Here is a 122606-nt window from a genome sequence, read left to right as displayed (position 1 = left end):
ATTTTTCTTTCTGTTATAAACATTTTTTTTTTCATAGAATGGAAAGTAATGTTGTCATTTTGATTGAAAATTGATCATTATCATCAGTCTATGACTGTTTCGCTGCTATTAAAAACTTTTTTCATCATCTTCCTTCCTCAAAACATTTTGTTTCTAAATTGAAGATTTCATCATCACCATCTCTCATCTTATAGATTTAGCGAATTCAAAACCAACTTTCAGTAAAAGTTTAATAAGTCTTAATAGACTTATCTATACAAAAGCCTCTAACCAAATAACAACATCTTTTATTTGACCTTGAACCAAAAACTCCGCACTTATTATTCGCTTCCAACCACTAGATCAAGTAAATACTGGCTTACATCGATATTTTCTCATCGGGAAGGGCTAAGTAAATGTGCCACGTGTTACCCACACATCTTTACATAGTAAATGATATGGCGGCTTTACGGCGTAAATGTCTATACTTTTATACACACACACACTCGTTTGTATAGGTAGGTACTTACCTACTACGTTACAATGTTTTGGTACATTATTTTATACGTATTTGATTGGATGACTCAATCTGTTTATGGTTTTTTTTATGAGATTTTATTTCTTTAATGGGAATGGTTTGTAAGTACTATGCCATACAAAATTAAAGACTACTAAATAAGGATTTAATCCGTCTGGTTTTTCAAGTGAACTTCTCCTGAAAACTCATTAAAAATGCATCGACTATAGAATTTGCCTTTGGTGTTAATAAAATAAAAAGAAAAAAGACTTCTAAGTACGTATCCACTAATTTACTTCATTATTTGCCCTCTTTACAGGGAAATTAACTCGATGTTATCTACCATTCCACTCAACTTAGCACTCAATTTATAATAATGAGTAAAATCGTAGTTTCAGTAAATTCTCTGGCGCACAAACTTGACAATCCTCAACAGTGCACTTTAGAACCTGGTTATTCTCATAAGATGTTGTGATTCTCTGTAAATTTTCGTCCCTATGAAACTGTCCATGAATACAAAATATACATGAATAAGAATGTTTGTATAGTGGATGCAGCGAGCGACACGGTGCCTCGTTGCGCACGTACGCGGGCCCTACAATGATACTCGGAGCGTGGCCTGCAACTTGCAAATTTAAATTTAACGTACATACATTTTATACGAAACGTGGAAAAAATACAAATCTTACTAGTAATGGTGTAAGAGTAACTTCCGTTCGTAATACTGATACAGTTCATACAAACAATTTGCCAAATCAATACTTAATTATGATCCAATTAAATATGGCGATTCAGAATACAATATTACATTATTTAGGCATAAAAGTAGCCGTAAATAAGAACTGAAAACATAACCCCTCAAAACCACTCCATTATTTATTCATTAGGTTCAATGTAATCAAGAAACTTCCCACTGAATGCCCCAATTTCAACAAAATTTCACGAAAGAGCCGAACCACAACCGCGAATCTGCAATTATTTAATCGTTTTCGAGGTGTTGCTCCACGGAAACTGAGGATTTATAACAATAATGGCGATCCCTTGTGTAAAGTAACTAGTTTGTTATACATTGGCTGTTTGTAATGGAATAGTTGATGGTGGAGTTTGTGAAACGGGTAATGGAATTGACGCGAGTCGGGCGAGGCGTTTTGTACGGAGGAAGTAGTAAGAGGTCATCGTATGGGGTGCCCCGGGCGCGATACCGTTCGGGGAAGAGTGATCATCCACGGCGAGTGCCGCCAAGGTGGGAGAATCTCCCCGATTTTATCAAAAAATTCTTGGTATTAAGCCCTTAAAACCTGAATGTTTCAAGGGCATTTTATAAGTGTTTAGCAAAAGAATTAAGCGCTTAATGATTTGCATAATTTTTTCTCCTAACTTATTTGTTTATTGATTAAATTAGATGCTCTATTAAGCAATTTCCAATAAGTATTTTATTTTATTTGCAATACTCCTGAACTTACAAAGAAAAGCTTGAAATCACTATCGAATTGAATTTTCACAAAACAGATTTCATGAATACGTTTATTTCAATATAAAAAACTAATAAAAAATAAATCCAAAACACAAGTATTTCGTAACAATAGCGCACAAAAACTCGAATCTTGATTTATTGGAAAAGTGGAAAACGTATTCAAGAGCTTGTAACCCTAGGAGGCGCCGGGCCAATTTCACTCCGCCGTTTAGTCTACTGTGACACGTCGATGGGGACGCATCGCGGTCGGTCTCTCCCGAAATATTATTACTTTATTACCATTCAAAACGCGAGTGAGTGTCTGTGAACTTCTACCAACTTTAAGTGTCAGAATAATAAGACTCTTCCCTTCTACGACCGGTCCACTCAAGGTCATCGATCAGCAATTGGACACCTGTTGTGTTTATATACTATATGTATGTAATTTCATATGTAATATAAAATAAACAGTAATATTGTGTAACGTTGTGAGTATTGGCTTTCGTTGATGTGCATTTGATTTGCAGACGTTAATAGACTAATTAATTACGCTGTTAGCTGTCTCAGTTACGTGACAATTAGTTAATTAGCGCTTTACATGTGTCTTGTAGTTTGTTTGATTTAAGTTTTGATTAGTTTTTTTGACGTTTTAATCTTTTTGTTGGGTTTTTTATTGCTTTTTCGTCTAGATACGTCTTTTGTGTATTTTTTGTGTGTGTCTTTAATGGTGTAGTATTATTTTAATCTGCTTAAACGGTTATTAAACTCGTGTAACTTTTTTTGCTATTGCGGATTTAATCTGCTATCGATTTATCATTAACGATGGGTAGGGCCTAAACCAATACATACGACACCACTGGAGACAGGCTTTATACTTTATACAGCCTGATATATTATATTCATCTTGTCTTGGATAATAATTTATCTATTGAGACAAGGATACAAAAGTTTTTTTGAAGAACGTATCTTTTTATTATAGGTATATTATAAACTTAATAAATCTTTAAGAAAATATATAAAAATATAAGAACAATATAGTTTAACAAAACTATCAAAAAATAAACCATAAAATAACGATAATCTTTTCAATTTGGACAACCGACGAATTACACCCCAATTTTATTAATCTTCCAAAAGTTACATAACACCAAAAATCGGTAACAACCTAAAACATTTAAAACAAAATACACCATAAAACTCATACAGTATTAAACAAACAACACAAACAAACAGAAATACATATTTTAAAGTAGCAATTGGTATATCCTGCACAGTTGGACGAGCCGCGCTTGCTCGGCGGAAGCGTCGGGCTCATTCAAATAATTCAATTAAATCTCGTGTTGAACTGAGGGCAGTCTCACTTTGTGCTCCGTAATAGGGATGCCTAAAATTTTGTTTTAAATACTCGCCAATTATTTTATGGTTGACCTCCTACTGAGATTTTATTGCTGTACCCCCATTTATTTAGGGTTTAATTAACTGGTATACGCTCACTAATAGGTATTTTCAATAAACAATCTTAATTGCTGATTTATTTCGTTACGGGATCCAAGACATTATTCATGTCTCTAGGACGCCCTGGACTGGAGATTTCATTGTTCATCTGCTGTAGATCTTGGTTCACAGGATTTGCAGTTTCGGGACGGTGTGGGGGGCTTGTCCTAAAAAAACAATTTACTTATCTGTCAACTTCTTTATCTAGAAAAAAAGTTTTGTCACTTTTTGTATGGAGTTTTTATCAAAATTCTATGTCTGGTTGATCTGCAGATAGATAGGCTATTGAATCTGTCCTGAAGAATGTACCTACCTACATTATTACAGAGGTTAATATATTCCAGTGTAATCAAACTTTGGGCTACTACTAGGAATTTTAGCTCGTAAACTCGATTACAGCGTGGTTTTACCTGGGAATCCGGCCCTGGATATTGTGGTCGGAATTTGCGATTGCGTCTAAACCAAATAGATTTCGCACACAAGAATTGAAAATAACGTTTGAGACATGTTGATCTAAGTATTTAAGGATAGTGAAAACGGCTATAGAAGAAAAGATGGCGGCGTGTGTGGAAGGAAGAAACCAAATAATCTTGGACGTGGATGGTGAAATGAGGGATACCTGGTGTAACTGGCACAGTTCCATCAATTTTGCATTTCTAATGAAGAATCGACTCTATGATACTAAAAATAATGAAACGGGATGGCTACAGAAAATCACCTTTCGAGTTCCTAACCAACTTTAAACTAAGTTATTCAGATAAAACAAAATTAAACTCAGAAATTGCCTTAGGAATTGTTTCCGATAAAGTATTTAATCAAAAGGTCACTTCTCCATTTTACCTTTTATGTAAAGTTAAGTGATTTATCGATGAAATGTCATGAACTAAGCTTTGCCTTAGTTATAGGGCTAATAGTATATGATTTCTCTTCGAAAGACCGTTCCAGATAACCGATATGGTCCTCTTGGTTTAAACTGAGGCTGAGAGGCTATTTTTGAGGAGGAAAAATAAATCAATGGTTTCTCCCGCCATGGGTGAGGCAAGAGAGAGTGTCAGACTATTACTGATTAAAAAATCCCTGTACCTACTTCTGGTCTTCAAGCCGAAGCCCCGATAACCAGCTAGGCAGTCGACATAGGCTTGGATAGTATTGTTTCGTTTCCAGTGTATGGTTTTGTTCGAAATCGAGTTTTAGAGGTATAGTACCACAAACTAAATTTTTGAAAAATATTTCAAGATACTGTGAGTACAGAGTTAGTATATCAGATGTAGTACCGTACTTATTGAGATGTTCTCTCATTTCGTCATCAGAGATAACAGTTTCAGAAATAAAAAAGTAAGATTCTAGTCCAAATTTTTTATCATCAAATCTTTAGATAAGATTTCATGATCTGAGTTTATGGTATCATCCTTTGATTCCAATAGATAATGAAAAAATCTTTCTTCAAATTTTTTGATGAATCATCAATTTTGGCCTCTAAAAGACAATATTACTAGCAAATTCCGATCTAATAAATGAACTAGACCATATAAGGGATGGAATCCATCATTCGCTTCCCCTAAAGGTCGTAAAGGGCAAGGGTAATTAGCTAATCAATAGAATATCGGCTATCATAGTCTCCCATGTTACTATGTGGTTTCGGTTTCTATGGAATATTTTGTCCGTATTTCTTTTCTTATCTTTATATTGTTTTATACGTGTTATTTGATATGTACTGAACAAATGTCAGAGGTTATTTTTTTTCACTCTGTTGTCAGAAAATATTTCGGTTTCTTCCAAAGTCTTCATGATATAATAAGATTTAAAGCTGTTGTGTAATGTCTGTGTTCGTTTTCAAGGAAACTTGATTAGTGCGATATTTTGGTCTACATTTAAGTTTGTTATTTCAACAAATGCTCTGTCTTATTTTTTATCATATATTTTATCTGGTTTATTACGTTTCTCTCAATGTTCCACGATATATGATATACTTGTCTGTCTGTCCTGTCATCCATATTTCAGCCTACCTTTTCTGCTAACGTCAAACTTGAGTAAGTGTTCACCGAATTATTAGAACGCTGATATGAGCTTCCTTACAATTATCATTACCTTCATGACTTAGCACATTTGTAACTATCAAAACTTCGCTTGACGTAGTATGCTAATGTAATTTCGTAGCCACCGTTTCCTTGGCTGATTAACGTACAATCCTCAACCATTTTAGGGAACGGGCGTCTTACTATACAAAGCACAGGTTAATTTACAAGGCAATTTACTAATGGAGTACTTAGCTACTCTATTCGGGAAAGAAGATTTTCTTCGCGGATTTACTGGTTCCCCGAAATGTTTTCTCAGCCACTGATAAATTGATTCCATTAATGAAAGCCAACTTCAATAAATTCCGCGTTCGGTTCACCGCTATTGAAAATAAAGGTGAATCTGAAGGAAAAAAATTCTTTGATAATGTTTATTGAATTCCTTCAAGGTAAAATGGAATACTTGTTCGAGACGTATCCTTACAAAATTAAGTTTTAAAAACAACTTGTTTTGGCGAATGTGAGAAGCACTTGAAGTGGTGTTTGTTTTGAAATATCGTGAAAACGTGAGCGAAATAGGAAATATGGGGAATAAAATTTATCGACAGTGTCCCAGCACTAGGTGTGCATGCGGTTAGAACGTGAGTCTGGCTCACACGTACTGACGTTGACAGAAATGCATCACCGCCTCGTAAATTCGGTATATTTAGATAGATGGAGGGATAGAGACACTCCTCCTTGTATGAACGCTTTGTTGTGTAAAGCGGTTGTTCATGATAGTCTTTCTAGAGGAATAAATATTGTTATAATGTACTATATACTTGTTATTTCTTCTTGTATGTGGTTCCGCTTAGTGTTATTATATAGAGTCTATATCGGTATGGTTTATATTATAGACCGTATCAGTATTGTCATAAAGCATAATTACGTCTCTCTTCAAATAGGCCTTAATTAGGTATTCAGGTCTCATTTTTTTAGTATCAACCTTTTTCACATTACGTTATGAACTGGTTAATTATTTTTTTTATTACATAATAAATTGTGTTGTTTGTGACAGTAATGTCTAGTTGTTTTGTGGTTCTACAATAAACAGTATAACGAGTAGCTAGCCGAAGTTTACGCAAACAAATCATTATCACTCGCTTGTTCGTATACTACGTAGGTATTGTTAGAACCGAGTCCTTTGGGCTTTGCGGTTTGACAAGTTTGCGTGACACGTAAATTAACTTTAAAACCTAAAGTTTCACTAGCAATCGTTTTTGTAGTAGTAATTAAATAAAAAATTGGTTTTCTTTTTTGCTGAGAAGCTAGTCGTGAACAAAATATTCGCAAATTGTTTTAGAAATATTTATAGTAAATCATCACGCTTGTGTTTCTTTATAAGGGTAGCATTCTTTAATAATATGAAGGATTGTATGTTTGTTTGTTAATCCTTCACGTCAAAACGGCTGAAGGAATCGAGATGAAATTTGAAACAGAGGTAGATTATGGTCATAAATCACATAAAGGCTACATTTTATCACATGGGAACGTGAGCAAAGCTGATAGCAAAAGCACAGTGTATTTTCTATTGTGTCTCAGACAAGAGGTTAAACAAATTTTCTAAGCAAGAAAAGTCTACAAAAAAATAAATGTTTAAGTATTTCATCTGTGAAAATATCCAAGCTTACCTACTTAATACTTCTAATTCAATGTTCTAATTTATACATAATTTAACGTAACCAGTTGCTCCTTTAGCTCTCCGTACATTAATCTTTGGGCCCGGAGTTTTAATAAGATGATAATTGTCTTGAGCTACGGCTAATAAAATTACTCATACAACTTTGTAATTTAGAATGCTCGAATTGTAAGAGTAATGGCTTTTGTTTTAAAAGACGAAAATGTTTTTTTCTGTCATGTCAGATGTTTTTGAGTTAAAATGTATGTGTTTAAGTTTATAATTTCGAAGTTAAATTGCGTGTGAGAGTCAGATAGTTTTCGTGATGGATAACTTTTTAATGAAAAGAATAAACTAGAAAGTACATTAATTTTGTTATCGTACATTGAACACATAAAATTCTTGTGTCATAATTTTTTTGAGATGAATAAAAAATGTATCACGATGTCAAGATTTGAAGATAATTATAATGCTAACAAACTAGTTTGCATCAATTGGGACTAAATAAATCCACCATGATTAAATAACAACAGGAAATGCCATAAGTTGTTTATGATGCGCACAAACCAGACAGTCCATTTTATCTCTTATGGCTTCAGACTTAAGGTAAAAGATAATCCTGGCAGATTTAGCATCAGCATACCTGTTACGATTAGCAAAAATAAAATAAAAAATACTATAACCGTCCTCCAATCAATTCAGGACGTTATTTCCAGGACGACAGTGATCAAACTAGTTTGTAGTTTAACGTGAACTGTTTTTTGCTGATTTAACTTTAGTGGAAAAGGTTCACTGTTTATTACTGTGGTTTGTTGAGGCCCTGACAGTTTCTGAACGTGTGCTGTAGTCAGGTTTATTTTATTGGATCGCAGTTTTTGTTTTGGCAAACGATTTTACTAGACTTTACTGTGCTAGAATTGTTAGTGGGATGCCATTTTGTGTGTTGTCAAGCTTGACATTTCGTTTTCCATTCTGATAGATTCCAATGAAATGGGCTGAATAAAAACCACCTACGTAGGCACGGTAGGTGGTTACCGTGCTACCTACGGTAGATGGTTTTTGGAGTTTATACGAACTGTCCAACTTCACAATTGGCAGTAATGTGCTTGTCCTGGAATTGAGCCTCGTGTATTAACTAATACGCGTTCTTTCCATTACAAAAAGCCTAACATTCGAGTTAATGTTAAAGTGTGAGTGAGTACTCGCAAAGCAGATTTTTCCGTCGATGAATAAAATTAAGATTAACCTTATTATATTTTAAACCAACTCTTTATTCATGCATCGTTAGAACTATAGGTATCTCAAAGCATCTTAATTTTATGTCTTCCAAGAAAATCAACACACAGCTTGCTGGTACTTCAGATAAATTTGTTGGAACTACACGGATAATTCATGGGACAAACTTGAAATTTACGACCGCTGTCCGTCGGCCGTAAACGACGATGTACGCCCGTAACTCCCAGATACTGGGCAGTAGTAAGCTGTTTAGGCTACTGGACTATAACATGAAATAATAATATCACGCTAGTACATATTCAAAGGGGCTGGTTTTAGCTGTATTTTGAGAAAAATGTATCGATCCTGTAGATTTAGATAAATTAGAACATCCTTTTCTTTTTCTAAAGATTCCATGGATTGGCAATACTGGGTGACTGGTAACTCGGAAAATTGTAGGGTCTTACAAACTAAAAGAACTTAATCAAAACCAGTCGTTTTTTATACAGTACGTTCTGTTTTTTTTTTATATCAACAAAAATTTTGAACGTCTTAATAAGCAGCCACTTTGGGACTAGGAACACACCGGCTAGATTTGCAGGAAATTAGTTGTATGGTCACATCCCAACAAGAACAAATCGATTTACAAGAAACAACATCTTAAAAAAATAAATTTAAAAAATCTACTAAATAGACTAACTCATAAAATGTAACTCATTATCTTTTAACAAATTCTAATGTTAATATTTACTATAGTAAAACTATTTACATAAATTCTCGCGTAGCAACAGAACTTTGGTATAATATTTCGACCCAACTAAGAAATTTGAATACTAGTGTCTTATTATCTGACCTTGGTAATAATTGAATGATCAAGTAACGTAATTATGTCCTAAGCTAGTAGCTTAAAACTTTTTTTTTCTAATTTATTCCCGATTGCGGATAGAAGATGAGTATGGCAATAATGGTTGCTCAGCTCAGCTGTAGATGTTAATGATGAACCGATGAAAATCTGACACCATATTAGATTATTGTTTCTTGGAAACAGATTGCTAAGTGGTAGGATAAAAAAATATTCCCGTATTATCGATTGGCTAAGGCAAAAGGCTCCAGTTTAGCGTTGACACGTTCTATTTTGGCTTCACCTTTACACCAGTCCCGAAATAATCATATGACGGAAAATCAAAAGATGGCTGCCCGGTCAAGTCTTCAAATAACTAACCTTTGTGCCAAAAACATTGATTCAGTGAATGGTTTTTTTAACACCAATTTATTTTTTCACATGAATGAAGTAAAATTATTGGCGGTTTTGAGAATTACAGTAATATCACTACTGTAATAACAACTATTACAAATATTAAAGGTCCAATTACCCTGCCCCGCTACCAGTAACGCATTCCCTAACAACCCTTAACTGCCTAACCCCCAAAAGGTTAGCAACACACGTGTTTCGGGTATTTGTAGGCGGCGACGACTGCTTACCATCAGGTGACTCAATTCCCGCTCAAATACAATAAAAAATTCAGCCTGTCTTATCCATTTTTTGTAAACACGGATCAAGGTTTCTCTCTAAAGAAAACTCCTTCGAAATCCATCAACTACTTTTCTATAACGTGTACCTACCTACTTGAAAAAAGATAGACATTATTAAATCCATAGAAAAATACTCCAACCGAAATGAAATATTGACAACAACTTTCCGATGATTACTTCCAAAAGCCATTCTTCAGATAATTATCAAAACATTTATCCATTTATCGAACACTGTTGGACAGGTCGGTCAAAATGGATGATCGATATTATAAGGGGTGGCGGCGAACCTCTGATATCGGACTAAAAGGCTCTACCCACGATCTATTACCCCTCTTACATTTCCACTTCAAGCTCTCTTATCCTATTAGTGTCTTTTCAATAAAATACGGTTATTTTGTTCTTGAAAAAAAGTATGACATCGTTTTTGCTTTTAAATTTATAGAAGTAACTATAATTATGTAACGTGCGCGCGGAACTATGTAGTTGGCCGTTCCTTAAGTGTAGAACAGGAGTGAGGGGGTTTGTCTACTGCTTGCAACGCGTATGAGGTTAGACAATGATGATTGATGACCAATCTCAAGACATGATGAATAATAATTGTTCAATTGAATCAAAAGACAAATGAACTTTTAGAAGTTTAACTAGTTTCGAGCGCACTGTAGTTTTGAAGATATATCTGATCAAACTGCCATTCGGGAAAAGTGGAGAGTGCTGGAGACAAAATATGACTTTCTATAAGAAATTTATCACAAAACAATGACATAATACGTAACGTGTATTTTTATTTTAAAGACAACTTCACTTGACTAATTCTAAATGCAATTTTTCCATTTCATTTCAATAAACGTCATTTAAAAAAAGTCCACATACACATTTGGAATCAGTCAGTCACTGTTTGTGAGCGTATCACATAAAAATAGGGCTCTTAATAATACTTTATTTAAAAAGATAGACGCCATAAATAAGGAAATCTTGTCACTTGTCACTCTTTATTATAATTTTACGTCCATTAAATATTGCTTTAAAATTCCCATTGCAATGAAAATTATCCTTACAGTCTTTGTGATAAGGTTCAGTTTTGTCTTAACCACTATCCGCTTTATTGAGTGCTCTCTGAATAACATTGTTTTATGCGAATTCCATCCTTATTTCGAGGAAATGCGGTTCATGTTGTAGACACAAAATTTTATCGTCTGTATTGGTAATACATTCTAGGAAGAAGATTTAACACAGATTTTGCAAATTAATGGCTGAATTTGTAATTAAAGTTTGCTTGTGTGTGACTTAATTTTCTTGTTTGATTTATTTTAATCTAAAATAGTATAAGTTCGTTTTTTCGTTATTCCCGCTGATGCTTTTTTTAGGACTCCAATAATTAAGCTGACAAAGAGAGTAGCCAGTTACTGTGACCAAAATCAGTCCTAGGACTCATTTATGATAATTTACATCAAACTTCAATTTGTAAAAATCTTCCAAAACTTTGAAACTAATAACGATACTATACTGAATTGAAATTTCTTTAGCTTTATCACTATTCAAAGTCATAATAATGGCATTAATAAGGGCCCAAGGTCAGAGATACCCACTGAAATATTGATGCCACAGAAATCAATTCCATAATGGCAATGGTTTAACGATGCATAAATCAATGCAAAAAATATACCTTTCAGAGCTTGAAATGCCATATTGAAGAATTATCACAGAATTATTATTTCAATTTCTTAAAATGAAGAACGTGTTTCTATTTAATTCTTATTATCTCAAAGAAATATCTTTTCAGCTTTTAAAAAATAAATTAAAACAATTCTACGAGAGTAATCTCTTTCGTAAAATTGTTTTATATTTTTTTATGAGTATTTGATTTTGGAATTGTTAAAAAGTCTAGAATAAAAAGTAGTGTCATATTATTTTATTTACAAATTCTAAATGGACCTTTTTGTCTTCGTTTTACCATTTTTTTTTGTACATAGAGCATATTTTTTTTTCTTACATGCGCATCTCAAGCTCATTTTAGGGACATTTCAAGGCTTTGATTATCAAGAAAAATTGTCGAAGACAAAAATCCTTCGCTATCGTGGCCCATACGTTGTTCCCACAGAACAGAGAAATACCATTCTCTGTTCTGTGGTTGTCCCCCATGGTGTTCAACGTATTACACCAAGTAATATAATATCGGAGCTGCGGACTACCTAGCGGGTTACCGGGGCTCCGGCTCGACAGGCAGGAGTAGGAACGGGGTGGTTTTTAGTCAGTAAGAGTGTGACACTCCCTCTCGCCTCGCCCAAGGCAGGAGAAGTCATTGGATGATTTTTCGCCCTCAAAAAATAAGCAATATAATATCAAATACCTTTGCTGGTTGTAGAAAACTGTTACAACAAAACAGAGGTAACATTTCTATACATACATATGAAATCAACACTCACCGTGCTAGCCTAAACGGAATCCATCGAACCGCACCGACACCGTACAGCTGTAGCCATCGAGCTCCGGAAACTACACACATAGTAACAACTGTTTCATTAATTCATGCTGCTATAACTCGAAAACGATTGGCTGATACCATTTGATTGATATGTTTAATTGCTTTAGTTCATTTTTGTTTTTAAATGGCTTTTTTTCTCTTCGATTATGTTGTTATGTATGTGTGACATGGCTGAATTTTGAGTTCGTGCAGGGTATTTTGTAAACGTCGTGAAGAAAACGTTCAATTTCAAAATTATGTGATATGAAATTAGGATGCAGTCTGTAATTTACTCAAACGGTACTTCGTTTCTAAATAAATAATAACGATCTGAAATGAGTGCAATAAATCAAATTGACATTTCGGAAAATAGTCTTGCATTGTTTATAATTGTCTTTTAAAAAATACGTTTACTAAAAACGTGTCATGACGTTTCTCCATTAATTATTATGTTATTGGATTCACAACTCTATATGAATCAATGCATAACTCAACGAATACATGTTTTTATAGGTCATCTCATTCCACATACAAAATTAATACATTTTACTCTGTATTTTATGTCTTTGTGCATAAAGCTGGGGTTGTAAAAAATATTAATCTGGCCTAAGACTTTAATCCTTGGATACCACGATGTACGACAAATGGAGGCTCTCAATGGGCTTATCCGTATCGATTTTAATGGCAGCTTTGATCAAAATTATGTTTTGTAACAATATTGTACAATTACGTTTTATTATTTTCTTTTAATCTTCTTTCAAAGATATTTTGAGAATATCATTTTTATAGAAATATTGTTTTACTAGATAATGTTCTGTAGCCGTTGGATGTTAAAGGAATGCAATTGGATATGAATGATTAAATTATACAATTTTATGCTGATCACACATCTATTGTCACGTGTAATTAGACAAACGATGGTATCGTGTTTTGTTTTAATTTATTACTTAACTTAGATACTTAATAACAAAAAAAACTTGTTCGGTAAATTAAAGAAATTAGAGCAAATCTATATAAAAGGTAGGTGATAAAGTATCCGAAATATAAAAATTTTAGACTGCCAATTAATAAATCCTAGATGACTTTCAAAAATTCGTTTCAAAAATCTATCTTCAAACGGATAGGCTTCCTATCTTTCATACTATAACGAATTGACTTACGTAAAGTTATTGACCCCTAAAAAACCATTTTTCATTTTTTCTCTTTGTTACATTATCAGTGAACTGTTGGAAGCTGTGCTCAGTCAACTGGACATATCCTTTAGTCCCTCACTACGTCACTACGGGAAAGAAAAATGAGGACGACTATTTTAAGACATCAGACATAGTTGCTATGTATTCAGAATGTGATATTATATTAAATGTTTTATTACTAACCAATAATTTATTACTAACTTTGCTCGTTACTAGAGTTTGGAGTTACTAGAAACTATTTGTTGGTCAAAAGTTTGTAACACAGGGAATACCTACTTAAAATCTAATCATACAAATCACAAAACGAACTTTACAACCTGATGTCAAGGTAATGTCTCATGTACATTTTTGCATAACTTGTCTAAAAAATAGGTCACATTACAAGTGTTATGTCCAAATACTCAAACGCTACTCAATTTTAAGACGCTCTCGAGACTAGTTCTGTCGCTATCAATTCTTTATAAAATGACAGTAATAAACACTTTATACAATGACATTATTATCACTATTATTATATATGTTCTTTACATATCACAGGACCACAGGGTCCCGCACCTTTGGAAGGCGTACGAGGGGCCGAAGCCAACTCGCAGAGGCCCGTTGAACAAGTTTAATCTAAATGTAATATTACTATTATCAATATTGTATATTATACGATATTTTGTACAACTTAAAATTGAGTAGCATTTCAGTATTCGGGCGTTAAGCAAAATAATTCCCGTTAACCATTAAAATGTTCGCAAGACTCGACACACATACTTGAAAACGCCATTAGAATTCAACTTTTAAAAGCCTCTACGATATTATGATAGTAAAAAGGCGTTACGTTGAAACCCGCCTCTCATAAAGTAATGTAACAGTTTACAAACATGTCATAAAGTAATAAAAATTGCATTACCAGATTACCGCGGTAACTGTTTAATTATGTACGAGTCCTTAGAGGTTTGTTTGTGAAACATTAACTTAGAGACTTGGCAACTCGTTTTCAGTGTTGGTGAAAAACTGTAAATTGTGAATTGGTTGGAAAATGTGCTTTTAAAATCATTGTGGGCTAAATAAGACATATTTATGTCCTGCATAATAGTATTTGAAAAGTGGAATTAAGCCTCTTTGAATACGTATAACTGTGATTTGTCGCAGTTTTGCCTAAAAATACAAACTTTGAGTCTTGCTTTTATGCAATCAGTTCTATAATTTGTCAAAACATATATTCGGTTAGTTCGGTATCGTAATACAATTACCATAATTTGGTCTTACGGCTAAAAAAAAGTTGAAGAAGCACTCCGTTATAGACTAGGTAATTTCATGTCCCATATTACTCGTATAGAAGTTTCTTTTGGTTTCCTATTTGTTTCTAAGCATCTTGAGATGAGGTAAAGTGGCATTGTTGTTGTAGCTAATAATGTAGGCTACATACAATAATAATGTCAATATTATAATAAGGTCGACCCAGTGGTCTCAAGCGTGACGCGCTTGAGGCCTCGTGTACAGTTTCTCGTACCTATAAACTTGGCGTCTGGACATGTAGTCACTTTATGGGAAGATATTGAAATTTTGACTAACAATTGTTATAACATACATAATCGTTATATTTTTTATTAGGTATACCTATCGTGCCACATACTAAATTAACTGAAATCACGGTTTACTCATGTAAATTAATGAAGAAAAGCTCTAACAGTTTTGAGTCACCGAGGAACTCTTCATCATGAGCAGCGTGTGCAGACGGGGCGACGGTTAATAGTAGGCTGCGCGACGTCGACGCGTGATTTTTTGTTAAAAACAAAGAGTCGGATTACATCTACTTCTGAAGAAAAGCTGATTAACGGGTAACGATTGCCTCTTCGTAGGTGGCATCAGCTGGTTGTCTATGTCATTGGTTGTGAGAATAATTTCGACCAATAACGAGCAAGAATGCGATCGAGCTCACTTCGAATTGACAGTTACAGAATAGCCTAGAGATCGTAGTTGACTTATCGATATTTAATTTGTCTTTAAAAAAGGCACTTACTTTACTACTATACTTTGTCTCTTTAATAGAAAGAGTGTATGTAATTAAAAGGTCATACTTTATCCTGACCTTGAAGAAAAAATTCAATTACTGTCACCAAGTCATATCAAAAGTCTTCAGAATCGTGTACAAAATGATACCTGTACAAATTGAAATGACTTTTACCCTCGTTTTATTGTTCAAAGTTTCTTCTGTTGCCCATTTCGCAATCTTAATCAAAGGGACTTTAAGAGATTTCTAATGAGAAAAAGAAACGAAAACGTTTAAGTAATGTTTCCGACCTCTGAACAGACTTGAAGTTGTCTTTAATATTCTAGACGTATTTAAAATTGTTGGTTATGGATATTCTCTTTATAATAGAGGTAGAATTTGTTATCAAGTGTTGACTGGAGTTCTGGCAGGTTTGCTAACAGGCTACACTCTTTTAGTTAAACAAATGGGACCAATAAAACGGAATAAAAGTTTTAAAATTACAGAAACTTCTTTTTTATGGTATAATGCAGTAGACGAGCAGACGGATCACCTGATGATAAATAATAGCCACAGCCCATAGACGCCCGAAACACCAGATGCGTTATAAGTACGTTGCTGGCCTTTTGGGGATTACGAATTTAAGGGTTGTTGTGGAATCGGGGATTAGGAAGGGTTGTAATTGGGCCTCCGGTAACCTCACTCACACAACGAAACACAACAGAAGCGCTGTTTCACGTCGGTTTTCTGTGACGCCGTGGTATTACTCCGGTCGAGCCGGCCCATTCGTGCCGAAGCACGGCTCTCCCACACTTCTATATGAAAATTGGCACAAACATAGATTCTAATCTGGAAGACCACATAGAATACTTTTCTTTTGGTAGCGCGGACAAAACCACTGGCAATAACTAGTTAAGACGAATACACGAACCATAACTTAACTACTAGCAGTAAAGATGTTCACACGCTATTAATTTGTCGCGTTCTAACAACAAGTAATTAATTTTATGCCTCAGCTGTCAACTCGTAAACGGTCCATTATGTCAGCTTGATTATAATGTTAACTAATCACTAGGTATATGATAGTCAACTACAGCCATAATTTATAGCAGTCATATAATCGAATCGGTGAAAGTGAGTTTAATTAAAATTTACACCGCTAATTTAATATTTTAACGTACTAATTATGTTGTTAGACATTAATATTGTGTAAGCTCGTGTGTTTGGGTTTTTATTAAAGTATATCGTTTGCGTGACTTAAATTTTGAAATTAAAAGATTCTTCGAGAAAATTCGAAATAAATATTTGTTCAGTAGTGTTTAAATTAATCGCGATTTGGTAGGGGTAATTTTTTCGAAATATTGATTTATTTTATTGTATTCACTCATAATCATACTTAGGACTTAGATACAAAACAAGGCATCCTTTTTTTAAGGAACTTATCTAAGGAAATGGCTGAACATGCTGATTTACAATGTAAATACCCCGTTATATAAGAATAAGATCCCGAATATCTTCTGTTCTACCGAATGCCCTCTAAAAGTCAATCTTACGTCAGGTGAAGTTGTGCCCGCCCACGCTCCGAAAAGTACCTATTGAAGCTTAAGATTACGTAAAATGGTGATAGATTTCGAGCGGTTCCCTAAGGGCAGTTCGAGGTTTCTCATGGAGCAGTATTAACTCGGCGAAGAACTCTGTTTAAGTGGCTCATTTACAGAAAAAGGTTTATACTTTATTTATGTATGTATGTACTACCTACATGATAGGTATGTTTAAGGGTTCTTTGCCACGAGAGATGTGCTATGTAGCTATGCTGTGAGGATATAACAAGCTAAGCTGTGAAACTATGTGACCGTTTCCACTGAAGCTATGTAGTACGAACTGTAAAGCTATGTAGCGGTGCGAGTAAGATGTGCTACGAAGATGCGCTGCCGCAAAGTAGCTGCACGAGGAAGATTCGAAGCTCGAGTATGTGATATATCGATACAAGGGAATTCATCCATTACTCGCATCTTTTCATATAAAAAAAACATAGCTTAGCTGAATCCGTTTCCACCAATGCTAAGCTCACATAGCCATGAATATGATTGGTGGATTGAAAATGCATCCACAGCAACGCAACCATAGCACATCTCTGGTAGAAAAAGCACCCTTAAACATGTAATCTAGAAATGTATAAATAAAAATGATAAATTATTGAGTCTATTTCACAATATGTTCGTTTTGATTGTTAGGTAGACCTAACATAATATTAAGACTGGTTATTATTTGAAGGTTTTATAGGTACACATGTTGTTTTTCATTTAAAGCCATTCATGCTAAGGGCCTCATGTGGTACAGGGATAATAATGTAACCGATGATGATTTTTTTATTCAAAATCTACGTTTTATTTTCTCTACAATTCTACTTCGCTTAGCAATTATTAGCCTATAGAAAATTCTAGAAGTATTTTGGTGGGAAATCAAATTTTTCCTTACGACTTAAAGCATGATCCGATCATTAAACCATCGACTGATCCAGTCTACAGCGCACGCGTAATGGCTTTGACTACGATTCTCAAAAAAACATGTGTTGCAAAAGTATGGCTTCTACAAAAAAAGTAGTCCATAAGCATTCTGTCCACGACTCAGGGGTTGGGACGAGTGGGTCTTGGAGTCAGAATTAAGTGTGATTTATTACTTTTATGAGCCACTGTAGCCTCCGACCGCCTTATTTGCGTGAGTGAGCGATCTACTTTTACGATGCCTAGTTTGACTGATATTTTTCTTCGCTGTCATTCGTTCAATCATCCAAATATGCGAATTATGTTATCAGCACACGCGATTTGACTGTATAAAGAAAAAAAATAACAAAGAAAATAAAACAATTCTAAGTTTTTGAATGCTTTAATGATTATTTTGACTCCAGTGTCGTGTCTATGTCTATAGATATATATCAGTTAACAAAGCAAAATAAACGACATGTCAGCTGCATTTAAATTCGTATCGTTGTTTGTTGTGATAAAGCCAAATTGTATTCCATAATTATAATCGAAAACGTTCTGTTATCATGGATCTCGGGCTATAGAGCCCTCTTTACGTATAAATAATAATGGGCACGCAACCCCGGCTTACTTTTCACTTATTTACTTATCTACAACTTTGTACAGGCTGTGTAGAATTATAGGTATGGACATTAAAAGATTGGGCGCTCTCAAAGAAAAGTAAGGACGAGAAAATCAATTCAGGACAGGAGCACAAACACACTTGACCTAGTTCTCTTTTATTTGTAAATCAAATGAATCAATGTATTTGTTTCCATTTAGTAGAATGCCTTAGAATGTAAATAACGCAGGTAAAATAATTGTAATACGTTTTCCGGGCTCAATTAAATGCCAGCGTCGGTATAATATTTCAATCTTATAATTGAATTTCGAATACCTTGTATGTTTTGCTTTAATCTGTATTATTAAAAAAAAGACATTTAAGTATGGAACGTGCTTAAATGTAGAACAGGCAGTTTGTTTTTTAGGGTACTGTTCCTAAAGAGATTATGTAACCAAGGTTCCAATGTCCGTTGGCCCGTCTGTCACTGTCACATCTTTTGAACCACAACAGGCTTATAACTTGAAATTTCCACAAAGTACTATCCTTACTGTAATAACAAACAAAATGCCTAAATAAACATGTTATAAAATGTTCCTAAATGGACCTTTGCTTTCCATGCGAGAGTGTTTATTATTTACTTCGACTTTTTGTGTACGGAACACTATGTATGCGGTTCACACTTTCCGTATTTTTTTATTTGTGAGGATATCGAGTCGTGGGTGTTGAATTTGATTGCCGAGGGTATCAATTCAATCGTAGGTGTCTCAAAATATTCGATCTCTTCTAAGGGTAATGTTTCATGGTCCGTGCACGTGTCTGTCTATAGATAAAGTGCGTTCGTGTGACAGTTGATCTCGTGCGATTCTATCGAGTTATAAGTTTGGTTATTGTTTATTTATTTATTACTTAATACCAAGAAAAAAAGAAAGAAAATAAGTTTATTTGGTACAGGCTACAAACACACAACAAATAATAATACTAAGAAAAATATTGCATTTCTCAGATGAAGACTCATATTTTTTGCCTACTCATATGATGGTAGTTGTAATGTCAAATTAAACTTGAAGTTGGTATTATTATATTATGGACAAAAAAATGTTAGCTTGTTTGTATGAATATGACTATATCGACAAATATTCTAGAAAATAATAATTATTGAATACATCTTTAAATGATTCGTTCCTTATTTTTAACATATTGTAAATATAGGTTTAAAAAATCTTTTCATTAACAAACACGAACCGCCTGTACACAAGATAAATTGAACACTGAATAAGTTACAGATAGAAATCGAATTCTGGCTTTCCCCCCATCGATAGTACACAGTGTGAATTAAATAAATCCCTGTTAAATCTGGATTCGTGATCTGAAATCTGTCTCACGTCTGATCGGGTGCGTCCCGCCGTATTTCATTAGGTGCTTTGAACCTTACTCCCCCAAAATGTCAAATCTTGGGCCAATAAAAAAGCGTGAGTGTAAAATAATTCCCCATTTTGCGTTTCAATAAATTACGACTTATTGTATTTGACATTTAAAGTCATTATTTATTGTTAGACTCGCGTTTTAGACTAACGAAACAATGTAACCAAGAATTTGATTGTATTGTGAACCTTATTGAAAAAAAGTAACTAATGGTGTTTCTTGCGCGTTCTTCTTTATAGGAATCTACTTTGGAACGAGCAAATAGCTTTACTAGAGGACTGACCGACAGACAGACATTTTGCTTTAATATTACAATATTAACTTTGATCCAAAGTGCCTTTCTGGTCTATTTGAAATCAATTATTTTGACTTCGACTTTTACTAGTAGTTTTGCCTGCATAAGATTTCTCAAGATCAGAGTAGGTACTGATTCTATTGCATAAAAAAATTGCTATGTAATGTTACTGACAACCAAACTTTCCAATGGTGTAAGAATTTTTCAAATCGGTACAATTAGCTTTGGTGCCTATTCAATGCAAATAAATAAACAAGTAATTAAATCTTTGCTTTTTATAATACTAATAGAGATAAGTTAAGTTAAAACATAAACTCAATTATAAGACTAGTTAATTCCATTATAAGACTAAAGTACTTCATAATCTCTAACTACTTAACGAACTGTAAGTACTTATTATCCGCCAAAATTTATTTGTACTGGACTGGAGAACGGGCGCAGAGATGAAACGAGTCAAGTAGAGTAAAAAGTTCAAATATCATTGGCTTGTTTCACTTCTAATTACGTTGTTTGGATTTTGTATCATTTTGTACAATAAAGTAAAGCTTGCCGTAGTTTTTAACACGTTTTTACGAGGTCGCTCTTACAATCAAATATTTACATATAGTTGAAAGCGCATACATAGTTTATAACTGGGCTTTTGTCGGTTTTTCGAAAATTTCTCAGTGGTAACACGAATTCTGTAATAGTGCTAGGTACGTGGCAATAGGGTCACCCCCTATTACATGGGACTTATAACACAAACGGTGAAAAGTTGTTGTATATTGTACAGTAGCATTACATGCCGTAATGTGCAGATGCACTTCTGCCTACCCCTTCGGGAATAAAAGGCGTGACTTTGTAGTTTATACTTGAGTTCAGAAATAGAGACGGCTTTAACGACCTGTAATTTATTTTTCACTGGTACTAGAAAAATATTAATTCTGTGCCATTGCACAAACCGAACTAAATGTTTGTACATTTAGTTTTGAAAGTTCCGGTAAAATACAAATCAAAAATATCAATTTATGAAAAAATAACGTTTCAATAAAACTCTCCTCTTTGTTTGCAAAAACATGTGAGCAGTACATTTTTAAAACATGGTATTCTCACGAATATTTTCAGGTCGAAATGCGAAGCGTGTGGCAGTAAATAGGTTTCCGTTTAAATCGTTTATATTTTACAAACTCCATTTATTTCGTCGGCACATGAATTAAATTTTCTCTAGCGGAAAAACGTATGCTTCATTCAATGCTTTGTTCGGGTAACGAGGTTATAAGTTCGGTAATTTTATGTTGGGCTTCAAGTTTATAGACGTTTACTGGTAAATATTTATAGTCAAAGCATTTATTAGTGTGCTTTTTGGTGATACAATAGGTAAAAGGTAAAAGCTGCCTATTAGGCATACACTATTTAAAAGTATTAAAAAATTGACATCATCATCAAATAATTCAACATACAGAAATAAAAATGTCATATGAAACATAGGGAAATGAAAATGTCACATAAAAGTTAAAATATTATTACAGGCATAGCAGATTAGTTCGGTATTACGTTTAGTGTTGAAGGTATATGATTTTTAATAAATTATAAATATAATTAATGTTTAGAATTTGTTTATACTTACTAATCGTCTAAATAACTATTGAACGTGGATTATAAATATAAAATAACTCATTATAAAAATGTAAGTTTCTAGTATTTGCAACATAACTCTGTATAATACGTGGTCTATGTAATATAAAGGTATAAATAACGATTTCCAGTATATTAAAATGTATAAATAAATATATCTTTATTCATTATAACAATGGCCAATATAAGTACAAAATTGTTAAAACTAAGCGACAAGATCCTACAAAATGAATATGCCTGTACTAGGAATATTCCTGTATCACAGGCGATTTATACTTATTCGAATAAATCAAAATTATTAGTAAAACCATTCATCTACATCCATTTGACCAATTAATCCCTTGTTTGTCTGTTCCCATTCTCCCCTTTATAAATCTGTGGCCTACCAAATGTATGCTATTTTCGGCGTTAAAACTGTGTACAGCGGTGACTAAATTAACACTCCGTTCAGCTGTAATAAAAAGCCCTTTAGGGGAACAAATAGCAATTGTTGAAACATACCAATTGTTCCGCGGTATACTTAATTCTACTTCATAGAACTTGGGTACTGATATTTTAAATGTAAATATTATTGGTACGGTTGGATTGTCTATTTGTCGATTTCTACGATATTGTTGTGTTGATTACCATAGAGTTCATAGAATGCGTACATTTTACAATCGATTTGTAACTAAAAGAATTTTAGGGATTAGTAAGGAATTTTAGATATTATACTTTTTTATGCGTAATTACAATTTTATCCCTATACTTATATTTATTACGTACGTACGGCGCGTCGCGTTCCACGCGCGCCTCAAAGAGCCATCAGAGCCACCACAGATAGGGCCCAGAAGGGCTGATGCCTGGGGCTACGGATCAAAAAGTAGAATTACAAACGGGGTTTTTAGTCAGAAAGAGTCTGATATTCCCCTCTACTTACGTGGAAAAGAAATTAGATAATCATCCATCCCCCTCAAATACTGACCATATACTATACATATTTACTTCTATTTATGGTCAGATAACAATCTACCATACCATGGAACTACCGTAAAGTAAGTGCACCTATTGTAAAACCGTTCACCCTCTGGAAAATGTATGAAACCTCGAGTGGAAACTAGTCTCGTAAAACGTATGTTTGTTTATATTGTTATAGCATTTCAATGTTTAGCCATTGTTCCTCCCCTACTTTTGTGTTGGGCTTATTCATCAGACTGCTTTTTGTGTGAGAATTAGGGCACGTTGTAATTGCTTGTTGACGTCCAGGGCATGTTAAAATATATATAAGCGAGGCGTATGTAAATGCCACTCTGTGCGTGACGACTCCATTTTATTTTAACGCGATTAAAGATTTGTAAAACTAATTAATGTTGTAATTCCCTTTCACACCTCGGGTTTGGGGTTACGTTATCGATTCCAGTGACCGCTACTAAGATACGATCTTTTGTCTTAAGTTTTGATAAAGATCACTTTCTTGTAACTTGATTAAATAAATCCCCGATGAGATGGAGTTTTCGTGATAGATCGTTGTTTAACTTTGAGATAAAGGGTCGAAAGTGCATTATCCTCATAATAATTTAATGTTTGATTTTTATATGGAGATAATGTATTTGTTATTTTTTTTACTACAACTGTTGCTGCGTGCTATATTGAATTAAACTTCTTTTATTTTCTTTTATTGGACTGTCAAACAAAATAATTTCCTTAGTTTTCATTGTTTTGGATAAAATATTATTAGTTACTTACTAACTTTTGATTCTGTATTCGATCATGGATAATATTACGCTAGCAATGATGTATTCAACAACAAAATATGCCTGGCCACAACCAAACTTTTCATTTGGGACTTGAAGTTAATGCTCCGTGTGATTGGGTGAAATATCAACCATAAAGCGGTTGGTGTTTTACCGTTTCACTACTGTTGCGATTGTAAAACAGACCGAGCGAAATGAAGTTGTGCAATTCCCCTGTACACTCGTCGAAATGTATGAGACAAAGAAGGGTATACGTTGTATAGTTTAATTAGCGAAAAAATGCGAAATATTTCTTTTATTAACAAAGTGAGCATCTCAAGAAATTGTTGGAGTTTATTAAAGAAGAGATTCCAGTGAAAAGTCATAGCGCAGTTCTCTCTTAAATTAATTAATTCACCGACAAACTAGGCATATATTTTGACTAGAGAAATTAAATGAAGTAAGATTCTATCCACTTTGTTGATTTTATAAAACAATAATTCGGAGAATGAATAAAAAATATTAATTTAATTGCTTAATTGTTTCTAATAATCACACTATTATTATAAATGTGAAAATTTGTTTGTTTGGATGTTTGTCCGTCAATCAGGCAAAAGTTCTGAACGGATTTTGATAAAATTTGATATACAGGCAAAGTATGAATAGATTTGAGTGATAGAATACTTTTTATCACACGGGAATGCGGGTGAAGCCGCTGGCAGAAGCTGCTGAAATATATGACAATAATTATTGTTTCACTGTAACTTAAGTATAGGGGTATTACATAGAATGTGAGCTTTATATAAGAATAATTCACACTGAAATAGAGTATAATCATCACAGGAACAATGATTCCTATAAAAAAATCACAAACAAAACACGTGAACTAATAAAGTACTAAATAATAACATATTTAGCTTCGCCTGTCGTGACTGGGCGACACAAGTCATGGCGCCACGCTGTAACTCCACAACTCAAAACTGAACAACCCTATTAATGTCAAGGGAAACGTTTATCAAGGTCGAGTTTATAACCGTATCGTTCGTTAATTTATTTGCTGGCTTATTATTTACCGTTTTTCAGTATCGGTTGTAAGGTGTGTTTATGATTATAATGATAATATTAATAACCTTTTTGATAAGTTGCTGTTGTTGTTAAACGGTTATTCGTTGACGGTTGCGGTTATTGTTGTCATGTTTCATTATTAATCATAGACTCATTTTTATCGTTCTTCCTGTATATTGTACTGCTTCGGTATATTTAGTACTTTTCAAGGAAAGTGTGTCAGTTTTATAGTCAATGAGCCTATAAAAATACTGCAAACTTAGGTTAAGTATGTTAGCCTACTTTTACGACAAAATGAGCAAATAATAATATATATCAGACATAATTCACTGCAATATTAGAGGTTTTATTATTATATGCCCAGACAAAACAAATTACAGGGATTTTAATGATTCGTCTACACTTTTTTTCGTGACAAAATATTTAGTATAGTTAGGTACATTACCTACAATTAAAGCCGTACTTACACCAAAATTACATACATTACAGCAATCACATTAACTTTAATTTACGGATATTAAGAACAAAAGTTCCGTACCAGTCGATAATAAAACGACTGTACTATATTATTATGGAACGATTTGTGTTGTAACGATACTTATCTTTATGAAAACTATTATATTGGCATTAAAATGTGTTTAGTCCTTGATTTGCTGTTAATATTCTTTAGCTAAAGGTTGTGTATAGGCGAACGGATGAAATAAATTAGGTTAAGCTATTGTATTCGTGATTGGTACTTTGTAGGAAGCTCAAACCTTTTTTTAAGATTGGTGTAACAGTCTTAAAAACGGATCAATTTCTTTTCTTTCCTTATTTCTTTTCAATTCTAATATAATGTAATGGAATATTTTTTATGAAAAATGTTTGTGACTTAGGTGTATTACCTAACCCCCGTTAGGCTACTACTAAAGCTAGCTACTACCTAGCGGGTTTACCGGGGCTTCGGCTCGACAAGCAGGAGTAGGAACGGGGTGGTTTTTAGGCAGAAAGAGTCTGACGCTTCCTCTCGCCTCGCCCAAGGCGGAAGAAGACTCCTCAAAAACAAGTGGTCAAAGTCAAAGCATTTATTTCAATTAATCCTAAATTAGGCACTTTTGAAACGTCAAATTGAATTGTCCGTCAGTCTGTCTGTCAGTGAAGCTAGGCGCTCGTTCCAAAGTGTTGCTTCGAATGGAGAAGAACGAGCAAGAAACTCCATCGTTACTCTTTTCAAAAAATGTTTTTTACAATATCTCTGATACATTATTTGATCATTTACCTATTGTATATATATGTAGGAACAATGTAACGACAATACGACGTCAAAACTATGGGACAATAAAACCAATTTGTAAAGAATATAAATTAAAAAAGCGGGTTGTTTCAAACATAGTGCCCACATATGTACACTTACAATTTTGAAATAATGCTTCTATACAAATAAAAAATAATCTTTAATTTAATTTTTCAAATAAAAAGAAAATACCTAACTGCTTGATGCCACAGGATCCCTAGACTACATTGGAATAAATTAGTACTTTAATTTAACGTGTAACTAGTGATCGTATTAGAGCATTGTCTAGTGTGAGCGAGTGTCCAGTGGAGCCGGACCAACATGCTGCCACACATTTTTATCTTCAATATAATCTGACAGTTTATAATATGCTTGTTTACACAGTTCACGCTTTATACAAGATTTAAATTTTTTCTCGTTCAGATTCAGTATGGTGGTTGGTAGTTTATTGTAACACTTAACACAAAATCCCATGAAGGATTTCTGCACTTTGGACAATCGGAATTGCGGTATAGCTAACTTATTTTTACCTCTCGTATTAAAATTGTGTCTGTCGCTTCTTTTTTCAAACAATTGTTGATTTTTTCTCACGTACATAATATTTTCGTAAATGAATTGAGAAGGCACTGTAAGAATGTTTATAGTTTTAAATAGTTCTCTCAAAGATTCGCGACGGGGCAAGTTATATATTGCTCGAATAGCTCGCTTTTGCAAAATAAAAATTGATTCTACATCCGCAGCTCGCCCCCACAGCAAAATGCCGTAAGACATTATGCTGTGAAAATAACTAAAATAAACAAGCCTTGCCGTACCTACGTCCGTTAGCTGCCTAATCTGTCTAACTGCATAAGCAGCTGAGCTTAGTCTCCCCGAAAGTGCTTTTATATGGGGCCCCCATTGTAATCTGTCATCTAATGTGAACCCAAAAATACAGTCTCCTTAACAAATTCTAACTTTTGTCCGTTCAAAGCAACATAACATTCGTTATTTTGTACGTTTGGCAAGCAAAATTTAATACATTTGGTTTTTTTCTCATTAAGCGCCAAGTTATTAATAGTAAACCACTCATAGACTCGAAGAATGGAGCTGTTCACGTCGTCAAAATTATTCGTACGTCGACCTATTTTAAAAATCAGTGATGTATCATCTGCAAACAGAACCATTTTTGGTTCATTTTCGAATATGAGTGGCAAATCGTTTATGTACACTAAAAAGAGGAAAGGACCCAATATTGAACCTTGAGGAACGCCCATTTTCATCTCAGACCTTTGTGAATTAACTCCGTTTTATGAATTTTCAGCTGCCTATTTTCTAAATACAATTACAATAGACGGAGCGCAGTATTTCTAATCCCGTAATGATTTAATTTCAGCAAAAGTGTCTCGTGGTCAACGCAATCAAATGCTTTTGAGAGGTCACAAAAAACACCTATGGCATCCTGTGCTTCCTCCCAGGCACCAAATATTTCTTTCATTAAAGTAACACCGGCGTCAGTTGTACAACGACCTTTAGTGAAACCATACTGCTGAAGGTGGAAGATGGAGTTTTTATTAAAATGATGAAGCATCTGAGACAGTATCAACTTTTCAAACACTTTGCTAAGGACCGGCAAAATAGATACAGGCCTATAATTATTAGGTTCTGTGGTTTCGCCGCTTTTAAATAGTGGGATAACCTTGCTATATTTCATAAGGTCAGGAAAAACACCGTCATCTATACTTTTATTAAAAATCATAGCCAGATAGGGCGCTATAGTTTGAATAATTGTTTTGCAGACTTTCACTGATAGTCCCCAAAGATCTTCAGTTGATTTTATTTTAATTTCTTTAAAGACCTTTACGATCTCTAGAGGATTCGTATATTGAAAAATAAAGTCATGTTGACATGATTTTACATTTTTTTTAAGCAAACTAGCTGAAAGTGTAGCTGAAGAATTTAAATCTCTAAGTGGTAAAGTTAGGGTATCTAAAAGCTAGTAATCATCTCTACAATTAATTTAAAAATTGTTGTTGAAAAGCTTTTACCTTTTTTTCTTCAACACATAACTGTGTAAAACATTAATATTAGAAGTAGCAGTAGTATTAGAAGTACAGTCAGTAATTAGACGTGCGACTACAATTCGCATTAACACAGGTATAAAATTTTAATTAAAACTATTTCCTTGTAATAATACACTCGAGGGAGGCGGTGCCGCATTCGGTTATTCAAAAACAAAGGCGTTCATTTAATAAAACAAATGAACGCTGAATAGTTGTGTGCTCTCGTCTCGCTTTTATTGTGGCCTTTTTGGTCTTACTTGGGTCTTATTTAGTTGAGTACGCACTTAAAGGAGGTCTTTCTAGAACCCTTTTGAGTAAAAACATCCTTATTCAGAAGACACTTAGAGCCTTTAGAATCTTAACAGCAAAATTTATTGAATAGTTTTTGAAAACGTAAAAACAAAGTTTGTGATCGTTTTAGCACTACATTATAGGAATGATGAAAGAGATGAATAGAAAAGAGGTAACAGAAATTTTGGAGGAAATTTGATGTTAAATAACCAGAAAATTATTTGGCGACAAAACAAACATTTTAAGTATCTTACAGTTAATAAATTCTAGACATAATCGATTCGATCCCCGGGTGGGGCAAAGTATTACTGGACATATTTCGGTTTCACAAAAAATTCTTAGTAGTGTAGCACGGAGTCTAGATATGTGCCCGGTATAATGCCAGTAGGCTCACCACCACATCGCATGCGACTAAGAACATAAATTGTGAAAAGTGGGTGTATATTGTACAGTAGCATTACGTGCCATAATGTGCACCTCTGCCTACCCCTTCGAGGATAAAAGGTGTGACGATATAAAAAAAATAACATATAAATCCTACATTAAACCAAGACTTATTTGGTACGGATAGAGGGTACGTCAATAAAGTTTCATTTTATGTTGAAATATGGTGCTGTAGTATCACAAATATTTGCCCTAAACGTCTTCTCAGAAATATCAATATAGGGTCCGTGTGTCTTGCCTCGAACATGACGATGCCTGCATATATGGGATTTGAGAGCTTCCGAGTGATTTCGGTGTTCAAACAAGAATTCCTATACATTACCTTTTGAGGTATGAAGCGTAAAATGACCAAGTAAAATTATATTGTAAAGTCATCTTATTTATTAATAGAGAGAAAATAGATACGTAAGTCGTACGTCTAAGTATATGAAATGTAATATTATTTTTATTTAATTTTCGATGTGTCAGTAGCTAAAAGATAACTTTTTATTAGTTTGGACATCTCAGCAACGTAACATCTAGATAAATATAAGATTTATTTTTGTGGCTTCAATTATCTAATATTGGATTTTGGATGTCAAATTGTTACTTACGCCTCGTTGGTCGAGTGGTCGCAAGTGCGACTGCGGTCGAGGGGTTCGTTACCCGGGTTGTTAATTACGTTCAGTATCATTATGCTATATTAAAATTGTTTTTAGGTAAATTAATAATACGACTGTAAAAGTGAAATCATAAAATAATCGAAATATGTTTTTAACTAGATCTACAGAGAAAAGCTCAAAAATTGTATAGTAGTTCTCACTCAATAGTGCCAATACTGAACTCACTCACTTGAACTGCACTTCGAATATTCCACTCACAAGTGAGAGTCGTTTCGGAATTGATTCGTTCGAGGAAAGATTCGCAACAAAGTGTAGAACAAAGGTATAAAACCGATTCTTTGAAACAACGTGAATACGGACAGCACTTTCTGAAAGCTGCTGTTAAAACTACCTTTTCAGTGTTACAGTGTGAAGCTCACTGGGCTATTCTGTAACACACTTTAGACTCACTTTTAGGGATATTCTGACACTATAAGCGTCAAAGCACTATGTAACGCCAGTTTTTGGCACGAATATCGAAGCGTTTTCGGAGGTAACATTTTCAGAAATGTTGGGTAGATAAATAAATTCTTGCTTATGTAGGTTTATTCTAGTACAATAGTTTTAACATCTTTTTGTCTATCACTTACAACACTTCTATTAAAATATACAACTTTTAGATTATTAGATTTGTATAAAATTTTAATTACCATCTCATCACTCATCATCGAGAAACAAAAAACAAAAAATACACCATTATTTCATTTTTACGTATTCAGTAAACATTTTCTTTAAGAGACTGTTATAGTATTAAGATAAGCAGTCAGTAGGACCCTTCAGAGATCGTGATACGAATTTTATATTCCCTTACAACGGGACGAAAATACTAAATAGAGTACCTACGAAGCAACCGGTACGTGATGTAGCCCACAGTTTTACATATAAGGCAAGCCCATTAATTATAAGTATTGTTCTAGTATTTATTAGCTCAGGTATTGTTTTGTTGGTTTTGTGGTTGCGAACGTGACATGATTCTTTAGGTGAATAGGGATGATGAATTAGGTAACGAAAAAATATTACACACGATTTTTTGTCGTATAAAAAACCAATGCTTACATAAAACTAATCAACGTTTAGGAATGGGTAGCTACATCATTTCTAAATATAAAACGTACATAAGTGTTACGTTATCAGTTCAGTAGAACCACGTAAACTCGAAATATGATCACTCTGATCATATTTTTATCCTACATGAAACTTTAGTTTCACCTCTGACCAACCCTTGAGTTACGTTACACTATATTATAACTTATAACATTATACATTAGATTATAAATATTATATTATACGTTATACATTATATTATAATCAGTCCCCACAAGGTAACTAAGATGTATTATTAACTGTTACTGAAATATAGGTAATGTATATGACGCGACCTCAATGCCTCGGCCTTGTAGCTATTTCTAACAGGCCAGGCTTTGAAGGACTTTTCAGCTCAAAATATCTGATCTAAATGCAAATATGGTTATTTTCCACAATGTGCATTGTGCATAATATTGCTTTTATTTATGCTGTAGGCTAGAACTATCAATAATGTTCGTAACTGCGCTGCAATGTCCTGAACTTTTCGTTCGTGTATTAAAATTGTAGTTTGGAAATGTGTTAACAAATTGTTCTGTGTATTTGTAACGTAGAAATGTATTTATTGAATCGTTTTCGGTTGTATATTTTAATATAACATGGTGCTTGTTATTACCAGAAAAGCATAGGTTAACCATTTTTAGTATGTTATGTTATCCTTAGTGAATAAGAGAAATCTAGAGCTTATAGGTACTTGTATACAACTACTGTATAATCACACTTGTGACAACATAACTAACAAGGACATTAATTGAAACTTCTCTTCACATTTTTGAAAACATATCTCACTGTTTCTACATATCGGTATAACAAATACCTGTATAAACATACACAGGCACGCATATATACATATATTATACACATACTGTACAGAGGAGAGTAATCCCCATTATCAAGTCATGAGTTCGGGGTATAATTTACTATGTACCACCGTTACGACCGACTTGCATTTTCACGTGCTTAAATATTTCAACGAAGAGATTAATTTATTAACAGATATTTATCGTGAATGTTACGAGGCTAGGTTCAAGAAACTTAACAAACGCAGTCTTAACTTTGATAGATCAACTGACAAACACGTTCAAACATGCATTTTGTGGGTTTTGTTCATTAAAAAGTGGGGAATATAAGTAATTGTTTAAGATGTAGAGTAGAAAAAATTGGTGTTCCCATGCTCTTTCTGCGGTTGACATTAGACTCAATGAAAAGACATTATATTGTACATTTGGTAGAGACCAGGCGGTCTGTATAAAAATTGAACCTTTTAAGCTGTTACCTCCAAGCTCCTGGTAAGAATGAAAATCATGGCAAATCATTCCAAGTAAAGGAAGCACATGGCCCAGTAGTGGAATGTCACGGGGTATTCATGATGATGATGAGGAGATAAGTTTATAACCTTAAAGTTTTGTCGTTACTTTATATCAACATACCACACATCAACAGCCTATAAGAAACCAAAGGCTACTTTTCGCACAGAGCATTAATCACCATGCTTGCTCAATGTGGGTTGTCGATGTCAAAGTTATAATTATTAGAGCCAGCTTTCTTCACGACGTTTTTCTTCACCATTTGTCAATGCTGTCTGAAAATGTGTAGCAAGAGCATAATAATTCGGAATAAGTTACACGGATACTTGCCGTTGGTAGATTAGTGTATATGGTTGCACTATATAAGTATATAATGCCTCTGTGTGGTTTTATAAATAGTCAATGAAACAGAATATTTATAACCATCGAAGGTCTGATGACATAAAAGGCTAGACTGCTATCCGATGCCGTATGAATATTGCATGAGCTAGATGCATCATGGTATCATATTATATTATATTGATTTAGGAAATACGTGTATAACCAAAAATTATATTAATACACGTAGGAAATTTTTAAGAGAATTTTGTAAACAATGTTTCGTCATCAATTTTTAGCTATTGATTTAAAGGTATATAAAGACTAATACATATTTAGTAAGAATGGGAAAGCTGATTTATATTTTTTTAGTATTTACTTTAAAATGCCAAGAAAAGGTATAAAGATCTCTCGAATCTCGAAGCTGTAAAAGGTATTCATATTGCAAAGCATAAATTCAAATTATTTTAATCAATACTGGTAAACCGGGGTTACTTTGATTCACGGGGTGACTTTGATCGAAACTTTCATTTCATATAAAATGACGAATTGCGTAAAACGAAACGCGTATGGTAGTTTTTTTTTTCTAGGTTAGCAAAACTGAAGAACTGTCAAATCCTTTTCTGAAAACACGCTGGGAATCCACCCGCAAATTTAGTTAAAAAAGGTAAATACATTGTTATCTCTATTAATAGCTAAATAATTTTGCTGCAAAACTTCATTTGTATTTAAACACAAGATGGTGTAATGAAATTTCTAGATAAACTCCATTATGTGCCTATGATCGATTAATCAATACAGAGATTATTGTTATTCTAACCTCAAAAAGAATGCAATGAATTGAGTTTGCTTAATGCGGGGTGTCATTGATAGGGTATATGGTGTGAGATTGATCAAAGTTATGAGATTTGTTTTAGTGAAGTTTTGGTCACAACGAGGCAAGAAAACTTACAAATATGTTTGTCGTATTATCGATCCAGACCCACTGGTTGTCGAAGGTTTCAAATCCTTGGGAAATAAAAAAGAATTCAAATTGGTTCGTGATGATATATCTCAAATTGAGACAAGTGACATATTAGCCTACCTGCCAAAACCAAAGCCTTTTGCAAGTCATCATAGAAATGTTGAATGTGTCCAATTTTTTTTTGATATTGATATCGCAGAATTGTTAGCATACGTTTTATATTGTTGATTTTATGAAGAATAATTATTTTATAGGTTTTAACTTTGTTGATTGTATGAAGACTTACTATTTCTAAGTTCCTGTTTAGTTTTAATGAAAATAAATAAATAAGACCTGATTTTAAGCTAGAATTGTGTTACCAACATGTTTAATAAAGAAATGTTAAATTTCTCTGATGACTTTTATTTGATCAAAGTTACCCCATAAGACAAAAATGTGAATATTTACTTTTCCCGTTGGTAGATTTTGTTTTTTTTTAATTTATTGGAATTATAATTGGAGTTACTTTGTCGTTACGCAATAAAAAATGGGGGTATCAAAGTAACCCCATCCTACGTATAACTTTGATCAGACAGTTTTTTTATTTTTTCTCAATATCACGACACATTTTTTTACTTATTATTACAGGAATCGAGAGTACTAAAAATACCGATTAATAGACTATTTTTGTATTTTTTTTACACCCACAAATATAAATGTTAAGGACCTTCAAAGTTCAATATTGATCAAAGTAACCCCGGTTTACGGTACACAATGGAATAAACGTCTCTTTAAAAATTATCCGATAGGTATTGGTAGTTTGCTATCGGTAAAAATGTCACAAACAAAGTTTATGATAACATTGTACTCCATATAAGTTTTATATAAAAAAAATATATAATATTTGTACCTTATCACTAACAACGGTCTTCTTCAAACTAAAGAGGGATAAAGAGGACTTTGTTTACTTTTACTTTTTTGCTTTTACTCAGAGAATATCTTGAAATACGCGGAAAACTCTTAGTGTAGAGCTTTTAGGCCGCATCTTCGTCTTACAGCCAAGATTTTAGCTATATGACATAACATAATAATTACGTAAGTGTACATCGCATTTTTTTTTTGTATATGCTAAATTATATTTACCAAACTTATACAAGTGAGAAGTAAATATTGAAACATTTATTTGTATTTTTGATAGATTCATTTGAACAACGTTTTATATAAGTCAGTTCACAATTATTGTTTTAGTAAGATTAAAAAAATAGTATTAAAGTTTTAATTATTACAACAGATAGTAACAACAACTTTTTGATTTTGTCTATAAAAATAAATTGATACAAAAGCTACTGTTTGACGATCACAATTTGATTTACTTTAAACAATCAAGTAACTTAAAAACAAATTAAACAATTTACAAAATAAGATCAAAGGCAAATAAATATTGCTATTTAACATAAAATTAATAATGTCACTCCATTACAATAAGTGCTTGCTGTGAAAAAATATGTTTAGCATTAAGAAAATCGCAGCGTTTGCAGTAAAAACAATTCACTTTGTAGTTTATAGCATTTAAGTTAAAAAGGCGAATAATACTATAATGTAAAAGTAAAAAAAATTGAGTGCTCATTTTGTGTTTCGTTGAAAAAAATATAACATTAATAAAAATCTTTTAAGAAAACATAATTCTCAATATCGGCTTGAGATGGGATTGCGTCTAGAACTGAAAGTTTCACAACACGTTCTGTTTACACTTTGAAAAGTTCATGAAACTAATCTTGACTGAGAAAAAGTCGATAGATAGCTGACTTCGTGGCTTTTGATGATAATTTGTAGCCGAGGTTTATTAGCTTGATACTACAAAAAACTAAAAACAGTAAGATTTTTGACTTAACTATTCAAAACGGGGAGAAAATAAAAATTGTGGTAGTATTTGGGGAAGGTAAGACACACACTGACAGTTCCCAGATTAATGTTTGGATGTTTGTCCGTCAATCACGCTGAAAGCACTGAACGGATTTTGATGAAATTTTAAACACAGACAACTTATGAGCTGACTTGGGTGATAGGATACCTTTTACTCCAGGGGAATGCGGGCGAAGTCACCGGCAGAAGCAAGTTGACAATAATATTCTACATTCCTGTATAACAGAAGTCATAACAGAAATGCCGAAAAGTTGTCGTATAATATAACAACCTTATTAAAAACAAAGTCATATTTTTACGTATGTTATAAAATATTTTTGGTCTAGATTTTCGAGTACCTAGTTCCCTACATTTTGTCTGAAAATGAATTTGTAAGCAAGCGCTCGTGTCGTGCATAAATCAAAATTGTTTTAATTAATTAATTTGCTCTCTCGTACAACACTTATTTTTTATTTACTTCCCTCCACAACGGAAAAACGGTTCGTTCACCACTTAATTTTGTGCTTGAAATATGTATACTGAAATTGTACTTTCATTTTGTGACATATTGTTACTGTTTTCTTTCTCTCTTGGTATTTCTATTAGGTTGAATTTGCTACGTTCCAACATTTTGAGCTACATTTTAAGGAAATTAATGTATGAAGATATTCACTGGACGTAACTTAAGAAAATACTTTTTGTTTCTTAACGTTAGGTAGAGTTGTACGCAAATTATTATGATGTACTAAACAATGGGACCCAGAATCCTTATTCTTTTAAAGTCTTATTTCTATTATTTTCCTATCATTATCATTATATCTTTATATTCTATTAACCTTAATCATTTAGTATGTCTCACGAAAGTCATAATACAATTATTTATCTTGCCTTTACCATTTTCTAATTGTACCTCATCTAATATGAACCGAATTTATATTTCCATGTTTAGAAAAAACTTATAACCCTGTCAACATAAAAAATCTTCGATCGTGCCTCATAAAATGCCGGTAGGCTAAACGGCACATTATTGATAAGGCATCGTGGATCGAGCAAACATATTCTCTAAACAAAATGGGTTCTGGCTCAATGCCAGAAAACCCTTTTGATTAAGAGCATTATTATTTTAAATAACCTCTTACAAATTTAATCTGAGACATTTACAAGGTGATCTGAGACTCACAAATGATGTACATTAGTTACAAAAGAAGTCTTAATATGAGTTCAGTCAACTTAGTTCTTTTAAAGTAGATCTTTTGATGTATAAGTGCATCGTGTAATATTAAAAGCATTTTATTTCTCTTAAAAAAAAATGTGTGTGAAATAGATACATGGTAGATAAAATATAAAATTTTCAGAATCAGTACCCTTAGTACGAGTTTGCTTTGAACGAAAACGAAACGAGAGCGCGTTCGGCGCACTGATTGGCCGGCGCGAATAAACCAACCAATCAGACCGCCGAACGCGCTCTCGTTTCGATCTCGTTAAACGTAAATCAAACTCTTACTAAGCCCTCTGGTGATCTGACTCAGGTCAGATTTGTTTTTAAATACTATTTGTTATTTGAACTATACTGTCGTATTTATCAATGATGTCATTATAAACTGTTAAAACTGATAACCTTTTTGAAACGTGTTTTGAAATTATTACACTCATACACAACAAGGATTGTATATCGCTTTGTTTCTACATAACTTAATTTTCGAAAGGTTGGAACAATTGACTATTTGAATTACGAGAGGGAAGGATGCTTGTCTGCCTCTTGACATAAACCGTTAGTCGCTGGATAAGACATCTTAGAGGAGACATGGCCGACTTTTATACCTCACCTCTTTTCTTTGCGACACTACAGTTTTTTTTTTATAAGACATGTTACGTAAGTATCCGTATATATTTCACAGTAATATCACAAAAAGAAGGGTGCTTCATGTTATCCAAGGCTTTCGTCCGAGACTTTTTTCCTGATATTCCGGATTAGATTTATTTTGTTGAAAATTGAAATTGTATGTCGTCGCTTTTAGTGATTTGACAAAATAATGACATGTTGTGTGTGTGTTGTGTTACGTGTGTACGTTGCGTTGAATTGATTAATTTTAATTTGTTCGTAAGTCGTGGATCAAAATGTTAATGTCTTCTTTTGATGCGATTTTCAGCATAGTATTTTTAGACTTAGGAAAAGCCGTTGGGTACATTGACCGACTTAAAAAAATTGAGGTTCACATTTTAAATTTTGATGGTGGTACCTTTTTTATTAAAAACTATTATATATTTATTTTTATTTATCTGGCTAATCAGTAATGCTGATAAGAATAAAAAAAAACTTATCTTTTCGTGCTAAATGTTGTTTGTTCTTATAATCTACTATTAATTTTTGAAATAGAGACAACAATTTATTCACTTTGTATTTTATCTATACATATAATAAAATCGTAGAAAAGTATCTACATTGTTCTTTCTCACTTATCTTTTCGTGCATTAAAGAATCACGTCGAACATGTTATACCATTAATCTCCGTTTTGGTTGAAATTTGGTACAGATATAGTTTAGAACCTTAGAAAGGACATAGATATATTTTTATTTCAAAAATCAAAAAATAAAAATAAGAAATAAATTATTTATAAATAATTCTATGTCGTTTACACGACTTTTATGTTATTGTTTTAGAATAAATAGTAAAAAGGTTGAAAAAAATAATATCAACTTTAAACTGAAATTCTATACGGTTCACATTTAATACGATTTAAATATTAAACACTATTTATTTCACCTGAACTTCAAAGTCTGACAATTTATAAAGTGTCACAGTGTCCAGAGACATTTACAAATGGTGCCTCACTTGTTAACGTTTACTTCTTTTTAAAGAAAGCACTGAATACTTTATATTCCCCCTTATAAGTTTGAAATAGAGACAACAATTTATTCACTTTGTATTTTATTTGTAAAATGTTTCAACTTATTGTGATGTTTTATTAAAGTACCTATCTAAGTACTTCAAGCGTCTATGTTTTTAAAGCAACAGTTGGTTGTTATTCTTTTTTCATAGCAAAATTAAAAAAAAAATACTAGAGTAACCGTTCCCAAAAAGACATGTCACAGAGCCATACAGTGAACTCAGGCGCCGAGCGCGTGGGAGCACTTGATCGAACCACTTACCACAGCACGAGCACCAATCATGCGTCACAGCACAATTAGGTCAGATGATATTCATTTGTTAGCAAGTGAAGACGTCTCGTTGGTAATGAACTTGAAAGTAGAGCGGGGGTGTGTCTTGCAGGCTGCAAGCTTCCAAGGCCGTCCCACCGCATAGCATTGTATTACCCACATCGATTTATCGAGCGGCGCGCGCCGGCCTCTTCGCCACCTCCCGCGCCCCGGCCACCTCTTTTGCCCACTCTAAGGTAGCTGACACACAGCTGACGCGATCGCGGTAAGCGACAATATTTGTTACAAGACGTTTCAAGTAAAAAATTATATACATTCTGACATAGTAATCTGGTAAATATACAGCTGCACATTGCGTTTGTAGTTTGTTTATTTATTTTTCGTGATTTTTCTGTTGTCATTTTTCAACACTGCTTAGATAAACAACTAGAAATCTGAAAGCCTTTTAACTTTTGATTGTCTTTTATTTATTTTTCGAAACAATCCGTGGTGGAATTCTATCAAAATTTAAATTTCCAAAGTAATTTCAAGAATTACAAATTGAAAAAATAAAATAAATAATCTCAACGAAAATATTTTATTATTCTTGAAAAAAGTTAATAATTTCGAACGTAGAACGGCAACAAATCAATTTTACGACACTCGTTTTTCAAGTTCTCGAAATACGGTTACAATATTTTTTAGTACATTCTTACAAGAAAAGTTATCATTTTCGGATTGCCCGTTTTTTAACCAAGTGTTATCTTCAACGTCGCGTAGAGTTAAAAATCAGAGTTGATAAAAAGTAAGTCAAAAGATATTCTCAAAACGGATTACGTGAACTTTTAGGGAAAAGAGACGCATCAAACTGAAAGTCAACACTGAATAATGAGCTCGTTCATTTCGCGACGTTGAAAAAATATTTGGGAGGCACTGCTTGTTTCAGAGACTTCGTGACGACTAACTTTAAATGGAATTATTATACTTGCTTGATAAAATCACGTTGAATAATGAAATGTACAGTAAATCAATTTTGAACAAACAATAAGTGGTTTTGTTTACAGATAAAATTAAATATCATATTAAAATATTGATTAGTTGCATAAATTTCAGAGAGATTTCGTCTAGTGAGTAATATCTCAATTAATTCGAATAGTTTATTAGTTCAAGCGATTTTCGTATGAAAGCTGAGACTAGATAATAACTAGTTCGCTTAAAGTTTGATGATGGTAATAACGGCAGACGTTTACACTCAGAACAGCTCTCAGAGCTTCTCCTTTAGGAGCCGAAAATTTAACAGCAATGTGTGAGTACGTTATATAAGTTAGCGTCACATTGTTTCGTAAACTTGTACGGCCGCGTCTCGGACCTCGTTACATGACACGACAGTCTGCATACATAGTGTATCTAAGTTAATTTAGGCGGTGGACTGGTCTCCGGGGACGAGTAGCTACTGATCTCGACAAACGTACTTTGATATGCACCACCGTTATACATGAAAGGAATTTATTCACAACCTTTAAAGTTCAAGTTTAAGTGGTTCTCGTTTTGCATGAGATCTTCGGCTGTTATTTGCTTTGTGGGGTTTCTTTGGGAAATGTCTTTATTTGAGCGCATCAAAGTTTTTCTATAACAAACTTATTCAATCTTGTATTGGGACGATGAATAAAGAACATATTCGGCTTTGCATTCCGACTTTTTCATTGTGTTGCTTTGACGACTTCGATAATTTAATTCTAAAGCTTTTGTGATGAGAAAAGTGGCTGTTTTGTTGTCTTTTATGGTTTTCTGCTCATGATTTTTTAGAGCCCAAAAATTAAACATCTTTTACTGATCTAAACCACCATCGATTTTAACTTCAATAAACCAAATCCAATACATTTTTTAAACTTTTTCAAACTGTACGACATATTTCATACAAAACGCCACTGTTGATTCGCACCACAGCATAGGTCTAAAGTAGAACTGGGTCGCAATACTCACAACTATCAGCTGTTCCGCGATCGGTAGGTTATCATTAATTCACTTTCCGCAACCGATCCTATCACTTTAACAAACATATGTACGTGATACATCATGTATTGGTAAAAGAAAACATCTCCGTAGTAGCATATTATAATCGGAGTCTGTAATGACAATATCGGTATATTGTGGTCACATTTTAAATCCACAAAGATTTGAATACCCTACTGTATTGTACTTTTATTTAATTCATAATTCTGATAAATATTATCAACAGACCAAATTCGAGTTTGAATGTATGAATACATTTTTTCTTAGATATAAACACAAGGTAATAAGGACGAATCTTCTTCGAAAACCAACCATCAGACCGCTTAGACGTTCCAACGAAAAACGACCATACTCATCGATTCCACAGATTACTCAATCTATTACCAGGAAAAGTTTTGCTTTTTTTGCGCAATTTTGTCAAATAATCCGTCTCCACGTGTACCTCTAGTATGTTACCGTTTGTAAAATTCCTCACAATTTTACGGTAAACGCTTTGTATTCCACTCACTTGTTGTAAATAAATAGCAATAGAATTTCGTTCGAATTGAAAACTTGTGTTATCGAAGCCGCCGGTGAAATGTGCGACGTAAAACGAATAGTTTTTGTCTGTCGAACAAATTGTGTAACCACTCTAGTGTATTGTATCAATGTAAACACATTGTAGCTAAGTAGACGTACTAGGTATTTGTACAAGCTTTCATCTACTTGTATTTTCATTAGAATCAATATTGAGATTTATTATTGTACTACATAATTTGTTTACCTACATGACTTTAATAAAATCTGCAAGTTTTTCACAAAAAACCTAATAAATAACAACTTTTTAGTTTTTGTTCGGGTTTTAAAATTTAGTTGAACTACTTATATAAAAAGAGCTTAGATGAACATATAATACCATTCGGTTCGAACATGGTCATCAGAATCCATCCTTAGATGACAAATACAGGCGAAATGCAACTAGAGAGATGAAGCGATTAAGCGACGCACACAACCACATCAACCGAACGGTTTTGTCAATAACAGACAAACGCCACAAACACGTGGTTTCCCTTACGTATGGATTTGTTCAACACAATCACTTCCGTACTAAAAGCCGACTAAGGGATTACGCCACTAGGATGGGAGGACAATCACTGGATACGAGTATTAACGACGAACGACCGGTAATCTGCTCGACACACGTGTTGGTGACCGCTACTTCTGTACACATGGAAAATATGCTCTTTACAAATTTTATGGACTTACTCTTAATTGATTGGTGGCCTTGCAGTTTATAGTTGTTTTGTCTCAAAGTCAAAGTCAAAATCATTTATTTCAAATAGACCAGGAAGGTACTTTTGAACGTCAAAACAAATATAAAATTAAAACAAAACAAAATGTCTGTCCGTTCTGTAGTGAAGCTATTTGCTCGTTCCAAGTGTAGATTCCTATGGAGAAGAACGAGCAAAAACTCCATAGGTTACTCTTTTTCAATCAGATTCACAATACAAGTCTTGGTTACATTGTTTCGATTACTTCAACTATGTGAGAATTATCTCACTTTAAAATCAATCAAAAATCTACTTTTCTGGTATATAGTAGTAGTTGTTTCCACATTAGTAACTAGTCTAAGCCTGCGGGCTAATTCATATAGCTAGAAAAATATATATGAGAATTTTATATCTTCATGTTTTTGATCTTCCAAGAAAGTTAAGCGTATCCATATTTTCTTAGTGGAAAAATAAAGATTTGCGTTACTAGGTAGATTATTGTGTTTTTACAGCGGTAATATTGTTGAAATTATTGTACGCGTATAGTCTTCTAGGTATATTAAACAATGCTGAGTCTTTGACCCTCTTTATTTACTATATTACTTACAAATCTTTCTAGTAATTAGTAGACATTTGTTTACAAATTACTGAAGCTTCGACAAATAGCTCTTTAGTCCTTTTTCTGCTTCGTAAAACAACGTTTGTGATCGCAACCCTCAAAATAATGCTTTCTGTTAATCACCCTTTGTTTCGTGCCGCTGATTTGTTGTATTTACGTTTCGAAAGGTTCTACTTTGTTTTTCAAAACAAAGAACATGGAGTATGTTGGTATCATGATATATCTTTTGGTTTCTAGTATTAAATTCCAAGAAGTTTCTCCTAAATGTAAAATACGGGTAAAGTGGTAAATAGTGGAGTTGGACCGACTGCCATCTATTTTATACAATTTACAGGGATTGATGTGACATTCTTGATTAGGATCCTTGTTGGACTTTCAAATTGTTAACTGTCTTGAAGATGTTTCATCGGCTATCACCATTCTTTCTGTTAGTACGTCTACCAAGATCGATAGCTTCGCGTGATCTCAGACATTAAGAAGTCACAAATTGCTAAATATGGTTTCCAATCTATAGACCAATCGTAGTAAGCATGATTTCAAGAGGCTAGATTTGTTAGCACAACAGTTGATTTATGACCCATCATAGACTCCATAAATTATTTGACACAAAGGTGCAATAGTACGTCATATTCTATGGGACATAACCACAATATGGATGATGACTGGGTCAAAAATAAATTATTACAACTTTTCAATACAATAAAATATTAAAAAATAAACACACTCTCATTGATAAATTTGATGAACTACTTAATTTTCGATTTTTTTCTAACAAAATTTCTAGAAATAAGTCTGCTATTTGACGTCATAATAAAGTATTTCATACAAAGTTCATAGAAAATATCGTTTTTGACGTTTCGAAAAAAGTATTGAATTTGACTAGTAGGAAACATGCCTATTCATTCAGAAACTCATTATACAGGGTGACAATAAAAATCAACATGAAACAAATATTACTACGGGCCGTTATTTTCACTTGGCACGGTCGGTAACCGTTACCAACGGTTATGTGTCCCCTGTGGCCGATTCGAGCGGCCGATGAAATAATGATCACCCGATCGGCACCGAGATCGGCGGATAAGCGCGACCTCATAGCCAAGTGAATAGAAAATAACCCTCGATTGACTAACTGTTGAATGCTGTAACTATGTGATAGTTTCAGGGTATTTACAAAATATTATAGTTTATAGTCTTCGTGTGTAACTACGGTTATAAAAGCTGGAAAATGGCTTTTATTGCGAAAAACTGTAACGTGCTATTTGTCAACATGTTTTTGTTGTGTTGAGATCCATCTTGACTTTTGTTTTTCTTGTCTGCGCTGAGCTGAAATAAGTTGGATTAGGAGTGCTAAAGCGAGAACCATTTTGTATCCTTATATAATCAAAATCTGATGTATAATAAGCCGATTTTCAATTGCCTACCTAGTTTGAATCGTGAAGGAATCTAGTTTAAAAACTGGTCACATGGTACCATCACCCCAAATTATTGTGGACCATTCTTACCGACTCCAGATAGAGCTGAGACTTATATGGTAGCACCAAAAAACAAATCCAATTTTAGAAAGATATATCACTAGATCTTGGTTCCTTTTTTTAGAGAACCAGTTTCACATCTCGGTTTTATTCAGAAGGATTTTGGATTTGAAGGATACTGCCTGCAAAAGCTTTAGTCAAGATTGTTGTATTTATTTTTTATCACAATGAGCGTGTTCTTCACCATCAAACGCTAACTAAACCTGAACCTTATTGCACATAAAATAGGCTATCAAAATTCAAATGACAAAATTATAATTCCAATCGTGACTAAAAAAAAAAACAATAGAATTCTAGAAATAAAAAAGACAAGACTATTTTTTTCAACATCGTACTTTAACTCCATATCTATTCAGCCAAAGAAAAAAAGTTAATTCAATTCAGAAAACACATTTGAAACTTTTTAATAATATCTTTTACTTTTTATGCTATCTGTATTGTGAAGTTCAAATGGGGTGAACTCGTGAAGAAGGTAACTTTATCTTTTATGGTGACCATACTTCTATGGTCTACGGCTTCTATCTACCTTCGTACGTGCTTAATAGTTTCTAGCCAATCACCATTGGATTATTGAGACTGGAAAACACTCGTGTTTTACGATTTAAAAAAGGAACGATCAGTTTAATTTCAATTTTTTTTTTATTTGTGGCCAGTTACTTATTATGAAAACAATTGCTATTCGATTTAAATAAAGAACGTTAAAATTTTTTTACCTAATCAATTGTGTCAAATTACTTATTTTCAATGTTGCCATAATATATTTCCATTTGTTATAAATAAAATATTTACTTGCTGACACAATATTTGACTGATACAATTTTGAATGTCTAGTTTTTAAAGTCAATTGCAAAATAATTTTCTTAATCAAAATTTGCTCAATCAAGACTTACGTAGAATTACATAAAAGAGCAAAATAAATACTGACTTAAGTAATATTGATATATCATAAGGAAAACTAAGTAAAATTTATTTACAAATTACTCTCATACATTGAAAATTCCCTTCAACATTGTTTTAAATCTTAACCATAAAACGACCGACAAGCCTGCAGCCATAACATAGATAGCATTCATTACCTCCACAATCCACTCACTCAGCTTTTGATTGTGATTGATTTACCATTTCCACGGCATCGGTATGCCGAGTGCTTTTTTGGTTTATCAGCTAATGGTTTTTAAGTAAACACGTCAATGTATTTTTGTACTCTTAAAATGAAGAAAAACGGTACTTTTTTTCTTATCGATACTAGTTTTTGTTTTTCAATTTCCAGTTGGCACAAATATTTTAAAACGGGTCAAGTAAGAATTAATCAGATTCTAATTTCCTTTTTGCTAATTTACTTAATTTTAGATGGCAAGTGATTTATACATGGGATTTATAACGTTAAAAAATTATACATTGTATAGCGGTATTAAGTACCGTAATGTGCACCCCTTCGGGGATAAAAGGCGTGACGTTGCATAGGTACTAATTTTGTCCAAATCTTGATACAACTTGAGACCAAAAAGGTAACTTAAGTCTAGACTACGTACTCTACAATCATAGACTGTAAAATATGTATATTTTTTCTATGTTTTATAAACATACTGTATCTGATAGATGTTATTGTTAGAAGAGTCATTCAACTGTTTTCCAGTGGTATCGGAGATCCGCAATACTATACAAGTACTCAATTAGTGGTACTAGTCTTGAAATCCGATATTTTGTTGACGACTAAACAAGTATTGAATAGAATATTGTTTTGAGAGAAAAATGTGGAAAATAATATAGAAATATCTTTCTGTTAGTCTCGGATTTTAAGACTTAGATCTATAGGATCATTGAACTCCCATATGAGTAGGGATTCTTGTTTTTTTGTATGTTTAATTTGGAGCCAGATTTTTTTCATAACCAAAGAGATTTTTAATGTGGTAACAAAAGTCGGATAGGAAATGCCGGCCTCATCTAGTTATTTCAAAGATTGACGTGGAAATAACGATAAATCATTTATCATTTGTAAAATGAACTTCTTAATATAAAATAATCATGATAAATAATAATCATAATTTTCCTCAAAACAATTCCGAATTTAATTTGAACTACGAATTAATTTCGTGTTGATTTCTTAGCTAAAACAAACTGCAAAATCAAGATTCTGTTTGCAATTTTATTAAATTTAATTGTTATTCATGTAAAGCTTGGTCGAATCAGAAATTGAGATAGGTTTTACAGCTGTAGGCAACGATGCGCGAAGCAAAATATCTGCCTACCCCTTTTGGGAACGAGGGAGTAATACATCTTTGTTTACCAAATTTTGATCCCTTTCCTAGGGCGCGAATCGATCATCTATTTATTTGTTTAGTTACCTCTTCTTTTTAGCGTTTGGGGTAAATGACCCTGGTGTTTTCCGTAATACATTAAAACTGGTTGCTATCTGCCGCTTCTCCAGTGTGATATAGGGGAAAATTAGTCTGTGTAACTCATCACTTACAACACACTTATAACTTACACTTACACATCACTTACAACTTACTTTTTCCTATCTCTAAATATAAAAAAACGGTCATAGAAATTGTCTATTGCAACGTCAACAAAACAGTATACTTTGCAAGTTATAATATTTACCATTATATATATGAGTATTGTAAAATCTGGTATTAAAAATAAAATGCATTTTATTAATGATTGGTGGAAAACTTAACGCTATTTATAATATTTAACAAATCGACAGACTATAGGGAAATTCATTTGTATTGACTTTACCGTAAAGAGATTACTGTATTCGTTGCGGTAGGAAGCTATTGGTCGCACGACACCCGACATAAAGGTGCTTATTTAAGAGCTTTGTCGTGGCATAAACTCGATTTATTTGTCAGCTTACTAGGTTAATGTATCACGCATAGGTAAGATGTAGCTTGGTATTTCAAGCAAGAAAGATGATATTTTTCTTTTTAAAATGTATGTATCTTGGTGTAATATTGGTTGAATATGTTTCTGATTTTAGTTTAACTGTTAAACTTTTACACTACTAGTGGACATTTTGTTCCACTTATTTTGTCTTCTTTGTTATTTTTTTCTTAAGAACCCTATGAAATATTGGAAAATTGGTTCAGCTATTTTCAAGATTTGCGCTTAGTAACACATAAGAGATTCATTTTTCTATTATAGAAGATATGGCAAAATAAAATAATTTTGTCTAAAGTAAGGGATTAATGTAGTAGTAGTATTCCTACCTTTTATTTACCACCATTAGGCATAGTATAATATACTAAAGTCTTATATACATACATACAAAAAGTATATATCCAATCAAACCAGTCCTTATTCAATATCTGAAACGAATATATTAATTACATGGCACTGAGCGTTGTAAACAACCATTTCCCAGACCCCCATATATCAACCCTACCGTTATCCAAATCGGGTCTTTGTGTACAAATACCCCTCAATCATTTTCTGTCACTCAGTGGTAAATTGAAGGACGCCTTGCTGAGAGAATACAGATCTAGGGTTAAACGAAAATTCAACGATTTATTGATCAACCGCTTCTTATTAGGGTAGAGCAATTCAATTGTTTTTGTCAAGGGTAACCGTAATAGAATTCTAAACATTGATTTTCTTTGTTAGAACTTCAGTTTTAAGGTTGATTTTTGCTTGTACTTTGTTGACGGATGGTAAAGGCTTAAGTATTTTGTTTCGGTATTAATTTGAATCGAATTTTGTCTTTATAAAGGTTTTGAATGATTTTCTGATTGTTTTGGTCCCTAATCGTTGCGATATCAGTCATAAGCACTGTGTAATTAATTTATAGTCGTTATGTATAAAATAATAAAAAATATCACAATATGTTTGCTGCTTTAAAACTCAGTTATGATTTTGCCTGTACACATTTAAAAACCAACCACACAGTTTAAAAAGAAAACCCTTCCACGAGTATCAATATCACGAACAACTTCTTAAGAGTAAGTTTAAAAGGAATAAAGTCTGATATCTCTAAAGCCTTGTTACTCTACACCCGCTCTGTATCGACTAATTAATTAATCTCCGCGCCACCGTTAACGCTGTAAACGATACGTAATTTTAACTGTAACAATAACTTTATATAACAATATTCATACAATTCTTGGAAACGAAACCCTGTACAAAATTTATATACTAATACAATCTTTTCATAATATACCGCCCAGATATTGAATTACTTATTCAAATTTTCCCTAAAAGAGAAATCTAAGAAAATAAACCTGTATATCTATGCCCGATAAAACCTCGAGATCCCACTTAAACTATCCCAAAACAAAAAATATTCATTGTTCTCGACACTAAACCCCTTTTCTTTTTTCAGGTACACCCGCAGCAGTATATCGAGTGCCACTAGAAATGTGTTTCAATAAGTATCTTATCAAGCTGGCGGACTACTTCAGATTGTACTCCGACACGTCTCGTTAATGCTCGTGTGAATTATAATTATTCGAGATGATCAGCAACACGAAGATTGTGTTCACCAAGCTCCTCCTCTGCTGCATCGTGTCAGGAGCCTGGACGCGGTCATGGGCCAACCACCACGACACCACAACCTCAACCACACAAACAACCCCCACCACTAGTCAAGCACCAAAGAATTTCCACAATGATCCACTTATCGTCGAAACGAAAAGTGGCCTCGTCAAAGGTTACGCTAAGACAGTAATGGGCAGAGAGGTACACATCTTCACCGGCATTCCTTTCGCGAAGCCCCCGCTAGGACCGTTAAGATTCCGCAAACCGGTACCCATCGACCCGTGGCATGGAGTACTTGAAGCCACAGCGATGCCAAATAGCTGTTATCAAGAACGGTATGAATATTTTCCCGGTTTTGAGGGAGAAGAAATGTGGAATCCAAATACAAACATATCAGAAGACTGTCTCTACCTAAACATTTGGGTTCCGCAACATTTACGAGTCCGTCATCATCAAGATAAACCTCTTACGGAGAGGCCCAAAGTGCCAATACTAGTGTGGATTTACGGTGGCGGCTACATGAGTGGCACGGCAACACTCGACCTATATAAAGCAGACATAATGGCTTCTTCCAGTGATGTAATAGTAGCATCTATGCAATATAGGGTGGGGGCGTTCGGATTTTTATACTTGAATAAATATTTTTCGCCGGGCAGTGAAGAGGCTCCGGGAAATATGGGCTTGTGGGATCAACAACTCGCTATTCGTTGGATTAAAGATAATGCGCGTGCTTTTGGAGGCGACCCCGAATTGATAACATTATTTGGTGAGTCGGCCGGAGGGGGGAGCGTGAGTTTGCATATGCTTTCCCCAGAAATGAAAGGATTATTCAAAAGAGGAATATTGCAATCCGGGACACTCAACGCTCCGTGGAGTTGGATGACAGGAGAGAGAGCACAAGACATAGGAAAAGTTTTAGTAGATGATTGTAATTGCAACAGCAGTCTCCTCGCCGCTGACCCGAGCTTAGTGATGGACTGCATGCGTGGAGTTGATGCAAAAACTATATCAGTACAGCAATGGAATTCGTACACTGGGATATTGGGATTCCCGTCGGCGCCGACAGTGGACGGCGTGTTTTTGCCCAAAGATCCGGACACAATGATGAAAGAAGGCCATTTCCATAATACCGAAGTGCTTCTTGGAAGTAATCAAGACGAAGGTAAGTTTTTGTTACTGACGTGCCGCATCGCAGTTACACGAGCTTTAATTATTTTTTAAAGAAGAGATAAGTAGCCTTTATCTTTTTACCACATAATTAATAGATTTTTTATGATAATATTAATCTACTTAGCCATCGTTTGAAGTTTGTAAATTTTTATTGCGTAATACGCGAGCTAGTTTATTATTTTTATTGGGAATGAAAAAGGCAGAAGTATAAAATTATAATACAAAATAAATGTATTTTATATTTTTTTTAATTTAAACTGTTTTTGACATAGGGTTTATTTAGCATGTATTGTTACAAATGAAATAAATATTTTTTGGGGAAAATATGGGTAAATATATTATTTTATATACACGTTTACTTTATGAAAAAATCTAATAAACAAATCTAAGAGTCCAGTCACACGCAGCTACGTGATTTATTTATTTATCGATACAGTCGAGCAAAAGTTGCGCATATCCCGGCAAAACGTGTTATGGAAGACTGACAGTTCAGCCAGACACATTTATAAAACGAACGAATAAAAGCTTAAGTACGACTTATCAATATTTGGTGTAGAGTTCGAGGTCGTTCGCGTAGTCCGCACATCGGTACGTAGTTACATAGCGGCGCGCCTGCGCAAATCTATGTAGACACAACAACAACACGCTGTAGGTAGATGTTGTACCGTTCGTACTACCAAGTACTACAGACTCGCCCACGTAGCGGCGCCGCAGCCCCCTCGCGCCACCCTCCCCACCCCCTACTGTTGCTACGCATCGCGCCACTCGAGTATCTCCAGCTAAGGACAACTTGTAGAAAATGAGATATTTTATTGCCACCTGGAGCCTCTACCTTAAACTAGTCGAACAAATCTCAGGTTTTTAAGTTTCCCTTTTATTCGTCTGAGCCTCGTCCTACTTTTCGTCAAATTGGAAACAGAGCGTGATGATAACTTTACAAAAAGAAAATTCGTTTTTTATTCAATATTGAAAGCTTTTTGAGGTTCCTTAAGATATTAGCTGTATAGTAACAACTGCCCCTAAGTATAATAGGCCAGTACATTAAGCCAATTTAATATGAAAGAGGAACTTAATATTTTTTGGCTTTGTTTCAGAATTTGAATATTAGGATTCAGTTGTCAAGTTCTGTTTTATACTTTTCAGAAGTTTTTAAGATACAATAGATTTCTACCGTGACAACCACAAATTAATAAAATTTTAATATGAAAAAAAATAGTTTTCATATTCATTCGCCGACTGTGACATTTACCTTATTAATATTGGATTTATGAATGCACTCGGTAATCACTTTATTCGAATTTTCTGATATTTTTGTGATCTAGGAAAATAGAAATAGATTCCTAGAATCTTTCTTCATACACTACCAACTTTGCCAATACCTCTTCCTTACCGTAATAAGATTGAGGGTCTCCGAGCCTCAGTATATCATAAATTCGACTGGCAACTCACTGAGCCTACTATTTTCCTGGGAAGCAGTAAATCTGAGTCCAAAAACTATCGTTTGGTAGTTTGCTCGTAAAAGAAGATAGCTTTGCTCCAGTATACAAGAATAATTAAAACTTGGATGATTAGGTGAACATTTATTTATCCACAACGAAGTTATAGGCGGTCGAAATTAGCCTGAATGGCTTCAAGAAAAGGATGGTACGGCCGTGCCGTTTTTTGCTCGACTTGGCGAGGCCACTGCCGTGCTCCCAAACATGTCAGTATTAATTAGTGGTTACGTAACAATTAAATAATGGTTTCTATGAAAAACGTAATCATAGTAGATCAATGTGAATTAGAATTAAAGATTTTATTCGTATAAGATCGCTTTGAAATAATATGTAGCTAAGTACATAGTACCTAAGTACTATATGATAAAATAAATAAGATTGGTCTTTTACCGGATCGGAAAAAGGGGCGAAAAAGAATAAAAACCTTTAGGATTAGAGATAGGAACCTCGACACGATTACATAATAATCTGCTGAGTTTTTGGGAGATTCTAAAGACAAGATTTCACGTATGTGTGTTTTTTGATTAGGCGCCCATTGAAATGTCTTTACACTTGCCAGATAGATAAAATAGATAAAAGACAATGTAAATCTATTGAAACTTACATGGCCTCCTCCAAAATGAACTAAAACGTAATGCACTCAACTTGACAGATATTAAAGTTAAAAGTTAAAATCCTCTCTAATCAGTTAAAAGTTTCACATTTCATATTTCTTCGTCAGAACCAATGAAAACGTGCAGTTCTAGTTAAATACCATTCCTTTCTCGAGGAAAATTCATTAGATCAACATCATAACACAATACTGGAAGCTGCAACGTCGAAAACTTAATATTGCGCTACTCAAAATCTGCGCAGAAAGCATAAAATCATTTTCTTGAAGCAGAATAAGCGGAATGTTAGCAGTTATGCAATGCTTGTAGTATTTTCTGCTGTATCTCTGCTAAAGTACTGCTTGCTACTGGTTAAAATGAAATACGTTGGCAACTGTGCAGTTGGGGAGCGTACTCGTACTACAAATGCCTGTGTACGTGTTTACTGTGTGCTGGGTCAAGTGGGTGGTTTAGGGACGTATCATGATAAAACTTTGTTTGTTTTAGAGTCTGATCTGTAGTTTGAATTTCCGATGTGTGTTTTCGATGTAAGGAAGGATTGGTTTTCAATAAACATTTTAACATTTAACATACTACTCAGTATACAAATGATTACTTCGAGAAATTGCAACGATACTTATGTAACGTATTTTATGTACCTACATGGGCGATTGTAATTAACTTGTGATTAAAAAAATCGAGTATTAATTTCATTATTATTTATTTATACATACCCGTTTGTCTCCCAAGAGACAGAGACAATGGTACGCCAATTGCTACGAATTTTACATATTTCATATTATCAGTCTTTTCATGCATGCTCGTCGGTTAAGGTTATATACTTTTAATTTGGCACTTCTTTAACATATTGCCAATCTGATCTCTATATATTCGTATAGGGCACCTCTACCAACTGATTTCATTCTTAATTAACGAATATAATTGATTTTAAATTAATCAGCGTTTTTCCGTAAATAATTGTGGCGATTTCACCCTATTATTCATAACAATTCACCACAATCAAACACAATAAGTGTAACTAATTCATCTGTTGCTTTGTTTGCATCGTACACATTACGAATACAATCTATAAAACGAGTCATAAAGTGCAGTGCACACGCACCGCACACCGTACTATTTCCCTGTCAGAATAAGTAAAAAAAAAACATTTAACTAATCTTTGTAGAAATGTTCTACTTTCGCCGTATAGTAATTTTAAACAATTAAATGCATTTTTTTTTAAAGTTGCATAATAAGGAGTCCAATTTCCTTGAAGTACATAGGTAATTCGACAGCGCGTTCGACACTCTGATTGGTTGGTTTATTCGAGCGGGCCAATCAGAGGGCCGAACCCAGTCTCGTTTCGATTAGATGAAACGTAAAGCTAACTCATACTAAGACGTATAGTTTAATCTGCAATAATTCAGAAAATAAAACCCTACTGTTTGCTCCAAGAATTGAATACTTATCAAAACATTGATATTTATTCCTTGAAGCACAATAAAAGCGTATTCTCCCGCTAGGAACAAGAAATTTCGTAGTCATAAAGTGCAGTAGTATACTACACAGTACACAAGTACCGCGCACCGTGCAAATATTCCCCTTTCATATGACAACTTGTTATAGAGACTTTCTAGAAACATTCCACCCGGGGGTGCTTTGTATTTCACCTCGACCTTGACCGTAGGTACAAGCGTGGATTGCGAAGTTCCAATGTCACCCTCCACAAGTATTACGTTGGCGGCCATTTTTACGTGATTATCGCGTGCGTTATCCATAAATCATAGATATAATACGCTAAGCGCTTTATTATGAACTTATGTTCAAGGTATAATGTGTTGTGAACTTAGTAACTTACTTTGTTCTAGATTAAGTTACGTTATGTTCATTATTTTGACTGGCTGTTTGAACTTTTGTTATTTTGTTTGAGTTAGGTATTTGAAATTAGGTTTGTGTTAGGTTGGAATTGTTAATTTCTACGTTGAATGTCTTTATAGCGGTGGTAGAGTGGAATTCATTAATTGTCACCACTATTAATATTTCCGCTAGTTTTGTTAAGAGCTAGATAAAAGTGAATAAGATGTCAGTAAAAATAACATAAATGTTGTTGTTCATTAATCAAAAACAATAGTAATTAAAGTAGGCTGCGCGACGTCGCCGCGTCTGTGCACACTGCTCATGATGAAGAGTCACTCTGTGATTCAAAACTAGTAGAGTTTTTCTCCATTAATATACGTGAGTAAACCGTGATTCTTAGTTTATAGTAATTAAATTTAAAATTCGAATGCAAAAACCTTTAAATCAAAGAACATTCAACAAATAACGAAACACGATTGACGTATACCTACTATCTATGTAGTACCTATATCAGTAGGTTCCACATTCAAATTCGAAGCCATGTCCCCAATTGGCCTTTGACAAGAAACCAGCGCTCGTACAAGCTCTGGTATTGGTTTGTGGCCAGTTTGAATTTCGCGACCGAGTGCTTGAATTCTGACAAAGGCGGTTAGACAATACATGTATGATGAACATAATAACGCTATTGTAGGATACAAATAGTGATAGTAGTTTAAGAATTGGACAATTTTATTCTAGCCATAAAATGTTAACTAAAACTGACAAAATAATCTTGATTAAAATATTGTTTTGATTAGATTTTTGAGATAAATAACGAACTTATTTTATATGTACAATATTGGCAATGCATTGGGATTTTTTTTTATAATGCGAATCTTAAAAATGAGATGTGGAAGATATTCCAGGGAACTCTTCAAAAATCAACATAATGAGCTCTGCGTTTGAATTTAATAGATGTATACTCACTTAGGGCATTGAAAAAATAGTTTAAAAACGGACTTAAACTAACTTAAAACTAAAGAAAGCTACGAATTACGAATTTATAACAATTAAAAAAGAAACTATATTACAACCTATCCTCTATGCTATAATAACCAAGCTTAAACTAAATAATTTAAAAGAAACGACTTAAATCTAATCTAATTAATTTATAAATTAAGACTTACAATTTTATTAAAAAAACTAACTACAGTAACTACTAATAATCGATATCAAACTAAACCTACGTTAAATAGTTTAACCAAAAAACCAGGAAAACCCAACAAATAAACTTATTAATTGACAAATACAACGAAACCAATTTAGAATATACGAAACAGCAGGACCACTACAGACAAATAATCATACGACTGATAATACACTTTTTCTACGATAGTACCGAAGCGCTCGGCCGATACCCAACCAAATGAATGTAACGAAACCATAGCGCGATCTATTTCGATCCCAACGCCATCTATCGAGGATAAAGACAACTTGGATTATTTATTTATACTCCGTTCGGGCATTTTCTTTGTACTAAATGTTTTATTATATTGATATTATTTTTTTCATACCTTTTTACTATTTATTTACTTTTTTTCGATAAATTAAAACAATAACATGAACCGAAGTCGTGTAACGATCGACAGAATTATTTATAAATAATTTATTTCTTATTTTTATTTTTTGATTTTTGAAATAAAAATATATCTATGTCCTTTCTAAGGTTCTAAACTATATCTGTACCAAATTTCAACCAAATCCGTCAAATAGTTGCGGAGATTAATGGTATAAGCATAGAATGTTCGACGTGATTCTTTAATTTGACATAACTTTATTATTTATGAACCGATTGACATGAAACAAACACTAAATGTAAATTTAAGCATCCCACAATATATTCGTAAAACCGCATCCAACTCGGATCAGCCGTTTCTGAGATTAGCGCGCACAGACGAACAGACAAACAGACAAACAGACAAACAGACAAACAGACAAACGACAAACAGACAAACAGACAAAAAAAAAGTTAATTACATTTTTGTTCGACATCGACATAAAATAACCCCTGCTATTTTTTTTATTTTTATTTCAATGTACAGACAGCACTTTTCTACGATTTTATTATATGTATAGATGTACAATATTGGCAATGCATTGGGCTTTTTTTATATGCGTAGAATGTGTTAAAACTTAAAAGACGCTACAGAGAAACAATACGTAAATATTCATAAAAATGTTTGCCCGTAAACATGCGAAGTTCAAATAGTTATCAACAATAGCAACTCAACCTTTACGTACGCATTCGGGTCCTAGACTACACTAAACCCCCATTTTTTAGGGTTTCACCTCTAAAAAAAAGGGGGTTTAGTGTCATTTAGTTACTCATCAATCATCCAGTTATTTGTCCCGCCTTAGGTGATGCGAGAGGGTGGGTCAGACTCTTACTAACTAAAAACTACCCCGTTCCTACTCCTGATTTTCGAGCCGGAGCCCCGATAACCCGCTAAGTGGTCCGTAGCTCCGAACACTAGATTCTAGACTCCTAATTATGCTTACAATGGCTAACATCAAATAATAATACGAATCAATCTTCACCCATCAATGTAAATCAATCATGGGACCATGAAACTGATAAACACGTTGATTGTTTATCAAAACTATCAAACATGGCGTGGAGGACAAACATTTATTGATTTCTGAAGTTAATTTAAAGTTTTGTCTAGTAAATGCTCAAGGGTAGACCTCACACGCTAGGTAAAAACGTAATTAAGTATTGAAAAGTTATGTAGATTTGTTTATTATATAGATCAACAAACAGACTTCAAATAATTATGTGTGTAATGATTCATAATTAATTAGTTTCTACATAAATGGTTCACTGTTAATAAGATTAATACTAATTTGGCAAACTTTCGCTATAAATTCTACTTAAATCTTTGCTAAATGTCTTATCATTTCCGTAGTATCTGATACCGTACACATAATTTGTTTTGCTTAACGCCAGTTGAAGCTTCCATGCAACATATTGTTCTATAGAACAATATTTCCTAGATTATTTTGTTTGTCTAAATTTTCAAGTGCAGACAGAGTTTCCGAATAAAATTATAACTTGGGAATCCCAAATCGTTGTTTACTTATAAACAAGCTACGTAGTAGATTACAACATCGTTTAACATGTAGCGATAGAAAGCATAGCTTCTATCTGTCTGTATTATTTACCGTTACATTATAATTTGTAACACAAAACATATTATACCTACTGAAAGCACCCTGACTAAAAAAGTTATAATAATGATTGACATCATTTTTGTATGATCGTCATAAGGATAATCTTTGTAGTAAGACTAAGGCAGAAAATTGACCTCTATTGCTTATAACGTAAAGGTATAAGTCTCAAAACCCAAATATTTATTCGTTGAAGGACAATGAAAGCATATTTTCTTGGTAGGAACAAGATTTTTCCGGTTCGTTGATTCGCTATGTACGATAGTTCGTTAGTTTCAGCGGCGTGACAAGCTCATTTCGTCTTGTTTATTAGTTCAGGTGTCAACGTCGCCTAGGCACAAATATTAATATTTCTCCAGGCGTCGCGACCTACTTGCCGTGTATTATCGACCCTATTACCTACAACTACGAGTATTCAGTAATAATTGTCATTTTTCTGTTCTCAAGGCCTCGGAAACATTAAGTCATTAAAAATTGACGACGTAACCGAATAAAAGATTTTATGTCGGAATGGATAGAGGGCGTTGTTTCAGGGTTGAGATAAAATGTCAGTAATCGTTACAAAAATTGTATGTTATCCTCTGTAGGTGCGTACTTTTACTTGATATCAAACAGTAACGTGAAGATTAAATCAACGTTCGCTTTGTTAAGTAGTTTGAATTTTCCTTTTGAAAATGAGATTCCCTTTCCGAGTCAAGAAAATATGATAGAGTTTTAGTAGTACGAGTACTTTTCCCTTCAAAAGTTCCAAATGATATTACGAAGTCGGATTTTGTGTACATTGGCCTTTTGGGCGTGTTCTCAATTATTTGGACTTACAAACATTTGGCATGAGACTAAACTATTCCATTATTTATTACTGTTTTCAATTTTGTAGGAAAATGAGTTATTAGAATTTTAAGGAGGAAGACTGACTAAGTAACTATTATTTTATGAGTTGAGGGTATTGTTTTGGCCCCTTTTCTCAGTCTATCAAGTTGAATTAAATTAGGTATAACAAAATAATTACAATATCTTGAGACTTCCTTGTGTTTCAGAAAATATATCCTATCAGTTATATTGCCAATTATCGTACGACCAATACTAAATTAGTGGATTATTACTGAATTATTTTACACTTAGAACTAATTAAAGATCGATAACCTATTATACTTTTATAATAACTATCGTAAGATATACTTAATTACCATACAATAAAATATACTGAGAAAAGTTCTACTAGCACTGGACGCGGCGACGTTACCTACTCTTTTTATTTTATTTTTTTGAGGTTGAAAAATCATCCAATGACTTCTCCCGCCTTGGTCAAGGCGAAAGGGACTGTCAGACTCTTACTGACTAAAAACCACCCCGTCCGGCGCTCCTACACCTGCCCGTCGAGCCGGAGCCCCGGTAAACCCGCTAGGTAGTCCGCAGCTCCGGATTAGGCATCAGCCCTACTGGGCCCCATCTGTAGTGGTCTGCTGTAGTAATTTATCTTTAATATATAACCTAAACTAAACTGTTTACCTATCGTGTAGTCTTTTTTCTATTATTCTGAGCGATAAATACTCATACAAACTAAAGTAATAGATAGTACCCGTGCAATATTACTGACGCTCGCGTGAGCAGACACTAACTTTTTAACTAAGATACGTCAGTCCGCCTTAGTACTTTTAGTTCTGATATACTTTACAGTTCTTACAATACTACGTGAAGTAAATAAAGCAAGCATCAGACCAATGGATTCTTTTACTAGTAAATAAATGTTATTGTATTTTATTTTACATTGTTTTCGACAGCTCATCATAGTGCATCTATCATACGGATTACAAACTGATCACTGCAGCCTACTTTCTACCAAATGAACTAATCAATTAGTTAAGAAACATACCATACCGTTCAATTTGCCAAATATAAGAGGGATTTTCCATCAGAAATGTGCTAGGCAACGTTGCTGTGGATGCGTTTGGCTTCAGCCACATATTAATTGGTACATACATAGCAATGCACAAGTGGAAACGAACTGATACGGAATAAGCTATGTTTTTTATATGGAAAGACACGCGTTACCGATGTGTGCTATGGATGTGTACTCAAGCTGCGCATCTTCTTCGCACAGCTACATAGCTTAGTATTAGTGGAAACAGTCACATAGTTTCACAGCTTAGCTATTACATCTTCGTAGCCTAACTACATAGCAGCCCTTATAGAGCTAAAGTGTAACACCCCTTTACATACATACTGCTACGTTACGTTAATATTTTTATGGCGTGTGAAATAATAATATTTGCTCGTAAATGTAAACGTAAACACAGGAAAAAGTCTCCGAAACATATCGCTACTGTTATACTTATCCAAAATATAATATTTATACGTATTTCTCAACTTATGTTGTACGGTATTATACTTAATTCCACTTTTATGTATTTGAAAAGGTAGAACGTGTACCGATCTTGAGTGCGACCGGCCGGTTCTCAAGTGGTTTGGAATTGTGCCCGGCAAAAAATTCAAAAGGCTTGCTCCCATATTAGCGACACGTGTTCGAAAAATAATTGCGCTTAAGAATTTTTTGAGAAACCATTTACGTATAAATATATAATACGTATTGTAATACGTAAATCGTTACTTTATTGGGGATTTAATTGTTGACGGCAATGTTTTTTATATGATTACAATTTCAAGGCACATTTTTAAAAGTACATTTAACCGACGAGCATGCATGAAAAGACTGATGACTGTTGATGAAGCGTAAGAGGTATGTAAAAATCATAGCAATTGGCGTTCCTTTGGCTCGGTCTATCCCCATGGGAGACAGGCGTGAGGTTATGTATGTATATGTACAATTTCAATGGAAACGAAAATATTTGTGACTAAGAAAATAGATGAATATTACAAATATTAATTTTATTACTCTTTTATCCAAAAAATGATCAACAGATTTTAATAAAACAATTCAACAATAAACCTTGATAAAAATAAAACGATTACAGAATAAATCTTTTTATAATTTCATTCTATGGATTTATAAAATAATAACAGACTAGTTAAATTGTTAAACAAACAATATTTTAGCTTTGATAAAATAACGACGGCTGAACTGTATCACGTAAATGATGAATGTTACCGCAAACAAATGTTCAATTGGAACTGTTGTGGCTTTATTATATATATAGGTACACTCGTTGCTGGCTGTGTGTGACTGACATCGAAATCAATCAATTAGTTACTGAGATACTGATTGATATATTATTTTATTATATCTATTCAATATAGTATTTTAGGTCATAACTTTCTAGTACAGCTTAGTTTGTTTTGACATTCATTGCAAGAATTTTATTTATGACAGCCTTGTTGGACGAGTGGTCGTTAGTATGACTGCCGGGTGAGAGGTCTCGGGTTTGATTCCCAGTTCGGGCAAAAGTACTTTTGCTGGTATTTTCAGTTCCACGAAAATTTCTCAGTAGTAGCACGGAGACTGAAAATGTGCCCAGTATAGGTATGGTAAAAAGTTCACCCCCTATTACATTGGACTTACAGCATAAATTGGGAAAAGTGGGTGTACATTATACAGGGCTATACATTATAGCCCTGTATAATGTACACCCACTTTTAGAGGTATACATTTATACCTCTGCCTACCCTATATTATGTATACTTTAGTTTAAAAAAATATAAATCTATATTTTAGTAAGATAAACCACATTCACAGTAGAGGAAGCTGTTCTATGTACAAAATATATTTTTACTATTAACAACCAATAAAATCAATTAAATATAATATAAAGCCAACATTTTCTCCATTCAATGTACCTAATGGTTACGCCTTCATTTTCCAGATTTGCATAGCAGGTACGTCTTTAATGCAGCATTAACATAATAAATTATGTATTCTCGTTTCAGGAACCTATTTCTTGCTCTACGATTTCCTTGACTATTTCGAAAAAGACGGACCGAGTTTTCTGCAGCGGGAGAAATTCCTTGAAATCGTTGACACAATTTTCAAGGACTTTTCAAAAATCAAGAGGGAGGCTATCGTTTTTCAAGTAAGTATGGTACTTAAGTACTGTATTTATTATTATACAAACAAATGTGTTTATGAGTAATTCATGTCTTTGTATAAAGGTCACGTTACAAGGCTTATATTGTTTAAAATTAAACAAAGTTCCTTCATTATGATGAGGGTTAAGACCTTTAATACAGTGTGTAATTAGGGTCCCATTCATTTCAAAGACAAACAATGCTAGTTGTATGTCAGTTACTTATCTTTGGATCGATTGTGACGGAGTTATTAAACAAGTAAATTCTTGTTCGCCCAAATTGTTAACGAAATAATGATGTTATTACAGTCATTGATCTCTCTTCTCTTTTATATCATTGTTAACTCATGACTCAAAGATAGCAATTATTTTGAAGGACTGCGACTCTCTTCTTAGAAATTATAATATACAATGCACGAACTCTTATAAACGTACATCGAAGTTCTAATTAAATCAACTAACTAACTATACAATAAAACAGTCTAAGGTATTTGATTTATCAATCAATCAATAAAAAATTACATTGTAAAATGCTTAATTACTTTAACTCAAACATACATAAAACACAACAAAGATATACTAAATTCAAACTACAATAGGACTAGCTGGCCTAGCAAACTTCGTACCGCCTCAAACATTTTTTTACCTTTTAAACCTTATCTGGATTTCCACAAATAATTTAAGACCAAATATTTGCCAAATCGGTTCAGCCGTTCTCGAGTTTTAACGAGACTAACTAACAGCAATTGATTTTTATATATAGAGATTAGGCAATGACTGTTTGTCAGTAGCACATGTAGGTATTCCCAGAAAACACATTCATTTTGTTCCTCTTTATAATACTCGTGCAAGCATCAATAACTTCGTAGAAATTGGCGTGATTTCATCTCATCTCTCCATCCTCTCCGCTAATAAGGATGTCCATCTCGAATTACCGTCAATAATGCGAAAATGCTTTTCTCGTCGTTGCACTTGTAATTGCCAATTTACGAGTTAAAGCCAGACTTTGATGAATAGCCTTGAATACGGAAACATTCATGCGAAGGCAATTAATTACTAAATGGTTGCTTTGTGTAGTGCAAGTCTAATTTGCTAAGACATGCATAAGATGGAGGAAGATAGACAAAGAGAGTGTATTACCTATATTACATAATAATTTTGACTGCCTTGTTCGAGTCTCCTCGGTCGAGTGGTCGCTCGAGTTCGATTCCCGGGTCGGGCAAAGTATTGCTGAGTTTTTTCGGTTATTCGAAAATTTCTCAGCAATAGCACGGAGTCTGGAAATGTGCCCAGTATATGGCAATAGGCTTACCCCCTATTACATGGGACTTATAACACAAATGATGAAAAGTGGGTGTACATTGTAGCGGCATTACGTTTCGTAATGTGCACCTCTGCCTACCCCTTCGGTGATAAAAGGCGTTATAATAATTTTGTACTAAAATTTACTCTTTAAAAAAACACTAGCGCCATTTAAAGCTTATCATAGTTGGTCCAGAAAAAGGACAGCAAAATCCGAAAACCTCGTCCATTGCTATCTGACCCAATTACATCATAAAGAGATGAAACCTCATTTGACTCACGGTAAATGACACTAGTGCACTGCAAAATGGACGACTATCGTCGGAAAAGTAAAAAACTTAGAGAGAATTTATGAAATATTTTATGAAGCTTCACTAAAAGATATTTAAGTCCGCTCTGACCCAATTTAATGGCGTCGGACTATTTTTAAAGGTTTTAATAGATTGTTTCTGTTTCAGTATACGGACTGGGAGGAAATTACCGATGGTTATCTGAACCAAAAAATGATTGCGGACGTGGTCGGAGACTACTTCTTCGTGTGCCCAACTAATTATTTCGCGGAAGTGCTGGCGGATTCGGGCGTCGAAGTTTACTACTATTACTTTACCCACGTAAGTATATATATTAGTTTACTCGTATTTTTACGCCGTTTTTTCCAGCCGATTTAGAAGTTATCGAGGGTGATGTAAAGTCAGCAGCTTTAAACTTCTGCTTAACATGATGACGACATCATATCACGTAGAATTTTGCTATTGAAAGCGTAACATAAAATACTAAGCGCGTGTTTCACCACCGTCATATAAGTGCCCGATCAACTTATGTGACAGATAGTATTACGTTCTTAATTCAAACTTATCTGATACATAGAGTCTATCCTGACATTATGAAACAAGTCCTAATTTTATTAACTTCATGCATATTGATTCCTTTCAAAAATCCTTCCAAATTCGAATTCTGTTCCAATATTCCAAATACAAACAAAATAAAGAAAAATAATTTGTTAATTAAACGAAGCTATCAAAGTGTAGTGGCCAGTACACATGAAGGTTAAACATCTCTAGACATTCCTGTGACGAAAGACGCACTTGAAACTGTAGTACCAGTCCGGGGCTAACACGTTAATTTGGCTAACGAACCAAACATGAGTGCTCTTACACTTTGCCAGGAACATCTGCTTTTTGCTTTACTACTGAATACTACTTTTGAATAAAACTGTACTGGGAAACTGGCGTTGAGATTCGTTCGAAATTTTTGTACTTGAATTTTTTTAAATTTAGAATAGGCATTCCATTGATGTTTTTGTTTTTGTGAATAAGTGGTCTTGAATAGATTTTTGATGAAATATTCGGTAAAGATTCAATGTTTTTTCCCGTTAATTAATTCTATTCATTGTTTGTATCTGTAGTCTACAAAGCCTAACCTATTGTTGACTAACAAAGAACAAATATGTTTTTGTTCACTTACGAACATTAATTACATACCTACACAAAAGGTACATTTTTCTTTGAAATCTTCAAGCACGATTTAATGTAACGGAACGGTAATAACAATTATTTTATACAACATTAATAACTGGAAACGTCGTTGCTTACATTTCTCACCATTATTAGAAAGCAAGGACTAATATATAAAACAATTACTTTGTCGACTCTCAAATCGTTAAATGTCACGAAATTCAAAGTTGTGAGTCTCAAGGATTTATGAAGGAAACGAACAAACACAGGCTTTCCATTTTAATTTATTATTTAATACGGTAGTACATAATTACCGGAGTAACGACCGTACTGTGGGAACATGTACGTTAACAGACACACACATTATTATGTTACTGAAGATTATTTTATGATGTTACGATGGTTTGGACATGTAGAAAGGATGGATGAAACCAGATTTACGAAAGAAGTATACAGGGCGAATATGAGTGGGACCGTCGGTAGAGGACGCCCCAGACGGACATAATTATAGCGACCAGATTGGCGATATATTAAAAAGGGCCAAATTAAAAGTACCTTTAACCGACAAGCATGCATGAAAAGACTGATGACTGTTGATGAAGCGAAAGAAGTGTGTAAAAACCGTGGCAATTGGCGTTCCATTGTCTCTGCCTACCCCAATGGGAGACAGGCGTGAGGTTATGTATGTATGTATGTATGAAGATTATTTTGAAATCCAATACTTATTTTATTTTCAGTTGATTGATATTTCCATGCTTTGTATATTATGCAAATTATTGTTTGACGTGAAAACTAACTCGTTATATAGCCAAGATTGAGAGAAGGTAGAGAAAAATATACTTAACCTTAGTTAATTCTATGTATATCACACAGATATTCACCAAACAAAATTTCAGGCAAAGAGGGTAGGTGAGGGTCAGGCGTAGGACCAACGGCTTTACGTAACTTACGCAAGAGGGTGATACTTTGCTGAACTTCTTGACTCAATGAAGCAAAATGACGTTATTAGGGTCATTTTACTCAGAAAATGCCATTATCACTTTCTGACCGGTGCAGGAATCGAACCCGCGACACGTTGCTCAGCAGCCGATCACCCAACCACTACACCAACCGTGCAGTCTAAACACTACAATAGTAACTGTCAATATATTGGGTTGAAAGCTGAGTAAATATTTAATTTTGACACGTCAAGCCCGATATAATGCCTGTTCACTGTCTATTTTAGAAATTGAAACTAGGTCACTATCTATTTACTAATTGTATTGATTGGCTCTGTGGCTATGGAGGACGTAAAGAATTCACGTGGATTTATTCCGTACTAGCTGGCCAGGAAAACTTCGTAACGCCTCAAGAATTATTTTCACTTTTTAAACCTTTCTGCAGACCAAAATTAGACAAATCCGTCCGGCCGTTTTTGAGTTTCAGCAAGACTTACGAACAGGAATTTATTTTAATATATTTAGATTATTAGAAGGAGGGTAGGGAGGCCTTTGCCCTGCAGTTGGACGATCACGGCTGAAAAGAATAAAATAATAATATTTTTGCCCCCTAAACAACCACACGTCCGGATCGACCATCTGATCACGTGGGGGGCGGACACACGACTACGAAATTACTGGCGTGGCTAACGTGGCTCTGGAAACCCATTCAAAATGGAGACTCGTTCGAAAAGAAAACGTATAGGACCGCTGCCCGGGGGCGATCGCCGGGGCACACCTGGAGCTGACGCTGGGTGTTTCAGCATGCGATCCGTCAGTGGTGCGGAGTTGAGCAGGCGGGCTCCCACCAACAAAGATACTACAGCCGATACCAGTGACGACGGTGACACACAAACACACAGATCAAACACACCACTGGAGCCATATAGCCCCAGTACCATATCATACACACCATCTAGATCCTCATCACCTTCCATACCGTCGTCACCAGTTTCACACACCGTTTCACTTACTCCGGCCCTGGATGTTGCGCGGGGGGCAAATGCCTTCTTACCCGCGTCCACCAAGGCTGGAAAACCTAGAGTTCGCATGAAGTGGAGTAAAGAAGTAAACATATTCATCATGCGAACTTACTTCTACATAACAAAACTAGAAACTGACATGACCATTTACAGAAAAGTCTTGCATGAACTCTTCTGCCGACAATATCCCGATGTTAATGTATCTGAACAGCGAATCTCAGACCAAAGAAGAACAATAGTTAGAAATAAACTCTTATCCCAACATATAATCGACCAGTTAAAAGAAGAAGCTCGGCAACAGTTAGAAGCAGAATCAAATATTAGTAATAGCACAGACTTAATGCCACAAAACATGCAAACAAATCAACAAACACATCCGCTCACACAAACACAACCTATTAACACGCAATCACAACCATACGACTATACACAAACAACACACTCATCCACACAAACAGAATCGGTTACATTAACTTTAGAAAATGATATCGACACCTTAACCCCAGTAGAACAAGCGTCAATAACAAATGAACACACACAACAAATATACGATAAGTTTAAAACGACACTCACACAATATGCAGGTATGGATCCAGCATCAAGACCAAGGTTACCGAAACTCCCATATAATCGTAACCTATTCCGTCTTGTCAATTTGTTCAATGAAAGCATTATTGCTGACTTTATTTCAAATGATAGCCAACTTACAGATATACACACTATTATTTATTGCACAGCCGTAGTCATATCCGAAGAACTTAATTTTAAAATAACAGAACACACAGAAAATAGAACACCTAGAACCAACATGAAGCCACCATGGCAACAAAGGTTAGAAAAAAGTATAGAAAAATTAAGAGCGGATTGTGGTAGGCTTACACAATATATTAACAATAATAGATCGAATAAGGTAGTCAAAAGAGTAGAGGCCATATTTAAAAACACACGCATACACACCAGACACGAGAATAACAACCGTCAACCTAAAGAATTCCTAGACACACTAAAACAAAAACTTGCACTTAAAGTACATAGACTTAGAAGATATAAAAAAGCACAACAACGCAGAAATGATAACACCATATTTACAACAAATGAAAAAATATTCTATAGAAAATTAAACACACCACACACCAACATAACAGACGACCAGAACACGACACCAAGTAAAGAACAACTAGAACAATTTTGGGCGGGAATTTGGGAAGAATCGGTCAGTCATAATGATAGAGCAGCTTGGGTAACAGAGGAAGAAACAAAGTGGATAGGTATAGATGAAATGGAATTTATAGAAATAACAGAATCTGATATTGCAAACGTAACAGCTAGACTACATAATTGGAAAGCCCCTGGAATAGATAAAATACATAACTTTTGGTACAAGAAATTAACTATCCTCCATAAATACATAGCAAAAAACCTTACTGAAATAGTGTTAGGAAAACAAAGTATACCTGAGTTTATTGCGACAGGAATAACCTACATGCTACCTAAAGCCAAGCACTCACCTTCACCTTCTCAGTACCGACCTATCACTTGCCTTCCGACCATTTATAAAATACTTACATCAGCAGTCACAATCAAAATCAACTCACACATCGAACAACACAAAATAATGGCTGAGGAACAAAAGGGGTGCAGGCGGGGCCATATGGGTTGCAAAGAACAGCTGATAATCGACTCCACTATTCATAAACATGCTACATCTAAAAATAGAAACCTTCATTGCACTTATATTGATTATAAAAAAGCCTTCGATAGTATTCCACATTCATGGTTAATAAAAATATTAGAGATCTACAGAATAAATCACCAAATCATTGATTTCCTTCGCAACATAATGCTTCAGTGGAAAACCACATTACAAATCAGAACTAATGACAATATTGTTACTACACGACCTATCACTATAAAAAAAGGTATCTACCAAGGAGACGCATTGAGCCCCCTGTGGTTCTGCCTCGCACTGAACCCCTTATCCCGCCTACTGCAGCGCAGCCAGGCTGGATATTGCCTCAAACATAGTTCAGAAGAAACTACAATTTCACATCTTGTTTATATGGATGATATAAAGCTTTATGCTAAAACTGAAAAAGAAATGAAAATATTGGTAGACATTACAGCAAAGTTCAGTAGAGACATTAATATGCAATTCGGTTTAGATAAATGTAAGACACTACATATAGTAAGAGGCAAAATCCAACCTGGGGACTACATAGTAAACAACACAGACACTATATCAGCATTAGAACCGACTGACTTATACAAATATTTAGGTTACACGCAACTAAAAGGACTCGATCATGTAAAAATTAAAAATGCACTTACCGTAGAATATAAAAGAAGAATAAACGCCATCTGCAAAACACAACTTTCTGGAAAACACTTAGTAAAAGCTATAAACACTTTCGCTATACCCATACTAACTTACTCATTTGGAATAATTAAATGGACAAAAACAGATACAGAACAACTCGAACGCACAATACGCACTACACTCACAAAACACAATAATTTACACCCTAAATCAGCAGTAGAGAGATTAACCATTAAAAGGCAGAATGGTGGCAGAGGGCTAATAGATATACATTACCTTTGGCAAAAACAAATAAGTAAATTAAAAACATTTTTCCATATTAAATCCCAAAGTAGTAACATCCATAAGGCCATAGTTATGAACGATCTGAATTACACACCACTTAATCTAAGTGAACAAATAGGCACACAGACTCCGAACCAAAATGACCCACAGAAAGAAAAACTTGAAACCTGGAAAAGGAAAGTCTTACATGGCCGACACCCACATGACCTGGAACAAGCTCACATTAACACAATTGCTTCAAACAAATGGTTGAAAATAGGTAGTCTATTCCCAGAGACAGAGGGATTTATTATAGCAATCCAGGATCAAATCATCAACACAAAAAATTACAGAAAATATATTATTAAAGACCCCACAGTAACAAATGATAAATGTCGTAAATGCCACACACAACCAGAAACCATACAACATATTACAGGAGCATGCACAACACTCACACAAACCGATTACACACACAGACACAACCAGATAGTAAACGTCATTCACCAAAAACTTGCACTCAAATACACACTCATACAAAACACAAACACACCATACTACAAATACACGCCAGAAACGGTTCTAGAAAACAACACACACAAACTTTATTACGATCGCGCTATACTTACCGACAGGACAATCCACTACAACAGACCGGACATAACACTACAGGACAAAATCAATAAAATAACCTACCTAATAGATATCGCAGTACCAAACACCCACAACATACAAAAAACAATTACTGAAAAAATTACAAAATATACAGAACTTAAAGATGAAATAAGTAGAATCTGGAAACAAAACAAAGTCTATGTGGTCCCTATAGTTATCTCCACCACAGGTGTAATACCAAACCATCTTCTCCATAGTCTCAAATTGTTAGATCTTAAAGAAACACTATATATAACCCTTCAAAAAGCAGCAATCCTCAACACATGCCGAATCGTCAGAAAGTTCATGCAAATAGAAGAATCTGAAACGAACTACTAGACAACACTCACCAACACTTAACCTTACTCACCACACCCTGTATTTACTTGGTCATCAGGGCCCGTAAATACGACTTTCCAAAAAATAAAATAATAATTTAGATTATTACCTAAACAATGAAGGTTTAAATAGGAAAAATGGATGTGCAGATTTCAACACCGTTCAGTTTAGAGAGTTTTCAGCATTTGAGTATCGCTACTTTGTCCGATTTTTTTATATCGTGTTAAAATATATTGAATTTTTAAATCCCTTCATAAATGACTTAAATAGCAATTTAAGGAGCAGTTAAGATATTATATATTTTATTTATGCAACTTAAAATAAAAATATGTCAGACACAGCAAACCCCAAAATACATAAATCTTTTCCATACACGAGCGGGCTCCCCTGACCTCAAATAAATTAGGATTAGGACAGAAGAATGATGGCAGACAGCAGTTAATTACGTTGACAATAAAATACACGCAGAAGATAAATAAATAGACAAACTACAAACAAGCAATATTAATTATTCTCAATTTCAAAAGATGCTAGTCTTGTTAAGCGTGCCAAGTTTTCTTTGCTAAAGAAGATTAATTATATGAATTCTTCTGTTTCGTCATTCGCAGCTGTTAGATAGTCCACGTGTACATTAAAACAAAGGGAAATAATTACCTATCGAGAAAAATGTAAAGCCAGGAAGCTAGGAGCTTGACACGTTTCAGATTGTGTTATGAATTTATATAGGATGATATTTTTCCTTCTTTTGAGGAGGATTCAATTATCTTTTGGCCAATGTTGGCGAGAGTAGTGTTTGTTGGACGGTGGAAGATTTAAAAGTTATTGAGAAGTTCTGGTTTTTAGCAGTGGTCGAGGTTGATATACACACAGCCAACCATATTGGTTGAGTGGTCGCAAAGTTTGATCCCAATACCTAAGCACCAGATTTTGAGTCACAGTCAGAATAGTCAGCACCATTATACAGATTTAACTCAGTTATAAGTCAATAAAGAATTTTAAATACAGTATTTACGGTAGCACTAGTTCTGAAACTCTTAGTAAAATATTCTCAAGCCTCGTTATTTCTTTTCATACAGTATTTAACTGGTATCATAAAGTTTAGTCCTCTAAAAGAGACGAAGCTTAACTAATTCTGATGTAGGCATCTGGCTTATAGTGACGGGACAAAAAACGGTAAAAGTTAAATGATCCTATTACGAGAACTTTTCTCTCGAAAAAACTTTGAACCTATTACCAGAGCCAACTAGTCTCGCATGTAATATAAAATGTTTTAAAATGGTCTATTAAAACTCTTTCAGGGACGATGTAGTGCAGTTGGGCTACGTTTTGAGGACATAGAGTAGTATATTACATTATTTAGTGAAGTTTGTCTCATGGCGTTAACGTAATTTCTTTTTTGCATTGTTTTCTTAGTCTCATCTCTCTCTCTCAACATTTCAACACTGTCTCCAAGAGGAATCATGCCACTATCAGCGGATTTGTAGCGCGTATTCCAACCACAACTGGCGATGGTGGCAAGAATAGCACCAATACATATTTCATGTGTCGTCAAGTGCGGTATTCAATTGCATTGGCATTGTCCGCGCATCTCGCTCCACCCTCGCATCGTTTTACTCCCTTTGTCATTCAATTCTAGTGAATAACCACTCGAAATGCCCCCATTGTCGTCGACATTGGAATTTTCTCACGTTTGTCTTTTGTCAAAAATATTGGGAGCTGCATTGTTCAATTTATGGATGACTTCGTCTTCAAATTGTCACCTATGTTGCAGGTTTTGTCTGGTATGTTAATGTATGTGTTTACTATAAAATTCAGGATTCCAAACAAATTGTTATCTTTCTGTTAAAATAGACAAAGTTACACGAACAAAATCGAGGCTTGTTGTAAGATAAAATGTCACTTCCAGCTTCCATTAGAATTAATAAACAGACTGTAAAACTCGACATCATAACGCTACGATTAACCCATCAACAAACTGTCCAAAAATAAAACAAACTAATTAACTATTAAATTCACTAAATTGATGCTGGATCGGCAACGCGGCAACAGCCATAAATTATGAATTTTGTAAAACGAGTCGAGACCAAAACAAATAATAATTTCGAAATGAGAACGACTATTTTATGTTTTGTTTTTATCCAGCCAGTATTTTATAATGGCGGTCAAAATTTTGTTGCGATGAATCTGGTTTCAGTTATTGTTTTGTGTTGTTTTTTATTCAAAGAGTTCATTTTGTTTTTGTTTTGAATGATGTAATCAGACTTTTATGTAATTAAAAATATTGTTGTAATCATTATGCTTTCTACGGTTTAGAGTTTCTTCTACGTTTAAAGGGTAGACACTGATATTCATAACTCTTTACGAACGATCATTAACTCTTTGCCACATATATTTTAATTATATTATGTAAAGAAAGTGAATCATAGCTTGACGTATGAGCAAGGTACTGGACGTCAAACTTAGTAACAATATTACAGGAAAACATTCCCAAACCACATAATAAAACCCAAAACATCATCTCAACAGTAAAAGCAAAAAAATTACAAAAGAAATATGAAAGAAAAACGTGAGCTCGTCCATCTGCAAACCAACTTAAAATGCAAAAGGTGTCCGCAATGATCCCGATATAAGAATATCGAGATAAATGGCGACTATAAATCAGGAAGCCGGAGGTCGGAGCTCGCGATTTGTCGTCGAAATAACGATTTGATGGACACAAGAACTACTTTGTAGGTCAAGTCACGACGAACAAACAAACTAGCCCTCGAGCTTTTGATATGAAACATTATGAATACTAAATAGGTTGCCTTTGAAGTCTGTTAGCGACAATCGATTGCACGCTTCCATTAAAGATGAGTACATGATTGCTACTTCGTTATCGTGTTCTTCGATTGTTACAAGAAAGAACACACTTCGTTTACTTGTCAACAGTTTCAAATTGATTTTTGTTATAACATTACGAGTACAATGTAAAGTTTTGTAGAACTTGTTATTAAGAAGTTAAAGAATATTTTAGAATTTCTCATTTATAAGTAGTTTGTTTTCGTTGATCTTCTTTTTTTAACTTTGCCCTAGTAGTGGCATTATAAAATCACTTAGGGCGTTATTTTTTATGGTTAAGGAAAGTGGATTAAATGTAAATATTTTGTGCGCATACTTATAAAATACTGACTATGGTTCACGTAAGTAAGCATCATCAGTTAATATTTTCAAGACCAAGGATTTTATATTTCGCGATGTTCTGTTAATGAGCACTGCTCTAAGACATATGTAGAAGGACTCTACAACTAGTGCTCATTACCTAGCGTTTCAAGGTTGGCACTAAAATTATCAACATAAGTAGCAAAGCAGACGACGTGTAGATGTCGGTAACAAACGGCTGTAGGCACCTTTAATAAATTAGGCATGGGTCAGCCCTGGCCGACGGGCCAAAGGTCACAGATTAACAACAAGCTATTTCGGGTTGTGACCCGTCGCCGTTCCATTTCTGCTCCCGACAGTGCGTCTATTCTGCTTTATAGCTTTATTTCCTCTATATCTTAGATGGAACCATTAAAACAATCGATCTGTGTTCCGCGGTTCGATGTACACCAAACGGAATTGCCTTTTCGTCTCTAGACACAGGAATAATGGATGGGTTAAGGAATATTTTATGTACCTGCTTATATTTAGATCTTATGTCCTGATTTCTTGGTGAAAATCTGAGTTCACCTACATTTGTCCCTTCTTTAATTCACACTGGCGACTTCTGTTTGCAAATGAATCTTTCATCATGATTAATGTTCCTGGCCAGTCTTGTGTTCATAGACACTATATATCCTAATATAGTTCTACACAATTCTACACCGCCTACTAACATATTTAAAACGATTCTACTTTAAGTTGCACACAGCAGGCAACGCTTGAAGTTAATGTACATTATGGACTCACAGTTTTATTACACTGGCCCACGGAATTAAATTTATGGTGTCCTGTGGTGACTTTTTACTTCAAAATAAATAAACATGTTTATGCAGTGTAATGTTAGAAATTTATGCAAATTCATACAAAAACCACGTTGTAGTTTTTTGTTCTAAATACAAAAATAGAACTATATTCAGTTCAACGATGAATGCATTGTCCAAAACGTATCACCTACATAGGAAAATATTTGCACTAAAACTTTTCAGAGTAGCAAATACAGCTATCTATCTTAGTGGAATTTGTTCATTAATCTAATAGCGAGTAGCGAAGTATTTTGGACAGTAACAACGTTTACTTTTCCGATAAAAACCTGACAAGCGCCAGGCTAATTTCTAGTAAAATTACGGCGAGGCGAACTTAATTTCTGCTCACTAGTTAGTTTATAATACCCTGGATTTTTAAATCTCTTGGACCTAAGCTAACCTTATGAGCATCTACTTATTCTAATGCCAAGGTCATGAACAGTTGTAAGGTCAGTGTCAAATTATAGTCACATTTTATCAATTGCTTTAAAACGACTTGCAACTGCATGACTAATGCTCACAAGAGACGAAAATAACACCAACGATCTGCTCTAGGACCACTGGCGGTGTCTATTTAGCTAAAATCGATTAGAAACAAGGCCGATGATTGGCCCAACAAAAAAATATATACCAACATTTTTCCAACTTATTATGTAAAAGGGAAAAAACTTGGAACTTGGAACACACATGTACAATTCACATTCATTATTCAATTTCATATGACCTTGGCCTACATTCGTATTTCCCTCGCACGGCGAAGCGATTAAGACATCGTACGAAGACTTTTCAGCAAATATGAACCGAGATTACACACACTCTGGAGGCATTCCAAATGTTCAATTTGTTTTGTAACCAACTGTCATCTCGAAAATAATCTCTCCTATATCCTACATACGTAATTCGCAGGCTATATTTGAGAACATGTCCGTAAAATAAATCACAGTTATATTCCTTGATACGCATTGTTATGACGTGTGCGTAGGTTGACCATTTGTTTGTGCTAAACCTTTTTCAACGTTAATACGCACAATTACACCTGCTACATGTCTGTACAGATGCGAACGTCATGTCAAATACGTCCATACCTAGGCTACATATTTAGATGCTTCCGTTTTGGACGCGTGAAATATTATGTAGGTTGTTTCTCTGGACTTATGTAAGGCATGTTACTTTGTGAAAGAGCTGACCTTTCGCGGGTACATGTGTGGCTACCTACGTCACACTCATGCATGACAACGCATAATGTTGGCTACCGACCGCGTGCATTATTAAAAGGGCCTCGCGTACCAAACGGCCGCTTTTAATTTAATGTCTGTGTCTAAAAAGGTTAGTAAGCAGTAGGGAATTGTTTTCACGGTTTAAATCCTGAAGTTGGCATTGTTTGTGGGGTATTTCGGATGCAGGGTATCCGCTGACTGCCAAACTAATGTGGCGACCATTAAGGCCCCTCGTTTGTGGACCGAAACGAGCAATTACCTTATCTACCATTAGGTGCGTGTGTCTTGAACTAGGGGTGTGATTTTCTTTATCATCGATCTGAGGTTTTGACCTAGATTGTTAGCTTCTTGTTTGATGGATAGCTTTATACATTTCCATAATTGGTTTGTGAGTGAATATATGACGGCTCCTTTTGTTGATTTATTTTATGCTCTTGTATTCTACGTAAAATTGGGTAATACTAGGATTTTAAGTGCAACTAAGTACTTACTTTTCATTATGATAGTTTGTTTTATTTCACATTTTAATGTAAACCAGTACATTACATTATACAACAAATTTTAAAATAACAATTAGTCGTTTGTTCATAAGATAGCTGGTTACACGGAGAATAAACATTTAAATTAAGCTAGGAATCAAGTCAGGTATCATAATTTAATTTAATACTTGAGTTCGTTTTAGATTTCCTTCAAAATATTTTTAGAACCAGATTTATTTTTTCATCTTACAACTAAAAACAGTTTGAGTTATAAGCAAAGAGTATTACTATTATAAGATCAGAAATTTTATAACGAGAAAAACTGTAAATTAAGATGGAAATAAAATAACTAGGTTAGGAATCGTTTCTAGCACAGGCTCAAGTTGGATGCTAAGCTAAAGTTTAAATTGATCAGAGCCCTTCAAGATTTAAAATTAGATTGGCCCGGCCGGTCGGTCCATCGATTAATTACATTTCAGCTTCTATTAAGCTATTGTCAATTACTTTTGCTACGGCTTAAATTGGTAAATAAGACAGAAAAGATAGTTTGGCTTGATACAATATATTGAGGCTCGCCCATAATGCTTTTAAAAGTGTAAATGCGTGTGCAATATATGTCAGTTACGTAAGTTATTAGATTAGTTTACAAATCTAGTTAGTGGAACCTTTATGATCGGTTGTTATATAGACCTTTTAACTTGATTTTTAAATTAAAGATCTGTAGGTAACTGATTTGTAGAGAAATATTTGAGTAAATTTTCATTGAAAATTATTAGGATTACATGAAGCTAACTATTATACATTTATATGAAAAAAAACGGACGGCTTTGTCTAATATCGAAGTTTTATCTTTTCAACATAAAAGACGCCTTTGTACATGACAAAAGGTAATATCAGAATATCTGTTAGTTCATATTATGTAAACGATTTCTACCATTTTGTATTCATAAATATTAATACCTTAAAAAGTGCGAAATGTATTGTAATTGTAGGTATGTTCAGACTATGTTTCATTAAATCATTGCTTGATACATTAAAATTATGAAGCAAATAACAATCAACAGACATTACATACCTTTTACTTTGATTTTAATTCAGCATAGGTACACCACAAGAGTTATTAACCCTTCAAAACAATGGCAGCGATACTTTCACGCATTTAAAGTCACGCGTTTAATTTGACCATTCAAAGTGCCTTTATAAACACCTCGTGTTATTTCGGTCTGAAATAATAGTGCAGGAATGTTTAAGGTCGTAAAAGATATGTTTGGTTTCGTACGTAGGTACGTGTGTGTGGATACACCATATACATAATATACATATACATACACGCACTTGGTTGGTGTTTTTGTAGTAAATACCTATGGCAAAAATGTGTTTGCGTGTGACGTTGACGCAGAGAAAACTATTTAGTTGTCTGCTATCATCAATTTCGAAGTCCTAAAAGGCTGACAAAGCACTTATAGCGCCTCTGGTGTTTCGGATTTCCATGGACGGTGGCGATTGCTTATCAACAGGTGAGCCGTCTGCTCGATTACCGGTTTATACCATAAAAAACTGCTCAATTTAAGTTTGGTTTATTGTTGGTTAGAGTGAGAGAAGTAGCTATAATGAATTAAATTGAAACATGAGCAGAACCTGATCTGTCGAGTGATAAATTGACATGTTTTGATGACAACGAAGCGTACTATAAGGGTGATTTTACAGAGATGTGTTATGTAGCTATGCTAGGAATATGTAATAACTAAGCTGTGAAACATAGTTTCCGATTCCATATTCCGAGTAAGATGTAGTATGAAGATGCGTCTCCGCAATGTAGCTGTGCAAGGAAGATGAGTAGTATCGATAGTAGTGAAGCCATCCATAGCACGCATCTTTCCATAAAAAAACAGCTTAGCTGAGTCCGTTTCCACCAGTGCTAATCTATGTTTACCAATGAATATGTGTACACAGCAATGTGGTATCTAATCTCTGATGGAAAAGCCCCTATGACTTAGTAACTAAAAATACAGGTCTTAAATCAAACAATGAATTCAAAATCTAAAAGTATAAAACACTTAATTAACAAAAGAATCATTTAAATCTGTTTCCGACTACTAAAATGAAAATACGGATTTAGCTTAATTTCAACTGAATCGTATACACAGCGCATATCAGCACAAATTAGTTACGCGACGGTCGGTTAGACAGTAAATAATTAATTAGTGCTGCATTTTGTATCATTAAAAGCGTTTCATTTGATGCTAAAATTCCTTTTTGAATCAGTGGGCTTATAGTGGTTTATATTAATTATCATTAGGGATGTCAAAGGCAAACGTGTGACATTCATCGTCAATAACATTTGACTGTCCTCTGCTGAATTAGGACTTTCTCTATATGTAAGATGACTGTTGTTTTCTTATTGTGATAAATATAAAAGTAATGAGTATAAAAAGAAGTATTTTTGGGAAAGTTGTTTGTAATCATGAGTACAATCACGGGTTCAAATATCCTTCACTAATTACCAGTCACCCTATAGAAAGGTTTGGTCTTGGTAGATGAGTTGGAGAATATAGTTTAAAAGTACATATCTCTATCGTCCCTACACGGTATATCGTAAACTGAATAAAATTTTTGATTATCCGCAATTTTTTATGTAAAATACATAAAACATTATGTTATCGAACAGAAATTCATAAGAAGGAATCTTACATGTAAGGTATGAAATGAGGGATAATGAAAATGACATTTTAATCATGTGTGGGTGTAGCTACCGTGCGTCGTAGCGAAGATACAGGTTCATCGACCTGCCCAGGTTCTTCCGATACCATGTGAGTAGAAAATCGTTAAATATTGTATGCTTTAAATCGTAAAACATGCGTAAAACGGGCGCGTGGTGACGGCAAAGTAGCATTACAACTCACGCGGGTATTTTAAAAGCAGATTAAGGGTCTATACATTTGATAGAAACCGAACACAGTTTAATTTTTGATCTACAAGTTCTACCAAGCGCTGAAATTGTATCAAACCATCTTAGTCCAACAGTGCACAGTTACAGGCATGTTATTTATCAATATTTGTATAACTTCGTAACAGCAGTCGCTTAGACCTACGCCGCTGTCTTCAATAGAATCACTTCTCTTCAAAAGAAAAGGCAGCTAATGAATGAAATAAAAATCAAAGAAAGTACGCATCTTAGTACAATTATAGTACACCCACGCATTATAAGAATTATCGAGAAATTGGATTTTGTTTTCATTGTTTCATTCATAATCGCCCACGCTACGTGTTCTTCGCGTTTTAATTGATGATTTGAAGAAAGACTTACATAAAATGTAGCTATTGTTTTTTCGTTAATTGCTTTGTGTTATAGTAACCTAGTACTTATTTTTGGGTGAGCCCACGCATAATTAATATTACGGAATGTCTTAATAATCCGCCTACGGTATTTTCTTCAAAGTTCCTTAAACAATCAAGTTTGTTATCTGTTTTGTTTCATGACAAATATTATGTCAAACTTATTTTTGATTGGTAGCGTTATTAGCTACCACGATTTAAATAATATTTCACGATGATAAATAAATCAATAAATACTTACATAAAGTAGTTATCATTGGAGCTACATAATTTCATTAACTAACAATAATTCTCTGATTCAGAATCTTGTGAAAGCTGAAAAAGATAAAGCCAGTAAATATCTTGATTTAGCTCATGAGGTTGTCGACATGTGGGATGTAGATTCAGCAATCATTGTGCCGATAGTCGTATCTGCCAATGGCCTTATAGCCAAAAGCCTCGACCAACACCTGAGTAGGCTAACGTTAGATGGTTGGATCAAGAGCCTGATGCAGAAGGCAGTACTTCTGGACACGGCGCGTATTGTCCGGAAATTCCTCTCTCTTGAGCCCTGACCACCGGTAGCTTGGATTTATCCCGTTACTGGTGGGCTACTGCTTTTTATATTTTTAAATGTTTTATTTTTTTCTTTTTAATTTAATATTTAAAAATGTAACAAACAAGTAAAAGAAATAAATGAATGATTCTCTGAAACTGTTGCAAGTGCTATGATCACGGATGAACTGGAGTATATGCGGGTGAATGTTTATAAGTAGAAAAATCGGTCTACCTAATGATGTTGCTAGTACATGTCAGTTAAAAAACTTATACAGGGTGTAAGCGGAACGCTCCCAAACGTCGCAAACAGGTGATGGTAAAAAACGTGTATTATTTTAAAAAAATAAAGAATTCAATGTTTATTTTAAGTAATAATAGTTGTAATCTAATGCTGAATGTTAATATAGCATGAATAATACAAACACAAAAACGATTAAAATTATAAAAACATAAACAATTTGTGGCGTTTTTCGGGAGCGTTCCGCTTACACCCTGTGTACTTACCTAATAATTATCTGGTATTCTAAAACTCCTTTTCTAAAAAGTGTTCTAAAACAATTTCCGCGCAGTAAAATCACAAATTAATAACCCCAAATAAAAATGTTATCCAATTAACATTTTAATTCATTCACGAAAATCAAAATGCGATGGAAACAATGTTGCAACATCGCCCCATGGTACGGACAAATTAAACCACGGTGCGGTTTCGTCTGGGACGCCATTAGGGCTCAATCTAAACTCGGCGCTTTCACGACTTGGACGTTAAGTTCAAAATTAGCAATTTGCAGTTCAGTTCAGGTTTGTACGTAAACATTGTTGCAATCAGAGGCTATAATTTACTCACTGTTCACAACAATAGGAGTAGTATTTTATTTATTTGTCTAACTGTTTGCAACTTCACTGTCTTGTACAGTAGATAGACTTAATGACATAGCCATTCTTACTACCCTATCTGTAGGTGATGTAGTGCATTTCATCTGTGTTGAACTTAAATACTTACACGTACATACTACGTACACGTCTCTGTGTATTACAATAAACTGTATTATAATGTTGGGTAATTTCGATAGCAAAAAAATAGGCATTGTACCCACTTTTGAAAATGAAATGAATTGGTATGGGTGTGTGGGTGCAACAAGCTCCAGACACCTTTATCTGCCTCATCAATATTTTACATCCATCTCAATATTTATAGCTTTTCAATGTAACTTCTGAAAATCGATTACAAAATACGATAAATAAATCCTTTATTCATCTTTTCCTCCTAACGTTTCCGAAGTCACACAACATTTTCGCAATAAAATATTTACCTACGTACTTGAATGTGTATTTCTCATCACTTTACACGTGATCACGTGTGTACGTGTCTTCCCAAGCTATAAAAACTGCATTGAAAGATGCATGGTGCTCGTAAATGATGGCCTCAACCCTTCCATAAAGTTAATACGTGGAAAATTTTGATCCAAACATCTATAGGAAAGTTACTTAGCTTTTTTTTAGAATCGTATTCAAGGAAAAGAATTGTCAATGGTACGATTAAATCAAGTTTTTTTATGACTTGGGAGAATATTCTAGTTTATATTTTAGGGTGAAAATGTATCCGGGCCCAAAACTGATCTTTAGTAATAAAGGAACATATTTCAGTGTTTCTCATCGTATAAGATTTTAAACCACATAAGATGCTTTTAATAGCTATCTCATGAGATTTAGGTTGTTATTAAAGGGTGTTTTAATGTATCTAAATCTAATGCAAGGTATCTACTTTATGAATATGTATGATTCGACTTTAATGCTCATCATTTTACCTGTGATCTTTAATAAATCCAATTTTAATTAAGTTTGTACTTTTATGATATGCTTAAGATTTAATTTTATCTCTTTACCTAACATTCATATAACATTCGTACATGACTGATATTTATTTTAATGTCCGTCTTGTAGATTGTTTTAAAACATTAGACATGTGTTTTTTATTTTCTTATGGAAACAATAGCTTACGAAGATATACTGATTTTGATTTGAAATATCGCGTGACGCCACTTCAAGGTACGTTTTATACGTAGAAATGACGTATTTCTCCCACTACTAAAATATGATTCATTTTATCAAAGTATTGTTATCTTATAAGACACAATAAAAAATAGGGCAAGTGACCCGGTTGTGGCCACCGACCCCTTTGTGGCCACTTGGGCCTTCAAATATTTATAACTAAGGCATGGACAAATAAATTACTCTATGATGTACAGTATTTAAAATATTGAATATTGGAGACACTGATACCGTTGGCAGCTTTGATGTGTCAAACTTCACTTCGATGCAACAAGTCATTCTTTTTAGTTGAGGGTGAAATTGTTAAGATCTTAACAAAAAGGCTAAGGCGAGCGGGTGAGGATTTGGTTTTTATTTTTTTAATCTTTGCTTATTGTTTGGATGTTTATGTTAATACTACATGAAGAATAAATTGTCTAAGTGGAACTAAAGTTATTTTGTCGCCATATGTTTCTGAAGTGGGATTATTAGAAGGTGGCCACTAATGGAGACAAAATTATGAATTTCTCCATCTTTGGCCACACGGCTGGCCAAAACTTTTGTACATAAACGCCCCACTTCTAGTCATTTATCGTAATTTATTTATTATTTTTCCTTGGCTTTACATATCAACAAATACATATTTTTCATTTTCAGAGATGCAATAAATTGCCTTCACACAAAGGGAGGTCAGTTTACTTTGCAGCTTTTACCAACATCATATAAATGTTGATCTCTTTATTTGTAAGTTAAATTCAAGTGAAGTAATAATATTTCATATTTTCCAGACTAAATGAAAACCATTGTTTCTTAAATGTCAAATTTAATTAATAAATTTTGATTACTTTTATTGTATTTTTTGATGGCCAGAACTGGCACACGACCGTGGCCAGAAATGGCACGAATCTGGCCAAAAATGGCACAAACTCCCTTTTTATTTTCTTTTATTCATTTTTAATTATACAGTTATTTTTCTAATGGACGTTCTTTTAAAAAAGGGTTTTCTTAGGCAAGGTTAATACATGTTAAATGACTTTTTACAAGAAATATGTTTGTGATAACAAAAACTATAAGTTAAGAAAGCCTCAAAGTCGACAAAATTCTTAAAGTGGCCACAACCGGGTCACTTACGATATGTGTCTAATACTTTTTCATTATCTAACTGGACTAATTTATAGATTTTTAATTTTCATTACCTGTCCAGAGTTTGCCCACGATCATTAGATCAATGGAAAAGTTTGAAACGAATTAAATTCTCGAACTCCATTTGAAGTGCATTCAAAATATTAGTTATTTTTTACATCCCTTGTTCTTTCTTCTAGCGTACCAGCACCAGTCTGTGGGGCGAATGGATGGGCGTGATGCACGGTGATGAGATGGAGTATGTCTTCGGGCATCCACTCAACATGTCTCTGCAGTACCACACTCGGGAGAGAGACCTGGCTGCTCACATCATGCAGTCTTTCACTAGATTCGCACTAACTGGGTGAGTGAATTTGTATGTATTGTGATAGTCACCAAAATTGGCAGAATAATCTGACATAGTTGATCCATGTAGCGTCTAGCAATCCCACTAATATTATTAATGCAAAATATTGTGAAAATTGATGTGTACTATTGGACGGATTGAAATCAAATTTAGTATACGATTATATATAATTTTATCACGGAAATGCGAGCAAAGTCGTAGGTAGAAGCTTGTACTAAGATAAATACCGCTAGCATTTAATCAAGTATTTTGCTAGTAAAACTAATTAGCACTTCCCTAAAGCAAATTTGTTAGTGATCAAAACCAAATCAATGAATTAATTACAGAGCTATTGATCTATCAAGTTTCCCGATTCGCCCCTTGTTCCCTGAACTTCAATTTAATAGGGGTGTTAATCAGAGCTTGATTATCTTCGAGATGTAGGCCAGATTGTTCAAACTTCCCCAATACATGTTCAAATGTCAGCCTATTGATTTTGTTCTAAATCTGTTTCTATATGAAAACTCAGTATGAAACTGACTATTTTCAGTCTTGGAATATTGATCAGAATTTTTAATTCGTAGTGTCTATGTCTGGTATATGTTAGGTAGGTTACGGTCTAGATCAGTTGAAGTTTCGACTTGAAAGAAGATTCTTAAAATAAAAAGTATCATCGTTAACTTTAAAATACATATAACTTATCTATTTAAAACACGTCTGTAATTATACAAAAACATGTATATTTATGAAAAGTGACTATAAAACACAAAATATCGGTATCACTTCCTAAGTTACTAATCTGAAGATAAGTGTTAAGTTACATCAACATCGTTATTAGAATTTGTGCCCTACCTACAACTAAAGTGGGTGTATTTAACACCCCTGTTCTTTCCCTTAGGCATGAAAAAAACGTGAAAGTGTCCCGTTTCACTCGTACCAAATTCTCAAAGAACATCCATTCACAATTTGCGTTACGACAATGTTAGGCTATTTTTATATAAATATTATTTTTGTGAATAAATTGATTCTATTTCTGGCACTCGATTTGTTTGTGTTATTTCGGTACGGGCATCGAATTACCTGGTTTTTGCTTTGACAATCTTGAAGAATCGATTTTGCTGTTCATTGTCGTAACTGACATTGCTCGAGGGTAGTACAATCAGTGACATAGTTTCCCTCTAGGTACAAATGGAGGAAACTAGGTTAGGTCAGAATCCTTATTAATGTATTTTTTATAAGGCTGTCAATTTACTTGGGAACAAAGGACGTCTACTTTTAATTGGATCTGTCTTCGGAAAATGCTTAGTACATAGAATTATTGATCAAGGCATGTCTACAGAGTTGATAGTGTGATGATTACACAATCTTACGTGGTTTTCATTTTAGCGTCTTTATTTTCCATTATTTCCTAAAAAAACTGAGACCTATTATAACAAACGAAAACATTACTATTTGTTTAACCATTATAGTCAAAAATATATTTTGCCAATGGTTCGTTTATGTTTTAGCACACTGGAACCTACTTCGGCGTAAAATAACAAGCAAAACTATGTCCAACGTTGTCACTAATATGGCCCTTCTCATAAATTCCAGTAAGCCTCACAAGCCTGATGAGAAATGGCCGCTGTACTCTCGTTCGTCGCCTCACTACTACACGTACACTGCGGATGGTACCAGCGGCCCGGCTGGACCTCGAGGACCTCGGGCCTCCGCCTGCGCTTTCTGGAATGATTTCCTCAACAAGCTCAATGGTAAGAAATTTTAGATGTATCGTTATGTATCGTCACGCCTTTTTTTCACCGAAGGGGTAGAGATATACATAATGGCACTTTAATGTCACTGAACATTATAAGTACATTCTAATTTTTCACTATTATATATTAATAGTCAATCTTTTAGGAGCCTCACTACCAGAAACCTACTAAAAGACAACCCAGATTTTCAAAGTTACATTCTTTATCTTAAGCAGCAAACCATAAAATAAAAGATTTTTGCAATTCTCCAAGGCCTATTAGGGAAACTACTAATATATCTACGTGATACAATCTGACCTTGAAAGCGATCGATGTAATTATAATATCATTTGCTTCCGAGGAAAGCTATGGCTTTGCTACCACCATTATAAATGGCTCCATCCTTGGCCCACTACTGTCTCAAGGATTCCGTGACAAATGTCATGTGCATATATTATTATCCCTTTTTTACTTTCCGGGGGTGTCTCCTGGGAAATGAAAGTGGAAAGGGATTTCAACCTCAGTAAAACATTAAACATTGATTCACATTTACATACTTGTGGTAGCGGTTTCAGCTTGTGTTGTGATGCCATCAAAATAGATTCGATAAAAATCATTCTTTCTTTGATGTTTTAATGATTGGATCTACCTATATGTGAAAAAATCGTATATTGTTGTAGGTATATACAATCTGTAAAATTTTAAACATAATTATTCCATATCAATTCATACTGAAGCATAAGCTTCTATAAAGATAAAGAAATTTTATAATGTATATTATGTGACTTAGTGTATGTTTCTACGATGAAATACCAAGAATATTGCTCAATAACGATTTTAAAGCTACATTTTGCCCCGATAAGTTGAAATAATCCCTTGCCACTTATCTTGAAAGGTTACAATCATCCAACAAACTACCAAAGATGCAAGAAACCACTTAACGGCTTAATTCTGTCTTGCAGTAGCAAAATCCCACTGTTATTGCTTTAAAACTTGAACTAGCTGTCACTTTGACTCGGTTAAAAGCAGTCCAAGTTTTATTATTCACTTAAACTTAACAATAGACGTCTAAAACTATGTAACTGGGTGATAAATATTTAATTACGAACTAGTTGTTTGTCATTTTCTAAGGACTAGGTAAATTGTTGTACTATTGAATTAAACAATAGATGCTATTGACAATGTGTATCAGGTTATATCATTAGAACTTAGAACGGGATAACGGCTTGTTGCAAGCACCATGAACCGGACCAGATTATCCGTAATCATGGCGCTTGCAACAGTGGCGAAATATCTGAAACTCACAAAAACTAATAATAACATGTTAAATATGCCGTTTTAAGTTCTAATGATATTACTAGTGACCATGTCAGTTTAAAAACGTGTATCAGGGTGTCTAATAATTTCACAATGAAATTCCTTATTTTGCATTTTCATTCAAATATTTATATAGGTATATCATGTAACATAGCCTCCATTTTAGTATTATCTCATTCTTCTATTCCTTCTAACGTTGAATTTACATTTTCCAGAGTTGGAGCACATGCCGTGTGATGGAGCTGTGACAGGGCCATACAGCAGCGTGGCTGGCACCACGCTCCCTATAGTGCTGCTGACGACGCTTGCCACAACCGTCGCGTTGTAAACGCAGCACATCACAGCTTGAACGATTCAAGCGTATTTAAGCATTAGGAGAAGAGTAGAAAAAATATTTATACAAACTAGAACAATAACAATGCAAATTAATGTTTTCCTTCACAAATTATTATAAAATATCAGTTTCTTTGAGGTAATGACATAAAATCATGAATCAAATTATCTCAAGAAAATTGATATTTTATACTTCTTCGTGAAGACCTAGATGAGTCAGCAAAAAGCGTTTCGAATTTTAATATTTGCTACTAAAGTACTAGAAGTAATTGTTGTATTAATTAAATATATTTTATCGAAATCTTACATATCACTGGCGAGTGGGACGTGAAACGAAAAAGGACAATGGACGGAATATTATGAAAAGGAACATTTAAAAAGTGAAATCGTGATGTGAATTTGTACGAGATTATAAAGAAGGACGTTATTAAGAAGATGTTATATTTCTTTTCTTGTATCATACCTAATAATATTGTAGAAAAAGTATGTTGGATGTTAAATAATTTAGTTACAATGTTCCTGTAACTAGTTGTTCCGTATGTTTGATGTTTCATATATTTAGTTAATGTGTATTTCATGTTATGAGTATGGATATTATTATATAAATGTCGGCAGATTATTGTAATACCTGTGCGTATTAAATAATTTATTATTATACTTAGAGAAAGTATTTGTACGTCGGCTTTCATTGTTAAAGCGAAGCTTTCACACACGACAGTTTGATAAATCACTATACATATCAAAGTGTGCCTCTGCTTAAATAGCAAAATGACAACTTATTCGTAGCAAAATTTTACGATTTTATATATTTAATGGTAATATAGAAGTCGAGTGTATACTGTGAGATGAATTTTTATCAATATATTTACTACTATTGTATTTAGGACGCTAATATTCGTACCACTTGAGGATCTTATGAACTCCAAATTCTTATGACTTCGAACAGATAATAGTATATTTTGTGAATATTCCCTTCTTTAGTATAGATGCGATATTCTGAACGCTGTGTAGACTTATGTGTACCTTACTTATTGTATTTGATAGGCAAAGCACAAGATACCGTATATCAATGTAGTACAACTAAGTCACATGATTCTGACACTTTTTCTTAACACGGTTGAGTATATTTTCTCTTGACACTATCGAAATCGTATACATATCATTAATGTAAACATACATATCAAATATATTTATGAGGAAATTATATACAGGTGTCTATTCGTCTTCACAATAGCAGTGAATTCCGAAACAGTACGTAATTCGTAGCTTAATAACGCTTTAAGTGAAAAAATATCTTATGAACTTAGTAACAATTTTTATACTTTTAACATTATATTTGTACTAAAAAAAAAACGTTAGCGGTAATCAAATATTTATACCTATGCGATTGTCAATTACTATCCTTGAACAAAATGGAAGGCGGCGGGAGAATTGAAAGAAAGTGGCCATGCTTACTCAAAACGACAAGAAAAGTATTGATTTAATACTAAATTGTATCTATTTTCACCTTTCCTCATGTTTGAAACTGTCCTTGAAACACGGTATTATCCCCTTTGTGAGCACGAAGTAGTTTTATAATTTAACAACTGACTTTTATACACAAAAACTGTATTTCCTAAGGAATATAGAGAATATTGTAACATTGGCAAAGATGCACAACACTCGCTTTCTTGTTGAATTAAGCACAATTTGAGAAGTTGTATGGGATAGCTTTAATTAGTAAGAATAAGATGTAAAGTGATCTAAATAAGAAATGTATTATAAGTAGCAATTTCAAATAATGTTAAGATCGGTTTTAACCAAAATGTTAATTTAACTCAAGTTGTAATAATGCTTCAACAAATGTAAAACTGTATACAGATATTATATATTTTGTAGTAATATAATTAAATAGTTGGTACGTTACGTTCACATTTATAATTATAAAGGAAGTATTGCACTTAATTTTAATACAGTTATCTTTTGGATATTATTCGAAATCTATTTATTATAAGGTATTCTTGTTACTTACTTGTGTCAAACTTGTAGAACGTGCAATCAGCCTTGACTGTTTTATGACCTTTTTGTAGACATTAATCCCGATGATATTGATTTTTGTATACATTTCTGGTAGTTTAATATCAATAAGGACAAAATCTGCCAATAATATGGCAAGAAAATGAATATTAATTCAAAACAGAGACAGTAGATTCTATTACAGTAAACCATAGGCATTTTGACCAAGTTACAACTTAACCATTGGACCAAGGTTAATCGATTCAGTAGTTAGTCACTGTCTCTGAACTGAATCAATCTATCTTCTGACCTGCATACCAAATATCTAGCCAGATATAATATATCATTCAAAAAGCCAACCATAGCTATAGTAACGAACATATAAACACATAATATTATATTGTACTAAGAAACCTTTTAATTTATTTTCAATAGGCCTAAACTTTAATTTCCACTCATATAGATCTATGTTATATGGTAAACGTAGGACTAGTCCTGCATACTATCGCTGTACGAGACGATATCAATACGTACTGTTTGTTGGTATATATTTGTTACATAAGCTACTCATTAGGCGTAGTGTATAGTCTAGTACGTAAGTCTTAGTATTGATGTGATTGCCACTAGAATTTTACGTAACTAACTGGTCTATCTTATTTTCTCTCTGCAAATGTGACTATGTAGGCAGATTATCCATACTAAATAATCAAAATATATGCGTAAACAATAGTCTGTAACAATGTATGTATGTAAACCAGCTCTTAAATGTGTAGTCAATTAGAGAAAATCTACAATGGTATTATTTGTTAGATAAAATAAATGTTTAATGTTATTTGTGTAAGCTTACATCTGTTATGCAAACGATAATAGTAGTTACTGCTTTACAAATTAGGTGCTAATTTAATGTGTGTATATATGAGTGTGCACATTCGTTTTATCACAGAAAACTAAATTGCGGATGACGTCGACAATATGTGTTTTATATGTTAAATCCAGTGTCGTGTGCTATCAATGCTTTCAGTAGATGAAAAAAAAATATATACATAGTTGTATGTCTTGATTTCCTTCACAGGTTCATCTAATCGTAACGCTAAAATTACTATCAACATTAGTTATTATTGTCATAGATTTTGAATGTCGATATATTTAGTATATTTTTATTATTAAAGTAAATTCGTTTGTACAGTTGCACGAATATTTATTTCACTGTAGCGGAATAAACTATTTTTGTCAGAATACTGTTACACAATAGTCTTATATATTGCTTTTAAATAAGTACTATTTGTTTATTATCTCTATCCAAAAAATTACTCAATAAAATTTAATTAAAATGTTTGTTTTTTATTTCAACATATATCCTGCATGTTCACAAAAATCATATATCCGATGAAATCGCCCTAGAACACGATGTAAAAATGTACCAAAAGTACTCAAACTTTATTTACTACACCCTATCCATAATTCAACGATCAGCGCCATCTATGTTTTGAGAAAAGCATTATGTACAATCTCAACACCCTCAACCTTTACCGCCCAGGAGTAGCTAATACGACTAAAATGCGAGGTTAAATTACAAAACGTGAAGACCAGCAAGTTTTATAAAGAATCTGTAGATGGCGTTTATCGTAACTGTTACACATGAATAACTTCCAAAGAAGACTAACTTTTCATTTGAAATATAAATTTCATTTATGTATATGAGATTCCTTAGAGATTTCAGTAGATGGTGTACATTGCAGAACTCTAAATCTATTCAAAACGATCTCGTAGAAGTCATGTAGCCATGACGTAGCACTCGTAGCCGTGTCGTAGTAGTGTCGTAGCTGTATCGTTACGAAGTCGTCAATGATGCTACTATATTATTACGTTTTAATATCAGTATTATCGACTATATACAATGTGATAGGGGTGGGACTTCTAACCCGTTAAGGCTGAGTACTACATCTAATTTTATCGACAAAAAAATAATATGGGGGGTTGAACCCCTAATTGAAAATATTGAAAAATAGTGATTTTTTCGGTAAAAATAATTCACAAATGATTTTTTTTCTCACCAAAACATTATCAAACATTTTTTTTTGTTTTTCACGACGCATACAACCTTCGATATCAAAAAAAGGAAAAAAATATTAAAATAGCCATAACTTTTGGGGGAAGGGGATTTGACCCCTTCGACCCCCGACTTTTGTCGATAAAATTAGATGTAGAACTCAGCCTTAACGGGTTAGAAGTCTCACCCCTACATTGTATAATATTAGGTGTTCAATGTTAACCTGGTCGGTAACATCTTCGCTTCGCCGTCCAGGCAGTAAACGAGTTGGTGGCCAAACGCAGACTTATAAACATAAAAAAAAAACATATAAAATTATAGCCGTAACATTTATTAAATATACTGAGTAGTTAAGTATATAGGAAAGATCTAGGATTCGAATAAAAATTAATTGCTTAACTACGCCGAATATAATTATTAGATAGGGCACTTTAATATTCACTAAAAGCCTATAAAGGTTTCCATTCCCAAATTCTCAGTAGGTGCTAAGGGACTATAACATAGTTGGTGAGAAGGTTTTATATACAACGTGTAACAAAAAGGGGGTATACATATCAATTGTACGGCTTCTAGATAACATAACAAACGATACGGTAAGTGTTTTTTAAACTCATGTTTTCATGGCACCAAGTTATGAATTTTTCAAATCGCGCCGCGGCGTGATTCAAAATTAGGTAGACAGGTACTAGGCGATCAGATTGACAGAAGAAATGTTTCGTAATATTAGTGAGTGATCCCTGTAGTGTTGTGACATGTTTGTATGATTTAAAATCAAGAACCATGCGATACCAAGTATTTGGTACAATTTTTTTTTTTTTTATCGTATTTTAAGCTGAAACTTCGTGTAGAGACTCTATTCAACCTGTATTCATCAGCGCTTCTTGATGTATATGGGTATTTTGTTACACGTTGTATATGAAAATATTAATTTTTAATTCATTTACTCACTTAATTTAATTAGACAAATCGTTTTGTTATAATAATACTATGGCAGTCGTTATTACGTAAGAAATAACGACTAATATAATATATTGTAATACGTCGACGTTTGGCCTCCATCTCGCCTGGTGGTAACCGATGATTCGGACAACGATGTTAAGTAAAAAACACATGGGTGATTAAAAAATAAAACAATTCAACATGTACATTTATTTATTGACAAATAGCTAGAGCGTTAACATTTAACGCGTTCGTCTTAATGCTTGACTAGATACTGATACTGAATTTGGTAATAAACGTTTTTATTTTATTTCGGTAACACACGAGCTACGTAACATTACAGAAAAAATATTACCAATTAGTTCCTTAATGCTACATTAAGTTGCGATGGTATCTACTAATAATATTAACTTATATTTAATCCGACAAGTTTCCAATACTATTAGGGGTAAGTGACACTTTGTATTAAATTATAACCATCGTTTAATGATCCCTTTATTCGATGCGAGCGCGCGTCCGAACAGGATCCTAGTTAATCTGGTACCGACACTAACTAGTGCAACTTACCTCTAACAGACACAGACTGTTTCACAAAGTTTGAGCTTAAGATGACAGACTAAGTCCATTACAACTCAAACTTTCATCGATTAGAAATTGATGACGTAATCTATAATCTAGGACTTATATTCTCTAATACAGATAAATCTACCGATAAAGTAGTGATATTGTATAGACAATGGGTAACATCAGCGTTTCATTTCTATTCTATCTACATCCAATCGGCATTTTAAACCGAAAAAGAGAACATAAAAATCAACGGTCAGTTAACAAATTTTTCGCGTGCCTTGACGATTGAACTCGTCATAGAACGTGACATAAATTAATGTTGGATTCAAACATCATCACTGAAGCCAAAGTCGAGAGGCTACATTGAAGAGCGCGTGTTTCATTTACAGGTCATTAAGTCCGCACATGAGGTCAGCGTGTTCGATGTCCTCGAGGGGGAGGGGGGCGAAGGCTAGGGTGACAGAGTTGTGGTACCGGCCGCTGGACACCAGCCGGACCACAGTGTCCTCGCAAGCGATGAAAGCCGGACGCCGAGCTAAAAAATACACTTCGAGTCAACATTTTAACATAAATTTGCATTTACAACCTTTTGCCATTGCAATAAGCCGTTTTCGGCCTTTTCAATGTTTCTGATGGAGGAAAACAAAAACAATGAGGTGAAAGTTGCTAGAAAAGTAATCCGGGTCCCTTTCCTTTAGACTTAATTTGGGAAATTCACGAAACGATTAATCCTTGGACTAATTAGAAAACAGTAAATAAAGCTCCTTTTTGGTGCTAATGCCAAAAAGGAGCTACAATTTGTTTAACGTATACTTGCTGGAAAATTACTAAATTTTCTTTAAAATCTTATACCACACACCTTACTCAAAGGAATTAAGCGAATGATCCTGTAAATTACATAAATATTATTAAGGCGTGAAACTGTATCAGCACTAAGGCACGTGTAGAATGTTTTCCTTCGATCTTGCTTCCACGTTCCATTAACGTAATATATTTATAAAATTTCAGTAAGCTGAAACCCTTATTACAAAAAGATATTAACTACAAAACAACGTTACTTAAACCAAATAAAAAAGATTTTAACCTACTACTGACATACTATAATAAGTAAATATTTTGTCGTCACGTATTCCTGCTTTTGTCATCGTATACAAAAGATATAAAAGAACTGTTTCTTTTTATTATTATGAACAAACGACATTTTTATACATCCCTTTGAGACGACCACAAGGGAAAACTACTTCCGTTCAATATTGAAGAGATTATAGTCCATATAGTATACAAAGTAATATACTGGTATAAAATAATAAATAATAACGGAAAAGACAATACTTTTTATGGGCCCTGTGCAGCAACAGTTTTTACTGACTTATTTTCTTGTATAATATTGTTATACTTTATTAACTACGCATGTTACAAAATTCAAGGAAATATTAAGAAAATCATCAATAAAAATACGTATTGATGTATTGTGTTGTCAAAGTTGATTATTTCAATTAGACAAACATAAGATATCTTTTTTTTATCTATCTATCAGTTCCTTTGAGAAGCTGCTTGGTCGTTTTAAAATCAATAAGTAATCGAGAAAAATAAGCAAAGGACATCAACCAAAATGGGCTAGAGTTTTGAACAGCTGTATTGAGAAAAAAGAAGTTCACAAATAATTTAATAATAATATTTAATGAATTTTGATTTCTATTCGGGAGTGTAAATATAAATAATATTAAATAAGAATAAAAACAGTTTTGTAATTGATTATTGTTATTATTGGTGACACTGCCATGACAACAGTTTTGTGACAGTTCTTTTTCGTATTATATTGTGAATATTATTTCGATTTTGGCTATTTTTGACGACTGTGCTATTCAAAATGGATTCTGGTGATTTTCTATCCGATGACCCCGGCTCACTCTTAGACTCAGTACCCGCTCAAACGTTAACCCTGGCAACGAAGCCGCTTTACATGACGACGACCCCGTAAACTTGGACTTTTCGATTTTGCCTAGTGAATCTATATATTGTGAAAATTGTGGAGCTGAAATCACTCACAGGAGAAGACACAATGTTAATCTTGTGGAAGTGCAGCGAGTTATACTGCAATGGATCGCACCACAAGTGGTAAGTCATTAAGTAAGTAAGTGTAAGTGGTTGCTGCGCTCATATCATGTCTGTGATATAGTATTTAAGTTGGGCAAGGCATGAAAAATGTAACTCCACCAGCTCAGTTTCTAGAAAATGTTTTGTTAACATTATGAACATGAATAGTTTCACAAATAAACGATTTATTTTAAAGTGTTGAAGTTTTTTCATATATTATGTTTAATTATTAATTTGATACAAAGTTTCTTATCTATACGTTTTCTTTGTACTGTAAGCCGCTCAATAAAGTAAAAAATAGTACAATATTTTCATGTTCATGTTCAAGCCCAAACGCCATACAAAGTGGTTGATGTCCTTTCAAGAAAACTTCATGTTTGGGCTTTTTCTAATTAGTTTCTCAATAAACAAAACAATAAATTACCTTCATTAGAGTCGAGTCCACACACACTATCCTGGACTTCCATTTTGGTGTGATCGAGTCCGTTGGCGCCTCCAATGTCCACATAATCAGACAGGCCGCGCTTTGTGCACTGTGAGAGAGGAACTCTTGTTAGTCTTTGTAAATTACCACTTGATTGCCTTAATTAGTTGAGTACCTACTTATACCCAAAGAAAGGAATCATGTTAAGTTCTGTAGTTGATCTATTATTTCCGAAACTCTTGGTTCCAGCTCAGAGCAGCAATAGGAGTGATATAACATATTATAAAGTCACGCTTTTAAATCCTTGGATGGGTAGACTTTTAGTTCGGATGTCACGGTTTGACCAATTTACCAATGGTCTAGTTTAACATTTTTTTGAAAGTTATATTAACCAAGTATTGCTGTCGAAAATTTCTTAGTAGTAGCACGGAGTCTGGAAATGTGCCCGGTATATGTCAATAGGTTCACCACCATATTACATGGGACTTACCACATAAATTATGAAAAGTGGGTGTACATTGTACAGTGGCATTACGTGCCATAATGTGCACCTCTGCCTACCGCTTCGAGGATAAAAGGCGTAACGATATATGTGAAATATTTTTTCTCATATTATAAGTTTTTCATAAAACTGCTTTTACTGTCCTTAAGAAGAAATACCATGATACTACGTTGCGAAGTTGTAATTATTATATAATATTGTTTTTGTTTATATCGACCCAAAATAATCCGTTTTCGGCTTAATGAAGTTAACATGTAATATGGTTAGTTAAGGGTCGATTCCAATCTGTGGTAGTTTAATGACGCCAATAAAACGATCGTGTTATACAAATCCCTTTGGATATGAAACGTTTATTTACCTTTGGTTGATATTAATAGGTAAACAAACTTTTGGCATATCGCTATAAAAACTTAATAGTAACAAAAGTAATATACACAAAACAACCTTCACCAGATTAGGAATTATAAAGCTTGTAAATGTTATTTGGATTTGTTTTCATTGTAAAATACATTTTGCTATACAAAATGTTATTTTGGAACCATGCCATATTCAAGGACGTAACTCGACTATGGATTCTCAGTCTCAATCAATAAAAATTATTGTAATCCGTAAGTATGGACTACCTTTATAAACCGTTTGTGAGTCCTGTAATTAGTTTTATAACATGGCTCAACACATTAAAGTTTTTATTTATATCCTACTAACATTTATATCTATATATATAAAACTCTTCCGTTACTGAGTGACTGAGTGACTGACTGACTGACTGACAGACAACGCACAGTCGAAACTACTGGTCGTAGACAGCTGAAATTTGGAATGTAGGTTCCTTGGGATATGTAGGGGAGCACTAAGAAAGGATTTTTGGAAATTCGACCCCCAAGGGGGAAAAGGGGTAAAAACGTTTCTATGAAAAATCTTATTCCTTGGGTTTATAAACTTGAAACTTGGCATGAACACGTACATAGGCAAGTAAATATGTTTGACATTATAAGTTTTTTCAAACTACCCTCCAATCGTGATTAAGGGGGTGCGATTGGGTGACTGATTTATTAACGCACAGCCGAAACCGCTCGGTATAGGAGTCTGAGATTTTGAACAGAGGTTCCTTTAGTAACATAAGTGAGCACTAAGAAGGGATTTTTGAAATGTCAACCCCCAAGGGGGGAAACGGGATAAACTGAGCTGGGGCTGCGGGAAAGTTCTAACGAGATACCGTGGCCCCGGAACGCAAAGGGCAACTGAAGGAACGAGGTGGGTTTTAGTCAATAAAAGTCTGACACTCCCTTCCGTTCCACCCAGAGCGGGAGAGGTCATTTGATGATTTCCCATCCTTAAAAAAAGGACTTTGTATGACAACTTTCAGTCGTCTCTTTAACATACATAATAACATACATAATTATGTACATACATGCATAACATTAATAACATCACGCCTTTAAATCCCTATTTTGTGTTAACACTACCCATACAAACAGCTAAAAGGAAACAAGTGAAGAGACGAAATTTGTCCGCATCCATTTTCACCTAAATTCTTAACGTTAATGAGATTTACTTTTTATTATCAGGTCAACCTAATAGCCTCACATGTACGTATAACTTCGTAAGAATTTTCTTTCAACTCCTAACCGTTGAGGAGTTGTACCTTCCATCATCAGCTCATTCACATGGGATGATGACTATCAGACGCAAATACTTAAACAGATCTATGAAATTGTCAAAAACGTAATTGCCTGTAAATTTGAGGTTTGCCCTTGATTTCCCTGGAATACCATCATCAGATCCTGACTAGGTAACAACGGGACCAACTTGAAAGTATACTCTACCGGAAGGTGGAAGAAAAAGCCCTGTCGAGACCATTAAAAAACGCTATATATAACCGAATTACACGTGGGCGAAGCCGCGGGCGGAAAGCTAGTCTTATATAAAGTTTTCCACCTGCAGTATAAGGCAAATGCCAAGATTGGAGATCGCAGTTTAAAAAGTTTAGGTTTGTCAGCCGCAATGCTACCCGGTGTCTGCCAAATGTTAAATTATTTACCACCGCACTTAGAGTAATTTAATGGTTAATTAAGTTCTTAGCAATTTTTATCGATACAAAATCGTTTCTAAGAAATAGTTTAATCTCTAAGTGCGGTTATTAAGTTACTCAGCTCTGACGATACCCGTAAAACAAGTAGGGATGGTACTAAACACATGATTTGTGCTTTTTAATAAAGTTTAATAAACGCACGATTCATGAAAATTTTCCTCCCCTTATAATGCATATTATTTAACCTTATTTAATATTACAATCTGCCAACCATTTTACACGGTACAATAGCATAATTAATTTAATATTTTGAGGTTTAAAATAACAAATTCTGTTGTTATTAATTTTGTCATTTACGAGTGCCTATTTACATTAATTATTCATGCTTTAATATCCTGTGTCTGAATTATGATATGAAGTATAATATTTTCAATTAATTTTATAAAAGCTTATCGTATGCCTGGAAAAGCTGCATATAATAATTCCAATTTATTAATTATAATGATAATGATTTATTATTTGTCACCAAAAACTTATACAGTATCTAGTAGAACCCACTCCCACTACCCCCCACTAGGTAGAACAATGATAGCGGCAGAGACGCGGATACAGAAAGCGGCTTTTCATTCTACGTGGAGGACTAAGGGTAGGGCCTATATTCAACAGTTGATATCTTCCGGCTGATGATGGTGATGCTGATGAGTAAACTTTCAAATCAAAAGACTTCTTTGACGATTACTTCATGAAAATTATCTAACACTACTCTTTTGAGTAAGGATAAATTACAGAAGAATAATTATAAATTACAATCGAGATGGGTCACTCTTCCTTGTTATGAGAAAAGATGTTTAAACTTGCTTTAAAATAAATCATAGTACACACGAACTACAATGAAAGTGACATAAGGGTGGCAGAAATTATTTTCCTTAAAAAAGTTAAAATGATAGTTCAAAACTCATTAACCTTATAACTTCAAAATAGAGAAAGGCTATAACCCTTTAGCATAATATTAAACAACAAAAATTGTCCAATTAAAACGGTTAAGGAAATAAATTGGTTTAACCTCTTTGACAAGCCATTAAATAAAGTTTAACTGCTTTTGAAATTCAATAGTTAGACAATTTGTCAAAATTGTATTATTTGAAGCAATCTCACGATTTTGATTATTTAAAACAATAACTGGATTGAGTTATAAATCAAGGACACAATCATTTTGTTTTTTTGTGTTTTAACATGATATAATTATCTAGAGACAAGTATGAAGTTTTCTAATAATAAGATTATTATAACTTTAGAAGCAATTATGTAGTTACTTCAAGTAAACATGATTTTATTTGCTAAACATGATTATATTTTTGGGTATCACATTAGATGACAGATTACAATGGGGGCCCCATATAAAAGCACTTTCGGGGAGACTAAGCTCAGCTGCTTATGCAGTTAGACAGATTAGGCAGCTAACGGACGTAGGTACGGCAAGGCTTGTTTATTTTAGTTATTTTCGTATGCTGCGGATGCCGGATGGATTCGCGAGCTGCGGATGTAGAATCAATTTTTATTTTGCAAAAGCGAGCTATTCGAGCAATATATAACTTGCCCTGTCGCGAATCTTTGAGAGAACTATTTAAAACTATAAACATTCTTACAGTGCCTTCTCAATTCATTTACGAAAATATTATGTACGTGAGAAAAAATCAACAATTGTTTGAAAAAAGAAGCGACAGACACAATTTTAATACGAGAGGTAAAAATAAGTTAGCTATACCGCAATTCCGATTGTCCAAAGTGCAGAAATCCTTCATGGGATTTTGTGTTAAGTGTTACAATAAACTACCAACCACCATACTGAATCTGAACGAGAAAAAATTTAAATCTTGTATAAAGCGTGAACTGTGTAAACAGGCATATTATAAACTGTCAGATTATATTGAAGATAAAAATGTGTGGCAGCATGTTGGTCCGGCTCCACTGGACACTCGCTCACACTAGACAATGCTCTAATACGATCACTAGTTACACGTTAAATTAAAGTACTAATTTATTCCAATGTAGTCTAGGGATTCTGTGGCATCAAGCAGTTATTTATTTATTTTTTATTTGAAAAATTAAATTAAAGATTATTTTTTATTTGTATAGAAGCATTATTTCAAAATTGTAAGTGTACATATGTGGGCACTATGTTTGAAACAACCCGCTTTTTTAATTTATATTCTTTACAAATTGGTTTTATTGTCCCATAGTTTTGACGTCGTATTGTCGTTAAATTGTTCCTACATATATATACAATAGGTAAATGATCAAATAATGTATCAGAGATATTGTAAAAAACATTTTTTGAAAAGAGTAACGATGGAGTTTCTTGCTTGTTCTTCTCCATTCGAAGCAACACTTTGGAACGAGCGCCTAGCTTCACTGACAGACAGACTGACGGACAATTCAATTTGACGTTTCAAAAGTGCCTAATTTAGGATTAATTGAAATAAATGCTTTGACTTTGACTTTGACTCAATGAAAATATGTGTAGGTATTTCTCATTCACACAACCATAATGGTCAAATTTGTCCTCAATTTCATTAAAACAATGCTCTGAACTGCGTCTGTCCATCATTGTCCCAGAGAGAACCACGGGTGACCAGTAATTGTTTCATAAATTATGTAGCGGCGTGTGTTATTGCCTGGCATTTTATCACATGGTTACTGTACAGACAAACAATACAGTAGAGTCATGTAAAATATGAGCCCATGACGAACTTACAAATCTAAATTTTCAGTGGAAAATCCAGATTCTACCTATAATTAATAGTATTAGTATATAGATTATAGAAAAACCACAACAAGCAGCGTAACAACTTACAAATGATATGGTATTTTTAATGTTCATTCACACTTACCATAAATAGTATGGATTATGAGATTAAGAAATATTCCACTTCAATTAATTTTTGAACTAAAACATTCACCTATTATTCTTTCATAAATAACTAAGTTTTGATTTCAAAATTGAGTAAGTGTCCTAAGTAAACGGTTGCTACCTAGCTACGGCTACGTCAACTAAAAAGTTTTTCATACTCGTATTGAACTTACGTGATGAATAGTTCCAGTTTCCATTTCGAGAAGGCGTCCTTTCTTGATGGTCACGCCTACGTTCAGGTCTAGTACGTGGACTGTTGCCGGAGAGACAGCCAGCATGGAGCAATTACCAGTCTCACCATGATTGCGAAGTGTGTACACTCCCTCAGCACCGAACAGCATTACATTGCATGCTAAAACAAAAGAAATAATGTTATTAAATAAGCCATAAAATGTTACTACGCTTGTTCACGTACACTTGTACATTTTTTCTACGCTTGTACATACATCAAAATATTACGTCTATTTTTTAAGTGAGGAAAATCATCCAGTTACTTCTCCCGCCTTGGGCTAGACGAGAGGGAGTGTCAGACTCTTACAGCCGATCACCCAACTGTGCCAACCGTGCAGTCTAACAGTATGAACCAACTTAATATAAAATAAAAAGGTCAAGGGAAAGCACTATTTACACGATGCTCCTGAATGAGATTATTTTAATTATAATTTTCTTCCCCGTGGTGTAATTAACTTTTGCTTTGAAGGTAGCTTGCAAGGTGTACTCTGACGTCACGAACATGGCCACTTCCTTCCACTTTGTTAGACTCCACAGTTTATTCAAAACTAAACTCCTGTTTTGACCTCTAAACTTTGCTGAAACTAGAGTTTGCTTCTGATTATATTATGAGGTCGTGAAGGCTATTAATGGACGGTATGTAGTACCTAATATAGTTGTGCATTACACTCGTGTAAGAACAAAATGAAATAACTACCTTAATATAAACGTCATAAGGTTAATTTTGGCTTTATCTATGTGTTGCAACTACCACATTTTCTTCTTCATATGAGTTATAACTATTTAAATTATATTCCACTATTTCGCAGACGTGACAAATTCATGTCAAGAAATTGTAGACAAAACTTAAATAAATAATATTCGTTAAGCACAAGCACTGTTCTTAACAGTTGGTTCGTGTTCTTAAGTGGTTTATTCCCACAATGCTTAGTGATAGTTCATCTTCATACAACATTAATGTTAGCTATAAAACAAACTGAGTGTTAAAGAGAAAATACACTAGAAAAACATTTGGTTATCATCCAGTCTAGTTGGATGAGTCGACTGGGAATAGTGGGAACTTGAGGCAATCAGCTTGAAGTAATGTTTCGTTGCTAAATGAGAGAGAGATAATTGAGCAAAGTAATATGTTACACCTATTTGTGATTTGAGTAGAATTTAGAATAAGAGTTTTTTTTTTATAATATTATGTGTACCTCAGTAACACACCCATATGATGTGGGATATGATAACATAGTATAAAATATACGTCCGACTCAAATGTGAATAATAATGTTACCAAAGTTTTATTAAGAGCCGACGTACCAGACAGTGTTCTTTCTGGACGAATATAGGTATGTATTCAAATTTTCCAACTAATAAACTAAAAACCAAAAATTAATTTCTATTATTCATTACACTGCCGGTGTCTACCCACTGAGAATAAGTTTTTTTCGAATTGAAAACCTACTTCTTTTGGAAAGTTGGTTAAAAACTCTTTAAGGTTTCCTTACACTGAAACTAAATCAAGATTTCGTCCTTAAACTACTTTAATATTTCTACCACTTGGTCGAACACTACAAAGATTTTAAAAAGCTTGCAAAAACAATCTAGTTCAATAAGAAAATCTCAGGTCGTGCGAGTGTACCTGACAAGCAGATTTTCTCTACAACATCCAGATAATATGTGAACAGAAGAATAAGGGAATTCGCAAGACATACCAATAAATGTACTTTCAAAGAAATTCGATTAATTCAAAGCTTTCATTGCATATGTATATGAAATTACGAATATGTTGCAAAATGAAATGAAATTTACGACAGGAAATAAACATGTTTATTTGCCACGAATGGAATGTACATACATTACGATACAATATACATATGTATGTATCATGATGTAATTAAATTTTGAGAATTACGAGATCTGTCACTGTTCTGATTTTTGTCAAGGTTGACAATATTTTAACACCACTATTCAGGGTTAATAAAAAAAAATCAGATTCTAGGGGAAAAAGTTTCGAACAATAGTAGTTCGTTTCGTATTCAAATCCCACTCGTTAAAGACTAAATATTTACATACTTATTCACTAACAAATAAAGATGACTATAGCATGCAATAACTTTACAGCAAATTGTAGATTTCAGTCTGAATATTAGTTATTAATAGCATATGCAATAATAGAAAGAACTTTAATTTAACCAGTGCCAGCTGCAACTGGCTTCGTAATTCTAAAGCCAGCAATACCATTTAATATTAAATAGTATTGCTGCTTGGTCTAGTGCGAACTGAGGTCAGGTTTAAACTAACATTAGACTTGTAGCCTGTATTTAACCGAGTTTATTCTCCAACTAACAGTTTGAGTTATGAGCTGTTAATGTGTTAATTACAACAGTAACTGCGCAACTTTATTAACTTCCGAGTTTCCGACTGCGGTCGCAGTAAAATTGTCGTCGTTTCTAATTGTTTTCCGTAATCTGATATATCAAGAATTTATTACGGGTTTTCCCGACAATTTTCGTATGCAAATAGATTACTTAATGCTCGTCTGTAAACAAGATTATTACTCTGTTTTGTAATAAGATAGATTGTCTCACGTGTACTTAGGGAGTGTTTACATTTTTATTTACATTAAAATGTCACTACTTCAGTACTTTAAGTATTAAGTCATAATAATAACTATTATAATGTTTAATTCTTTCATGATTTTTTTTAATTTTCAGAAGTTTGAGGTATGCATTAGGACGTTTACATATGGGTAGACAAAACTGTACGAGTCGCTACTGATCGGCGCAGGTATATTTCTATATAATCTATGCCGCGTTCAGTTCACTTGTTCCTTTATAAGCGGACGACTTATACCTGCGCCAATTGGTACCAACCCATACAGATCTGTTTCTTTACGCATGTGTACCAAATAGACTAGATACTCATACGTGATGGGTATCAGAAATGAGATGGACTTTCGAAAAATATGAAAGGCGTGATGAGTACCTACATATTTAGGTGCCTAAACTTTAGAAAAAAGAGAAGCATAATTTTAACAAATATTTGTTATGATAAACAGTCTGGGCTAACAAGAATCAGGGGTAAGTAGTTCTTATATCTTACAAAAGATCGTTATTCAAAATTAGTTTTCCTATGTACTCAGGATAAGCGATCGCCATTTTGCTACTTTTATAAAAAAAGTTTTAAAACAAGTTTGCGACTAGATACTTAAAAACTAATAAATGTTTCGCTCCCAGGTAAAGTTAAATATTCTAGTAACATGTGAATTCTCTATTTATTATAGACGTGATAAGAAAAGTTAAATAACGTTAGTTTGGTAATCCATTGGTATTTAGATGTTTACAACACTAATGATAAGGTTATTTGGTTTTGTTTAAGTTCTATAGCCATATTTGGCTTATCTCAGATTTATAATCGTGTTTCAACAAAACTCTTCAGATCTTTAAAACGTTGTTTTGACAAGCGAATAAGATCAAAGGTTTGCAACGTCGTAAATTATACCTACACGTGAGAATGATGTTATGGTGAGAATTAGAGACATTTAGGAGCTCAATTTAATTCCTGCTATTAAACTAATCACCGAAATGTAAATAATAGTGGTGATATTATGTTAGTTGTCAGACCGTAAAGATTAATAAAATCCAAATAATTCTCTTATGACACTTTAGCTCCATGTGTTGTCAGTGGGGTTCAGTTAGAAGCGGTCCTCTGACTCAATATGTGGGCGTTCAAACCACACATTGAGCTACTATATTGTATCCCCAGTATGAGGCTCGCTTGTTTTTTTATTATATTGTTAACATTATTTTATTTTAAAACACTCAAAATCCTATAAGAAAACATACATTTCATGTTAAAAGCAGAATAATAAATAACTTACGCTTAGTATTCTTCAAGTGTCGTATGGTAACGGCGAATCCTTTTCCTCTAGCAGGGACTCGGTACTGCACGAGAGCAGCATTTTGCCTGGACACCAGTTTCCTTGAAGGTCTCTGGTCACAGGACTCCACTACTCGGTCGTCATCCCACGAGTCTGCTGGCCAGACTTGGCCATTCAGCTCCCATCCATCGACCCACTGAAACAAATTGAGTACTTTAGTAATATTACCTTAATACCTTAACGTGAGTTAAAAAAAAAGAACTAAGACTGAAGTTATTTTTTTTTATTATTCTAAAATTATAAGGGGTTTTGTATTCCTTTCTATTCATTTCTATTTAATGAAAATTATAAATATGACTTATCAATGATTTAGGAAGAATTTAGGAGTCACAATATCTAAAACCAGCAGTTAAGAAAAATCCTACTGCAAATATTTCAAAAGAATGCTTAGTATGATTTTCCAACAAAAGAAAGTACACCAGATTTAAATTTAATCAAAAGCAAAATAAATGCCGCGAAATCGTTATAAATGGACTGTGAAATAAAATGTAATAATAAAAAACAGCTGATCTAAGTCTACAACGTTATTATAACGCAGCAAAAAATTCAATTAAAGTTCCGTCAGCGAGTTTATTGTTATAAAACTTTGTAGCATTTACCATGTTATGGAATTACGTCATTCTAAACCTTATTAATCATATTTTTAAAGAGTTATTTACCTTAATCTTTACATATTTATCTTTGAGGATCTTGGGAAACATTATTCTTTGAAGATTAAGGAGTACAATTTATTTGAAACTTAACACCCCCATTACTATAGAGTGTCAGAATAAGAATAATCAGTATGCTCGCTTTTATGACGTCACACATTTTAAATATGATGTTTTTTTTCTTATATTATTTAGGCACATTATGGTTAAAGGATGTTAAAATGTCCGATGACAAACATATTTTATTACATTGTGAACAACCCTTAAATTCCTAACTTTTAAAAGACCGACTACGCACTTATTACGCCTCTGGTATTTCGGGTGTCCGTGAACGGCGGCGATTGCCTACCATTAGGTCACCCGTCTGCTTGTTTACCGTCGTATACCCCAAAACAAAAATTACTATACACAGTTTATATAATTAAAACATGTTTAGTGGAACTTTTATTTTATACATTACCGCAACTAAACCACCATTTTCGCAGGGCACGTCGAGGTAATTAAAGATGACCTCGATCCGTTTATCAGGTTCAGCTATAATGTAGATACCACACACGACTGGATCATCTGTTGGTGCCTTATAAAACAATTCACCTTCTTCTGATGTCACTAGGAAACAATCTGTGAAAGAAACGATTATATTAATTTATGTTACAAAAATTTACAGAAAAGGTTTAACAGGAATAATAAACTTAAACGAATACAATAACAGCGCTCCATAGCAATAAAATTGTCATTTAAATTTAAACTTTAAATCGTATGTCGTATGACTTATTTCATAACTTCAATTCAAAAAGGCTGCAAGCGCGCTGGCGGCGCTTTTACCACCTATTTGTATTGTTTGCAAAACAAAAAACGCCGTAACGTAACCGAGCCGGGCCGTGCTTGTTAAATGTGTTAAAGGTACGAATTTTCATTTCTAATGATGATTAAGTCATAACAATTACTTGTTAACACTGAAACTGACGCAAAACAAACTCAGACTCAACGCAATTTTAGTTATCATACAAAACAGAAATTGTGTTTTAAAAAATTGAGGTACCTATATAAGTTAGTTACTCCATTACTTTTTAAACCAAGAAAATGGTTCAATTAACTTTTTAAAATCGTATTATGAGTGAGTTAACTTCAAAGTCAATTGCGTGGTTGTATAAAATTGACCTTGAAAATGTGAACGAAATTATTCACGAATGAAAGGTTGAAATGGAATACATTACAAACGGCTGACACAGGAATGAATTTCAGGAATTTTCAGGTTACTTAATTTCCTAGAAATTACAGGAATTTAGTTTAACTGCCGTACTCAGAGTCATTTAATGATTACTTGAACGATTTCTTCAGTACCTAACGATTTTGTTCAGAAAACAGTTGCTAAGGACTGGGTTAAAAAAACATTAAATGTCTCTAACTACCACAGTTAGTAATTATTTAAAGAAGTAATTTGTATAGTTTCAATAATTTTCAAAAGTAATTTTTTGGACAATAAATAAAAAAAAAGTTGTAGGAATTGTACCTTTTTATGTAATCATTATAATAAAAAGTCAATAAACGAATACTGAACAGAACGAAACGAAAGGAATTAACATATTTCGACTTTAAACAAATGAGAGAGAAGTTAAAACTACATTGTTTTAGCTACCTCAAACGAACGCTATCTAAAGGGTTGAATAACATATTCAACAGAGCTTGTTTCATTGCTTTGAATGATATGGAGTGGGCTTTTTCAATTTGGGAATTCACTTCGATAGTTGTCCAAACTGATTGTAAAAGGCCTTTTTGTTAAATATCGTGGGTCATATGTTAACCGGTTAACTTCCAAGGGAGTACAAGTTTTAATTTAATTTACAGAATTTTAAGTTTATATGTATATGGGCCTTTTTCATATTTTCTGTTAGTCTGACGCATAATTTGGCGTATTTATTATACGAAATATAACAAAATACATGTTTGTTAGTGTAACAACCATTTGATAAGACATTAATTATGAAACATATGTCGAGATATTGGCTATAAATTAAAGAAGAACCAAATTAAAAGTATCCCAAACTGACTAGCATACATGAAAAGACTGATGATGTGGACGAAGCGAAAGAGATATGTAAGATTCGTATTGGCGTTCCATTGTCTTTGCCTACCCCCATGGGAGACAGGCGTGAGGTTATGTATGTATGTTAATTATGAAACAGTCTGAACATCAAATAAACAACGGTCATCCAAAAAGATAACGCTTTGGGCTCTTTGCCTGTAGATATCGATGTAAAGAATGTCTTAATTTTTATTAAGTTGTAGTTATCTCAAGTTAAATTTACGTAGTTTTTTACGTACCTTCATCAGGATTTATGATCCGATGTGCTGGTCTGGACAGTCGTCGTATTCTGGAGAAACGGGACAACGCTGACGCAGAACTTCTTTGCCCATAATCTTTGCTCTGGGAACAAAAATAAAATGTCAATAAATGTTCATTTTTACCCGACTGCGCCAGAAGGAGGGTTATGTTTTTCGAGTGTATGTATGTATGTATGTATGTATGTATAATTGTTTGGCACGCTCTACAGCCTAAACGGCTTGATGGATTTTGACTTGAGAGGTGTCGTTAGATTCGTATTTACTGTGAGAGTGACACTGGGTACCTATATCAAAATAATAAAAAAACAAAATGGCGGATTTTTGGCGCCAAATTCGAATAGTTCTCACTCTCTAGCCTAAACGACTTGATGGATTTTGACTTGAGAGGTGTCGTTAGATTCGTATTTACTGTGAGAGTGACACTAGATATATCAAAATACAAAAATAATAAAACTAAAAAAAAATTAAATAAAAAAAGGTAATTTAAAAAACTAAAAAACCCGACTGCGTTTCTTTATAATATTAAAATGAAAAACCCTAAAACAAGAAAGTCATCGTAAAATTGAAGCAGTCGGGACCCATTCTAAATATGGGTAGGTACATACGGCTGGCTTTCTACAATGAGTCCCGACTGTTTCAATTTTACGATGACTTTCTTGTCTTCGGGTTTTTTTAGCAATAATCTTAGAAATGACTTGAATTATAAACCTTTACAGGATTATGCTCCTTGTATCCTATAGTTTAAAGTTTAAATTAATCTTATTCACACACAATTTTGTATACGTCTAATATTGACAAACACAATTGTAGGTCAGAATCAATACCTACATTATAAAAGTACGCTACACCCTGTGTAGAAAGCTCCTTGCCCTAATTAATATTTGCATGTCCAAAGTGATTAGATCATTTGGTGTCTCCCCCTGAGACAGTCATGACTCCATAAAACATTTACACTAATTGCAAAGAGAAGTAAATTGAAGTTCATCAAATACTTGATACAAAGACAATACTAATGTTTACTTAAATTTTGTTATTTATGTACAGCAAAATAATAGTTTTAGGGCAAGTATTTTATAGTTTAAAGTTACGTGTTCGATGAGTTCATATTTTAAATACCACTCCACAGTTTTGCGTATTGTAAAAAGGGTTATTGCTTACTGAACACGACAATAGATATGGTAATACTGTAATACACGTACCGTAGTATAATTCAAGCAATCAACCATTTCTTAGAAAACATATGTCTGGATGAATGGGTTTTTGTTACATCTATACGTATGAATGTATTAGAAATAGGTCAATAGGTGTAACATCTTACATCAACGATGAAATAACACAGCTCACAGACAGCCCAAAAACATACAGAGTACTATTTTAGAGAATCTGTGGGGTCATAACCGCCACCCATATGATGATAAATGTTCATATCTGAGTGATTTTAAATGTAACGTTACCGCACTTATGTGTGGCTACGTGAATCTCACACAAACGGTCCTGAGCAGAAATTCTTTTCATGTCGACAATGCATACAATGCTTTGAGATGGACTAAAAAGATTGCGTGGTCCACATTCTGGGAATAAGTGCTTAGTTATTTTGAAGTTCATACGACTAGAAGTGGGGTTCCTAGTTTCTACCTCACTATTTATTATTCAGCTTCAGTGAATAAGGAATCGGAGCAAAATTGAAAATTCAAAAGTAATTAACAGAAACAATGGCTTTGTTTGACAGCGTGTGACATCTCGATTAGACTTCCATATATAGCCTGTTTTGGTAATTTAGCCGTGAGCTGCTCCAATTTATCCACTAGCTCAATTTAACTTTTAAAAATGAGGTTGATTTGCTAGTTTCTAGTTTTATTACTTTGGTGTTCGTGCTATCGGTAGGCTTGATTTAAATGCGGATTTTAGATTTTCTATTAGTAGCTTTTTATTTTAATTTGTTCTGTAAAGTTACTAATTTATTCAAAGTACTATTCCCAAATTATATTAAATATTATTATAAGCTTTAATAAACTCCTGTATTAATGTAGTTAACACAGTTAAGCTAGATGTTTGCGTATTTCAGTTTCAGTATTCGGAACTCGCTCACACAGTTTGTTTTTGAATAATGTACTGGAAACTGGAAAGCTGAAGGTCAATTTCTACAGGTACCTACATTCAATGGTCGTTGTTTTATATTAGGCTTTTAGTACCTTTATAAATATTTGATTTTTACACGAGTCAACTTTTTCTGTCTCGGTTTTGTAATGGTAACGATGTCTGGATCCTATTCCCAGATTGAGTGAAGTGATAAAAGAAAGTATGAACATTTATTTACCTAAACATTGATACGTGTCTGGGTATTTACTTAGTACATGAAAGCACATACATACACATAAGACCACACAGGTCTTAATGTTATTACACAAGTAAGATACATAATATACAGGTATATAATGAAAGATAAGTAAAATTGTTGAATTTCTTACTTACTAATCTTTTTTGAAATCATAGTAGAGAATTTATTAAATAAAACTGGCGTGGCGTATAACACCTACAAAAATATGTCTATATGATTTGATGAAAACAAGTTGTATAGAATATATCCAGCAAAATAAAAACGGGAATAAATTGTTATGAGATGTTTTACTGTTCAACGTTGAAGGGTTTTATATGATTTATGTTTGATAATAATAAACAATTTATTATCATCCCACGTTTACACCTACTTTCTGCCTTTAAATTATAAATCTTTGTGGATGGCTCAAATTTTTTGTAAGATTTCAACAATATTAAATTTCGGAATAAATTTTGAGATTTGTTATTGGTAACCTATGCTAATTATTCACATAATGTTTGTTAGTAAACAATTATACAATAAAATATAATGAAAAATACTAATATTAATTTATTTAAAAACAAATACCTCCCTATCAAAAATCTTTTAAGAAAATTTGTACATGGTTTGAAATATATATATAGACACTAAACAAAGATCAAAATCATGTTCAAAAAATCCACATTACAGAGTCACATAAAACTACAGCCTAATAAAATTGCAAACCGAATCGATTAACCTTATCGAATCGCAAATAATAGCAAAAGTTCGAACAAATAAAATCAGACCGTGTCACCAGAGTTGAAATGGGCAACTAGTGGTGGCCAATAAAGTATTTACTCGTCCATTATAATTATGGTCAGTTTATTAGGTTGGGCTGGAAATGTTCCACAATTCCACATTACAATGGATATTTACGCAGAATTTGTGCGGTTCATGTACCGAATCGCACATTTGAGTTGCAAATCCAATGTAATTCGCGATTATGCTGTGTTTTGTATTTCGTGTCGTATTATTACGTAGTTAGGTACGTTTTGTAGTGATGAAAAATACTGCTGAGGACAAATTACAGGTCAAATTGATGTGTCATAAAAAGTGTGATGTTATGTTGAGTTGATTAAATTATGTAGGATAATGTTCGGCAATAAAATAACTTAAAAAGGTTATTTCTGAAAGTAATATTCGAGAAATTACCATGTCTCTATCTTGTTACTGTTTTTATTTTGTAAGTTTTCTGTTATAACTGTCTTTTGCCTGAGGCTTCGACGAGGTATTTTTTTCTGAGATTAGTTTAATCTACATTCAAACTTTGGTATCCTTACATGCCAAAGTTTTAGCCAACATCTCAATGTTTGCTATCTTTACCTGTACGTCTCCTGATTCCGAAAATAAAATAATTAATGATCAAATCAATGTATTGTGTGTAAATAGTGTTTATCAATCAGTTTGTCAATATTGTTAATTTTATAGAACTTATAACTGTTACTCAGCACTAGTTTTTGTTGAGAAAACCAATATCAACCAAGTCTTCGGTAAATCCTTCTCAGAATTGGCGACACGACACGATGTAACAAAATTATTGTAGAGAAATAAGTGGGCACACTTTTACCGGCACCTTCGGAAAACCTGAATGGGCTTACGTTACGTGAAGTCCCTATTTGTCAACAAACCTTCGATCGTAATAATATCAAGCAGGCCATTCCAAGAACTGTCAATACGAGGGCAAAATACTTAGAGGCGTGACACGATACATTTACTTAATTACCGTTATCCAAGCGACAATATTTCAGTGGGTGGTAATAGGCCGAAATCGTGATTCTATTAATACTAACGAACCAATTTTATCTATATTTGGACACTCCCACGTATTAAATCAACGGATTATTCGTAGTTATGTCAGCTGAGAATGATGGACATAGACAATTTGGAGCGCGTCGCCGACTGACAGGCAAGTTTGCAGTGATTTAGCCAAGATGACAGTATTCAGTCGAGTAAACGTGACCAAATTCCAATCTGACAGTCACCCTTGCTATGAAGGAAATGTTTATTTACTGATGCGATTTCAAGCTTGTCTGTTTAGTTGAGTCTTGTGTTCAAATAAACGGTCTGTTTTTAATAGTCAAGGGATCGCTTTACTTGCGTTTTCTTGATTGCTTTTGATGTTTTGTCTCCAACCGGGAAAACAATACAATATACTTTGTAAGATAAATTTTCAAAATAACAACAAATCTTTTTTCTCAACACAACAAAGCATCTATAAAGAAACAAAATCTCGTTTAGTTTTTAAAACAGTTTAAATTAAGAATCTATTTCAAATCAAGAACATCTAATATTCTGGCATTGAAACTCTTCGGTTAGCATTGATAATAAAGGTTATATCAAGGTACGTTAACATAAGGTAAGTAAAAGTTTCTTATACAAACTACTGCAAGTTGATTCTGTATGAAGTTTGTTATGAACAGTCCGACTTCACCTTATTATGTTTTAATTAAAGCTTTTGTAGAGGTACTACAACCTCTACAAAAGCTTACGGCGCAATCCTTTACTCTGAACTATAAATATTGTAGTTTATTTCTTGTTACGAAAAGATAGATGTTGGAAACTTTTGTAAATAAAGATTTATTTTTCACTAAATTATTTATTGATATATAAAAATATTCAAAAGGTTGTTCTAACCCAAATTAATTTATAGTTATAAAGTAGCCAATCATGTTAATTATTTTATATTCATTCTTAAAATATTAAGTGATTGAATTACCTTAGAAACAGAACTTGGGTTTATTCATTGAATTAATTAAGTTTTCTGGTGAGGTTTTTATAGTAAAAAATAAAGGGCTTTTTGTACTTAATATTTAACTACATATTTTACGATATCTTGAATAATGAACTAAATTTTAGTTTCTGCTGACTTGTAATAAATTAGAAAGTCTAAATTACTAGAAGTATTTACATAAAGGAAAGGTGATTTAGAAGATTTACTTGTTGTATCTTTACAACAACTTTATTGTCTCTTGAGAATAAAGTAAATAAATTACCTGTGTACCAAGTAATATTTTCGACAAGATTGTCATTACTGTACATAAATTCTTCTTAGATTTGTAAATATACATTTCTAATACTACCAATGAACCGATAACCGCTAGAAATCATCGTTCGCCAGTCAAAAACAGATTCACTGAATCAGAATTTAATAAGCTTACCCTTATCCATGTCATGTCAGATTTATTCCTTATAAAATCCACAGTAAATTTCTCAACTGACAGGAATCCTAAGCCAACCTCAGGATTATAATGTTGAAAACAAATGGCCTGGAAGATGTAAATTGGAGAATCAACTATGACCTTTTGTGTGTGGATAAGTCAACTACTTAACTGAGGATTATTTTTTAATAAAGGGGGTCGTTTTTTTTTCTCATTTAAGAAGGGGCAAACGAGCAGACTGGTCACCTGATGGTAAGCGATCAACGCCGCCCATGGACAACCGCAACACCAGAGGAGACACAAGTGCGTTGCCGGCTTTTTAAAAAGGAATACGCTTTCTTTTTCCTGAACGTCGTATCCGTTCGGAAATACCACCGACGACAGCTCATTTCACAGTTTTGCTGTGTGAGGTAGAAAGTTTCGTGAGAAGCGCACAGTTATGGCATAGCTATACAGCACATTTCTGGTGGAAAAGCACCTAAAGTTACACCAAATGGCAAACCCGCTAATGAAGAGAACTTCTTCAACCAGTCAAAATGAGTGACCAATCCTTTATGAAACATTAATTGGACATTGGTTTCATAATTTGGTATCGTACTACGCATTCGTACGCGACCACAATATTAAATAGTAATGGAATAAATGAACCGTAAGTTCGTGAAATGGCGTGTTAATTCAACGGACGTGTGTTTCTGACACAAAACTGCATGAGAATTGTATTGATGACGTCACTCATATTGTGCCCACGTTTCATTATTATTTGAACGGTTATAAAAAAAACGCTGATATTTTTTATAACCATTATCTCGCTATTTTTTTTCATGATTTTTTTTACATAACGTACCTTACATAGTCACGTAGGTACTGGCTGACTGACCCAGTGCTGTTCAATGTGTCACGGAATCGGCTTAGCGATTTTGAAGGTTAGACAAAATGTACAAATGACAAAATGTTCCGATCAACCGACTAACAGTATTAGCACTGCAAAGTTACTACTCTACTTCTTTATAAAAAAAAACAGTTTCGTTTTGAAAAGAAATATAGAAAATCCACGCAAAAGAATATCTTAATGTGCACGGCGTGAAAACATTCATCTGAAACGAGTGCATAGAACTGGTGAAGTGAGAAATGCATGCACTCTATTCTGATACGTCATACCTTTGTGAGTTTCCATTATATTTCTTTTTAAAACGCAAAACACGACCTTAAAAGCCCTCAGCTAAAAGAAAGTAAATCCTTTAAAAGAACTCTTTCTTTTTTTAAACGTTTGTAGTTGGTATAAAAAGTTTTGTAGCTCTTTCAGAATGGATACTTGATTAAAACGGCTATCGCCAATTGAGGCTGTTGATTCGATCCCGTAGCTATCCATTCAATGAAAATGTTTAGCGAGGATGAAAGGTTGTTTCTTTTTTGAAGTTTTTATAGAATTTATGTTACGCTGTTTGATCCAGTTAAAGAGATTCAATTTATTCTTTCTGCAAAGTCAGATTGGTTTGGATTTGCCATGAAATTGGTAAAATATCGAAATAAAATATTTATTTGAAGTGAAAAAAGTGTGTTTTTATGCCAATTTACCAAATTTTCGAGATCACGAAATAAATAAGTATACATACAAAATTCAAGCGTTATTTTCGTACTTCAAAAAGGACACCAGAAACCGCATAAGGGAATTTTATATAGCCATTACAAAATAATTATCCTTAACCCTTTACCAAAGTAGATGTGGAATTTCATTATTAAATATTTTTGCTAATACTTATATTAATATCCCTTTGTATGAGTTTAAAAATAGCTATTTACTAGCCAATTAAGAAATGTATCCTCATATTTTTATCTAGAGTTATTATTTTCACGAGACGATGAATTTTATCTAATCTTTAAATAAATTCTGCAAACGACAGTAAAAGAATAACATCTTGTAATAACTACATAACTAAACCTGTTCCAGGAAAATATATATAAATATAATATTGTTCATTCCATATAACTATTACTAGACTCAATTCCTCGTTAATCTTAATTGTCTCTACGACCTAACATACACTACATACTATTAACATATGTATTATTTACCTAGATTAATTATTATAAGAAAAGTCTCAAGTTACTTTATTCTAAACCCTAACTATTTTTAGAGATCCTAAAAGTTAGTTTCACGAATAGTAGCTCTAGTTTGTCTTCACATAGGTACCTAGGTACTTCATTATTTATTTAGTGCTCCAACTATCACACCTAAGTTTAACAATTATTTATTAGAAAATGTAAAATCCAGAGCACGTTATATCATAGCTCCAGTCGTATAAAGTTTCAGTAACAAAATATTTCATTCACATTTCTATTCGTCGTTTTTGCTGAAACGGCTAACTATATTCAGTTTGCCGCTGTCATTTTCCATTTTCTAACCATATTCGATACTGAGTAACTGAGACGTATCTAGTTACGAGAAAGTTGAAGAAACTTATAATGTAAAGTGAGAACTAGGAGCAATAACGTCTTACTTAGACTCCGTAATTCATGACGGGAGTTCCATATATACTTATCTACCTCTTGCAAAGTTTACATAGGTTATGTCTAGTTGTACAAGTTTCTCGAATAAATATATTACGTTTTCAATTTTGTTTCTGTATGTTAAATATTAGTCCATGGAAGGGAAGATAAAGATAAAGTCAAGATCGTAATGAATGGTTGAGACTGTATATTTTATTAACATAAAGTTTTAAGACATATAGAACACTGTATGATAGATTGCTTAATGAAAATTATAACTAACTTATGTAGTCAAACTATCATAACTGAATCCTTAACTTAAGGGACTGAAAACTTAAAATCACTCGTAATATCAAGTTACAGGATATCCCAAACCACGTCTCCTAAGGATTCAACTTTAATATACCGTAAAGGTCAAATTATTACTACCCAACTAAGTTACAAGAATCGGTTTCAAAATACACTCAATCGTAGAGAAATTGGCGCGCCGATCGAGTAGATCAAACATGAACTTGAGTTTGTCTAGAACAAATACTTACAACCAACATATGTATGTACATTCGTCAAATATTTGGCGCCAACCTATTTTGGAACCAAAGTGGTGCGAGCCTAATATTTTTAACGTTCCTTTGAACAAACTGATAGAGCACGTAATATGATATGTGTGCTGATAATAAAATAAGCGCTTTTTCATTTCGTTTTGTTTACGAAAAGAAATGTTCCAGACGTTGTTACGATCGACAAAGAAAAGTCTTCAATATGATACTTTGTCACCACGTATAGCTTTGTTGAGTAGCAAATATGAACATAAAGTTTTATTTTCAGATTTTGGCATCCATTTAAGTGAAATTGGGTTTACCGATTAATCTTAACGCGTAAAAAAATAACTGTATTACCCAGTTATACTGTAAAAGCATGTACTTATTACCCTTAAACAAAAAAGTAAATTCAGTAGGATTAAGTTTTTAAAAAGCTGCAATATCTATTCAATGTAGAAGTAGAAAGTATACAGAGAAAATTAAACTTCGTTTGCCAGTAAAAAACTTTTCGCTTCCTAAATAATTTACTGGGAAACTGCAAGGCTCTGCAAGTCTAAGCATAATTTATTCAGAACTCCATACATTATTACTGGCTGTGCAATATCAGCAGGCATTACACGGATTTTATTTGCGCAATAAGTATGCAATAAATATGATAATTTTATTGAATGAATATGTTTACCGTTTGTACGATATTTTCTCGTAAAATGAAGATTTTACACCTGTCTCTCTGTAATGATTGTACGACAACATTTAAAAAAAAATCACAACATCTGTATGGATATATCAAAGAATATTGGATTTATCAAAGAATTTTTAATCGCATTCTACTGAATACCACACCCACGATGGAAAATCTTCTCCATTCGAAGCTACACTTTGGAACGAGCACCTAGCTTCACTGACTGATAGACTACTATTTATTTCTTTCTATGTTGACATTTCAAAAGTACCTAAGTATTTATGGTTTTATTGGAATATAAAAGATTTGACTTTGACTTTGAATCGCTAGATTTTGTTATAAATCAGTTGTTGGGTTTTTCGTTATTATCAATCCCACAAGGACTGATATAACGAAATATCAGAGGAACAACTCTGTAGTGTTAAAGAATCACCCATTTCAATCTCTTAAAAATAGACAACGTGAGCAAACCTACAGAATTTATAAAGTAATAAGTCATTTGAAATAGTATCACGTCCCTAAAAGGCCTCGTAAAATACAAGAAAACATGATGTTAAGATAAAATATCTTCAATCTTATTATATTAGAATAAAACACATTTCAGATGTAAATGGAGATAAATGGAAAATAAATGGGTACGAAGCTATATATTTCCATTATTGAACGAACATAAATATGAATTTAGTAGAAAAATTCTAGTAGTATAAATACATTTTCAGACACTACGCTTCGGAACAAGCGAGACCACAAACTAACAGACCATTATATTTAGTGAGTGATGTATATGGTTGGTAAGTCAAATATAGCTATAATTTTGCCAATGTTTGTATTTTGTATTGAAGACTCGATTGCCAACAAAAAGAAAAAAAAATGTTTGTATTTAGAAGACACTAAATTTAGCTTAGGGCATGGACTGCTCAAAGCAGTTAGGATCGACTGCTTCAAGCTGCGACTGCATAGTGAACTACAGACTGCTACGTATGTACCATACACGAACTGCTCAAGCAGTTATCAATGGTAAATTCATGCTATTGATTCTAACTACAAGAGTGTGTTTCTGAATCACTGGGTAACTGCTCAAGCAGTCAATTTATGGCGGATCTAAGAGTCTATAGAATAAAATACAAGCTGACAAAACGGCTGAAGAAATTTTTCCTACCCCAAGTAAAGATCAAGTCATTGTAATTTATATCAACCATTAGGTAGTTACAGATTATTATGAATGTGTTATGAATAAAAAGTTAACCAGCACATTACATATACTTGTAGGTAACATTATAAACATAAAACTTCGTTTCCGAGGCCAAAAGATGGATAACCATGATCGTCACAGTTGGTACATGAATGACATCGGCCCATAAAAAGCTTAAGTGCTCCGTAAGTGGTACACGTATACACTACCTTATATTTTTACCAATTTTATATGGCGGCAAGAGGTTATTAAATCATTTTGCGTTGAAACAAAAAAAAATGGGTGAAAATACACGTTAAAAAACAAGAATCATAATAAAATGGTGCATATGTTCAAAGCAAGGTATTTCACATTCTGTTGACTTGTCGGACAATGAATTATTCAGTTTTTATGTTTAAAATTTTATGTAATAGCACGTAACTTAGTTGTGTGCTCTGTGTATCGCAATGGACTCGCCATGACTTGCAAAGTAACTCTTCTTGCCTCTTCTAAAAAAACGCATGAATTAAATGGTACAAATTTTAAAAGAATTCATTATTAAAAAACAAAATCTCATCGTCTATCGGTTGCTACTAGAAACAAATTCTGAAAACGTAATCAACATTAGCTTATTGTTTCCTTTTGCACTTTCAGTAAAATTTAATTCAGATTCGTAATTATATTCACTAATCCGGAGATTAATTTTGTTTGCCATTTTATTTTGTTTACAGTTATCTCAAGTGGTATTTAATTAGTTAAATGTAAACACAGTTTTGTAAAAGCTTTTGCTTATTTTATGTAACCATATTTACTTTATTTTGTTTCATGTTTACTTTGTTAATCCGTAATCTGCTTTTGTAGAATATTTTGAAATATAAACAATTACTCACATACGGTGGTGAAGGAAAATATCGTAAGGAAACCTGGGCTTATAATAATAGTTCTGTAGGTACTACAATTTCTATAATAGTAATATTGTGTGTAGATTATGATATTTTTGAAACCTGCTAATCTAGGGAGGGTCCTGGGCCCCTGAGACTCGAGCTTAGGTTTCGTACACACCTAGACCAGTATCTCAAAAACCTCGACCCGCTTGGGAACGAATCCTGAAACCCTAGAACAGCGAACCTAAGTATTTTTGTTTACTAATAAAATTCTAGTGGCACCCTTGGGAATTCCCAGAGATACTTGTAAGTCTACATATGAGAAGAGGGATTGATGACCTGACAAAGGTCAAAAAAGATATAAAAATTTATTACTGTTCAGCTAGGCCTAGATTTTTTATATTCCTGAAAATGAAAATTCAGAAAAAACGTGTTTTTTGGGTTCAAAGATGTGGTTACATCTCAGGAGACATGATTATATTTTTTATCAATCTCTTACAATATTTGGATGAACAATTTTTTATAACTAGCTTTCCGCTCACGACGATGTAGCGGCGTCTCGTACGCGTGATGAAAGGAAAAATGTACCTAGCTTAAATCACTGCTATACGTATCGAAGAGTTTCAATAGTAGTTCTTCAATATATCGTATTAAATAGCTTTACTTACGTTTGTACGTATACAAAATATATAACATCAAACTAAACAATGTTTTCCAAAGGACACCATTTTCCCATCACATTAAACGAATTATTTAAGACTCAATTAAAAACTGCACTTCTCTTATATTATAATCCCGGGTAGAATTGTAAGAAAAGGATTCATTCACAAAACTGACTAACTGATTTTTTTAGTTTCGAAAAAAATATAAACGAGACAAATGTAACAGAAATCCAACATGACTAAGACCAAGTATCGAAAAATGAATGGAAGGCACTCGTCAATACATTCAGAGAAGCCATTAAAATCATTGAACTACCAAACAATGTAATGTCAACAATAATTGATGGCATAGAATAAAAGAGAGTGGGCAATGCGTTGTTAAAGAACTCAATGCGGTTGGTTAACAATCCACATAGGTACGGTAGGTACTTGAGTTTTCCGGATCGCTAACCAGCGGACGTTTCAAGAGCCCATATGTAGTCCTATTTTATTCACTGCTTACGATTTTTCTCCGTAGAATTGACCTTTCAATACGAGTTTGCTATCCAATATTCAATCAAGCTTGTTTTCTTCAAAGAAGCTTCTTATTACAAGTAACTTACTTTGATCAGATAATACGTAAGTAGCTGGTCTATCATTATTATAACAATAGGTTGTTGTCTATTAGTATATTTCAGACTTTAGTTTGCAAGAAAAGATGTTCAAGAAAATCTCTATGACACAGGCTTTCTATGAAAGTTAACAAAAGATAAAAAAGTCATAACTTCGCTTAAAAAAAGTTAGGTTCGCCCACACTGTCCAGTGGGCTATAAAATTTTAGTATCAAACGAACCTCATAACAATTTTTCATTAAAAATATGATAAGCACAACGTATTGTCATCTTTATGGCTATGATTCAGAGATCTTCTTAGAAATACATAAAAAGTAAAAATACCTATAATAAGTTATACTTTTTTAAGTTATTTTTATTTCGCATTATATTTTTGCTTATTTATTCTGAGAAAAAAATGTTATATGGTAAAAATATTTCGACGCCGCACGTATGTTGCACAAGCCTGTCTGATAGTGCGTTGCCAACAATATATTGTAGGAAACTGTTGGAAAAATCATCGGAAGATTTTCCCCTTCAAAAAAAAAAATACCAGTAGTAGGGCTCCGGAGACAGAAACCTCCTCACAATGAATGCCGATTCCAGGAGAACTGCCTTCTGTATGGCCCTTAATAATCCATCCACCCAACGCCAGCCTCCTAAGGTGGATTACTATAATAATTATGAATATTGGTCAATTAATTTTGGTTTTTGTCACAATACTTGCAAAAATGGCCAACTCACAAATAAAAGTGATTACGAATTTAAAAATTAACTTACATCAACAAAACAGCCAATTCATTTAAAGAACCATTGTCTCCTCCATATTGTTTGCCGAAATCTCGTCACTTAAGTAACAAAGTTAATGGAATTTTTACTCAAGTTGAGTTTCTTCACTTAAAAGTTGGTAACTGAAGATTGAGAGCATTGTCACCTCACTCTCCTCTCGTTAAGAGTGAAGTACTTTTAACCTAGTTTAAAGGGCGTTATCTGGTGTTGTTATCGTTTATTCGTGAACTGCGTTTATGTAATGTATTGAAATTTTGTGATCACTTTTTATTAGTTATAACTTTTTACCAAACGTTGTTGCTTTTAGATTCGGGTCCATGTAGGTTTTTTATACAGATGAAAAATCCTGCGTCCACGTTATTTTATTTTAGAAAAAAATACTTGAATTTTTAATCTTCTAGATCTTGATGGTCGATCCGGTTGATGAAAGCTATCATTTAGATACATTGATATTACTATTTTCTATTATTTTAGAGCCTGATAATGACAAAAATATCAACGGAATGAAACTAACTAAACTATTGTTACTAGCTATGTAGATATTGTATCAATCAAGCCTTTTATTCCCGAAGGGTTAAGCAGAGATGCACATTATGCCACGTAATGCCATTGTAAAATTACACTCACTTTTCACCATTTGTGTTACCCATATAGTACGAACTAAAATAACTAGAAATAAACTATACGAACTCACAATCGAAAGACATGAGTAAATGGTATATTTTAAGCTATTTCTAGATCTAACTTAATTTTCATCTATATTCTTCTAAGTTAGGTCATTCTATTTCGAGATATTTATTTAAGTTAATGCCCCTGAATAAAATAAGACAAAATTGTCGTCACGACCATTCGATTAAAGTTCTTGTCCGTGTTGAAAACTTAATGGGATGATTGAATATATTATGGAAACCGAATACCGAATATTTTCCAGAATATTTTTCTTATTTATCGATTTTAAAATATTAACCGATGAATTACTTACATTATCGAATCGTCTAGGTACTTAATATTAAGTTGAATAATATTTGTTTGAAATATAAATATGTGTCAATCACATTAAACCAGAAATAATATAACCAGTTAACAAGACATCATTTTGAAATCGCGCAGGACCATCAAGTTTCTTTTGATTTTCGATATTTTTTATTTGATACAGCTTTGGATGGAAAAAAATCAACAAAAATAATTTTGTCTTCTCATGACTATTGCATGGAGGGCTTTTGCCATATAAATAAGTTATTAAGTAAAGATTTCTGTGATATTTACTGGATAAGATATCTGTGTTAAAAAATATACAATAACTAGCTTCTGGCAGCGGTTTCACACCTGCTAACACCCAAATCAGTTCATCAATCACCCTGTCGACGTCGAATTTAACGTTTCAAAAGTGCCTTATTTAGGATTAATTGAAATAAATGCTTTAACTTGACTTTGACTGTCTGCATAGCAAATTCCATGAAAATACGACCAGTAGTTTCAGCGTGATTAGCGGACAAACAAACTTTCACATTTATAATATGCGAGTGTGATAATTTTGTTTATAAAACGAATATTCTTCAATTTCTTACTCATAATATAAAATAATATAATTTACATCCCATTATATAAATTCTTCGAAAATATTTATATAAGAGAACGAAAACCTTATTATCCTATTAGGAAGAAACGTAGCTTATGTTTCGGCGAATAACAGAAAATAATAATAAAAATATTATTATGTAAAAGTCGGAACAAATTTTCTTTTTATTACATTAGATTAGAAAGCTTTATTGTACACTATGAAACACAAAGAACAAATATTTAGAAATTGATAGTACAATGGGCTTATTACTTATACTTCTACGAGATATTAGCCATTAGTAGTAATCCTTGTAGGCAGTAATTCCTGGATATATTCTCATATAAGTGAGGAGACTAACATAGGCTTCATTTTGGGTGAATGAAGCTTCTATATTGATATTAGTGGTTTTATCAAACATTTTTCCATCTTTTTCTTAATGTAGGCGGAAAATAAGTAAAAAATGTTACATTTATTTTATACCAACTTAAATCAGCTGTGTTCGGGGCTTTTATTATTATTTTTTATTATTATTTTAAAAAAAAAAGATGTGGTTTCATGCAAATTCTAGTGATTATAATAAAACCAAGTAATTGAACAAAAATTTTAATAAATATTTTAATTCAAATAATAAAAATAAAAGTAAGATTTTATGATTGACAATAGGTTTTAGACATATTTATTTTTAGTCTTTACTTAAAAGAAATGACGAAAAATCATACTATATAATCACAAATAAAAAGTATAATCACTTTTTAACTTCCCTTATCACATACCTTATACTTAACACGTTCTAAATTTTATTAATCGCAAACTCTTTAGTTTTACTACGCAAACGTGACGTAGTTGCAGACGGGTAAATATAGTGTTAGATTTAAAGATAGCTGATAACAACTGTAATTATAATAAGTAAATAGATCGTTTATTTACTACTACGCGTTATAAGAGAAATACTATAACGATTGTGACGAATTTATTTAAATGCAAGTTATTTTTGACATTTTAAAGTCGTTAAAAATAACTATTTGCAGTTTTTTGGCAAATTAAAATATAAGTTTTAAATTTAAACTTAGACACAGTTTCGTTTAAACAATTCAACATTGTCTGTCTAGATAAAAAGTTTTGTAATTTTAACGACTAAGTACTTACCGGTAAAAACAAAGAATTGGCGACATCGCACGCTAGTACCACAGCGACCATGTAGAGGAAAGCTTTCATTGTATAAGTACCACAAAACACTTCACGAAAAGAATTCGGGAGCGCAACTGAAAGTTGTGCCCGGCTACTCCCAACTTTGCAGTGACGTCGACGTCGGCTTACTTGTGAATGGGACGCGTATTCCCTTCCCTTTATAGGGCTAGTCAGTGTTACTGCGCACCCTGTACTGCGCTCTCTACTTCTCACACACGTGTCACTTCCGTATAATTTTTATATTCACTTTCGACAACCCTATCAATTTATTGCAATTTTTACTAATATTGTCTATTTACGGAAATCGTTCGTGCAAACATTTTTTGACCGAACAATATCCAACAGGAGGATATTTTTCGAAATTGAATTAAACATTTTGCCGGTTATTAAACACGTTGTCAGTACAAATTCTAGCGTAATGTGTTATCTGTTTGCAGCACGAGCGGATTTATCTACGCCTCTTATTTGTTTTTCATCGGCAAATATTTTGAACGTTCCATTTAAACAGACATTATAATAGAGTAGATCACTGTGTTCCGATTTGATTAATGTAGTTTTGTTTCATTGATAAGAGCCGGAAATATTTGTGAATTAAAATTAGTGTGCCTTGGAATGTGATCCACGCATCGATTGAGTGATAATCAGCTAAATAAGAATATAATCTTGGTCTATCACTACGTATATTTGCTCATACATTTACTATCCTCATAAAGTAAGACTTTGGTCGGATCTAGGTGTAATTAAACACCTTCTACGTCACACGCAAATCTTTCTAATTACCTTGTAGCCAAGCAACAGTGAGCAGAGTTTAGTATTTAGATAGGGGCTGTGTGTGGGG

General features: G+C 33.6%; 2 protein-coding genes across 2 annotated transcripts; one reads left to right on the top strand and one right to left on the bottom strand.

Moving 5' to 3' along the window:
• Nucleotides 1–2172: 2172 nt before the first annotated feature.
• On the top strand, nt 2173–88352 carry LOC118268160 (acetylcholinesterase-like). Its single transcript, XM_035582489.2, has 7 exons — nt 2173–2386; nt 47809–49125; nt 60166–60308; nt 62063–62215; nt 81498–81661; nt 83237–83394; nt 84909–88352. The coding sequence occupies exons 2-7, from the start codon at nt 47940–47942 to the stop codon at nt 85019–85021; spliced, it is 1917 nt and encodes a 638-aa protein (XP_035438382.2). The 5' UTR covers nt 2173–2386; nt 47809–47939; the 3' UTR covers nt 85022–88352.
• A 1853-nt stretch (nt 88353–90205) lies between these two features.
• LOC118268500 (corticotropin-releasing factor-binding protein) lies at nt 90206–122210 on the bottom strand. Its single transcript, XM_035583024.2, has 7 exons — nt 121727–122210; nt 105678–105780; nt 103813–103973; nt 102643–102838; nt 98717–98895; nt 93099–93207; nt 90206–91112 (listed from the first exon to the last, which is right to left on the bottom strand). Exons 1-7 carry the CDS (start codon nt 121793–121795, stop codon nt 90961–90963), a joined length of 969 nt encoding a protein of 322 aa, XP_035438917.2. The 5' UTR covers nt 121796–122210; the 3' UTR covers nt 90206–90960.
• Nucleotides 122211–122606: the final 396 nt, after the last annotated feature.

Source organism: Spodoptera frugiperda, chromosome 29 (genome assembly GCF_023101765.2).
Source record: "Spodoptera frugiperda isolate SF20-4 chromosome 29, AGI-APGP_CSIRO_Sfru_2.0, whole genome shotgun sequence".
Classification (NCBI taxonomy): Eukaryota; Metazoa; Arthropoda; class Insecta; order Lepidoptera; family Noctuidae; genus Spodoptera; species Spodoptera frugiperda.
The sequence above is the reverse complement of the archived record's forward strand: the minus strand, read 5'-3'. Positions and strand labels throughout refer to the sequence as shown.

Excerpts from the sequence above, each read along its gene's own strand:
- LOC118268500 (XM_035583024.2), bottom strand. The coding sequence starts at position 121,795 with ATGAAAGCTTTCCTCTACATGGTCGCTGTGGTACTAGCGTGCGATGTC. Across the intron at positions 103,974-105,677 it reads GATCATAAATCCTGATGAAG|ATTGTTTCCTAGTGACATCA; the intron begins GTACGTAAAAAA and ends TTTCTTTCACAG. Across the intron at positions 98,896-102,642 it reads ACACTTGAAGAATACTAAGC|CATGCAATGTAATGCTGTTC; the intron begins GTAAGTTATTTA and ends CTTTTGTTTTAG.
- LOC118268160 (XM_035582489.2), top strand. The coding sequence starts at position 47,940 with ATGATCAGCAACACGAAGATTGTGTTCACCAAGCTCCTCCTCTGCTGC. Across the intron at positions 60,309-62,062 it reads GGGAGGCTATCGTTTTTCAA|TATACGGACTGGGAGGAAAT; the intron begins GTAAGTATGGTA and ends TTTCTGTTTCAG. Across the intron at positions 62,216-81,497 it reads ACTACTATTACTTTACCCAC|CGTACCAGCACCAGTCTGTG; the intron begins GTAAGTATATAT and ends TCTTTCTTCTAG.